This window comes from Gorilla gorilla, chromosome 4, assembly GCF_029281585.2.
Source record: "Gorilla gorilla gorilla isolate KB3781 chromosome 4, NHGRI_mGorGor1-v2.1_pri, whole genome shotgun sequence".
Classification (NCBI taxonomy): Eukaryota; Metazoa; Chordata; class Mammalia; order Primates; family Hominidae; genus Gorilla; species Gorilla gorilla.
The window spans coordinates 34,095,182-34,236,376 of NC_073228.2; the positions used below are offsets into that span (position 1 = coordinate 34,095,182).

A 141,195-nucleotide genomic window follows, 5' to 3' on the forward strand; every position below is an offset into this window, starting at 1 on the left:
GCCTGACCAACATGGAGAAACCCCGTCTGTACGAAAAATACAAAATTAGCTGGGCGTGGTGGTGCATGCCTGTAATCCCAGCTACTCGGGAGGCTGAGGCAGGAGAATCGCTTGAATCTGGGAGGTGGAGGTTGCAGTGAGCCAAGATCATGCCATTGCACTCCAGCCTGGGCAAAAAGAGCGAAACTACGTCTCAAAAACAAAACAAAACAAAACAAACAGACAACAACCAAAAAAAAAAAAAAAAAAAAAACAGCTGGGTGCGGTGGCTCATGCCTGTAATTCCAGCACTTTGGTAGGCCATGGCGGGCGGAGGTCAGGAGTTTGAGACCAGCCTGGCCAACATGGTAAAACCCCATTTCTACTAAAAATAAAAAAATTAGCTGGGCATGGTGGCGTGCACCTGTAGTTCTAGCTACTCAGGAGGCTGAGTTGGAAGAATCGCTTGAACCTGGGAGGCAGAGGTTGCCATGAGCCGAGATCGCGCCACTGCACTCCAAGCTGTACAAGAGCGAGACTCTGTCTTAAAAAAAAAAAAAAAAATATATATATATATATATATATATATATAAGCAGTCTGCAAGTGGAGCCATGAGGGGTTGGTACCTGCCCCACTCTATTCCCCCCGTGAGAACATCTGGAAAGAGGGGTTGGTTAGGAAGTTAGAGGACTCAGCCTTGGAGAAACCCCTGGGGCAGGCAGAGCTGAAGAAATGAGGGAGTGGATAGAAAGACGCAGAGGCTAGGAAGCCATGAGGGTGGGAATGGTTTCGAGGCGTTAGCAACATCCAGGGCTCCAATGGAGTGAAGGAATGGGATAGGGAGGAGGCCCATGGGTTGAAACAATGAGGAGCCTAAGGGTGCCTCCCTTGGAAAGGCATCTTCCCCTAGAAAGATGCCGGTGCCTCCCTGTAAAAATCACCTTCCCCTAGGATGAAGGGGAAGAAAGTCAGATTGTAGGAAGTTGAGGATTGAATAGGGCTTGAAGAAGCAGAGAGTGGGTCTGGTTGCTTCTTAGGGGAGGCCTACTGATGAATGCAGAAGAGAGAAACAGGGCAATGACTTGAGGGCAGGGCAGGGTTGGGGCCAGGTTCCCTTAGAAGGGGGTATCCTGAAGTGTTTGTAGTTTTGAAGCAGAGGGGAGGAGAAAGAAGAAATAAAAGAGTCTCCTGAAGCACATAGGAGGTTGGGCCGGAAAGCAAAAGGGACATCTCATCTTTGGAAGAGCAGAGACAATAGGGCCTGAACCAGGCAGAAGTGGAGGAGTGAGGCGGGGAGAGAAGGAGAAATGAACAGGATCTGATAACCAGTGGAGTGCCAGGGAAGATGCACAGGAGACAGAGGCTTCCAGCCTCTGAGCCAGAGGTGGATTCAGGAGAGTAGGAGGACGTGGCTTAGGTAGGGAAGCGGTCTCAGTCGCCTTTAGCCTCCTTGAGTTTTAGGTGTCTGGGAGACTCACAGGTGGCCCTCTGTAGGCGGCTGGTGTGAGGGGCTGGAGCCCTAGGGGCTCAGAGGCAGTGGTGGGAGTGGGTGGAGGTGTCTGGGGGTGGGGAAGTTGTGAGAGGCAGGGAAGGGGTCTGAGAAAAAGCTTCCAGAAGGACAGACCCAAAAGGAGGAGTATGTTAGCAAAGCCCAAGAAAAGTGTGCTTCAAGGAAGAGTGTCTAGGCCGGGCGCGGTGGCTCACGCCTGTAATCCCAGCACTTTGGGAGGCCGAGGTGGGCGGATCACGAGGTCAGGAGATCGAGACCACGGTGAAACCCCATCTCTACTAAAAATACAAAAAATTAGCCGGGCGCAGTGGCGGGCGCCTGTAGTCCCAGCTACTCGGGAGGCTGAGGCAGGAGAATGGCGTGAACCCGGGAGGCGGAGCTTGCAGTGAGCCGAGATTGCGCCACTGCACTCCAGCCTGGGCGACAGAGCGAGACTCCGTCTCAAAAAAAAAAAAAAAAAAAAAAAAAAGGAAGAGTGTCCATTAGAGCAACTGGTTTTATTAATGACTATAATAATAATGTATTTAAAAATTTTACTAGCTGGGCGTGGTGGCACCCACCTGTAACCCCAGCTACTCAGGAGGCATAGGCAGGAGAATTGCTTGAACCTGGGAGGCGGAGGTTGCAGTGAGTTGAGATCGTGCCACTGCACTCCAGCCTGGGTGACAGAGTGAAACTCCGTCTCAAAAAAAAAAAAAAAATTTATGAGCAATCCATAGGCGAGTGCAAATGGAAATCTCCAAGTTTGCAGATGCATTTTTCTGCTCCTGAAATGCCAAGGTGACAGGGATGAACTGCAGAGGGATCTTGCAAGTAAGCAGGAAAGTGACAAATGAACTGCACTATGGGTAAGTGTAAGGTAATACACTTGATAACATAATCTAGACTATATTGGCCAGGCGGACAAATCCTGAGCTCTCAGTTACAACCTGGGAAAGGAGCCAGGAGTCAGTATAGAGGCATGGGTCTGTCCCTCCGGATTAAGAATCTTTAACCTGGGGCCTGAAGACCATCTTCTGGGATTTCAAGCACCCTGCCTCCCCCGGAAATTGAATGCACCAGGGAGTGAAGTGTGGGGAGAGAGGAGATCCTCAGAGGGGTTTGGAAACCCAGTCCTGGAGTTCCGTTCAACATGCTAACCTAATGTTGGGCCTCCCCGAGGAGGGTGTGGTTCTGAGGTTTCTCCCCCTCCCAGTTTCCCAACTTGCTGAAGAAACTTGCCCTTGACATGCAAATGATGGAAACACATTGGTGTCTGGGGCACTTTGGTTTGTGGTTTTTACCATCAGCTGTCTCTGAGGCTGAGCGTGTCGATCTGTCTCAGCAAGGCTAGCAAATTGCAAGCGCTCAGAGGAGGGGAGAGGGGGCTATTCCTGGGGTTCTGGGCCCAGATGGGCAAATGGGTCTGTAAGGCAGACTTTTCCAGGAGGAGGGTGCAGACCCTTTGCAAGTTGTTTGGGGACAGAGCTTAGTTTGCATCTGGCCTTCTTCACCCTCCTCAGATCCCCTAGGTAGCAGGGTGCTTGGTGGTCACCACCTGACCTAGGCTACCTACTCCCAAATTGGAGTCTGAAACGAAAGCACGTGGGAAAAGTATAGCAAAGGTCAGTTTCCCATTTATTAAACAAGTTCTTCCGTGGAAAATCTTCCCAGGGCTCAGCAGCCCTTGAAGTGATCAGGGATGCTGGGGAGGTTGGGGGAGGAGAAAATGGGAGATGGCAGGTAGTATCTGTCGGTGTGGACGAGTGATAGCTTTGATTTGTTCCCCCTTCCCACCATCTCCTGTGGCCTCAGCATTTGATTTGGTTTCCTTTCCGGGGCCCTAATTCCAGGGAGCTGCCCCTCCTCCACACCTGTGTCCCAAGCCCCAGCTGTGCGTCCTCACCCTGGGTTCCTGGCACTGACCTGGAACCTGTCGGACAGCCCTGCTCTTAGCTCCCCGCGGAGTCTCGGAGGTCTCAGGTCTCCTCCGCCCACCCTCTCCGCAGCTGGGAGGGGCAGGATGCCCCGCACCCCGCTCTGCGCGGGAGGTCGAGGCGCCCCGCTCACGCCCTCCTGCCCGCAAGCTAGGGAGTCACTGCGGCCGGGGAGGGAGGTACACGGAGGGCATTTTTCCAGCCTTCACCGGGTGCTCCCCTCTCCACCCCCGGCAACCATGTAGGTTTCCGGACCCCCAGGTCCGCTTCCCTCCTCTCTGGAAAGGGGTCGGCCATAGGGAAAGGGCCCGGGGGCGCCGCAGCCGGGCCCCCGCCCCGCCCCGCCCGCAGCCCCGCTCCTCCCCGCGCGGCCCCACTTGTGGCCCTGCCGGCAGCCGCGCAGGGACAGCTGCATTTCTCGCCGCCCGCCGCTAGGAAGCCGGCCTCGCCTCACTTTCTCCGCCTCCCCGCGCCCCAGCCGCGCCGCCGCCGCCGAGCCTGGCCCCGCCGCCGCCGCTGCGGATTGCAGCCCCTCCCCCGCCCGGCCCGCGGCCCAGCCCCTGCGGCCCGCGCGGAGCGGACGCGCGTGGCGCTGCCCGGTAAGACCCCCGCGCTCCCGCTGCTCCCGCCCGGCCCCGGGCGCGGTCCTCGCCGGCGCCCCGCGCGCAATCCCGGCCGCGGCCGCGGCCCCGGCCCAGCGGCCCCACCTTGTCGGGACCCGTTGCCCAGGCGCCGCCGGGAGGGCCGGGCCGTCGCGAGTTTGATTCCCGGGGCTGTCGGCGCGGCTCCCCGGGAGCTCCGCGTGCGGCAGGTCCCCGCCCGCCCTTCCTTCCCGAGCCCCCACCTCATCCCCGGCCCCGGGCGCGGGGGGCGTGCGGGCATCTGGGGGGCCGGGAGCGGGGAGCGCGATTAGACCGAGGGGCGCGGGCCAGCGCCGCAGGGAAGGGAGACGAGGCCTCCCAGAGCCGGCTTCGCCCGAGTCCCCTCTCCCGCCGCTCCCCCTTTTGTGTGGGCGCCCTTCCCCGCAGTACCCGGGCCTGGGGGCGCAGGCTGGGCGGCGACGGCAGGCGGGGGCGCCTGCTGGGAGCCGAGCGCCTTTCAGGGGGAGGGGAGCTTCGCTTCCTGCCCCCCGCCGATGTCACAGGTCGGCTCAGCCTTTTTTGGTCCCTCCCGGTCCCCTGGGAGCTGTATCTCCCGTCAGCTCGGCCAGGGAAAGTTGGGAATGCGCTGTCCCCGCCCCTGCTCCCCCGCCCCGCCGGCTCCTGTGCCCCAGGCTCTGAGCTCCAAGGGGGGCTGGTGTCAGCGTTTATTCATTCCTCCCTCTTCCTTTTCTCGGTCGCGTGGTCGCCTTACACCCAGCACTGCCCAGCCCATTTCTTTTCCCCTTAAAAAAAGTTTTAGCTCTAAGAAACGTACACTGAAATTAAATTCCTGAGAAGGAATGTGTTTTAAGGGGAGGGAGGGTTTAGATTTTCCTTTTTTTGGTGGAGTAGTGGAGTAGAAGATGAGGGGACTCCCTGGGAGTTTAGAAACAAGATGCCCTGGAGACAATAGAGGATACAAGAAGACCATCCACCGTACTCCCCACCTGATCCGCAGTCAACGTCTTGTAGCGAGAGGAATGAGCCTTCCCTGGGTGATCCCGCAGCACCTGAGCCACCTGGCCCAGGAGAAAGGACTCAGGGAGATGTAATGGGCCTTTCACCCCTTTTCTTTATAGCCAGCTGTGCCTGAAGGAGGTGAGGGACCCCAGGAATTCTCTCATGGAGGAAGTCATCTCACCATGTGGTTGGGCCCCTGCTGGATCAAGTGTGAAGCTGGGTCCTCTCTGTTGTTGGGGGACAGTGCCACTGGTACCTCAATTTGAATATGGTGCCATCTCTGGGATGGAGAGGTGCTGCTGGGAGAAACCTGGCTTGGGTCTCCAGGAAGCTGGAGCGTGTGCAGCAGGGCTGGGTGTGAAACCCGCTGTCCACTTTCTGCAGCTGGAAGGGCCAGGACAAGGGAAACAGGATACTGCTACCGACCTGGGCACATCCTTGAATAGAAGAGAGACCCTGGACAGCGAGGATGGCCCAGGGATGTTGATATGACTAGGGCTGTGTCCCCAGCTCCTGGGCCAGGCCAACTAGGGCCAGAGGTTGGAGTCATGGGCCCCTTTGAGAATCTGGTGAAAGCTCTAACTCCTCTCCTTCCAAAATGCATGTGTGTAGGGAGACACTTGTATTCAACACCAGATGGTTAATATACCCCCTTGGAACTAGGACCTCCATTGAGACCTCTGCCCTAGAGTTACTGGTCTGACCTGGGCCATCAGAACAGTTGTCACCTTTTTGGCTGGTCAGTGAATAATCCCAGGGTTCAAAGAGCAGACTGCTTCTAAGGTCTTTTCTTATGACCTCCCTGTGCAACTTTGGGCTTGTGGCCATGGAGACCTGGAGTGTCTGGACAGATCCCAGCTCCCTACAGCTAGCTAGAGGATGGGGGCAGATGAGGTGGCCCTTTTCCAGGGGCTCATTTTGCTGTCTGTGTGGTGGGAAGGCCCTGGGCACTGGACTAGGCCCACTGGTCTATTGAATTAGAGGTAAATAAAGGGATTTGGGTGGAGGTGGATATTCTGGTGTTTCAGCTGGGTGTGAGATCCAGGCCTTTAAGAGCTCTAGCTTGTTCTTGGGGAAATGGGGTTGAGGTGCTTTAGTAGAGAGTGTTAAGTGTGAAAGACGACTCTTAAGGAGGTCTTGGGGCAGAATTGTCCAAGGCTATGATCTGGGTATTGTCGGTTCCTTAGATCCCTTTGGACTCTTGAAGGCAAGTGGGGGCCAGAGGGCTGCTGTCACTATCCCCAGTGCAGCCTCAGGCCAGAGGAGGCCTGGCCTGCCTTTTGTTTCTTGGCTCACTGGGTCCTGGGCTGCTGCATAGGTGTTTGTGGCATCTACACTTGCTAGGGATCTGGAAGAGCTTTAGGACGATCTGCCATTTGTGACTTCTCTACCTTGGGACTGAGAAGACTTCCTTAGGCTCAAGTCCCCCACAGAGGGCTGTAGGGGATTTTTCTTTGTTTAACTAGAGAGCACAGTGTTTGGCATATGGCAGCACTCACACTGGTATTCTTCCTTTAGAGCTTCCTACATTTGCTCTGGTAATAAGCAGCAGAGGCAGGAGTATTCTAGAGCCTTGGGCACAGGAAGCTGGGTGTCTGACAGGGGTCACCTCTGACTATCCAAGGTGAGCTGGAGGAGGTGGTGCTTCTGTGTCGCTGGCTCTTGCACTTACAGGAAGCAAGAGCTATAAAGGGCATTGGAGGCCGGATGCGGTGGCTCATGCCTGTAATCCCACCACTTTGGGAGGCTGAGGGGGGTGGATCACCTGAGGTCAGGAGTTTAAGACTAGCCTGGCCAACATGGTGAAACCCCGTCTCTACTAAAAATACAAAAATTTGCTGGGCGTGGTGGCGTGTGCCTGTAATCCCAGCTACTCAGGAGACTGAGGCAGGAGAATTGCTTGAACCTGGGAGGTGGAGGTTGCAGTGAGCCAAAGTTGTGCCATTGCACTCCAACCTGGATGACAAGAGCAAAACTTTGTCTCCAAAAAAAAATACATAAATAAATAAATAAAATAAAATAAAATAAAATAAAATAAAATAAAATGAAGGGCATTGGAGACCCTAAAGCGCTGTGGTCCAGTGGTCCTTGACTTGGGAATTGGAAGTGTCTTGGTGGCATGCAAAGGTCCTTGTTGCAGTGACTGAGGATTCACCTTCCCCAGTGGCCATGACTTCTCAGTCATGCTGTGGCCCTGGCTACCATGGGTTGGTGAGTTCAGGATGCTAGCTGTGTTGGCTCACTCAGTGTTTCTCTGATCCCCTTGGCTTCCAGGCTCCCAGAACCTCTGATGTGTCAGCGCATTATCACAGACTCTTGACGATGCAGCTAAATGTCTTATCTTTAAAGCAGGTCATAAATGATAAATGTGATAACAGTCCTTGTAAACATAAACTCCCTTCTTATAAATGTGACCATTTCATTTCCATTGTGGCAGCACCAAGGGTCTTTGAGGAATTCTTGGTAAGATAAAAATGTTTAGGCTGGGCGTGGTGGCTCCTGCCTGTAATCCCAGCACTTTGGGAGGCTGAGGCGGGTGGATCACCTGAGGTCAGGAGTTCGAGACCAGCCTGGCCAACATGGTGAAACCTGTCTCTACTAAAAATACAAAAAATTAGCTGGGCATGGTGGTGCGTACCTGTAACCCCAGCTACTTGGGAGGCTGAGGCAGGAGAATCATTTGAACTTGGGAGGCGGAGGTTGCAGTGAGCTGAGATTGCACCACTGGACTCTAGCCTGGACAACAAAGTGAGACTCTGTCTCAAAAAAAAAAAAAGTTCCAACTCCACTGGCCTAACTTCCACCCCCAGGAAGCAACTGAGTTATTTTGTGCACATTTTCATCATAGCTTAGTTGTTTAGAGTGTAAGATCTGAAGTTAGGCATCTCCAGGTAGACTCCCAGCTCTCCATCTTACTCTAAGACTTTGTAAGTGCCAGAGTTTCCTATATTTAGAAAGAGTTAAAAGAGATCTCATGTGTATGCCAGACAAAGAGGAAGTGTTCATTACATCGAAGCTATTATTATTATTGCCATTTCTGCACAGCGGTACACAAATTCTGAGGCTCATTATTAAGGAAAATCTTTGGTAAAAACTGTAGAGGCTGAGGGTGGATTTTGGAAGAGTGGGAGGGGGTGGGGTGAGGCTCTTGAATGATGAGCAGAGAGGACCGCACAGTGGAGGCGGGGGTGGGGAGACTGAAATGTCATGGGTGACAGCTAAGCATATTTGGGGGCAGAATGACTCAGCATCTGTAGCCCTGCTGTGGAACCAACTCTTTTTCCTTTTCTTTGGAGAATTTGCCCTGTAAGCTGGGGGAGGGGTGAGGAGGCATAACCAGTGAGAAGGGTTGAATGGCATAAAGTTAATACTAACATTGGTCCAGAGGAACAGGGCAGAGTTCCCTGGAGGAAGGGAACCTAGTGAGGAGATGGGGCAGGCCCAATAGGCAGTCAAGAGTGCAAGCTCACAGGGTGCAGTGGCTCACGCCTGTAATCCCAGCACTTTGGGAGGCCGAGGCGGGCGGATCACCTGAGGTCAGGAGTTCGAGACCAGCCTGGCCAACATGGTGAAACCCTGTCTCTACTAAAAATACAAAAATTAGCCGGGCATGGTGGTGGGCGCCTGTAATCTCAGCTACCCAGGAGGCTGAGGCAGGAGAATAGCTTGAACCCAGGAGGCGGAGATTTCAGTGAGCCGAGATCACAGCGTTACACTCCAGCCTGGGCGACAGAGCGAGACTCTGTCTCAAAATAAATAAATAAATAAATAAATAAATAAATAAATAAATAAATAAAATAAAAAAGAGGCTGGACACGGTGGCTCATATCTGTAATCCTAGCACTTTAGCAGGCTGAGGCAGGCAGATTGCCTGAGCTCAGGAGTTCAAGACCAACCTGGGCAACACGGTGAAACCCCCGTCTCTACTAAAGTACAAAAAAATTATCCAGGTTTGGCGGCAGGCGCCTGTAGTCCCAGCTACTTGGGAAGCTGAGGCAGGAGAATCGCTTGAACCCAGGAGGCAGAAGTTGCAGTGAGCCGAGATCGCGCCACTACACTCCAGCCTGGGTGACAGAGTGAGACTCTGTCTCAAAAACGAAAAGAGTGGAAGCTGTGGGGGCCAAGGGTTTCTGTGAAGGAATAGGCTTGGGAAATAATCATTGCAGCATTCACAGAGGGGTCGGACCCTTTCCAAGTACTTCACATGGATTAGCTTGTTGAATCCTCACAGGACCTATGAGATATTATACCAATTTTTCAGGTGAAGAAATAGAGACATAAGAGACATCAAGAGTTTAAATAACTTGCCCAAGATCACATGGCTAGAAAGTGGCAGAGCCAGGATTTGAATTCAGGAAGTCTGGCTGCAGGCCCACACCCTTAGAGAAACTGTCAGGGCTGGGTGTGGTAGTTCATGCCTGTAATCCTAGCACTTTGAGAGACTGAGGTTGGCAGATCACTTGAGCTCAAGAGTTCTAAACCAGCCTGGGCAACATGGTGAAACCTCATCTCTACAAAAATTAGCTAGGCGTGGTGGCATGTATCTGTAGTCCCAGCTACTCAGGAGGCTTAGGTGGGAGGATCGCTTGAGCCTGGGAGGCCGAGGTTGCAGTGAGCTGAAATTGCACCACTGCACTCCAGCCTGGGTGTCAGAGCCAGACCCTACCTCAAAAAAAAAAAAAAAAAAAAAAAAAATGTATGTCAGAGACACCCCTACTGAGCTCGGGGGTGGTCGTGGTGGGGGAGGGTGGAGCTGTGGGGGTTGTGGGATTTGTGTCCTGCTTGAAGGGCTGCCAGTGCAATGTCCAGGCATCGTTGGAACATGCCTGGAGGGTTCAGCTTAACAGAGTCTGCTGAGAACCACTGGCCAAGTGCCAGATACTCTGCTGGGGCCCATCCTGGAGCACAAAGGTCATCAAGCCATGGCCCCTGCCTTCAAGATGCCTCCTGTCTAGTAAGGGAGACAAACATGTTAGCCTGGAATTTCAGTTTCTGTGGCAAGTGCTGCGATAAGACAAAGCACTGAGGAAGGGGGCACTTTGCCAGCCAGAAGAGGAGTTGGGGCAGGGAAGGCTTCCTGGAGGAGGGGCCGCTTGAGCTGAGTGAGGACAAGATAAAGTGGCTGCTGCCTCCTGGGCTTTTGATCTGGCATGGGAGCACATTGTTCTCCCCCTTGGTGAACTCTGAGTAGAGCTAAGTAGCGGTGTGGGTTTCAGAGAAGGGTCAGGTTTTCTGGATTCTGTAGCACCCTTGCCAGGGTGAGGCAGGAACTGGGCAGTGTGGTCAGCTTTCCTGATGCCTTTGTGGTTTTTAATAGCTGAGAAACACTGCCACCTCTTGTAATGCCTGCAGTGAACATGGTGAAGAAGACATAAAAGTCCCTTAAGAGTCATTGCTCAGAACACAGTGATTCACTCTTGTCTCTCTGCACTTAGAACCAGAGGCAAATGAATTTAAACTACAGAGGGAGGATTCAAGTAAGGTATAAGGAAGACATTCCAGATAGGATGTGAGATGTAAGAAAAGTGACTCATAGGCACAGAGGGGAATGGCCTCCCCTGAAGGTCTTCAGAAATGGGAACAAGTTTCATTTGTCTTTGTGGTTTAAGAGGTTTCGTCTGGAGACAGGAAGATGAAGTAGAGGCCCCTAGAGGTCCATGTCAGCTCGGTGATCGGAGGATAAAAGGAGCTGGAATTTTTGAGCTAGAAGATTACTTAAATCTGGCCTAACCCCTCCTTTGACTGTTGGAGTGATTGAAGAATGCCGATAACACTGAGCAGCTCATCCATTAATGAGTGAGCCAAGGCACAAACAGAGTCTGCCCAACAGCTGGGACCCTGGCCCGCAATGTTCCTGGTCAGCGTCACCCGGGGGTGCTCACTGGGAGGGACCTACAGCTCTCGGGGATGGAGTCCAAGCCTTGTGAGGAGAGCTCAGGAAACCTGGAAGTAGTGGAGCATTTGTCTTGGTATTGGAATACAGAAAGCATCAGCCCCCATACACACAGTGTTTCTGAGAATGGCACTCTCAGTTGGAGCTAGTGCGTTATCTCCTAGATGCACCTAGAAGAGTTTTAGGCATATATATGAGGCTCTCAGTAAACTTTGTTGGATGAATGAGTAAATAACAGATAATCCAAGACTTAATTTCTCTTTGACCATACCCTTGTTGGGCCAGTGCACTTAACCCTCCTTATTCTGTTTTGCTTAAGCTGACAGTAGGCTTTTTTTCGTAATACTGCCTAGCCACAAAGAAAGGTGCCCACAAGTATGCTGGGGGCAAGGGTAAGAAAAGAAAACACAGTTTAGGATCCTTCTCAACATTTATACTTCTTTGAAGGATCATCAAGGCCTGACATTATGTTCAGTCATAATGGCTTTTGCTTTTTTTCTTTTTTATTGTTCCAAGCACAAAAGTGTTTTTATTTTTTATTATTTATTTATTTATGAGACAGGGTCTTGCTCTTTCACCCAGGCTGGAGTGCAGTGTGGTGTGATCTCAGCTCACTGCAACCTCTGCCTCCCAGTTTCAAACGATTCTTGTGTCTCAGCCTCCCGAGAAGCTGGGATTACAGACATACGCCATCACAAACAGCTAATTTTTTTGTGCTTTTAGTAAAGATGGGGTTTCACCATGTCGGCCTGGCTGGTCTCGAACTCCTGAGCTCAAGAGATCCACTCGCCTTAGCCTCCCAAAGTACTGGGATTACAGGCGTGAGCCACCGTGCCTGGCCCGAGCACAAAAGTAAAACGCTTCATTTTTCAAATTTACGAAAAACATGTAGTATAACAGTCTCAGCCACATTAGAGCAAGATGGTTACAGGGATCTCAGAAGAGAACAAAGCTTGCTCTTGGAAGATAATCTGATTAAGAGTGAACCAAATATGAACGGATGCTGGACAATGAGTTTAAAAATAATACCGGGTGGTGAACTTTAGCTCACGGGGTGAACTGAAATAGACTTGTGCAAATAAGAGAGAAGTAGCAGCAGCAAACACGATGGCAAGAACTTTTGCTTCCTCCTCTAATCCCATGATTCCCTATTCATTAAGAAAGTATTTGATGTTAGGAGGGCACTGCAAAGCTTTTTTTTTTCTCGTGGTGACCAGCAAGCTGGATTTGGAGCTCTGTTAAGGGGAAGCCTCTCTGTGGTCATGTAGGGTGATCAGGCTCCTGAAATGATTTCACTTTGCTCTGGTCTGAGATTAGTTTCGGTTTCAGGCTGTACCCACAGCTGCGAGAGAGCTAGTGAGCTCCAGGGAGGGTCAGCTGGGGGAGTTTCACCACTGGCTGTGTCAGCCGATGGCAAGGTGTGTGAACAGGGAACTCCTGTGCTGAGCAGAGAGAGGAAGAAGATGCGTCCGAGATGGAGTTGGGGAAGGCAGCACTTGCGTGTTTGTGTGTCCAGAGACCGGGCTGGTGATGATGAGCAGGAGGGAGCGTATGAAGATATCAGATGTGCAAAGGACAAAACCCCCACCCAATTACAGGACCACTGAGCCTCGGGCTAGGGAAGTCTTAAAACAGATTGCCTGGGCCGGGTGGATTTTCCCTGAGCAGGTGTACACCTGAAAGGAAAGCAAGTGTGAGCATGCCACAGAGTCAACATACATCTTGTACTGGCATTCTTAAGATCAGCCTCTACGGTGCAGCATTTTCTTGCATATGAGTTTCCTTTTAAAAAAAAAAAAGTCAAATTAAAGTTTGAGAACTGAAAGTTGCGAACTTGCAGACCTTTGCCTGTTGGTGGATCCTCTGAGAACTTCAAGCTGTCATTTTTCCTGAGACGGCTTGAGGCCAGTCTGGTTGGTTCACAGGGCATCATTACCCTAGAAAATCAGCAGTTTTCCTCCCCTGACTGGTTCTGGGTGAGGCATACACAGATGTTTCCTTCCCTCAGCAGTACTAGAGCATCATTACATTTTATTTCTCAAAGTTATAAATTCATTTTATTTTGAAAAGAGAGAATCACTGAATTTTACGGCTGGAAAGGATTCTGAAGACTGCTTGCTTGGTTGGCTCCTGGAGGAATCTGAGGTTGTGGGTCGTTAAGTGCTTTGAAATGACCAATGGTATGTAATTAAGAATACTGAATCAGAATGCCTGTGCTTCATCCCAGCCTCTGCTACTTGCTGCTGTGTTCTTGGGGCAAGTTACTCAATCTCTCTGAGTCTTAGTTTCCTGATCCATACAGTGGGAGTAATAATATTACCAAATGGTTTTTTGGTGTTTTTTAATTTTTTTTATTTTTGAGGTGGAGTCTTGCTCTGTCACCCACAGCCTCCACCCGCCCGGGTTCAAGTAATTCTCCTGTCTCAGCCTCCTGAGTAGCTGGGATTACAGGCGCCCTCCATTACCCCATGCCCAGCTAATTTTTGTATTTTTAGTAGAGACAGTGTTTCACCATGTTGGCCAGGCTGGTCTCGAACTCCTGACCTCAACTGATCCGCCCACCTCAGCCTCCCAAAGTGCTGGGATTATAGGTATGAGCCACCACGCCCGGCCAAAATATTACATAATGATTGTTAATTACTACCAAATACTTATTAAGCCCCTAGCACAATGTTTTGCATATTGTAAGTCCTCATTAAATGTTAGCTGCTGCTGTTATTGTTATTATTTTCATTTTGTGAAATCACACAGCTACTTAGTGGTAAAGCCAGGGCTACAATGTTAAATTCTTTTTATTCCAATTCTTTTCAGCATGGCCATAAGGAGATTTCACCACAGTCTGGAAATATGGGAAAACCTTTACGAAAATGTTTATGCGGATGTCTTCTCATGAATGTTCATAATACAGCTAGAAGAAATGGGCTTAACCTATTTATTAGATATAGTTAGACTTTGGGCATGGGGGCATATGTCTACCAAAGAATTTGTTTCCACAAATATTATTTACTAGTGTTTAAAGGTTTCCTGAATGCTAGATTGGTTGCCTCTGCTGGAAGATTGGGGTGTTTTTAGATGTTTTCATTGAAGAGTTCTTCTCAAGTTGGAAACATCCATTTCAATGAGTTGTGGTGGCAAAGCAGGCTTTTGTGTGTAATGGAAATATTTCTGTAGCCTGGCTGCCATTTATCAAGGGTGAAGACAGTGCAGATGTTTTGAAAAAATATATGGGCTTGGCAGAAGTCCATGTGTCTTAGGCCATGCCTACACAAATCCATTCCCAAATGATCTGTACTGACCTTTCGCAAATCGATGACAGCCTCGGAGCCTCCCAAGGGAGCCGTTTTTGTCTGAAACATTGTTGAGGCCAGTGTGACCCCTGGCCTTGCATGGTCCTTGACACCTTTGATGGGGCGACACCCTCTCCCTAAGGCAGCTTTGGTGTGTTTTCGTGGAATATGAAGACGAATGGAAATGAATTTTGTTTGGTGAATCTTGAAAGATTCCTGGAGATACTGTCGCTCTGTAGAGATTGAAATCTGTTTCTGATGCTGATCCGTGGGAATTCTCAAATCTCCATGCCTGAAGGAGACAGTGTGTTAAAGTGTGAAATGTGTGAGTGTGCAAAGGAGTTGATGACTGGAGTTCCAGTCTTAGCTCTGCCATGTGTGGGCTGTGTCATTCTGAGCAGGTCACTTAGTTTGTTAATTTATAGTTTTCTTGAGGCTAATCTATTATTATACTCCACAACAACACACGGCTATTGACTACATATGTTAAATAGAGCTGGTAAGAATAATCTCTGTGGCACAAGATTCTTGTAATAGTCTAATAATAGCTAATGACCAGGCGCAGTGGCTCACGCCTGTAATCCCAGCACTTTGGGAGGCCAAGGCAGGTGGATCCCCTGAGGTCAGGAGTTTGAGACCAGCCTGGCCAACATGGTGAAAACCCGTCTCTACTAAAATTACAAAAATTAGCCTGGCATGGTGGTGGGCACCTGTGATCCCAGCTACTCAGGAGGCTGAAGCAGGAGAATCACTTGAACCTGGGAGGTGGAGGTTGCAGTGAGATCATGCCACTGTACTCCAGCCTGGGCGACAGAGCGAGAGTCTGTCTCAAAATAAATAAATAAATAAATAAATAATAGGCCGGGCACGGTGGCTCATGCCTGTAATCCCAGCACTTTGGGAGGCCAAGGCGGGCAGATCACCTGAGGTCGGGAGTTCGAGACCAGCCTGACCAATATGGAGAAACCCTGTCTCTACTAAAAATACAAAATTAGCCGGGCGTGGTGGCGCATGCCTGTAATCCCAGCTACTCAGGAGGCTGAGGCAGGAGAATCGCTTGAACCTGGGAGGCGGAGGTTGCAGTGAGCCGAGATCGCACCATTGCACTCCAGCCCGGGCAACAAGAGCGAAGCTCCGTCTCAAAAAAAAAAAAAAAAAAAAAAAAAAAAAAAAAAATATATATATATATATATATATAAATAAATGAATAATAACTAACATTTATTGCATGCTTACTGCATATGCCAGTAAGCTTTCTAAGCATCTTGGGAATATTAGTTTATGTAATCAATCCTAGATGAGACAGTAGTATCATCACTTTATGCAGGAGGAGACCGAGGCACAGAGAGGTTAAGTTAACTTGCGTAAGGTCACACTGCTAGTTAGCTGAGGAGGCAGGATCTGAGCTCCAAAGCCAGGAGGCTGAGTCCATAGATGTATTTACAAAAGTGCTTTATAACATTGTAGCGTTAGGATTCTTATTCTTTGACTGTTACTGTTCTTGTTTGACAATCCCAGGGAGGGATAAACTGAGCCTAGAGGTAGATTAAGTGTACAGATCACAGTCTTGGAAAGAATGAGGGATGGAATATATGAGAGTTTTTTTTGGAGTTCTGGGGAAACAGCTGTTTCTAAGTGTGGGGCAGAGCTGAGGAGATCTGGCAGAGATAGAGAAGGATTTCTTTTGGGTGGATTTTTACTATCTGCTTTGAGGGTTGCATGTATGTGGATTTAAGAGCCATGTGACTCTTTCCCCTCCTATCCCATTTTATGTGGGAACTTATCTTTAAATTCCAACTCACCTCTCCCCCTGGCAGCCTTAGAAACTTAGAAAACTGCCATGGATGGTGAATTCTTGAGACATGAAAGGAAAGGTGAAGGGTGGGGTTCTTAGTGGAATTTCTTCCTTGTGGTAGCATTTCTATTAAATGCATATGGGGAATGAGCCACAGCGTGGCTTATGTTTGGTGGAGAGAGGGATGGGAACTCGGGTGACTTCCCTTTTTCTCATGAGCTGATTTAATAAGAGAATGAATCATCCTATGAGCTTTAATTCTGGAAAAGAAAGAAAGGAGAGGCAAATGAGTGAGATGGCATTTGACTGAAGCCAGAAGCCTTCCATGTCAGTCTCCTAGGGCGGGCACTAGGCTGGCACCCAGGGCCTTGGCGGTTCGTGCTAGTGGTGAGTTCCCTCCAGGGGCTTTGGGAAGGGCTCCCAGCTTCCAGTCACTGCCACTGTCACCATCAGCCCTCTCATCCTGGTAAGGCTCTGGAACCTAAGGCCTTGAAGGGAAATGAATAGGGAGGCATGTCGTTAAAAATAGACTACTGGTAAAATTCACATATAGCAGTGATCATTTTTGTTTTTGTTTTGTTTTGAGACAGAGTCTCACTCTGTCACCCAGGCTGGAGTGCAGTGGCGCGATCTCGGCTCACTGCAAGCTCCGCCTCCCGGGTTCATGCCATTCTCCTGCCTCAGCCTCCCGAGTAGCTGGGACTACAGGCACCTGCCACCACGCCTGGCTAATTTTTTTTATTTTTAGTAGAGACGGGGTTTCACCGTGTTAGCCAGGATGATCTCGATCTCCTGACCTCGTGATCCACCCGCCTCGGCCTCCCAAAGTGCTGGGATTACAGGCGTGAGCCACAGCACCCGGCAGCAGTGATTATGTTGAAGACATTAACATAAAAATCCATCTCATAAAACTAGACAATTTGGCCGGGTGTGGTGGCTCACGCCTGTAATACCAGCACTTTGGGAGGCCAAGGCGGGTGGATCACCTGAGGTCAGGAGTTCAAGACCAGCCTGGCCAACATGGTGAAAGCCCATCTCTAGTAACAATACAAAAATTAGCTGGGTGTGGTGGTGCATGCTTGTAGTGTCAGCTACTTGGGAGGCTGAGGCAGGAGAATCACTTGAACCCAGGAGGCGGAGGTTGCAGTGAGCTGAGAGCACACCACTGTACTCCAGCCTGGGCGACAGAGCAAGACTCTGTCTCAAAAAACAAATCAAACCAAACAAACAAATGAAAAAAACTAGACAATTCAAAAATAGTTTTTGACCTACAGGGATGTGAGTGGGCCATTCGCACCCCATGAAGGTGGCAGGTGTCCTCTCTGTGCTAATGGCTGACCTCCTGGAACATCTTAGGAAAAGTCCTGTTCTCTTTCAGGACTTCAGATGTGAGCACTCCCAGCCCAGCCAGCCCCACCTGCCAGCTGCTGGGCCCTTCTCTGAGTTTGCCGGGAGGCCGGGAGCACATCCTTTTCTAAGCCACTCTTTGTGGCCTTTCTGTGGATCACTGACCTTAATTTGGATTCTGAGCCGAGTCTGGGGTCCCCAGGGAAGTATAAAGGCTGCCACCGAAGAAGGGGTTGCATGAGAACTCCTTCAGACCAGCCCTGCCCCCCAAGCTCAATTCAGGAACATGAATAGGGTGGTCTTATTTTCGGACTCTGGCTTCTCCACACACATTTCCCAAAGGCTTGCTTTTTTAGACAATGTCCCTCTGTCCCCATTCACCTCGTTTTCCTTCCTGGCCCGAGCCATCAGCAGTGGCTACTGTTAATAGTTCCCATTTGTAAGAGGACTTGCTCCATGTCAAACGTGCTACTTATGTAATTTAGTTTAGTCCTTATACTGACCCTAGGAGCCAGCGATTATTGTCTTTTTGGATGTGGGAACTGAGGCTGAGGGTTAAGTAACCTGGCCAAGTAACACACCCACTCACTTGGTGAGGTGTTTATTTGGTTTTGGTTTTAACCTTTTACTGTGAAAAATGTCAAACATCTACAAAAGTAGACAGGTTAGTATAGTAACTTCCCTTTGCTGTTATGGAGAAGCCCTGGCTCCAGTTCCTCTGTGGCATACAGCAGACACCTTTGGGTGAATTAGAAGAAGGTGCTCTCCCTCTAGGTCACACAACTTGGTAGGCAGAATGTAGGCTGGATTTGAGCTCCATTTGCCCCTTCGGATGGGCGCGTTGTAGTGAATAGCCTGCATAACTGTATATGGCAACCCTGTCTACCTAACTTCTTATCTAGCTTTTGGCATAAAGAAAGGAGACTATACCCAGACACCAGTTCCTGACAGAATAATGACTTCTCTGCTCAGTCCTCTGCTATGTGGGATAGGGGGAGAAAAGCTCAGTCATGGGGGACTTTTCCAGTTAAAATGAAACAGGGAGATGATTCCCAGAGGAGACATTTCTGCTGCAGAGGAGGGTGGGGAAGATGAGCGGTGTCTTTTGCTGCTTCTGTTTTCCATCGGCCACCTGCTCTCTTGATGACTCCTCCTTGATGCCTTCTCCCGTGTGTCTGTGCCCAGAGCAAGGGAAGCACTTGTCTACAGCCACACGGCTGGCAGGAGTAGAGTTGGTAGAGCCTTGGGTGTGAAAGCCTGGTGTGAACTCACTCTTGGCTGCCACCCTCCTGGAGTCACTAGGACAAGCTGTCTTTGCCTCCTGGCAGCTTAGCTTCTCTGGGGCTCAGGTTAGCCAGGGGCTGCGTGGGAGTTCTGCTTTGCACCTGTAGAACTGTTTCTTTTAGTCCCAAGTGGGGCTTATGAGTCACCAGATAGGGTGCTTCCTAAGGGTAGTTATTGTATTTTTTAAAAAACTACTGTGCCCTTGATTATACCCATGACAGCACCTGGCACTGTTGCTCCAGAAATATTTGTTAAACAGATGAATGTTAAACAAATGAATGCAGCATCCTGCTGAAGGGCCCAGGCTGAAAAATTCCTGTGCTTTAGTCAGGAGAGGCTGGATTATGCTGCAGGAATAATCAAATCCTGACATCCCAGGGGCTTGACACCATCTAGGTTTATTTTTTGCTCATGGAAAGTCTTGTAGGTCAGGCAGTGCACCTCAATCTGTAGCCACATCATCTGGAATATAGGGCCTTCAAGGTTACTGCGGGAGGGGAGGAGAGAGACGGAGGAAACTGACACCTGTTACTTCCATTCACATTGTCCAGAGCTGGTCACATGGGGCCGACCTCACTGCAAGGAAGGCTGGCAAATGTAGAGGAGAGAAGAGCTGTCTTTGCCGATCTAAAGGAGAGGATTTTGAATTTCTTGTTTCCAGCTTCAGTCCATTGGAGTGCCTCTGGCTGAATCGCTTACTGTGCCACCATTTTTTTTTTTTTTAAACACTGACAGAAATGGAATACCTGCCACTTCCTTTAATCCAGGGAAGGAGGCATGGGATGGCACTGAAGAAGAGTCACATGGCAGGGTTTTTAACGGCTCCTTTATTACATGTTGACTATATGATGTTGATTTAGTCACCTCTAGAGCCTCTTTCCTCATCTGTACAGGGAGGATAGTGATGCCAGCTTGTCTCTCAGTTCAGACTCTACTGAAGGCAAGTAACAGAAACCAGCTCGAGCTATTTGAAGCCATAGGGGAATTGAAGACTCAAAGGAGGAAGTGCCTGGTCTCCCAAGTGCCGGGTGTGTGTGGGGGTGTGGTGGGGGTGGCCGACGCAGCTGTTCTCAGTGAGTCTGCATGGTGCACCTGCAGGACGCCGCTGCTGCTGTGGGATGTGCAACAGGTGGTATGGCCCCTCAGCTCCCAAATACACCCATCCACTTTCCAGTAACCCTTAGTTACTGAATGGTGTCTGAACCTTGATGTGAACTCCTGAGGAGAGAGTCTGATGGGCTCGTGTGGATCAGCTATCTACCACTGGGCCAGTCAGCTGGGGCCAGGAGGGCATGATCACGCAGCACCGGGGGTAGGAGCTTTCCCCTGTGAATGGGAGTAGAGGCGGTCCTCACAGGAGGGATATGAGCTGGCCAGACATCTCCAAAAGCTGTTCAGGTCAGGCGAAATGGTTCACGCCTGTAATGTCAGCACTCTGGGGGGCCAAGGTGGGAGGATCACTTGAGGTCAGGAGTTCGAGACCAGCCTGGGCAACATAGTGAGACCCCCCCCCCATCTCTACACATAATTTGAAAAATTAGCTGGGCGTGGTGGTGTGTGCCTGTAGTCCCAGCTACTTGGGAGGCCGAGGTGGGAGGATCACCTGAGCCCAGGAGTTCAAGGCTGCGGTGAGCCGGGATTGTTCCACTGCACTCCAGTCTTCACCCAGACTGAGATCTCGTCTCAAAAAAATAAAAAGCTAGACCGGGCGTGGTGGCTCATGCCTGCAATCCCAGCACTTTGGGGGGCCAAGGTGGGCAGATCACTTGAGGTCAGGAGTTCAAGATCAGCCTGGCCAACAAGGTGAAAGCCCGTCTCTACTAAAATACAAAAATTAGCCAGGCGTGGGGTCACACTCCTGTAGTCCCAGCTAGTCCGGAGGCTGAGGCAGGAGAATCGCTTGAACCCAGAAGGTGGAGGTTGCAGTGAGCCAGGATCATGCCACTGCACTCCTGCTTGGGTGACAGAGTGAGACTCCTTCTCAAAAAAAAAAAAAAAAAAAAAAGGCCGGGCACAGTGGCTCGTGTCTGTAATCCCAGCATTTTGGGAGGCTGAGGCAGGCAGATCACCTGAGGTCAGAAGTTCGAGACCAGCCTGACCAACATGGAAAAACCCCATCTCTACTAAAAATATAAAATTAGCCGGGCGTGGTGGCACATGCCTGTAATCCCATCTACTCAGGAGGCTGAGGCAGGAGAATTGCTCGAACCCGGGAGGCAGAGGTTGCGCTGAGCTGAGATAGCGCCACTGCACTCCAGCCTGTGCAACAAGAGCAAAACTCTGTCTTAAAAATAAATAAATAAATAAATAAATAATAAATAAATAAAATTAAAAAATAAAATAACAAGCTGTTGTCCATGTTTAGCTGGTTCAGGGTTGCTGAGCTGGCTGGGTAATGTCTGTAAGAACACTGAGAACTATCAGGTATTGCATACGTGTGCTCTGGTATGGTGGTGCCAGCTCTCTCATTAGGAATCATGGAGATTGTACTGCCCTAAAGGGGCATGGGAAGGATTATAACGCTGTGAGGGAGAATTTAAAAGTCTTGGTGGAGGCAGGCGAGCTGTTTGTTGGAAGGCCATGGAGCAGGGATGGGAGGGAGTGGTCAGGGCCGGGGCCAGCACAGGGCATTGCTGGGGTTAAGCTAGGTTTATAGGGTGTTAGGCCATGACATCATAAACCAGAGAGTAAACGTGTATTTATCACCTGTGTAAATACAGATGCTTCTACACTTGAAACTGTGTAATGGAGAAAGGATGTTAGGCCGGATATGGCACTTTGGTCCCTAGACCAAAATCCTTGTCCCCAGACTGTCTCAACTGGCTGTGTGCCTGTGACTCTGGGCTTGAGGATCCTGTGTGTGCAGCCTGTGTCCATATAGCGTGGGAGTTAAGGCCTGAAGACTGGGATTAGGCAGCTGGCTTTGAGTCTTGTTCTTCACTCTCTGTGTGACTTAGGCAGATTATAACAAATTTTTTATTACAATTATTTTATTTTATTTTTTGGCTTCTCATGCTTATTTCCTACCTAGGCAGAATTTTAGATTTATTTTTTAGTTTTTCTTGAGACAAGGTCTCTCTCTGTCGTCCCGGCTGGAGTGCAGTAGCACCATCACAGCTCACTGCAGCCTGGATCCCCTGGGCTCAAGGGGTTTTCCCACCTCAGCTTCCTTGAGTAGCTGGGACTACAGGCACTCACCACCATGCCTGACTAGTTTTAAAAATTATTTGTAGAGATAGGGTCTTGCTATGTTGCCCAGGCTGGTGATCCTACCAATCTCCTAAAGTGTTGAGATTATAGGCAGGAGCCACTGTGCCCAGCCTCTAGGCAGATTTTTTTCTTTTTCTGTTTTTTTTTTTTTTTGAGACAGGGTCTCACTTTGTCACCCAGGCTGGAGTGCAGTGGCACAGTCTCGGCTTACTGCAACCTAGACCTCCCACGTTCAAGCATCCTCCTGCCTCAGCCTCCTGAGTAGCTGGGACTACCGGTGCATGCTGCCACATCTCACTGATTTTTGTATTTTTTGTAGAGATGAGATTTCACCATGTTTCCCAGGCTGGTCTTGAACCCCTGGGCTCAAGTGATCCTCCCAACTTGGCTTCCCAAAGTGTTAGGATGACAGGTGTGAGCCACCGCGCCAGGCCTCTCGGCAGATTTCTAAACCTCCCTGAGTTTTAGTTTCCTCATTTGTGAAATGAGGATATCCATAGTACCTGCTTTGTGTGGTTACTGTGAGGATCACATGAAATGAATGTGCAATCAAATGTTAACTAATATTATTAATAGAAGCTGAGGCCAGGCTGATTCCAGGGAACCATGGCAGGGTGCCCAGGCCCTTTAAGAGTAAGAATGAGGGCTGGGTGCGGTGGCTCACACCTGTAATCCCAGCACTTTGGGAGGCCGAGGTGGGCAGATCACGAGGTCAAAAGATGGAGACCATCCTGGCCAACATGGTGAAACCCTGTCTCTACTAAAAATACAAAAATTAGCTGGACGTGGTGGTGTGTGCCTGTAGTTCCAGCTACTTGGGAGGCTGAGGCAGGAGAATCGCTTGAACCCAGGAGGCGGAGGTTGCAGTGAGCCGAGATCACGCCACTGTACTCCAGCGTGGTGATATAGCGAGACACCGTTTCAAAAAAAAAAAAAAGTGTGAATGAACACGGAGGGCTGTGTGGGGGCGGGATGGGCTGGGGGTGCAGGAAGAAGCCCTGAGAAAGGATAGATAGGAGGCTAGAGGAGCAGTGCGCAGGAGAGTGGAGCTGCTGACAGAGGTGGATCTGAGCCTCACCCGGGTTGCTCAGGTCTTTCTATTAATCCAGTTCTGCCAGCGCAGTAGTGCCATGCTCTGTGGAAACAGCCCTGGAGCCAGCACTGCCTCCTCTCCTCCCGCTGCCCATCTGCATCCCAGCCACTGTCCCTGAGGCCTCAAGATGTGTTGAACCTTAGGGATGAGTCTGCAGAATCCTAGAAGTTGGGTGCCTCCTTCCCTGCCATCCTGGGCTGGGGGCTTGAGAGGCACCTGGTTGTGAGGGCTGGGATTAGAGTGCTTCCATTGCGAAACTGTGGAGCCTGGAGAGTTAAAAAATAAATGAAGAAGCTCTGACCACAGAGCAATTTGAGGGCTGAATTATTTAGAGCCTCTGCTCCCTCTGGCTTCTCCTGGGGAAGGGCCAAAGGAGGAATGTGGAGCCAGGGAGGGCTGAGCTTCCCTGGCCAGGCTTGTGCACTCAGGGGCCCTGGGAGTCCACACTGTCCTGCCATGTCCTCAGCCGCTTTTGTCCTTGGGTCACAAGGCCTCTGTGGTTTCCCGCAGCCCACAGGGCCTGACAGATTCAGGTTGAGGCTGAGAGGAGAGACCCTCCCTTTCCTCTTTGCCCCGCTCTTGGTCTGGCCTCCCCTGATGCTGCTTGGCTCCAGGACATAGCGATAATGAATGACATAAATAAGTCATTCTCATTAGCAGCGGGTGGGTCACTGGCCCAGGAGACAGGACAGCAACAGCGGAGGTGGGTGTGGACAGGGCTGGTCAAGTCCCCTGGTCTTTCTCTCAGGAGCCCCAGAGGGAGGCTTAATCCTCTTTCAGTCTCTCCAGGATTATGTTTTCAGCTTGGGGGACTTGATGAAAATCCATGCTTCCAGCAGTCAAGGGGGCCCAGGAGAGGGGTGCCCGTAGGGTCCCCTAGGAAGGAGTTGGGGTGGGACGGCCAGGCGCTGAGGCTGCTCCAGGCGGGCCTGGCCCGCCAAGGTGGACCGTGGCCATGGCAACCCCTGGCTGCACCCGGGGTAAACACAGGCTTTCAAAGGGGGCCTTGTTTTGTTCCCTGTGGAAGCCTTTCAGTTCCAGCCTGCTGGGGCTTTTCAAACCTCGGGAGGAAAGGGAGGGCAGCGGGGATGGGGCGGGCCTGGCTATGAGGAAATGTCACTCCTGGACCCCCTTCACCCCGGCCCCAGGCATATTTCCTGGAGGCCCCAGTTTCTAAAGCTCCTGCTTCTGGAGAATGAAAAGAAGAGTAAGCACCAGGAATGTGTCCAGTCTCTAGGCAACAGGGTGTGTGTGTGTGTGTCTAATGGGAGGGAAGCTTAAAAAAAAAATCACTGTCACGCTGGTCACTCAGGATGGAAGCCTTCACTGCTCTACACTGATTTCAGCAAGCCAGCCAGGGCTGCCTGAAGCAGATCTTTAAGGATTGCTCATCCTGTTGTCATGGAATATCAAATAAGTAAAATCTCAGAGAAAACACTAAACCATTCATTAAATGTAAGGTAAACACATTGGCAATTTGCATTCTTGTGTATTAGCCAGTGAGTTTTAGTAAGAAAGCTGATCGCGGGCACTTGAATAGCCTTTGCTGCCTTGGGGAGCTTGGTCCCTGGATTCTATCCCCATCATTTTGTCTGTGAGCTTAACCCAAGTATAAAAATGGGGAACGGGCTGGGTGTGGTGGCTCATGCCTGTCATCCCAGCACTTTGGGAGGCTGAGGCAGGTGGATCACCTGAGCTCAGGAGTTCGAGACCAGCCTGAGCAATATGGCGAAACCCTGTCTCTATTAAAAATACAAAAATTAGCCGGGCATGGTGGGGCATGCCTGTAATCCCAGCTACTCGGGAGGCTGAGGCATGAGAATTGTTTGAATCTGGGAGGTAGAGGCTGCAGTGAGCCGAAATCACGCCACTGCATGCCAGCCTGGGCAACAGAGTGAGATTCTGTCTCAAAAAAACAATCGGGAAGGATGGCATGTCTGCCCCTCTAAGTATTCTCTATGTATCTGTTAAGGAATGAGTAGATAACAAATGCACTTCCACTTCTTAAAAAAGATAGGGGTTCATATCCAAATATTGTCTTTCTTTCCTTTTTTTTTTTTTTTTTTTTTTTTTTAGAGAGACAGGGTCTTGCTATATTGCCTAGGCTGGAGTACAGTGTCACAGTAATGGCTCACTATAACCTGGAATTTGTGGGCTCAAGCTATACCCCTGCCTCAGCCTCCCAAGTAGCTGAGACTACAGGTGTGCACCACCATGTCCGGCTATTTTTATTTTTATTTTTGAGACGGAGTCTTGCTCTGTTTCCCAGGCTGGAGTGCAGTGGTGTGATCTTGGCTCACTGCAACCTCCGACTCCTGGGTTCAAGCAATTCTCCTGCCTCAGCCTCCCGAGTAGCTGGGACTATAGGCACATGTCACCACGCCTGGCTAATTTTTGTATTTTTAGTAGAGACCGGCTTTCACCATACTAGCCAGGCTGGTCTTGAATTCCTGACCTCATGATCCTCCTGCCTTGGCCTCCCAAAGTGTTGGGATTACAGGTGTGAGCCACTGCACCTGGCCTTTATTTTTATATTGTAGAGAAGAGGTCTCACTATGTTGCCCAGCCCAGGCTGGTCTCAAACTCCTGGGCTCAAGCAGTCCTCCCACCTTGGGTTTAAATATTCTTTCTTGACACTGCATTCCTCTTTGCCTTGTCTGAAGAGGTGGTGAGCAGGATGGGGAGGGGAGCAGGAGGCAGATATGACTGCATCTGTTAACATTGGGCTGGCCTCTCTCAGCCAGGTCCCCAGATGCTCCTGGGGAGTCTTGAAGGAGGTGTAGGGAGAAAGATCCCAGCCCATAAGTCGGGCTCCAAATAGAGCTGTTCTGGGCCTGTGTTCATTTGTTCTCGAGTCACTGTTGGCCTGGGGAATGCAGCATCCGATCTGGTAGACTAGAGTTTACTGCTGAAGACCCCAGCTTCATGCCTTCCACTCTGGCCAGGAGAGGTGGGGCTGAGGAAGTATGAGTATACCTAGCCCTGCATCCCTGCAACTCAGCAAGCTTTCCCCACAGCTGGCAGAGAGCAGTCTCGTTCCAAGGCTAGATCAGGTGGCTGGGTCCTCCTGGATTCCCATCTCTTCTGTCCCTTCCTCCCTTTGCAAATTCTCCCTTGTCATATGCTGTTGAACTGGGGGAGATGAAAGTGGCTTCTTCATCTGAAATTGGGGTGGAGGGGGGCTCATGAACTTGCCCAGCTTTTTTGATTAGTATAAAATAAGAGGCACTGCATACAGCTTTGTGGAGACAGGGAAAAAGAAGATATGGTTCCTGCTTCTGGAGAGATTTGGTCTAATGGAGGAACCGACCAACACGTTAGAACATCAAGGCTATATAAAGTTACAGACATTGTTGTTTACTTGTAGAATCTTAGACTGGCTAAGAGATCCAAAATGTCCAGAGCAGCTCTGTTCAGTGGTTCTCCCCCTTGCTGCCCGTGAGGCTGTCTGATTCTGCTCGTGCTGGGTGGGGCCCAGGCAGGGGTAAATTTTATACATTGCCCAGGTGTTTCTATTGGGCAGCCAGGGTTGAGGACCATCTATCTAGTGCAGTGGTTCACAAGTGGGGATGATCTGGCCCCCCAGGAGACATTGGCAGTGTTACAACTGGGGGTGATGTTGCTACTGGCATTTGTGGGTAGAGGCCAGGGATGCTGCTAAACATCTTCCAATATACAGGACAGCCCCTTACTCTCTAGCGCAAATGTCAATAGTGCCTAAGGTTGAGAACCCTTGCTCTAGCGCCTGGACCAGACTTTTTTTTTTTTTTAAGACAGAGTTTTGCTCTTGTTGCCCAGGCCAGAGTGCAGTGGCACAATCTCGGCTCACTGCAACCTCTCCCTCCTGGGTTCAAGCAATTCTCCTGCCTCAGCCTCCCAAGTAGCTGGGATTACAGGAGCCTGCCACCACGTGCAGCTAATTTTTGTATTTTTAGTAGAGATGGGGTTTCACCATGTTGGCCAGGCTGATCTGGAACTCCTGACCTCAAATGATCCACCCACCTTGGCCCTCCAACAGACTTTTTTTTTTTTTTTTTGAGACAGAGTCTTGCTCTGTCACCCAGGCTGGAGTGCAGTGGCGTGATCTCTGCTCACTGCAAGCTCTGCCTCCTGGGTTCACACCATTCTCCTGCCTCAGCCTCCCGAGTAACTGGGACTACAGCACCCGCTGCCATGCCCGGCTAATTTTTTTGTATTTTTAGTGGAGACGGGGTTTCACCATGTTAGTCAGGATGGTCTCGATCTCCTGATTTGCCCATCTCGGCCTCCCGAAGTGCTGGGATTACAGGCATGAGCCACCACGCCTGGCCTTTTTTTTTTTTTTTTTGAGACACAGTGTCACTTTGTTGCCTAGGCTGGAGTGCTGTCGCGCGATCTCGGCTCACTGCAACCTCCACCTCCCGGGTTCAAGAGATTCTTGTGCCTCAGCATTCCGAGTAGCTGGGATTACAGGCATGCACCACGACACCCAGCTATTTTGTGTGTGTGTGTGTTTTTAGTGGAGACGGGATTTCACCGTGTTGGCCAGGCTGGTTTCGAACTCCTAACCTCAGGCGATGTGCCTGCCTCGGCCTGCCAAAGTGCTGGGATTACAGGCATGAGCTACCACTTCCAGCCTAGAGATGCGTTTTAAGCAGAATTCTGAGAGAGGGAAGGACACATGTGGGTGAGAGGAGCAGGGTGGGGGCATCGTGTAGGGAAGCAGCACATGGCAGGGTCTGGAGGTGGGAGAATACGATTTGATTTTTGCAAAGGAGAAAGAGGCTCGTGGTTTCACGGGAGTCCTCTGCAATCCAGAGGAGGCTTTTCAGCCGGATCCTCCCTGGATTCGGGATTGTGTCTTACTGAGACACCTTTGGTTGGGACATGAAGTCCCTCTGACTGTGTTCCTTTGTGTATTCCTAACCCTCAGGCCTTTCTTGGCCCTGTGTGAGTAAAGAGAAGGAGATCTGTCAGCCACCATCAACTCGAATACCCAGTCTCACCCTCGGACTGGCTTTCCCTGAGTCCATGCATATGTGAGAGCTTCTGCCCAGGAACTCTCTTTCCCCCCACTGCAGGAACAGCAGTGCCCTTTGACTTAATTAATGCCCTCATGACCCCTTTTTTGCTTATTCCCCACTTCTTTAGAGGAGGGTAAGGAGAAGGCCCCAGCCTGTGCCTCTATGCCCACTTCCTGACAGTGCCCAGCATGTGGCAGTGGCTTCATCCGTGTTTTTGAATGAATGAGCGACTGCCCGGAATGAATGGGAGATCTGGGGTTTTTCCTGCGAATTGTACCTCTCCCTCTTTTTTTGTTTGTTTCTTTTTACTTTCTTTCTTTCTTTTGAGACAGGATGTCACTTAGTCACCCAGGCTGGAGTGTGAACACAGCTCACTGCAGCCTCGACTTCCCAGGCTCAGATGATCCCACACTTCAGCCCCCAAGTAACTGAGATTATAGGTGTGTGCCACCACCTCCAGCTAATTTTTGTAGTTTTTGTAGAGACACTGTTTTGCCATGTTGCCCAGACTGGTCTTGAACTCCTGAGCTCGAGTAATCTGCCTGTCTCAGCTTCCTTAAGTGCTGGGATTACAGACAGGAGCCACCACACCTGGCCAGCCCCTTTAATAAGTCATTCAGTCCTTGTGCCAGAAATGGAACTAGGAGAGACTGAGGTTGGCACTAAGGAAGAAGGTCTTTAGTGTCCTTTAGTGTCAAGAATTTCCAGGGAGTAGAGCAGGTCATTTCTGCCCTCCTGTGTTGGCCACAGCACATCCCTTCCTCCGAGGCTTCCAGCTCTTAGATTTCTCAGCTTTCACGATAGATGTGGATATCTTCTTTTTAAGAAGTAGAAAGTGCTGTCCAAACACACGTGTGTAGTGATTCTCCCAGGCCATCACTGTTGGAGACCCAGCTTCAGTCTGGCTTGAGCAGAACCAAAGAAGTGGGCACAGTTTTCTCAAAATTCTCCCTCCTCTTGCTGTGGTTGTGGGTAGCGTTCCTCGCAATGTTTGCAAATGCTTCTGAGCTGCTTTTCTCTGCCTTCTGTTAAACCCCTGGGACAGAGAGGGCTTTGGTTTCTGACTCAGGATAAAAGGGCCCCTGGGCATCCCAGACTCAGCCTGGAGTTGGGGAAAGGTGTTTGTAAGGGCTACCTTCTGGCCTCCTCACAGCCAGTGCTAACTGGTGAGCCTTTGCTGGAGTCCGACTTGTTTGCCAGGTGGAGTTCACAGCATCAGCCTCGTTGGCTCTGGTCTGCTTGTGCAGTTGGAGACTTGCTACCCAAAGTCAGGTCCCTAGACCAGCAGCGCTGACATCACCTGGTTAGAAATGGAGAATCACGGGCCCCACCTTGAACTTCCTGAATCTATCTACATTTTAACAAGGTCCCCAGTGGTTCGTGTGCACGTTAAAGTCTGAGAAGTGGCCGGGCGCAGTGGTTCACGCCTGTAATCCCAGCACTTTGGGAGGCCGAGGCGGGTGGATCACCTGAGGGCAGGAGTTCGATACCAGCCCGACAAACACGGTGAAACCCTGTCTCTACTAAATACAAAAAAAATTTGCTGGGCGTGGTGGCGCCTGCCTGTAATCCCAGCTACTCGGGAGGCTGAGGCAGGAGAATTGCTTGAACCTGGGAGGCGGAGGTTGCAGTGAGCCAAGATCGCGCCATTGCACTCCAGCCTGGGCAACAAGAGCGGAAACTCCATCTCAAAAAAGAAAAAGAGAGAGAGAGAGACAGACTGAGAAGCGCTGTGCTGGAAGACTTTGGATGCTGCAGGGACACTGGGGACGTGCTGAACCTTGTTTGAGTGTCTTGTATGACCCGTCTTTGCAGTGCTTTAAAACAGTGCTTCTCAAAGTATCTGAGGTGAAGGACAATATGCTCTATTCCTTAGTTCAGGGACCGATGAGCGTGACCAGTCTGAGCCAGTCTGAGAACATCCAGACTGGTCTATACCCTGTTCTAAGAGGGGAGTCCACAGAGCACATGCTTGGATATTGTGCTAAGGTCAGATTGCTAGAAACATTTTAAAATCCTTCCTTCCTTTCTTTTTCTGTACTTATTTGGTAAGGACCCACAACTAACAGTTTGTAGGTGGTCTGTGGACATACTTTTAGTGGCCCTGGTCTAGAGCCCTGTCTTTGGGGTCAGATAGATCCAGGTTTGAATCCTGGCACTGTCACTGACTTGCGGTGTGTTCTTGGGCAGCTGTTTAACCTCTCTGGGGCTTAATTTTGTCATCTCTAAATTGGAGATGATAATGCCCCTGCCTCATAGGGCTGGGGTGAGGATTAAATGAGATAAGTTTGGGTAAAGCTTATCGTTAAGAGCCCAGCACACAGAATTTGGGCTTGATAATATTGGGTGTCAAATGTTGGCAGCAGCATCATTGTCATTGTTTGCTGTCTTGGAGCATCTGGAAATGAGGACAATGGCCTCAGTTAAGGAACACCCTTGTTTTTAGACAGACGGTGGCCTTCAAAACTGTGGCAAATTAGTATGGAATGGAAACTTTTTTCCCTGCCTGCTAATTTCTGATAGTTTGGGGCTGCCGTAATGAATTATTTTTCTCAGTGTGGATCCAAGTAAAACCCAGGATCAGAACTGGGACAATGTTGGAACTTGTTTTTAAGTGATGGAAAGAAGTAATAAACACAGAGTAGGAAATCCTTTAATCCCACAGGACCTGACTCTTAACCCTTTCCCTCCCGCCCCCCACCCCGAGTTTATATCCCGGATACTGTCTCCCAGGCAGGCTGGGTGGACTTTCAGTGCCAGGTACCTCTAATTCTCGAATGCCAGTATATTCTCCCTTTCTGGAGAAACTCAATTGCCCTCTTCGCTATTTCTTGATAGCAGAGGTTGCGTGAAAACGTAGAGGACTCAAATCGGAAGATCTGTGTTCTAGAATGTACTTCACAAGGCATCGGAGGGTTGTTACCTTATTAGCCCTAGGTTCTTTTTTTTTTTTTTTTTTTTTTTTTTTTTGAGACAGAGTCTCACTCTGTCGCCCAGGCTGGAGTGCAGTGGCGATCTCAGCTCACTGTAAGCTCCACCTTCAGGGTTCACGCCATTCTCCTGCCTCAGCCTCCCGAGTAGCTGGGACTACAGGTGCCCGCCACCACGCCTGGCTAATTTTTTGTATTTTTAGTAGAGATGGGGTTTCACTGTATTAGCCAGGATGGTCTCGATCTCCTGACCTCGTGATCCACCCGCCTCGGCCTCCCAAAGTGCTGGGATTATAGGCGTGAGCCACCACGCCCATCGGCCCTAGGTTCTTAAGCTTTTTTCTGGTCCCAGATCCCGTGGATAATCAAAAGAGAACTTTGACACCCCTCCCAAAAAGCATAGGCACACACAAACACATTAAATTGTGCATTCGATTTTGGGGACGAGGGGGTCCATAGACCTCACAGAAACCTCACAGAGCCTTCGCTAAGAACCTTGTGCCAGGCTGTAAGCTTCACAAGGCATGTTTCCACTGCCCAGAGACTACCTGAGTGCCCCGTGGCATAGACTAGGGGTTAAATACACAGGCTTTGGAGTCAGGGTGCCAGGGTTTGAATCCTTCCTCTGCTACTTGTGGGCTTGTTAACCTTGGGTACAGCTATTTAGTCTCTCTAAGCCTCAGTTTCCCCATCTATAAAGTGGAGGAAAGAACAGTACCGACCTCACAGGGCAGTTGTGAAGTTAGATGGGATAATATTTTTAAATGCTTACATTGCATGAATTGTTTTCCTACAGAATGTCCATTGCCATCCAGAGGAATCTCATGTTGGTAGCAAGAACTTGCACCGTCTTTGTTGCAGAGCAACAGGTTATTGGGCTGTGGGTTAATGTGAGGCTTTCTTTGGATGAGTGGGGTTGGGGGGCAGATCCCCTGACATACCTCTTGGAAATTTGAGGGGTTGGGAGCTTTGGAGCAGGGCTCCTAGAAGCCTGCTAAACCCAGCTGCTCTTATTCAGTAATTTCCATGTGCTATTGTTGATTTTGGCTTCAGGCATGGAGAGCCCTGCCTTGGGAGCTTCCTTGAAACTGGATGCCCCAACCCAGAGGGTGTGGGCAGAAGGGAAGCCTCAATGAACACTGGTGAAGCAGAATTTTTTTTCTCTCTCTAACTCTGGCTTTTTTTTTTTTTTTCTTTCTCCCTAGGCTTTCTGCAGCAGCCCCAGCAATTACCAGGAGTGTTAACTGGGGTCAGGGCAATGGCAGGGCTTCTGGAGACTCCCGTGGGGAGTGGGGAGGAGGAGGAAGTGCCTCTCAGGCACCCTGGAATGAGGGCTTCACCTCCTGCTGCCCAGGCCCGCCTGCCCCTGGATGCCCTTTTAAGTGAGCTGCCCAGAAACCCATTGGCACCCTCCATAACAGCCCCACTCTCTGTCCCAGCCGCTCTGTGAGAATGGCAGGGAGTTAAAGGATTCTAAACATTGGCCCCCACTGAGCCCTTAATTATATTAACACACAAAGCAGCAGGGCCGGCCATCCCTACAAACAATTGCCGGCCTGTTTCCCCCAGCTGCGCCTCCCTTTCATCTGGGCCTCTTTCTCAGAGATGCTGGGTTCCAACCTCCCTACGTTTCCTCCTGTTTCATTGGTTTTGTCTCTTCCTTTCCCTGTCTGAGTCATTCCTTTCCCGCTTTGGTCCAAGAGGCCCGGTGTGGCACCAGCAGCTGAGCCCCATTTCCTATGTTCCAGAAGCAGCCCCATAACTCTGTTTTATGGTGGATACATGAGTGGTTTGAAAAGAAAAACGATGTGGTTATATTTTTGCCTCTAATTTCCATATTGTCCTGAAAGAGAAGCAAAATGCCTTCACTTTATAATGACTTCCCGTGCATCTTAACCACACTTTCCATTTGTTTAGAATTTGACAGTTTTAAATTTATTTTTTATTTTAAAATTTGTAAATAGAGACAGGGTCTTGCTATGTTGTCCAGGCTGGTCTTGAACTCTTGGCCTCAAGTGATCCACTCACCTCAGCCTCCCAAATTGCTGGCATTACACAGGTGTGAGCCACTGCACCTGGCCAGAATTTGGTTGTTTTTAGAAGTCCCATCCCATACATTTCTCACCGATCTGTAAATGTTTTGATGTAGTATCTAGGATGGGAATCACACCTATTTCAGGGGGTGAAGGGGCTTGAATGGGGACAAGATCCGGCTAGTCTGACTGCTAGGCCAATGCTCTTTCCTCCTGCCCACCTTTTTGGCTTGGTGTGGGCCTTTTTCGGTCCTCTCCAGTGTCTCAGCAAAATGCCAGCAACAGGAGGCCATGCAGAGGTACCTTTGGTGATGGTGAACTTGAGCTCCTTGCTATGAGTGGCAGGTGAGGGACCCCTGGAGAACTGGCATTTCTCACCTCTGCACTTGACTCTGCCCCTCTCGCAACTTTGAGGGATGAATATGTCACTTTTTCCATTCCAGTATTGGTGGGTCTCTAACATTTCCAGAGAAGGAAGTTCTCTAGTTATCCCCATGTTCCAGGGTCTCCTGGCACAGGGCCCCTGACCCTAGGATGAGGACTTCCCAGTAAGCTGGGCTTGGGGCCTCCCCACCCAGCTTGGGGAGCCATCAGGCCTGCAGCCCCAGCCAGACCACCCTTGCCACCTCTGGGCCAACCACAGGTGGCAGAGGACAGGCGGTCAGGTGAACGCTGAGCTCGAGAGCATCTTTGCTGGCAGTACCAGGCCTGGGTAAGGGAGGACGGCCCTGTAATTTGTGTTCTTTTAGAGACAGCTGCTGTGGCTCCTTCTCTTTTGACCCTCTTCCTCCTTCACATTTGCCCATGGCTTAGGGACCTGCCATTCTCCCTCATTCAGGCAGGCATTCCCAGGAGGCTCCTGTGCCCCAGATGGTGAAGCTTATCTCTTTTATATCCTCATGCTTGGGGGTGGCGGCGCTGGCAGGGATCTTCGTCTGCTGGGGGTCTCTCAGGGACACTGGACCCTGCAGCGGCAGCTGTCTTCTGTCTCTTTGCCTGGGGCAGAGCACCTGAGCAGGCTGTGTTTCACTGCAGTGTCTTTGCCAAACTCCTTTAGAGCACTCTAAGGGCTAACGGGCTTTTGGTTATGTTCCCTGGAGAATTTCTGCCCCTTGGGAAGGGTACCCCACTGGCTTGCTTGTTTAGGTGTGACCACGGCAGAGCCCGAGGGCCTCTAGATTACAGCTGTGCCTGTCCCATCTCATTGCTGGGGGCTGCCTGGAGGGGTTTATTCCATCCCAGCAGCTCTTCATCCTGACTTCTCAGTCACATGGATTTTAGTCAGAATGTGTTCCCCTTGCCCCCTGGGTAGTTTACATGCTCGTTAAAGAAAAACTGGAAAATGTTTAATTTCCAGTAAAATTGATCATTCTGATAATTTCAGTACTATGGCTGAAAACATTTGGTTATATTTCCCTCTGTTCTTTTTTTTTTTTTAATGTGCACAAGTTTTAAAAACTAGTTGTGATCTTACTGATTTACATACCTTTGAATCTAGGTTTTTGGTGTAACACTACATAATGAGAATTTTTAATGGAACGGTGTGGTTTTAAAACACTCTTTTAAGTGGCTGTACAGTGTTTCATCCTGTGGCTCTGCTATGCTGACTATTGTTGACACCCCCTCCCCTCCAAACTCATCTTTATTTTAAGCCTCAGAACTTTATGGAGCGTGAAAGTCAGGAGCCATTTGTTTGGGTTCTCTTGGTGTAATATTAATCCAGAGTTGGGGCCTCTGCCAAGGACCCTTCTTGCCAAACTGCTAGCAGGAGGGACCTGGCTGTGGTACAGGCCTGGGGCCTTGATGGGACAGTGGCTTCTAGCATGGCCTCTTCAGCCCTCGGCTCCATAGAAGTGGGACACTCATTTGAGCGCCCTTTGACAGCTTCAGGAAGCTTCCTGTGGCTTATACAGGGGTGGGGTGATGGGACCCAGGCTCAGATTGGCTCTCGGTGCCCATCAGTGCATCGATAGAGTCTCATTCCCTGGGCCTGGGGCTGGGTGCCTTGCTTAGCCACGCAACACACGGGATAGACACCACTTCCAGTTCTATTGATTTACACACTTTTCCCTTTCTTCTCTGCCCCAAATGAAAGGGTAAAATGAGTGGCAGAGATTTTTAAGAGTTTTGAGCAGCAATGTAAAGAAGCAGGAAGAGGCCCGGCGCGGTGGCTCACGCCTATAATCCCAGCACTTTGGGAGGCCGAGGCGGGCAGATCACGAGGTCAAGAGATCAAGACCATCCTGGCCAACATGGTGAAACCCTGTCTCTACTAAAAATACAAAAATTAGCTGGGCATGGTGGCATCCGCCCGTAGTCCCAGCTACTTGGGAGGCTGAGGCATAAAAATCGCTTAAACCTGGGAGGCAGAGGTTGCAGTGAGCTGAGATCGTGCCACTGCACTCCAGCCTGGCAACAGAGTGAGACGCTGTCTCAAAAAAAAAAAAATGCAGGAAGAATTGGAGCACAGTGGTGTGTGCCTGTAGAACCAGATACTTGGGAGGCTGAGGCAGGAGGATTGATTGAGCCCAGGAGCCCAGCCTGGGCAATATAACTAGACCTCATCTCAAACAAAAAAGTAGAAGTAGGAAGAATTGGACAGGCTTTAGTTACATTTCTGGCTCTGTCCTGTGTAAGTTGCATTGTTACTTATCCATCGAGCCTGTTTCCTCATGTGTACAATAAAGATGATGATGCCCGCCTTGCAAAGTTGATGTGATGATCAAATGAAAATATTTATGTAACATTGCCTGGCACATAGTAGGTGTCCAGTCAGTATTGTTTTGTTGATGTTCAGGGTCACAAAATGCACCAACCTCAAAGCCAGAAGGGCCTGCCACCCAGCTCCCCACCAGCTCTCGTTTCACAGGAGCCCATCAACTGTGCCTTTACTTTGCCAGCTCCTGGTGGGAAGCTTTCCTGGTTGGCTGATCAGAGGAGTCTGGTTGACCAGAGTTGCCATTGTTTCAGCTCCTTCTGGCTGGGACATCCAGCCAAGGCAGGCCATGCTGTCCTATATCCTGCTTATCTGAGTGAAAGTGACCAGGGCCCTTGCCTTCTGACTCTCCCTTGGATGATCTTGAGATGGCAACTCTACGTGAAAGCAGGGTGTGGCACCATGGTTAATTTGCTAGTGCATCTTTGTGGCCACACTTGTCTGCAGCTCTTGATAGAACCCAAAAAGCCAACAGGAAGCCAAAGAGAGAGAGAGTCACCTGAGGACAAGCCTTGGTTCTGAGTCTTCATGCCCTAATCTGAGGTCATATAGTTGACTGTCTGCTTCCAGGAGGCAGTGCACTCTAGCCTGGCTGGACAGAGATTCATGTAACCTTTCCAGCCATCTGCCCAACACCTTGAGTTTTGGGTGCCATGGACCAGTGGCATTGGCATCACCTGGGAGCTAGTTGGAAATTGTAAACAAAAAATAAAATTCACAGCCAGATGCAGAGGCTCATGCCTGTAATCCTAGCACTTTGGGAGGCCGAGGTGGATGGATTGCCTGAGCTCAGGAGCTTCAGACCAGCCTGGGCAAAGTGGCAAGGCCCTGTCTCTACAAAAAATCAAAAAATGAGGTGGGAAAATCGCTTGAGCCCTGGAGGTCAAGGCTGTAGTGAGCCATGTTCATGCCACTGCACTGCAGCCTGGGCAACAGAGCAAGACCCTATTTAAAAAAAAAAAAAAAGAGAGAGAGGGAGACATTCCCTAGGTGATTCTAATGTGCAGCTGGATTGCAGAACTGATTTAGACCCCTGTCTTTGGGATGGATGGTCTGGAATGACAGTGATCATGATGGTAATAGTTGTTGTTTATTGAGCTCCTGCTATGTAGGAAGAGCTTTATCCTTATTTGTAATCTTCCTTTTAAACTGAAAGGTGGTAGCACTCTTCCTGTCTTTCATATGAGAAAAATGGAGGCTCAGAGAGGTGAATCCAGTCACCTAAGGCCACTTAAATAGTGAATCTGGAATTGTCTGCCCTGAGGCTTCTTTTGCCATTACTTTACTGTAATGAAAGCTCATGCTGGTTTAGACAGGTCTGGTTCTCCATGGAAAATCTGGCTGGGGATTCTCTTCTGGGTCAGTTTCAATGATACTTTCAGAGTATGTGGTTTTAGGATTGTTCTGTTTGAAGAAAAGCACAGAAACTTTTAATCCCCAGATTCATGTCTCCTAGAATGAACAGAGAGGGGAGGTCAGTGACAGACAAGTTGCAAATGAATGGTAGACAAGTCTTAAGGAAAGGAGGTTATTTCCAAAGGTCATAGAGGAAACAGGGATAAAGAAGCCTGGACTTTTGGGCCAGAGAACCCCACCCAACTGTGTTTGTTTTAAGCAGGCTGTATGAGTTTGAGCAAGTCACTTTATCCCTCCATATCCAAACTCCACACCCTCCAGATGAGCCAGGGGTAACATTTGCTGCTTTTTCTGCAGATCTGATTTCTTTTTGTTTTTTTGAGACGGAGTCTGTCTGTGTTGCCCAGGCTGGAGTGCAGTGGTGTGATCTTGGCTCACTGCAACCTCCACCTCCTGGGTTCAAGTGATTCTCCTGTCTCAGCCTCCTGAATAGCTGGAACTACAGGCACGTGCCACCATGCCTGGCTAATTTTTGTATCTTTAGTAGAGACAGGGTTTCACCATGTTGGCTAGGCTGGTTTTGAACTCCTAACCTCAAGTGATACGCCCATCTTGGCCTCCTAAAGTGCTGGGATTACAGGTGTGAGCCACTGCGCCTGGCCAAATCTGACTTCTAAGATACAAAGTGGAAAACAGAGGCAGTGGTGAGAATTGAGCCGAACCACAGACCCCAGGTCTTTTGCTCTAAGAGCAGCTGAGAGGTAGCACTGGAGACAGGTGCTGGTAGAAAGCCATGAAAGCAAAGGAGAGGGCAGCCACTGTGCCCAGACAGGAAGCACACAGAACCCTGGGACAGAAGCTCCCCAGCACTCGTGAGCCTGCAGAGAAACCGGGAGAGAAGCACAAAGCAAATGGGCCAGACATTGAGAAATAGCCCTTTCTTTTCATGTTTTGAACCACGTCCAAGCCTAACTTCTAAGTTCGAATAAGGATTTGAAAATCAGCCTGAGGCTCCCACGGAATCTAAATCCAGGTTACTCCGTATATCTTCCTTATAAAGTCATGGGATATCTGTGTTTGGGGAATGGAATGAGTGAGGGTGAATGTTTCACTGCTTTTTTTTTTTTTCATCTCTTTTCTTTTCAAGAAAACACTCGGCTGTTGCATTGCCAAGCACCTTGCAGTTCACAAGGAACTTTTATGCCTTTCACTGCATTGTTGGTCCCTGAGAGGGGAAGGGGGTTCCCCCCATTTTATAGCAGAGGAAACACAGGCCCATGGAGGAGAGCCTCAAGATCGCACAGCAAATCAGGGGCAGAGTCTGGACTGTTGTCTTCCAGCTCCAAGCACAGCACTCCTTTTGTTCCACCAATACCTCCCTATTAACTCGCTACCTTGGCTTTCCACAGTCAGAGGCTGGATAGCTGACAATAACCTTGGATAGACGGAGCTCATAAAGTACAACTAATTTCCAGTGATCTGTACATGTGTTTTAAAACATACTTTCCTTTTAAATTGTATAACCTATATACAACTATACTCTGTTTATTAAACATTTCAGCTGGGCATGGTGGCTCACGCCTGTAATCCCAACACTTTGGGAGGCTGAGGCGGGCAGATCACCTGAGGTCAGGAGTTCAAGACTGGCCTGGCCAACATGGCGAAACCCTGTTCTCTAATAAAAATACAAAAATTAACTCGGCATGGTGGTGGTGGGAGCCTATAGTCCCAGCTACTAAGGGAGGCTAAGGCAGGAGAATCACTCAAACCCTGGAGGTGGAGTTTGCAGTGAGCCGGGATTGCACCACTACACTCCAACCTGGGCAACAGAGCAAGACTCCATCTCAAAAAAAAAAAAAAAAGAAAAAAGAAAAGAAAAAGAAAATTCAGATAATAAAAAGCCTTCTTTGGCATCTCCTAATAACCCCCCAATCCCATCCCATTTCTCAGAGGTAACCACCGATGACAGTTTGATGTGGATCCTCCTAGCCCTTTTCTAAAAATGCATTTTGCATGTGTTGCTGATGGATTATTATAATCCCTAACCATCTTGCTTGCTTTAATTGACAGCTGTGTGTGTGTGTGTGTGTGCATGGAGAAAGAAAACATAGTAATATTACCTTCAGCAAGATAAAACCAGGATGGTAAAATGAGCCAGACTAGAGGTTTAAAGCAGTGATTCTCAAACTTGGATGTGCATATGAATTCCTCATAGATTTTGCTAAAATGCAGATACTGATTCAGTTTGTTTGGAGTAGCTCCTGGGATCCTGCGTTGCTAATAAGGTACCAGTCTCTGTTGATGCTGCTGGTCTCAGGCCGCACTTTGAGTAGGGAGGGTTTTTAGAGCACAGTCACTGGAATCAAAAAGACCTACTGGGCCCTTAATTGCTAGCTGAGTGAGTTGAGCAAGTCTTTAAGCTTTCCATGCCTGTGGATCAGGAATAAGAATGGCATCTTTCCTGCAGCGTTGTTGTGAAAACAAAATGAGCCGGGGCCTGTGAAGCACTTAGTCCAGTGCCTGGCACATAGTGAGCGCTCGATAAATGTTAGTTATTAATATTGTCTAGAGACAAATACCATCAATTTGTCCAAGCCCAACAGAAAACGCTTGCTGGTTGGCTATTACTGGGGGCTGTTTGTGCTGATGCACTTTTACCTTGTTCATTTAATGTCCTCCTCGACATCAGGATTTTGAATATATCTTGTATGGTATTATCTCCATGTACTTAGGGAGAAACTGAGGCTCAAGGAGGCTGGGTGGCTTAACCTTCTGAGCCACACAGCTAAGAAGTAGCAGAAATAAAGTTACACCCAGGTTTCAGGTCTAGTGCTTGTTGTATACATTGCAGCTGCCTTCCCTTGAAAACTTACTATGTGCATGGCTTAGTGGGTTTGTCGGTGTGGGAGCTTAAGCCTTTGATCATGGCTCCAGGGAAGGAAAGCAACAGGCTTCAAACTTCTTTCACTTGTACACCTCAAAAGAATTTTGAATAACTGTGTATCCCCTCATATATTAAACAATTGACATATATTGCCGGGCACACGCCTGTAATCCCAGCACTTTGGGAGGCCAGGGAGGGAAGATCACTTGAAGTCAGGAGTTCAAGACCAGCTTGGCCAACTTGGTGAAATCCTGTCTCTACTAAAAATACAAAAATTAGCCGGACATGGTGGTGCATGCCTGTAATCCCAGCTACTTGGGAGGCTGAGGCAGCAGAATTGCTTGAACCCGGGAGGCGGAGGTTGCAGTGAGCCGAGATCGCGCCATTGCACTCCAGCCTGGATGACAAGAGCAGAACTCCGTCTCACAAAAGAAAAATTAATTAAGAAAAAATAAAAATTGACATATATTCCCGGGTGCAGGGGCTCACACCTGTAATCTCAGCAGTTTGGGAGGCCAGGGCAAGAGGATCACTTGGAGTCAGGAGTTCGAGACCAGCCTGGCCCACATGGAGAAACCCTGTCTCTACTAAAATACAAAAATTAGCTGGGCGTGGTGGCGGGTGCCTGTAATCCCAGCTACTGGGGAGGCTGAGGCAGAAGCATCGCTTCATCCCGGGAGGTGGAGGCTGCACTGAGCCAAGATCATGCCACTGCACTCCAGCCTGGGTGACAGAGTGAGACTCCATCTCAGAAAAATAAAAATAAAAATAAAAATTGACATATAAAATGTTTTATCATAACTTTAAGTGGAATGTATTTCCAGGCCTATTGTATGCCATCTACTTGCTTCAAATTTATTTTTGTCAAAGCCTTAGAACAGCAAACCCAGCCCAGGCAGTTGTGGAAAACATCCACCATAATTCCTAATTGGCCAGGCTGGATCTTGTGGTTAGACCAGCCAGCCAAATCATACTTTGTGTCGGAAAAACTCTGACTCCTCTTTTTAATTCAAATATTTATTAAACAGGTTAAACAGGTGTCCCTGTGTCAGCTTCCTAATTCTAATCCTAAAATAAACAGATGGGTAGGTAAGATAGATAAGGCCCCCTTCTCAACATCTTAAGCAAGTTCTTTGTCCTGCTGGAACTCCTCCCATGAGGGCTGCATTCTTCCGTTGTCTCTTTGGTGGCTTTTATAACCCAGGGCGGGATACCAGGGTGAGGTTGGGATAACTGGGGGTAGGCCTTTCTTTTGGGAAGTGTTTGGGAGGGCCTTGGTGAGGGGAGAACTGGCAGACCCAGAGGGTTCCCGGCTGATCAGTTTTAGGAAGAAGCACAGGAAGTGGAGCTTTCAGAAGTTGATTCCCTGGAAGCCATCCATGTCTGAATACCTCTGGGAAGTCCCCAGGTTCCCTGAGGGTTTTGCACATGTACTCTGGTGGGAAGACTGTTGAGTAGCAGCCTGGATATCCTACCTAGGGTTTTGCTCTGTGGACATTACAGAGCTTGTGGATCTTTGAGACTGAGACTGCTTCTCCCACCAGCTCCCTGGTAACACCTTGAATGCACGCCCCATGTTTCTTCTCAGCTCCTCTCAGTGAGACAGCAGGGGCTCACACTCTAACGATGCCACCTTGTTGCAGGGGGTAAACTGAGGTCCAGAACAGGAGAGTGACTACACAGAGCAGTCCATGTACCCCACCAAAAAAGCCAGCTGGCATTCCTAGTGGAGGCATCACAAGGCAAAAAAGCCTTGGGGTGGGTCAGGAGGAGTGGTCTTCAGAGTTCAGCCTCTGCCCCTGCCTCAGTGCACGTCACCTGCATTCTCTCAGCCTCAGTGTCTCCGCCTGTTAAATGAGGCTGATGTGGCAGGTGTTGAGCCTGCTGTTCACAGGCTCTGAAGTTGGGCAGACCTATTTTTGAATCCTAGCTTTGCCACTTACTCGCTGTGTGACCTTGGGCGAGTTATTTACCTCTCTGTGCCTGTCTCCACATCAGTCAATGGGGAGAAGAAAGGCCTCTCTCTCATGGGATGGTTGAGAGGATCAATGAGACAAGTGTTAGTGTCAGGCCCACATGGCATGCTCAGTAAGTATTATTGTTATCCTTGGTTTTTGTTCCCTGTAAGAATTATAGTCAGGAAGAGACTCGGTGGAGTGAAGGCCTGGTTGAGACTCTCCAAGGGCAGGATTGTGTTGGTGCATGGCCTTGCCCCTTCGTCCCAGGATGACCACATGTGCTAAGTGGCACTTAGTATGTGTCACCTGATGAACAATGAGTGCCAGTCAAGAGGCCCTTATGACAGCCTCTGAGCCGCTGCCATCTGCTGGGCCTCCTGTTGTCATCTTCCTCCAACATTCACCCGGGGAGGCATCGAGCCACTGGCCTTCTTGTTGCCCTGGGGGAGATGAGGCTGCCCCCACATTTCCCCATAGCCCAATGGTTTTGAGAGCACCTGTGTGCCCTGATGGGACCTGTGGCAACCTCAGGGACCTAGTGGGACACCTGTTGCCGCCCATTCTTCTCCACTGTTCAGGTTCCCATGTCCTCCCTATTGGACGGGCCTCAGGCGCTCAGCCTGCTCACCTTTCTCTAGTTCTAAAGTCACCACGTCTCCATTTTCTTGTGGGCCTCTCCTAGGAGATGTTTTATGAACAGAGTCCAGTCCCCACCCCTCCATCCCCTCATCTCTTCTCACAAACTTTCCCCTGGAAGTTACTCCCTTGACCCCCTCCTCCTCCTGCTCAGAGAAGTGAATAATGAAACAAAACAGACAGTGCACTCCAGGTAGGATTTTGCTGCTTGAAGGCATCCCTTAGTCAAGCAAGGAATCCTTTTGTAAAGTAAGTGCTTGCTGTGGATTTCCGTCTGGGAGTTTTTGCTTGGACTGGTTCTCGAGAGCGGGGCCCAGGCGAGTTTGTGAGCCTGGGGGTGGGCGAGGCTGCTGGCCTCCTCTCTGTGGCCTGAAAGGGCTCCCAGTGTGGCTTCTAGATCCACTGATTACCTTTCATCCTTCCGCTGTCTTCCTGTCAGGGCTCTGGTCTGCCAGCATCGATCACACTGGCCTGGAAGGTGGTGACGGGTTTGTGTTTCTCCCTGTTTTGTTCCCTTGCTTCCCCGTCGCATCTCCATGGAAACAGGTGCAGCCTTTGTGTTGCCTTTGCTTTGGGCAAATCGATGCCAAGTGGGGACTTCTCTGGACTCTCCACCCCCTCCCCTCTCTGGGATCAAAGTGGGAGGAGGGGGCAGTGCAGGGCCTGACAGGAAGCCTTTTGGGGGCCTGGAGGGCCTGGGGTGGGAGACCCCGCTGCATGGCTCCTGTCCTGGCCTGCCCTCATGCCTCAGGCATCACAAGGCCATCGGGATGGAGCAAGTGTGCTGTGTGATTTATAAACACTCTCAGCCCCCCTCGGCCTTCTGCATTCTCAGAGGCAGCTGCTGGCCACCTGGGGCGGGTTGCTGGGTAGGAGTCGGAGAGCTGGCACCAGCTTCGATTCTTTGGTGGGACCTTGAGGGTGAGGCCTTTAACCTTTGCGGCCCTTGTTTTCTCCTGAGAGGTTGGAGAGGTTTTGAACTCGTGAGAAGATGAGGCTTTGGTAATATGACTCCTCTTTTACCTTAAGGAAAACCTACATCTGGGTAAACTCTGCAAAGTTTTTGTCACATGATTGTTCTATGGTGAATACTAAATTCTGTGTTTGATTCAAACCGGTGAGTTGCCTGGCAGGAAATGAAACCTTCAGCTTGGGAGCATGTCTTTAGACTGAGCTCTTGCTTATCATAACAGCCCCCTGAGGCCCCCTCCTCCCCGCCCAGCTTGTTCCGCCTTCCCAGGCTCTTAACAACCTATTAGGGAGCCTTCTGTTCCAGGCCGGAGCTCAAGTGTTGGCCCAAACAGCCGGGGGTAGCAGCAACCCTGCCTTAAGTCCCCGAGGTCCTACCAGCATTTTAGCTGTGGCACGTGGGCAAGGATACCCAGGCAGGACAGGGCTCCCTAAGGCCAGGCGCCAACTTTCTGCCTGAGCTGTTGCTCAGTCCCTGCTGGTTTGATAAACTGCATCATCCAACACTCATGTGCTAACTTTAACGTAGCCACATTAACCTCATTGATGACATTGGCAAACTCCAAACCCTGCCCATTCATTAAAAAAAGACTTCATTTTAATATCTGAGCGCTATGCCTATCTGCTTGTTAAATTTAGCAAAGGATGTGTTTGACTTTAGATTTTGCATTGTCCACAAGCCTCACTTGAGATGGGAGCTAGAGCCCAGTTGCCTGAGGGGACCTCTGAGCGTGCCTGTGGTGGTAAATGTCAAATTGTCCAGTCTCCTGTCTGCAGAGTGGGCATTTGATGTGGTTGCATCTTTCAGGGATCTGTCCTAGGAAATGAACTTTCTAATACCTCTTTATAGTCAGGAAGTTTTTTTTGGAATCCAACCTAAATCCCATTTTATTTTGTTCTGTCTTTAAGAAAGATAGCAAATGAAGAGTAAGAATCCTTAATGCTTTACTTGAAGACCCTTAAATCTCTGCTTGGCCTTGGCCAAACACACCCAGGTTTTGAGGGTTGCCTCCTGGCCTTTTCTCCTTCCAGCAGAACAATGCCTGAGTTTCCTGTTGGTAAAACAAGGAGAATAGTAGCTGCCTCATTGGGTTGGTGTGAAAATTAAATCAAGACTGTGGGGACGCACCTTGCCAAGTGCTGGCATATGGTTCATTTTCAATTACACTAGCTGACTCTGAATAAATTTTATTTCCTGCCTACTTTAATGCCACTCAGAGTTCCTGCTTTTCTTCACAGTCTCTCTTGAGTAATGCACCAAGGATTAGTGGGCCTCCTCCCTGGCCTGATCCTGGACCCAGAGAGGCCAGGTGGGGCAGGTGCAGGCCACATCCCTCTGTTTCTCTCAAACCATCAGGCTAGGAGACTTGGAACCCTTCTCTCTCCCCTGGGAGTCTGGACATGGGAAAGAAAAGCCCTTTCATGCCAAGGCCCCAGATAGCATTATCCCTGTCCCTTTTCTAAATCGAGCTCCAGGAGCTCCCAGTTGGGACTGCTGACTCCCAGACCCTCCCAAATGGATGCAACAGGATCCCTGGTACCTCATTGAGAGAGACCTCCTGCAGAGATAAATTGCTCCTCCCTGTGCACAGCAACCTGAACCTGTGCTTTATCCAAAGGGTGAAGTTATGGAGTCACTGTGACCTCTAAGGCACAGGGAGCAAGGACTTCAGAGGTAGCTCCTCCCGACCCCCCAAGGTTTAACTCTTTTTCTCTTTGAAGCAGAGATACCCTGTGGACTTACTTACCCCCTGTGTCTCAGGCTTCTCTCTCTGGAACACAGGACATGCTAATACAAGTATTTGCTATAGTTTTCCTACAGTTTTGAAAAATGTGCCTAGGATAACTGTTTGATTTAAAATCTCCTCCTCTCCCTTTCTTCTGATCAACATAAATAGACATATTCCTTGCCTGCTCTATGCTGGGCACTGAGCAGGTTGTTAGGGACCAAGAACTGAATGAGATCCAAAAAATCCCGCCTTCCAGGTGGGCACCATCTGTTGGGGCCACCAACGGGCACAGTGGCAATCGTGAGAACATGTGACTAGTGCTGCCACATTGATGGTGGAGGAGAGAGAGGGTTCAATAGGCCAAAGCCACGTGGGAGTGAGCCAAGAAGTGCATGTGAGAAGACTTTCTGGAGGAGGAGATCTAAAACCTGAATCCTTGAAATAAAGAGTTGCAGTTGGCCAGGGTGAGGCTTCTGGGGCCAAGGAGTTAGAACCCAGGGTCAGGAAAGTATGCTGTGGTGGGGTGCTGGCCAGTGGTGGCCAGAAGGAGGAGTGGCCCAGGACACAGCCATGCGTCGTGTGAATCAGCAGGTCCCTGGAGGACTGGTCAGTTCAGACGAGAAGGATGATACTTCCTTGCTAGAAATCCCTGGGATGGGGGGCAGAAATGAGGGGTTCCTCAATGTTGACCTCTCCTCCCCAGAGTCCCTGGGCCCTGTCCCTGCTTTACAGCCCCTGCAGCCTCTGCTCCTCCCTGCACTCCTCTTTGACTTACTTGGGATCTTGGGGATGGGGTTTGGGTGCACCTCAGGAAATTCTGATTCAGTAGAATTGACAAAGACACGTGGGCCTTTTTCTTTAAAAAGCACCCCAGAGGCTGGCACAGTGGTTCATGCCTGTAATCCTAGCACTTTGGGAGGCTGAGGCAGGAGTGCTTGAACCCAGGAGATGGAGATCAGTCTGGGCAACATAGTGAGACCAGTTTCTCTTCCTTTTTTTTTTTTTTTTTTTTTGTTGAGATGGAGTCTTGTTCTTGTTGCCCAGGCTGGAGTGCAATGGCGTGATCTTGGCTCACTGCAACTTCCGCCTCTGGGATTCAAGCGATTCTCCTGCCTCAGCCTCCCAAGTAGTTGGGATTACAGGCACCTGCCACCATGCCCAGCTAATTTTTTTGTATTTTTAGTAGAGGCGGGGTTTTACCATGTTGGCCAGGCTGGTCTTGAACCCCTGACCTCAGGTAATCTGCCTGCCTCGGCCTCCCAAATTGCTGGGATTACAGGTGTGAGCCACCGTGCCCGGAGACACCCAGTTTCTACAAAAATTTGTTTTAACGTTAGCAGCTGGTCCTGGTGGTATGAGCCTGTAGGCCTAGCTACTCTGGAGGCTGAGGTGGGAGGATCGCTTTTGAGCCCAGGAGGTTGAGGCTACAATGAGCTATGACCTCACCACTGCACTACATACAGCCTAGGTGACAGAGTGAGACCCTGTCTCTGAAAAAAGAAAGAAAGAAAAAGGCTCCCCGGAGATTCTGATGCACCCCTCTAGTTGAGAATCAGTGTGCCAGGTAGGCCTGTATACGTTTAGAATTTTCCTGCCAAGGCATTGATGGAGCTTCCCTGAGTGGTCTTTTTGCAGTTTATTTTTACACAGTGGCGTTATTATTGTTTGTTTTTTACTCTCCCTTTATTCTTCCAAACGGTGTCTTTATCATCTTTTTTTTTGGCTTTACTATGTTTTTTTAAGTAGTAAATATTAGTAGATAGTGAAACTGAGGCACAAACAAGTAAAAAGTTGTCCAAGATCACAGAGAAACCAACATCTACCTTCCAGAATCTATGATCTCTTCAGCCTGCTCCAAATGTCTCACCTGGCAGAGGGCCTAAGTGTCCGGAACCCCAGATGTTTGAAGAAATGGGACAGGAGTCTGTTCCTCAGACATTTACCGCCTATTAATTAGGAGGTAGTGTCTTCTTGACTCCCTCCAGCGGGTCCCAGGCCTGCCTGCCCGAACATCTGTTCTCCTAACAATGTCTGCCCATAAATCCTGTCCCCGAGTCCAGGGTGGCTTAGCTGGGGAACAATGGAGCCTATGACTGGCAGCCAAATCCTCACCATGGTTACATGAGGGTGTGACTGCAACTGTGTGTGCTTGTTGGCAGGCACCAGCACCTGCAACTGGGGCCAAGGTTGTGTGTGTGTAGCGGTCTCCAGGGCCAGGGGTGGGGGCCTTGGGCTGCAGTTGGGAGGGATCCTCACAGAGCACCTTCTGTAGGCTTCTGCCATTCATGCTGTTGTAATTCTTGGCCTCTGTGAAGAAAAGAGGTTTTTATCTTGCGCATCCTGACATACAGTAGGTGCTCAGTAAGTGTTTTTTGACTGCCAGTGAATGAGTGAGTGAATAATTAGAAGTCTGTTTGTGAATGTCACTGGGGTGCCTGAGAATGAAACAGATTCAGTTCACCTGGGACATGAGGAATGCCTCCTGGTTAATGAGGAATCACTTAAGAAATGTCTGTCCCAGTCTGCCCTTAAGAGCTGATAGGGACGGGCACGGTGGCTCATGCCTGTAATCCCAGCAGTTTGGGAGGCCGAAGAGGGCGGATCACTTGAGATCAGGAGATCACTTGAGTCAGGCCTGGCCAACATGGTGAAATCCCATCTCTACTGAAAATACAAAAATTAGCCAGGTGTGGTGGCGCACGCCTGTAATCCCAGCTACTCGGGAGGTTGAGGCAGAAGAATTGCTTGAACCCGGGAGGCGGAGATTGCAGTGAGCTGAGATCGCACCACTGCACTCCAGCCTGGGCGACAGAGCAAGACCCCATCTCAAAAAAAGAAAAGAAAAAAGAAAAAAGAGAGCTGGTAGGGTGAAGGAGAGCCAGCCACACAAGACAGCAGGTGATGAAGTGCTACACTGCCCCTGATTATGGCCGCTGAGTGATCTCCCCATCTACCAAACCACCCTTAAGAGGAACAGGTGCTCTGGAAGGGCAGAGAGAGATCGATATTGGCTGAAGTTCTCAGAGATTGCCTCATGGGACAGGGGAACTTGAGCGAGGTCTTGAAGGATGGACAGGGCTTGGTTAGGGAGACAGGTGTGGTCCCTGGACCAGTGGTGCCAGCATCGCCTAACAACTTGTTAGATAGCAGATTCTTGGACCTCACCCCAGACCTAGGGAATCAGGAACTCTCGGGGTGGAGGCCAGCAATGTGTGTGTAACCAGCCCTCCAGGTGACAGTGATGCTTGCTGAGCATGAGGACCGCTGATGCAGAGGGAGGGATGTGATCTTTACATAAGAGACTGAGGAGTTCGGAAGGGACCTGGCCTGCTCTTCCGTTGGTGGCACAGGGAGAAAATGGGAGGGAGATGGCAAGAGGAGCTTGAAGGCATCAGGGAAGCGGGCTTGGGAGGCTGAGGATCTCAGCTGGATTGGTGGTGGCCATGGTAACAGCAAAGCCAGGGGGTACTGTGAAGGCCTGGTGACACACTGGGTCTCATGCCATACTTTAAGGGCACTCTTCTTTGAAATGTTTTAAAGAAAACTTGTCACCTCATGATCACATTATGATATGCTAATTGTGGAAAAATATAAGAAAGGAAGAAAAAGGGGGTGCTCACAGAGTTGCACCATCCAGGACAGTTATTGATATATTTGGCATATTTCTTTTCTTTTTTCTTTTCTTCTCTTTTTTCCTTTCCTTTCTTTCCCTTTCCCTTTTCTTTTTCTTTCCTTTCTTTTCTTTTTTTAAGAGACAGGATCTCACCATGTTGCCCAGGGTGGTCTCAGACACCTGGGCTCAAGCGATCCTCCTGCCCCGGCCTCCCAAAGTGCTGGGATTACAGGTGTGAACCACTGTGCCCCGCCCTAGGCATATATATTTTTGATCCTTTTTTCTATGCATTTTTTTTTCTGTAGTTGAAAACATAACATATATATGTTAATTTGTATTCTGTGCTCATTTGCATCTTGTATTCTTTGCTTAAACTATCGTAAGCATTTCCCTATGTGCTTTCAGGTGTACTTTTTCTTTTTATTGTCACAGGAGCCCCATGGGTTGAGCAGGAGAGGTCACTGAGGTTTAGCAAGAAAAAAAAAACTTACTCCATGAACTCCAGTCTGTGGAGAAGGCTGCCATTGAATGGCCTGTGTTCTTCAACACAGAAATTGTAAGGAAAAGAAAGGGATGGAGGGAGCCAGCCATGGTGGCATGTGCCTGTGATCCCAGCTACTCAAGAGGCTGAGGCAGGAGGATTGCTTGAGCCCAGGAGTTTGAGGCTGCAGTGAGCTATGGTCCTGCAACTGCACTCCAGCCTGGGCAACAGAAGAGAGAGACCCCATCTCTAAAACAAAACAAAACAAAACGAAACAAAAGAAAACCAGAACCAAACACCCAGTCATTGTGTTGCTAGAACCTCTTTCGGTTATTTCCTCAGCCTGACCGTTGGGTTCTCTTTAATATGCACTTACCTGCTGTCTACCCGCACACACATGCATACCCCCGCCTCAGCTGCCCTTTTTCTCTGACTCTTCCCCATTGCTCTGGAGAAGCCCAAGGAGGCAGTTTTGCATTTGCACACCCAGGACAGGGAACAGGGGAGGAGCCTGGGGATGTTAAGACATCCTTCCTCCTGGTGAGACAAACTGGGAAAGCCTTTCTGAGCCTGGTCCTCTGAGGCCTGGGCCCTGCTAGTGTGGACATCAGAATTTAGGCTCCCAGCTGGACACCGGCTTCTCTCTGCCTGGGTGTGAAGTTTCACAGGAAACAGCCAGCGCTTTGATCTTGGACGAGGCTGAGGACTCAGTGATGAAAGGACACAGAGCTCACCCCAGCTGTGTCTGCCCAGGAGATGTGGAAGGGCTCCTCTGCTGGGGATTGACCATCCATAGTCCTTGGTCTCCCTCAGAAAGTCATAATAAAGCCCTTCCAGTTATAGTGAATCAGGGCTTATGTTCTAAAATACGTCCTGTTCAATATGATGGCCATTAACCATAATGGCTGATGAACACTTGAAATGTGATGGTATGACCAAAGAACTGCATTTTAAATTTTATTTAATTTTAGGCCAGGTGCGGTGGCTCATGCCTGTAATCCCAGCACTTTGGGAGGCTGAGGCGGGCAGATTGAGGTCAGGAGTTCAAGACCAGCCTGGCCAACGTGGTGAAACCCCGTCTCGCCATGACAGAACGAGATTTCGTCTCAAAAAAAAAAAATTAACAAATAAATACATTTTATTTAATTTTAATTAAAATTAAAATTTTTATTGTCATACATGACCAGTGGCTACCTTATTGGACAGTAGGTTCTAGAAGAAGTAGGTCTCTGAGACAGCCATAGTGGCTACATTATGATCTTCCTTTTTTTTTTGAGACAGTCTCGTTCCGTCACCCAGGCTGGAGTGCAGTAGCGCAATCTTGGCTCACTGCAACCTCTGCCTCCTGGGTTCAAGCGATTCTCCTGCCTCAGCCTCTCGAGTAGCTGGGAATAGAGGTGCATGCCACCACACCCAGTTGATTTTTTCTATTTTTAGTAGAGACAGGGTTTCACTGTGTTAGCCAGGATGGTCTTGATCTCCTGACCTTGTGATCCACCTGCCTCAGTCTCCCAAAGTCCTGGGATTACAGGTGTAAGCCACTGCACCTGGTCACATTATGATCTTTCAAAGCTACCTGCCTTCTTTCTAATGCGTGCACACACACAAATGCACACACACAGCCACAAATAATACCTGGCATGTTTCAGGAAGCCCCTGGATACAACATCCTTTTATTAAAAAATCTACTCTTTAAATATCGTTATCTCAAGTGAGGCAGAGCTGCCGCTGACCACAAATGTGCCCCACACAAGGCTTCTCTTAGCCCTTGCATGATTGGAGATATGTGGCTAAACCTCAGGAAACCGTGCCCCTGGGAAGCCTGTCTTGGCATCACAGTTCTCAGCATGCGGGGCCCTACTTGGGTGTGCCCAAGCTCCTCTGTGCTTCTCTCCTTCAAGAAGAACCTGATGACCAGGCGCGGTGGCTCACACCTGTAATCCCAGTACTTTGGGAGGCCTAGGCAGGCAGATTACCTGAGGTCAGGAGTTTGAGACCAGCCTGGCCAACATGACAAAACCTCGTCTCTACCAAAAATACAAAAATTTGCCAGATGTGGTGGCGAGCACCTGTAGTCCCAGCTGCTCAGGAGGCTGAGACAGAAGAATCACTTGAACCTGGGAGGTGGAGATTGCAGTGAGCTGAGATCATGCCACTGCACTCCAGCCTGGGAAACAGAGCGAGATTTCATCTCAAAAAGAACCTGATGCCTGGTGGCTGGCCCGTGGGCATGCATGTGTGAACGAGGTCCAGTCACAACGGTGTTCAGCTCACCCTGGCAGTTTTTATCTTATTCCCTATTCTGGATCTTATGGCTTGGCCTCAAGTCACAGGAATTTGGGCCTTCTGCAAGAATTGGGGGGTGGGGTGCACTGGCGGCTTTTTCTTTCTCATTTTAGATAAGTACAGTATTTTTTTTTTTTTTTTGAGTCTCACTCTTTTGCCCAGGCTGGAGTGCAGTGGCGTGATCTCGGCTCACTGCAAGCTTCACCTCCCGGATTCAAGCGATTTTCCTGTCTCAGCCTCCTGAATAGCTGGGATTACAAGCGCTTGTCTCCACACCCAGCTAATTTTTGTATTTTTAGTAGAGACAGGGTTTCACCATGTTGGCCAAGCTGGTATCGAACTCCTGACCTCAAGTGATCCGCCTGCCTTGGCCTCCCAAAGTTCTGGGATTGCAGGCATGAGCCACTGCGCCTGGCCCAGTATGTACTTTTGAACAAGATTTGTGGGGGTACTGAAGATGTACAGAGGTATTTACTAGATGTAAATAGGGTCCTCTTATCCCTTACCCCCACTTTCCCACTACCCTGAACCTGTGAGCATGCTCCTGTCTGTGGAGTGAATGATCCAGCCTGACTGAGGGCCCTCTAGGACAGACTGCTGATCCTCTTCTCCCAGCCTCTCCTGCCCACTTCCTCCACTATCTCTCTTCCCCAGTCTCCTCCTGTCCAAGGTTCCCTGATGCATGCTTCGTTTTCCAGTACACTAGCCTTTTAAAATACTGTTTCCTAGCGTATCATAACCCAAGGATTTCAAATGTCCACAAAGTATCCCTGCAGTGCTGTCTCCCCCAGCCTTGTGGCATGCGTGACTCTGCAGGCCATCTGAACAGCCCTCGTCAACAGGGGTGTCATTGTCTCCCAGCCCACTCCATGCAGATGGGGACAGAGCCCCTCTGTGCAGGCCAGGATTTCCTGTGTGCTGGCTGCCCTCTCTCTAAATAGCCCAAGTAGTGCCCCCTTCTGCCTGGTGATGGTGATTGATTCATGGTGTCTTCTTTTTTTTTTTTTTTTTTTTTTTTTTTGTGAGGCAGAGTTTCACTCTTGTTGCCCAGGCTGGAGTGCAATGGCATGATCTCGGCTCATCGCAACCTCCACCTCCTGGGTTCAAGCGATTCCCCTGCCTCAGCCTCAAAGTAGCTGGGATTACAGGCGCCCGCCATCACGCCCGACTAATTTTTATATTTTTAGTAAAGACAAGGTTTCACTATGTTGGCCAGGCTGGTCTCGGAACTCCCTATCTCAGGTGATCCACCCGCCTTGGCCTCCCAAGGTTCTGGGATTATAGGCATGAGCCACCGCACCTGGCCTGACTCATGGTGTCTTCTACAATCTGGTGCCTTATTTGTCTCTCTCTTTCTTGTGGTAAAACATACTAAATATAAAACTTACCATTTTAACCATTTTTAAGCATATAATTCAGTGGCATTTAGTAGATCCACATTATTGTGCCACCATCACCACTATCCATTTCCAGAACTTGTTTATCATCCCAAACAGAAACTCTATGCCCATTAAGTAATAACTCCCCAATTCTCCCCCTTCCCTGAGTCCTTGGAAACCTCTATTCTACTTTCTGTCTCTATGAGTTTACCTGTTCTAGGTTCCTCATATAAGTGGAATTATACAATATTTGTACTTCTATGTCTGGCTTCTGTCACTTAGTATAATGTTTTCAAGGTTCATCCACATTGTAGCATGTGTCAGCATTTCATTCCTTTTTGTGGCTGAGTAATATTCCATTGTTCTAAATATGTAGAGTACATTTATCCATTTATCTATTGATGGACACTTGGATTGTTTCCAGCTGTGGACTATTGTGAATAACGCCACTATGAACATTGATGTACAATTACCTATTTGAGTCCTGTTTCCAATTTGTTGGGGTATATACCCATGAATGGAATCACTGGAGCATACGGTAATTCTGTGTTTAACTTTGAGGAACCACCAAACTGTGGTTTTTCACTGTGTTTCACTATCTTTTTCATAGTGGCTGTACCATTTTACATTGCCACCAACAATGAACTTTATTTTGTTTAATATCTTATTTTAAACTGCAGAAACAAGGGATATTTCTTGTAAGAACACCAAAGTTTGCAGAGGTACATGAAGCAAAGAGCAGGAGTTGCCCCCACACAACCCTTCCTCTTAGGTAACTGCTGCCTTGGATTTGGTACATATCCACCCAGACGTCTTGTGTGTACCCAAGTATACATGTGGACATCCAGACATTTGAACAAAAATGGTACGGTGCACACATGGCCTGGCCACTTGGTTTTTTTCATGCGATTCTATTTGGCACTGGAAGGTGTTGGCTGCATGTGGATGTGCCCTGTGTTTTTTGTTGCATATGGGGCCCTGTGTTTTTTGTTGCATATGGGGTATTGAGAGACAAGTGGGTGGTTCACCATTTTAGCTCTGCATTTATGGCTTTGCACGCGTGGGCCTGTGTTTCACCAGATCACAGCCTGTTTGGGGAATGTGAGCTGAGCACGCACTGGGGAGGCCCTCCAGCCCAGAGCCATCTTCCCCGCCAGCCTCAGTCTTTCCCAAGTTGCTTGCCACCCCCAGTGCAGCTAAACTGAGCTGAGCTGTGAGCTTCCTTGTGAAGGAGGGCCACCCACCTGGCCTCAGCACGCAGGCAGCGTGCACCCAGGCATCCCCTCCCCTCTGGAATACCAGAGTGACTTAGAGCTGGGTGGAGAGTTGAGCAGCAGGCTGGAGTGTGTGTGTGTGTGTGTGTGTGTGTATGTGTGTGTGTGTGTGTGTCAGAGAGAGAGAGAGAAGCTGTAGCCATTAGCCTGCTGGTCTCTAGTGGTACCGGGTGGCAATGTTCTTCGTGGTGACTTGCAGGACCCTCGAGGCATACAGCCCCCTCACTCGCTCAGGAAGGCCCAGTTAGGCCTGGCAAAAGGCCACCTGTAAAGCTAGGGACCAGCCGGTCTTTCTCCAGCACCTTTTTCTGCAGAGCCCCAGGCAGCTGGTGGGAGAGTACAAAAAGGCCTGGAAAATCCATAAACTGTATAATCAGCCCCTGCGTCTTGGCTGCTTGACTCTGTTTATTGCTTCCTGTCCCCGAAAGCCCTTTACAAAAAGAGCTGCTTTGGTAGGGGGATGAGTTGGACCCGGTGGGTGGCCTGCCCCTGTGATCCCAGCACGGATGGAGCAGGTAGCTTCCCTGAACAAGCCACCTCTGCTGCAGCCACCCCTGCAGAGCCGAGGAAGGGTGGGAATGAGGCCCCCCCACTCCCCTACGGTAGGGCGATCCCCCCACGCCTAGCCCCTAGGGCCATTTACTTTGTAATTGCCAAAGGACAGGGGTCCCATTTCTCCCAGTTTCCTTGAAGGCCTCAAGGTTAAGCTCTCCTGAAGTGCAGGAGGGGAGCAGAGTGAAATCTTAGCCTCTTGATGACCCCTGTGAAATGGGACGGGGAGCAGGGGCCATTCCCGGGGAACTAAGGGCAGGCCTGGGCCCCAGGGCTTATAAGGCTTGCTCAAAGCCTGTTTTTTTGTTGTTTGCATTACATTTTTAGAAACAGATTTTTCCTCGTTGATTGACTTTTTTCCTCTGGTGACCATATTCCCTTCCCTCCCTCCCACCTCCCCAACCTTCATCCCTCTTCTCCAGAATTCAGCCTTTCCCACCACTCCTGGTGGCTGATGTGTGACTTTTTCAGGGAACAGCTGCAGCTCGAAAAGTTGCCCGAGACACAGTGTTTCAGGGTTGCTGGGTGCCCGTGAGGATGGTTATGGGTGTTTTTCTCACCTAGGAGACGCGGTGGGGTAGGGGGGCCAGGACAGCTGCATGGTTGGAGGAGACATGCCATCTTTTGGCAAGGAAGTGCAGGAAGGCAGTCTTCCTAGAGCTGGGGCTGCCCCCTGCCAGCTGGGGCGAGGGGGTGTCTTTCATCTCTCCCAGATGCAGGGCTCCCACTGGGGTCTGGCTGCCCAGAGTCCCATCCTTCCCTCTGTGGCCGGCCTTGTGCCTCCTTTGCTTGGTCTCCCTGACTTGGAACACTTTTGACCACAAAAACCCTGATTTTATCCCTGTTGGAAACCCTCTCTGATTTTTTTTTTTTTGAAACAGGGTCTCTCTCTCTGTCACCCAGGCTGGAGTGCAGTGGAGCCATCATAGCTCACGGCAGCCTTGAACGCTTGGGCTCAAGTAATCCTCCCATCTCACCCTCCTGAATAGCTGTGACTACAGGTGTGCACCGCCATGCCTGGCTAATTTTTCGTTTTGTGTAGAGAAAGGGTCTCTATGTTGCTCAAGCTGGTCTCAAGCTCCTGGCCTCAAGTGGTCCTCTCACCTCAGCCACCCAAAGCACTGGGATTATATAGGTTTTCATATACTGTGCCCAGCCTCTGATTTAAAAAACAGTGGAGATGAGTTGGCCTGTACTTTCTCTGTGGACCTGCTGTATGGGGCTGTGGGTTGGCCTGCACTTTTCTGCAGGTGGCCTGTCTAAGCTGACTTCCACCTGGGACCTGTGTGTGTTTGAGCCTGTGCTTTGGTTGTGCAATTCTGAGCCTGCCCCACCCTCCTAGCTCCTTCCTGAAAGTGAAATGCTAGTCTTTGCTCAAGAACAAAGGCCTCAAGCTCAGCCCTGCATGTTAATAATTTTCAAGTGTGGCCACTTCCTCTTGCCTGGCCTGACTCATCCTGGCTGCTGCCCATTGTGGCTGCCATGGAAATACAACTCGAGGAGAACCCAGACCAGGACAGGGAGGCCATGCTGTGGGTGGCAGTGGAGCCTGGCAAGGTGCCCTCCTGGCCTGGGACTGCTGTGGCAGAGGAAGCATGTGGTGGGGCCTGGCCTGCCCAGCTCAGAGCTGAGGTGCCCCCTTGGTTTTTTACCTCCCTGCTCCCTGGCTGGCCCACTGCACCCACGCACTCAACGCAGTGGCTTCGCTCCTCCTCCAGGATGGCTGGAGGTGGGACCATTGCCAGGATGGCCTCAAGTGCCCAGCCCTCCTGGAAGACTCAGTTTCCCTCTTTGTCCCATGCAGAGGTGCAGAGATTCATTATTGTAAGTGGGGTGACAGCATGGTGAGGGGTTGGAGTGTGGGCTCTGGGGTAGAATCCTGACCTGGTTACTCCTGGCTGCGAGACTTGGGGCAAGGTATTTAACTCCTCTGTACTTCAATCCCCTCCTCTGCAAAATAACAGTCCCTACTTCATCGGATTGTTGTGAGGATGGCATGGCACCTGGGCCAGCTCTCTGCTATAGGGTTTGTGCCCAACCTGGAGCCTGGCTGAATGCAAAGCGTTCGGGGACTTTCCCGCAACGTCTTAAGCTGTTGAGTGCTGTGCACACGTAAAGCACAATCATTGTGGACAGTCAGTGTGGTCAGAGTGAGAGGATGATCTATCTTGGGATTCTCAAATGACTAGTATCAGCAGATCCTGGCTACAATTCACAGATGTTTCCCCTCTGGAAGCTGGGTTTTCATCCTTGCCTTTCCTGTTCATCCTTCCTCTTTAGTTATGTTGCACATGCACACAGGTTCACCATACACAAAGGTAGCATGAATCTCAATTCAACCCGTGTCCGGGCTGTGGGTCTGCTAATCCCCACAACTCTGCTGCTAGGGATACACAGACCTTGCAGGACGAGTCAGTCATATGTTTGCCACCAGCAAGCAGTGTTCAAGCACTACCTGAATGTATCATGGTTTCTTTTTTTGAGATGGAGTCTCACTCTGTTGCCCAGGCTGGAGTGAGTGGTGTGATCTCAGGTCACTGCAACCTCTGCCTCCCGGGTTCAAGCACTGAATGCATCATGGTTTTTTTTTTTGTTTTTTTTTTGTTTTTTTTTTTTCTGAGGTGGAGTCTCGCTCTTGTCTTCCAGGCTGGAGTGCAATGGCGTGATCTCGGCTCACTGCAACCTCTGCCTCCCTGCAACCTCTGCCTCCTGGGCTCAAGCAATTCTCCTGCCTCAGCCTCCCGAGTAGCTGGGATTACAGGCACCTGCCACCACGCCTGGCTAATTTTTGTATTTTTAGTAGAGATGGGGTTTCACCATGTTGGCCAGGCCGATCTTGAACTGCTGACCTCAGGTGATTAGCCTGCCTCGGCCTCCCAAAGTGCTGGGATTACAGGTGTGAGCCACCATGCCTGGCCAATGCATCATGTTTTAATGATGATTATCGAAGAAGCCAAGGGACTGAGAAATGTCTAGCTGCTTCTGGAAGATTCTGGCAACTGCTGGCTGCTTCTCATACTGTTTTCTCATATCCCTTAAGTCTGATTAAACTTGCAACCCATTTGTAGGCTGGGGCCGTTCCGGCTACATCCTCTATACAGCCCAGTCCCTCATGCCCATTCTGTGTTGGGAGAAGGGGAGCACACCATTCACACCTCCCAGGTGGCTGCTTCCCTGTGACAGACAGAGTAGGTGCAAGTTTGGGCTTGTGAGGTGATTTGGCAGTGCCTTTGTTTGATGACTGTTGCCTAAGCCCAGGTGTGCAGACTCAGTGTTTACAGAGTCCTGGTTGGCTCACGGCTGGGGCTGGAATGAAGAAAATAAATATTCAGGGGAGGGGTAGGTGGCATGGATGATCCAAAAGCCATCTGTTTAGGGCCTAGAGCCAGAGGTAAGGTATTTTTGCAGGTTTCCGTAAATCAACCAGACAGGAACTTTATGTCATGAGTGTCTACAGTGTGCACTGGCTGCTACAGGGACCAAGCAGTCTGTGAAAGTCAGTTTGTATACCTGTGGACCAGCTGGGAACCTAGAGTGGACACAGAGAATGTTGGAGGTGAAAAGAGTCTTGGAGATTATTTAGTCCTACCCTCCCATTTTCCAGATGGAAACCTGGAGGCCCAGTAGGTAAAATGATGTGTCCGAGGTCACTTGGCTAGTTAGTGATGGGACCAAAACCAGCATCCAGGTCTCTGAACTGCATCACCTTGCAAGAGAGTGGTCCTCACAATTCACTGTGTATCAGAATGACCCAGGGAGCTTGTTAGAAAGCACATCCCCAGAGCATGTTCTCAGAGATTCTGATTTAATAGTGGGTTAGAGAATATGGGTTCTTAGCAAACATCTCAGGGGAGTCTGAGGAACGTGGTTGCCACCATCCTCTGAGATACACTGCTATAGTGCAAAGAACATTTGACTTCTTAGACTGATGGAAAAGCTCATTGCATTTCCTGAAGCCTCATCAGTAGCAGTGAGCAGAACAGGCAGAGATGCAAACAGCTTGAGAGATGAGAGCATGAGGGATTAAACCCAGGCTTTAAAATGCATTGCAAGTAAGTGGTATGTCAGGAGACTTGACATGTACCTGCAGTTTCAATGTGGCGCAGTCCTGGACAACCTCTAGGTCACACACGACTCAGTGTATCTATCTATAAAATGGTGATGATGATGGTGGAAGGTAATAACCTTCAGTACTACATTGTCACGAGGATTAAATGATGTGATGCACGAGAAGCACTTTGCCTAGCACTTGGTAAATGGCAGCTTCTCTGATGATGCGTAATTGCTGGGGGTGGATGAGGGCAGGTTTCTGTTTAATGCCTTTACATAATGGACTTCTGCTGAGGGTTTCATTTGAAGAAAGGGGTTCTGGTTCTGTAACTAAAGAAAGTGTACAGACCCTTCCATCCCTGGGGGACTAGGATGCAGCAGGCTGTTTCTGCAGAGGGCTCATCCTGGTTTGTGCCTAGAACAGTGGTGCCTTTCTCTGGTCCTGACCCGCTCCCCCAGCCCCCACCTATATCCCTGGAAGATTTCAATGATCAGACCAAACAGGGACTGTTTCTCTCCATTTTCTAGAAGTAGAGATTGAGGCCCTCGGGAGGCAAAGGAAGCTGGTTATGGGACCCCTAAAAGCTCTTGTCCCCTTCCCCTGATTGTTAGATTTGGGGCTGAGGCTACCAGCCCCAGCTGGCCTGAGGTCCTTCCCTGCACTGCCTTCTAGGAGCTGGGCCTGCAGGGAACCAGGAAGCTGGTGTCTTGGCCAGGGTGTGCCACTTCCTGGTTCTGGCCAGTTTTGCTGCAAGTCAGGTCAGCCTGACCTTACCAATGCTGTAAAACCCATTCTGGGTGCAGATGGGGGAAGAGAGGGATCCCAGGGCCTCATCTGGCCCTGCTATCAGCCTAATGAAGGGGGTGGCTTGGAGGGTGGGCTGTGGGAGGGCTGAGGGTGCTGTCAGTGCACACTAGCGAGTGTGTATAGAAGAGTGACTGTAATTTTAAAAACATAGCTTCAGAGTTGGGCAAAGAGGGGAGTAGTACATTGAGTGCCTGGGCTGTGTGGGACGGTTCAAAAAAAATCCTAAAGTGTTGTCTGTGTCCTATGGCTGCGAGGGCCTGGGAGGAGCATGTGGCACTGTGCAAGTGAATGGGGTTGAGTGAGCTGGTGTGTGTGGCAGTGAGTGGGAGCCTGTTAGCACATGCAGGCATGTGAGCTGTGTGCTGGCATGTGCTGCTGTATGTGCCCATACAAGGAGAGAGCATTGGCCAGGAATCTCACGATCTGGGTTCGAATCCCAGTGCTGCAGCCACTGGGCTCTCTGACCTCTGGCAACATGCACCATGTGGAAGTGAAAACATGAGGTTTCTCCTGCCTCCCTAACTGTGGCAGCTCCAGAGTATACGTGTGGGCACGTGGGTATGTGGATGGGCAGGAGAGGGGACCTAGGCAGCTGGGCTCTGGGTGCCCCTGACTGTGCAAGGGGATCTCTGCTGCTACACAGGCGGAGCAGGGGCTGAGGCCGGGTGGAGGGAGCAGTCTGTGGTTGCGGGGGTGCAGCTGGCCCAGCAGTGAGTGGCTCTAAATTATCCCATCTGCTGTCTGGGCTGGGCCCTTCTCACTCTGCGTGGAATTTCTGATGGTGTCCCGGCTGCCTGAGGCAGGCGGCCTCCCAGCCGCAGCTGCTGCCTGCTCTTTTGAAGCTCAGCCCTGGGCCAGCCACCCCTCCCTCCCAGCCTCTGTTCCTCTGCCCTGGGCCTACATTCCTCAGCTGCCAGAGAAGGCATTTCTGAGAGGGCCACTCTGCCTGTGCTCCTGCTGCCCAGGGCCCATGGAGCCCCTCCCTTGGGGGACAGGCCCCTTCAAGCCACCTCATTCCCCTGGTTAGGAGTGGGCACCCTGCATTATTCCAATCACTTCTCCTACCCTTGGAAGCTTAGCTGGAGGGCAGGGTATGGGCAGGAATGGGCACAGGGCTGCTGGCCCAGCTCCCTGCTCCTCCCTTAGGGTCCCTGAGCCCTCTCTGCCTGAGGTCCTGGAGGTCCCTGAGTGGGGAGGCCTTTGCGCTCCACATTCACTCCCTTCAGGGCTGGATTCCCAGGCCAGACGCCTGGGCCAGACTCTAGAATCAGCCCCTTGGAACTATGTGGCCTTGGGGTGTGAATGGCCCGTGCTCATAGAGTCTTACTAATAGCTGCCCCTGACTGACAGCTTCCCTTGTGGGGTGCTGTGCATGCCCACCACAGTCAATCCCCTGTAGGAGCCCCAACTGAGAAGGTATAGGTATCCGCATATTACAGATTGCTCAGAGCAATCCTGCTTGCCCCATAAGCTGCAGGATCAGGAGGTAAGCAGAGGACTGCCCAACTCCTGACCACTCAGGCTAAAGCCCCACTCCTGACCACTCTGCTCCATGGCTTCCTACCCCAGACATAGCACCAGTAAACAACTTGTGGTCTCCCCTCCACTGGCAGCTTCCTGGCCAGACCCCCAGCCCTGTTGTGCCCCAACAGGCCCTCCACACTGTGGTTCTACCTCTGAAACAGCTATGCTATGAGCCAGCACTTTGTCCACTCGGCCCTCATTCCTTCCCTGCATCCCCAGCAGGAGGCAGGTGAGTCCCTGACCAAGGTTGGAGGGTGCACCATGGGGGTGCAGTGACTGAAGAAAGCCTGCCTAAATGATCAGAGCAGGAAGGATTGGGTTGGGATTCTTAGGATTGAAAAGGTTTTAAAGCCCTGGAGGCTCTGGGGTTTGCTTTCTTAAGATTTTTTCTACCATAATTCAGTTTTTATTTTTTTAGATCTAGTCTCGCACTGTCGCCCAGGCTGGAGTGCAGTGGTGCAATCTTGGCTCACTGCAACCTCTGCCTCCTGGTTTCAAGCGATTCTCCTGCTCCAGCCTCCTGAGTCGCTGAGATTACAAGCACCTGCCACCACCACACCCAGCTAAGTTTTGTATTTTTAGTAGAGACGGGGTTTCACCATGTTGGCCAGGCTGGTCTCAAACTCCTGACCTCGTGATTCACCTGCCTCAGCCTCCCAAAGTGCTGGGATTACAGGCGTGAGCTACTGCGCCTGGCCGTAATTCAGGTTTTTAAAAATTTTGTTTTAATTAGAGAGTAAAGACATTCTAGAACAACTTTTTTTTTTTTTTTTTTTTTTTCATTGAGACCAGGCTGGAGTGCAGTGGCACGGTCTCGGCTCACTGCAAGCTCCGCCTCCTGGGTTCACACCATTCTCCTGCCTCAGCCTCACGAGTAGCTGGGACTACAGGTGCCTGCCACCACACCCGGCTAATTTTTTGTATTTTTAGTAGAGATGGGGTTTCACCATGTTAGCCAGAATGGTCTGAATCTCCCTACCTCGTGATCCACCTGCCTCGGCCTCCGAAAGTGCTGGGATTACAGGCGTGAGCCACTGTGCCCGGCTAGAAAAACTTTTAATTAGAGACACTATAGGTTGGAAGTTAAGAAGATCATGGACTCTGGGGCCAGACTGTTTGGATTCCAAATCGGGCTCTGCCACTGACTGTGTGACCCTGTGTAAGTTATTTAATCTCTCTGAGCCTTAGTTTTCTTTTCTGTGAAATGGATATATTCATTGCTGTACTGTGGGGATTTGATGAGATAATGCATGCCAAGTATATAGAAAATGCATGTACCTACCAAGTGCTCACAGACGTTTGCTATAATTATTATTAAATAGTAACTTATGTCTGCTGTAGATAATATAATATGCAAAAGACATGGCCAGGCGCAGTGGCTCATGCCTGTAATCCCAGCACTTTGGGAGGCCTAGGCAGGCAGACTATCAGAGGTCAGGAGTTCGAGACCAGCCTGGCCAACATGGTGAAACCCCATCTTTACTAAAAATACAAAAAATTAGTTTGGCATGGTGGCACACACCTGTAGTCTCAGCTACTCTGGAGGCTGAGGCAGGAGAATCACTTGAACCCGGGAGGCAGAGGTTGCGTAAACTGAGATCACATCACTGCACTCCAGCCTGGATGACAGAGACTCCATCTCAAAAAAAAAAAAAAAAGAAAAAAGAAAAAGATATAAAAATCACTGGCAATGCTATTACTTTAATGTTCTTAGTAATCCAATAATAATGGATTATTTGCATAATTTATTTTTAAATTAATAAATGAGTATCAATCAAAATTTTAGAGGTATACAAGAATCTGTAGTGGAAAAATTTCCTTGATCTATCTCTTATGACCCAGTTCTCCCCAAGGGAAACATATATTATCAGTTTCTTGTGAATCCTTTCGGATTTCATACACACACACACACACACACACACACACACACACACACACACACACAACATAATGCACTATAGTAGAGTGACTGTACTCATTGTTTTGTACCTTGCATTGTTCCCTTAGGTCTTGGGCTAAAGAGACATATTGAAATCCCTCATTTTTGTTTGTTATCGAATAGCATTATATATAGAGAGGAGGATGCTGATAATGTATCATATTTTCATCAGCCTGCTACGGGTAGACTTGTAGAGTGTTTCCAGTCTTCTGCTGTTAGACTATTACAAGGAATATCCTTATGCCCATACTCAACACAGTTGCAAACATATCATCTGTAGGTAAATTTCATAGAAGTGGAATTCCTGAATCAGTAGGTAGGTGCAAAGTGTGCCTTAGTGTGGAGGGTAAGGGCAGGGGTTGGGAGTTCTGTTTGCAGGACCCTCCTCTGCCCATCCCAAGCACTCCTTTCTAATCATGGGTTCCTTGACCCGGATTACCTGGGCATGTTCGGATGCTAAATTGTGGGGCATGGATTGCTGCCTGTCCGGGGGCCCAGAGGTGTCTCCTGCTGCTGTCCAGACCTCAGAACTCAGCCTGTTGGGGGGCCTTCAGCCTGACTGCCTATAGGAGAAGCCCAGGGAGGAGCAGCTGACCCCTTTTCCCAAGAAGCTGGGCCTGGTCCAGTATGAGCTCATGCCTGGAGCCAACCCAGCTTCCTTGGCCCTGCACCTGAGTTACCAGTGGCCTCCTTCCTCCAGCGTGGGCCCTTTGACTTGGTAGCATGAATGCGCATGTTCCTGCCAGCCCAGTGGGGTCCCCTAGAGCTGTGGCACCTGGGAGGGGAGGGGCAGGGGGACAGTAGCCCCCTTAATCCGCTGAGGTTTGATCTCCTCCCAGGCACCTGAGTCGAATATCTTGGCTGAGCTGGTGGCTTTTGTTTATGGAGTGAGGGACTGTTGTGGAAATAGTCCCCAGCCAGCCCAGGTTGTGGTGGAAAACAGTTGGTTGCTCAGGCAACTTGACAACTTCAATAGGGTGGGAAAAAGTTTTTGTGAGGAAACTGCCACTGTTTTGTCTTCTCCTTTGCTTCCTGGACATAAGCACCATCCCTTATACCTCCAGTGGCACCCAGGCACCCCCAGCCTCTCCAGGGGCAACCCTGTCCTTTAGTATTCAATTTAACTCACAGTTATTGAGTTCTTGCTGTGTGCCCAGCTCTGTGCTTGGCTCTAGGGAATATGGAATGGTGATCAAGCCCAATGGATACAGAGTGTTAAATCTGGAATCGGACCTTCTGGGTTCAAATTTCAGCTTGGCCACTTAGCTGTGTGACCTTGAACAAGTTACTCAACCCTTCTACGCCTCATTTTTCTACTATGAAGTGGAAATAGCAGTAGTAATATGCACCTTGTAGAGCTGTAGAGAGGATGAAGAGAGTTAACATGCAATAAGGCACTTTGAGTAGTGGCTAGCATATAAGGAAGCAGGCAATAAGTGTTATCTATTCTCATTATGACTATTATGACCATTATCTTGCTAAGATGAACCAAACAAATGACATGTTTCTCTGCTGAGAAGCCTCATCTTGGATCTTTTTCACTGGAAGGCAGAGTTGGCTTCTTGATGGTGCCTTTTGTGGCAGCCACACCTGATATTTGGGCCTCAGGAGCAGAGATGAATGATGATGTCCTTAGGACTGAGGCTCTGGGACCAGTTTGTCCATAAGGGACCTCATTGACCTCCTCTGAAACCTCTTGCCCTCGTCCCTGCCCCACATCTCCCATTGGCTACAGACTTGGCCACAAGTGTTGAGGCAGGAGAGAGAAAAATTAGAAAAGAAAAGGTCTTTTTTGAATCGTATTTTTTCTTTTGATTTTTTTTTGAGACAGAGTCTCACTCTTGCTCAGGCTGGAGTACAGTGGTGTGATCTTGGCTCACTGCAACCTCTGCCTCCTGGTTCAAGTGATTCAAGTGCCTCAGCCTCCCAAGTAGCTGGGATTACAGGCATGTGCCACCACACTGGGCTAATTTTTGTATTTTCAGTAGAGACAGGGTTTTACCATGTTGGCCAGGCTGGTCTCAAACTCCTGACCTCAGATGATCTGCCCGCCTCGGCCTCCCAAAGTGCTGGGATTACAGGCATGAGCCACCAAGCCTGGCCTTTCTTCTGATTTTTAAAGATTAAAAACAATTTTTAAAGGAATGCCCCACCCTTACAGATCTAAGTGATAGGGGTGGAGGTGGCCAAGGCATCATGCCATGCCCAGCCTGCACAGCTCATGGAGTAGCCTTTGGAAGGCAGGGGCTGCCCCCAGCCTCACCCCTGCCGGCAGCTCTGCTGGGTGGGCATGGAAACCAGGTGTCCTGCTTCTCTGGGTGGCAGTGGGGCTTCTTCCTGGCAAAGAGGTTTAGGAGTCCTTTTATCAAATCCTTATGGTTTTGTTTTGTTTTGTTTTTGAGACGGAGTCTTGCTCTGTCACCCAGGCTGGAGTGCAGTGGTACGATCTTGGCTCACTGCAGCCTCCACCTCCCGGGTTCAAGCAATTCTCTGCCTCAGCCTCCCGAGTAGCTGGAATTACAGGCACCCACCACCATGCCTGGCTAATTTTTGTATTTTTAGTAGAGATGGTGTTTCACCATTTTGGCCAGGCTGGTCTTGAACTCCTGATCTCGTGATCCACCTGCCTTGGCCTCCCAAAGTGCTGGGATTACAGGTGTGAGCCACTGTGCCCTGCCAAATTCTCATGTTTTACAGATGTAGAAGAGATGAGTGGTCCAGAGAAGTACCCAAGGTCACACAGCAGCGCATGACAGCATTGTCTGTCTCTCCCCTGCTCCTCCTCCTCCTCCCCTAAGGTCCAGTGGCCTCTTTTCTCCAATGGCTGTGCCCGAGGGTCCTCTTTGCCCTTCCTGGCTGCCTGGGGGTGGGCACAGGTGTGGCTGCCCAGCAGTTCTGGGGGCCTCGGGAATGAGGCTGGCTTTGTTGCAGCCCCGGCAGCTGTGGCCATTTGGGTCGAGTTTCCATTAAGCCTTTTCCGAGCCTTGGGCAGGAGCAGGAGGCTCAGCGTTTAAAGGTCACCCGGCTTTTGAAGCTGCAGCGACATTAATAGCTTGGGAGGAAAACAAGCCTGTGCAGGGGCAGGAGGACAAGGCGTCTCTGTCAGGGCTGCCTGAAACACACACACACACACACACACACACACACACACACACACACACACACACACACACCCTGAGAGCCTCTGTCTCTTGCTCTCCTCTTCCCTTCCTTTCACCCCCTTTTGGGGCCTCTTCAGCTCTGAAGCCAAGAAGCTCAGGCAGATTTCCCTGCACCCCACCCGCTCTGAGGTGACAATTGGCCGAGAATGCAGCTGCCCCAGCCCAGCAGCCTCTGCCATTACACACTTGAGGTTTCCGCAGGACTCAACCATGGTTACACAAGTCTCCCAGGGTCATATGACCTCATTCTGGCCCCACTGGCTTTTGCAGCCTGGATTCCTAATGAGACAGAGTGAGCCTGGCCTGCGTGTCCCCATACGGGAAATGAGAGCGCTGGCAAGTGGCTTGTCTTGCATGCCAGTTCTAATCACTTGGTCGTGGCTTGCACAGAGGCCGTGTTGCAAAGGGTTCTGAGGTTGTGTGTGTTCTGTAGGACAGTAATACCTGGGTGGATTAGTGATGTCTGCCAAGGATGAGGGCTAGAAGGTGGTGGCACATGTGCCAAAGATTTCCCGCCTAGGATTAAATGATTTGACAACTCTGCGGGTCTTGGGTACTAAGACCCCTGAGGCAACTGGGTGGTTCTTCTCCCTTTTAATCAGGCCAAGGGTGGGGGTGGGGCACATTCTTGGGTTCTGAGAGAAAAGCCACTCTGGCCCTTTCCCTGGGAGCTGCCCGGGCCTGAGCTCTGGGACACCACCTAGTGGCCTGGCTTGGCAGCACCACTGGGCTGTGCCAGATCTTAGGCAAGAAGCAAATCCCTCTGCAGGTAGGCATCACGGCAGTCACAGATGGACGTAGGGTCTGCTCCTTGGTGATTTTCAGAGGAGGGAGCCTGGGGTGCACAGAGACAGAGCTGGTCTGAGGAGTCCTACCCTCCTTCCAGAAGAGTGGCCTCTGGGTGGGACACAGGAAGGTGCTGGCAATTGGGACCTGTGGCTTCCTGTTCTAACTCCCACCTTTCAGGGTTGGGCCCTGGTCCTCCTGGGGGGCAGAATGGAAGGTCAAGTCAGATCTAGGAGGGGGTTAGCCTCCTGCCCCCTGGTGCTGGCACTGGCTTGGAAAGGGGCAGCCTGCCATCAGCCTTGTGTCCACGTCACTGGGCTGCCTTGGCCTCAGACCCCTTGTCTGTGAAGTGAGATAATAACGCATTCCCTTATATATCTTCTAGGTTTGTTGTGAGGAGTAAATGAGTGTGTAGGGGAGAGAGGGCTTTGGAAACTGAAAAGGCCCCTCCCATCATTGCTGTGAGCCGGAGGAGGAAGGAAAGGGAGGGAAATCCACAGTTATGGCACTCCTCCATCTTTCCTTCCCTTCTTTACTCATTCGCCTAATAAATGTCTATTGACCATGCCAGGCACTGATTTGGGCACTGGGGATACCACAGTGAGTATAGCAAAGCCCCTGCCCTCATGGAGCTTACATTCTAGTGGAGAAGATATCAGTGACAAATGTATAATATTCAAGGTGGTCTGTTTCATGAAGAAGACAGGGAAGCCTAAAGGGTTAGGAACACTGGGATGTTGGGGGGTGGACTTGCCACTCTGTTCCCCCTCAAGGTGATGGTTGAGTAGGGACCAGAAGGAAGGGAGCCATGCAGATATGTGGGAGCAGAACGTAGCAGTTGGTGGAAAAAGTAAGTTCAGAGGCCCCTGGGTGGGAGTGTGCTTGGCTCGTTGGTGGACTAGCAAGGATCCAGGTGGCCGCAGAGAGTTAGGCTCTGTCTGTATGTGTGCGTGCACATTTGACAGCGAGGTGTCATGGGCAGGACCATGGGGGTTGGCCACAGTAAAGCTCTGGGTATTCTAGGGACATGGGAGCCATTGGGAGGCATGGAGCAGAGGAAGGGCATGACCCCTGTGATGAGGGGTCTCTAGGCCAACACGTGGGAGGCAGGGAGCTAGGGAGGGTGTGGTAGCTGTGGAGGTGGTAAGGAGTGGCCAGATTCAGAAATCATTTGGAAGACGGGGAAGACAGGCTTCGCCATAGATTGGACATAGAGTATAAGACAATGAGAGCACTCCAAGATGACTCCAAAGGTTTTGGCCGGAGCCAGGGAGAGTTGCCATTAACAGAGATGGAGAAGGCAGGGGAGGAGCAGGTTGGGGTCGGAGGGAATCACAGGTCGGATGGTTCCATGTTGTTGGAGCTGCTGTTGGATGTCCAAGTGGAGGCAGCAAGCAGGCTGTATGAGTGTGGAGTTGAGGGGAGTGCCCGTGGGAGAGGTCGGAGCACATGAAAGCCAGTGTTTAGTATGCAGATGGTATTCCAAGCCATGGGGCTGGATGAGATTGCTCAGGGAGTGAGTCTAGCCCGGGAAAAGGTCCCAGGCCTGTGCCCCAAGCCACAGCAGCCTGTGTCACTGGTGCTTATTATACGCCAGGTACCCGTGTATGTTCTATTAATACTCCTTCCCTATGTCTACAAATGAGGGAGCTGAGGTGCAAAGAAATGAAACAATTTCCCCAAGTCACACAGCCTTACTAAGGTCACAAAGTGCACCCAGGACTCTGGCTCACCAGCTCTCACAGCCCCCATGCAGACCCTCGCTGGCCCTGATGTACCAGGCAGGAGGCTGGCTGGGATGACCTTGGGCAAGGCCAGATGAACTGCACTGGGGCAGCTTGCCCACCTCCGTGGGCCAAGCCGGGAGTGACTCAGGCCTTGGCTGCGTGCTTATGCTAGGAGAGGAGGTTGGCTGTTTGCTGCCCCTGCCAGGCCTGGATTCCTTCACAGGGGAGGTGGAGGGCCACTCTGATCCTGGCTTCCTGGGACCTGGAGGAGGACAGGTGTGGGGTTTCTGCTTCCCAGTCTCCAGGTCATCCACAACCATGAGTTCAGGGGAGCCTTTGAGTCAGCCTCCGAGAGGTCTGATGAGCCCAGTGGGTTGTTTGCTTCCTTTTTCAGAAGCCAGTCAGGGGTTATGTCCCTCTGTTTCCCTGCCAGTGCTCAGCAGCTGGGGTTCTGAGAGGTGGTATGGTTTCTCCAAGGTCACAGAGCCAGCTCTGGAGCAGAGCCAAGAGACCTTGCTACCATGCTGTCTGGGTCATGTTTCCTGTGCTGAAATGTCCTCTGGGCTGTGCCCAGTCTCCTGAGCCTGGGGCACACATGGCTGAATTTCTTATGCTCCTTGGCTCATAGCCCTGTGAGCCTTACTTGGCATTTTTGCCTCTTAGGAAGTGGGTTCCTATTCTGGCCTCTCCAGATACTGGCTGTGTGACTTTGGGCAATTTACCCAACCTCTCTGAACTGGTTCCCACAGCTATGAAATGGAGACAGCAACACCTGTCTCATGGAGTTGTAATAAAGATTAAATGTGAAAGCACCTGGCACAGGCTCGTAAACCTGTCGCCTACTTGCTTTAATCCTTTCGCGTATTTTAAACTGCTTTTCATTTGAGCAGTGCTAGTTGCAAAAGGCAGCCTGGCATGGACAGCTCTGACCCTGCTCCCAGGCACACCACAGCCATGGCCTCAGACTCTGCCCTGAGCTTAGCCAGGGGGAGAGAGGGACAGTGCTCTGAGAACTGGGGGCCTCTATAGTCCACCTGGTTCTAACTATAGGCAGCCTGGGAGTCTCTGAGACCTTATAGAGTCCTGTGGAAATGGTACTTCTGTTAATCAAAATGCTTCCCATTACTGCTTCCTTGTGTTTCCCATTACTGTTTCTGAGCCACTCTCCTCATCCACAGAACCACCCTTTGATAGAAAAGTCTAGACTTTGCCTTTACTCGCTGTGTGTCCTCAGGCAACTCCCTCCTAGACTTGGGTCTCAGGCTCTTCACCTGTAATGTGAGGCAGGGTGTGGGGCTGGGCTGGAGTTGTCAGTCCTTTACATTTTGTGGTCCCCACAAGGATGCTTTCAAAGCTTTGCACTTGGGTCAAATGGAAGCGGCTGCTTGAGCTGCTGTGTCTCCAGTTGCCCAGGCCAGCCCAGCCTCCCCTGGGGCCATGAGGATCAATATTTCCTTACAGAGGGCTGAAAGAATTCCAGGGATTGACATCCAGGTGCTGGGGAAGACCCTCCTAGAATCTCCCTACCCCATCCCCCCTGTGAGGGCAGCTTGGCCAGTTTACCCACTGCTCCTGGCTCTTTACCAGCCTCCTGGGGCAATGATAACTCGAATGCAGCATAGCCACGTTCTAGGCAGTGTGCTGAGGATTATCTTATTTCATTCCCATTGAAACCCCCTAAGGGATACATCCAGATGAGGGCATAGGGCCACGGAGAGGATGGGAGACTTGTCTGAGGTCCCACAGCTGGGGAGTGCGGAGGCCTTGTCTGAACTGGTGCGTGTTCCCTATAAGTGGCAAGAGTGCGAGGCTTCTGGAGCTTCTCAACACTCAGAGAGGCCCAGAACCCGAGGGAGCTGTCCAGAGGGCTGCTAATGGGGAAAATGTCGGTCTTGCCATCTTCTTTCTTCCTCCCCTGGGGGCGGCCCAGGTCATCTTTCTCCGAGGGATTGCCTTTGGCAGAGTGAGACCTGGGTCCCTCCATCTCTGTTAGTAAATTACTGGAGGGGCAGAGAGATGATGGCTTTACTCCAGAAGGCCTTAACACAAGTCACTGACCCCTGTGTGTGATGACACTAGGACAGCAGACAGTAGCCCAAGGCATCAGCTTCTGGGGCCTCCTGGCCCTGAGGTCTGTGTTAGAGGCTTGAGGGCAGGTCCCCAGAGCCCAGGACAAAGGCAGCTGTCAGGGTGGAGCCCTGCCTCGGAGGGCATTTCGGCCGAGGCGAAGCTGCATACTCTTCTGATGTGTGTGGGTTGGTGGGAGATGTGGGTGTAGGGGTGTTGGTTTGTCTAAAGCCAGCTATGGGAAGCCATGTCATACTTGGCTACCTTCCTATGTTCCTTCTCACAGCAAAACTCTTGGACTGATCATTTGAAGTCACCCCTCTGTGTCTTCTTGTGAAATGGCTTGGGCGTCTCTGGGCTCTGACTTGCTCATCTGGGAAGAGATGGGGTAGAGGGAGTTGGATTATAAATCGTGCTTCACTCAGTCAATAGAATGCTACTCAGGCACTAAAAATGATGGCGTAGCCCTATGTATTCTGACATGGGAAGATGGCCACAATATCTTATTATGTGGAAAAAACTAGTTGCATAGAATTTATGGTTTGATTACATTTTAGTAAAGTAAATTCATTTATGGTGGTATATGCAAAGAAAAAACAATGCTGGGCGCAGTGGCTCACGCCTGTAATCCCAGCACTTTGGGAGGCTGAGGCAGGTGGATCACTTGAGGCCAGGAGATTGAGACCAGCCTGGCCAACATGGTAAAACCCCATTTCCATTAAAAATACAAAAATTAGCCCCAGGCGTGGTGGCACGTGCCTGTAGTCCCAGCTACTCAGGAGGCTGAGATGGGAGACTTGCTTGAACCTGGAAGGTGGAGGTTGTGGTGAGCCAAGATCACGCCACTGCACTCCAGCCTGGGCTAGAGCCGGACTCTGTCTCAAAAAAAAAAAAAAAAAAGAAAAAAAGAAAAGAAAAAATCGAGATGTAGACACACTAAAGTGTGAACTGATTTTCTCAGGGGTTGATGTACTCACAAAAACATCTTGGCCAGACGTTGAAGCTCATGCCTGTAATCCCAGCACTTTGGGAGACCAAGGTGGGCAGATCACCTGACGTCAGGAGTTTGAGAACAGCCTGACCAACATGGCAAAACCCCATCTGTATTAAAAATACAAAAAAAAAAAGCCAGGCTTGGTGGCGTGTACCTGTAGTCCCAGCTACTCGAGAGGCTGAGGCAGGAGAATTGCTTGAACCTGGGAAGCAGAGGTTGCAGTGAACCAAGATCACAGCATTGCACTCCAGCCTGGGCGACAAAGTGAGACCGAAAAAAAAAAAAAAAAAAACACACATTTCTATATCAGCTGTTAAGATTGTGACTCCAAGTCCTAGAAAAGTGAAAACAAGTTTGCACCTGTTTCATCAAACTCAAGGATATTATTTGATGGAATTGTCCCTTAAAATAAAGCTGCCACTGTCAGAAGTTGGTGTTTTTAGGCGCATTCCATTCCCAGTGGTCTGTGCTAACAGAAATGCAACCTTGGCAGTGATTTACATGCCTGGGTTTGAGTGGGCCGGGCGGTTTTCTGTGGCAGATTAAGGTCCCTCATTGTGCTTGATTTTCAGTTCCACCTATACATGTTGTCAGGACACTGTGCTGACCCTGGGGGCTGAGGGACACACATTGGCTGGGGCAGAGGAACTGGGCTTGGTGGGGATAAGAACAGAATTTATGGCCGGGCACGGTGGCTCACGCCTGTAATCCCAGCACTTTGGGAGGCCGAGGCGGGCAGATCATGAGGTCAGGAGATCGAGACCATCCTGGCTAACATGGTGAAACCCTGTCTCTACTAAAAATACAAAAAAAAAATTAGCCGGGCGTGGTGGCGGGTGCCTGTAGTCCCAGCTACTTGGGAGGCTGAGGCAGGAGAATGGCTTGAACCCGGGAGGCGGAGTTTGCAGTGAACTGAGATCGCGCCACTGCACTCCAGCCTGGGTGACAGAGCGAGACTCCGTCTCAAAAAAAAAAAAAAAAAAAAACAATTTATGATGTATATGGTTTCTCAAGACAACTTTGAGAAAAAACTTCTAGAATTTTTAAAAATATGTAAGGACACTGAGTGTTCCATAAGAACAAACGTGTCTGTGATATAAATAAAACATGTCGGCCTGACATTGGGGTAAGGAAAATGAAGTCCAGGAGTTGACAATGGCCTTGCATCTCTCTTTTGGGCTGGTGCTTCTCAGGGGAATGGACTGAGTTTTAGGGCCTGACATGAGTTTTCCAAGAGTGGGAACTGGGCCTCCCCTATTAGCCCGAGGCTCTGCAAGGATGGAACCCTGTTTCCTCTCTCAGGCTGGAAGCTCCCGGTGACACTGGAGGGTCCCGCTTCTCATCACTGCTGTCCCCCGGGGTTCGATGGAGCTCTGCACAAGATTCCTGCCCTGGTGGTGGGACCACGATGTTGGGGCAGTGACGTGGGAAGATGAGAACAGGGACTAGAGATCAGAGAGGCAGGACATCTTTAAAGAGCCCCTCCTGCCTCACTCAGGTCTTCAGGGGTCTTTGGCAGTATGTGTAATGGTAGAGACCAGTGACTTGGGGGCCATATGTCCCAGATTCAAATCCTGGCTCCTCCACTAACTCAGCGTCTATACCTCACTTTTCCCATCTGCAACATGAGGATACTAGCACATACCTTACAGTATTGTCATGAGTTGGCCCACATAGAGCACTTAGGATGGCACCTGGGTCGGAGGAATCCCTTGCTAACTGGTAGCTGTCCTGTGCTAGTAAAGAACTGTGGGGGTTTCATTATTGAAGCCGGGGAGAAAGCATGAGGAAGAAGCAAGCCTCCCTTGCCTGTGGTAGGGGTCGCGGCTCCCTGCCCTCATTTCTTAGTAGCCCTTGGCCGCCACCCTGAGCTCATGTTTTGTTAGCCTCGGCCCTGACTCCATCTCTTTCGGTTTCAGGTGGGACCATCCGTGAAGCCGGTGCCAGGATGCACCGGGGGTGTGGATGACCGGCCGCCAAGCCCCAGCACGGCCCGGTCCCGCATGCCACCGCCTCGCGAGGACCGCTCTCCAAGGGCCGCCTGGGGCCCCGCGCCCGTACTCTCCTAACCCGGAGCTCTCGGCAGCCCATTGCTGCCTCGCTACCCGGGGCGGAGGAGGCGCAGGAGTGAGCTGCCCGAGACCGCAGGGCAAGCAAGCGGCTGACAGCGGAAAGACCCTGGGGAAGGGGCTTTGCGGCCGGCTAGAAACATTTTCCCCAAGCGGCTCCGCAAAATGACCAGCCTGTTCCGCCGGAGCAGCAGCGGCAGCGGCAGCGGCAACGGCGGGGGTGGCACCGCCGGGGCGCGCGGGGGCGGGGGAGGCACGGCCGCCCCCCAGGAGCTCAACAACAGTCGGCCTGCCCGCCAGGTGCGCCGCCTGGAGTTCAACCAGGCCATGGACGACTTCAAGACCATGTTCCCCAACATGGATTACGACATCATCGAATGCGTGCTGCGCGCCAACAGCGGCGCTGTGGATGCCACCATAGACCAGCTGCTGCAGATGAACCTGGAGGGCGGTGGCGGCGGTGGCGGCGTCTATGAGGACAGCTCCGACTCGGAGGACAGCATCCCCCCGGAGGTAGGGGCGCAGCCCGGGTAATTCCAACCACCACTGGAGGACAGCATCCCCCTGGAGGTAGGGGCACGGCCCGGGTAATTCCAACCACCACTGGAACCTCTAAGAGGACCTGGGTTACTCCACTGTCTGGGTTCTAATTAGCAAGCAGCCTTACTTCCCCTAGGGAAAAGTACCATCCGTCAGTCACCTTATTTTATGGGCAGAAATCATGCAGTCATTCAACAAACACTGAGCACCCACTCAGTGGTTTGCGAGACGTGGCACTAGACCCTGAGTCAGGAGGCATCAGAATCAAGGTGCTTGTTAAAAATGCAGGTGCCTGGGCCCCACCCCACCATACTGAACTCCACTTCCAGGCGTAGAGTCCGCTAGTGGCCAAGTCAGACCAAATTTCTGCCCTCCTGGAGCTCACAGTCCAGTGTGGACTAGAAGCGCGAGTCGGGTACTGACGGCCAGAGTGGTAAGTGCTCGATGGAGACGTGGAAGCAGCAGAAAGGAGTGACTTCCCGGAGGAAGCGATGGCTAAGCCGAAACCCTAAGCTGAGACCCAAAGGAAGAGTGAAGCCGGGGGAAGGGTGTGCAGGCAAAGGGAACAGCTTGTGCAGAGGCTGGGAGGTGAAATAGTGCCTCACTGGCTAGGGAACTGGCAGCACGACCATCTGTCAGGGTCCTAGAGTGAGAGGAGATCAATGAGGTTGACAAAGCCCTGACGCTGAGAAAAAGAGTGCGGCTGGGGCCGGGCGAGGTGGCTCATGCCTGTAATCCCAGCACTTTGGGAGGCCGAGGGGGGCGGATCATGAGGTCAGGAGTTCGAGACCGGCCTGGCCAATATGGTGAAACCCCATCTCTACTAAAAATACAAAAATTAGCCAGGCGTGGTGGTGCGCACCTGTAGTCCCAGCTACTCGGGAGGCTGAGGCAGGAGAATCGCCTGAACCCGGGAGGCAGATGTTGCGGTGAGCCGAGATCATGCCACTGCACTCCAGCCTGGGTGACAGAACAAGGCTCTGTCTCCAAAAAAAAAAAAAAAAAAAGAAAGAAAAGAAAAAGAGTGCGGCTGTATCCTGGGAGCATAGCCACGGAAAGGGAGTGAGGAATCAGACTTGCCAGTTAAATCCCTCTGACTGTGGCCTGATGGAAACAGTAGTGAGCCATAGCCAAGCAGTCTCTCCAGGGAAGTGGCTGGAGAGAGGGGACCTGCGTACTGCATCAGTACCCACCTGCTGGAGGTTGTGAGTCCTTTCCAGTCCCACCCGAGTTCAGTGGACATCTGGCCACCCAGTATCAGCAGAGCCTGAGGTGCTTGGTGCAGAAGGGTGAGGCACACAGAGCCTGTTAATCAGAGGGGTGTTGTCCACAGGGCCATCTGGGACATGCAGCCATGGACAAGACCAGGACCAGCAGGATTTAACTCCACTCTTTATTGAGTCCCGACCCGTGCCAGGCATCATCCTAAGTGCTTTAGATGTATCATATCTTCTTTTTTTTGTTTTTTTGTTTTTTGTTTTTTTGAGACAGAGTCTTGCTCTGTCGCCCAGGCTGGAGTGCAATGGCACGATCTCGGTTCACTGCAACCTCCACCTCCCAGGTTCAAGCGATTCTCCTGCCTCAGCCTCTCGAGTAGCTGGGACTACATGCATGTGCCATCATGACCGGCTAATTTTGTAGTTTTAGTAGAGATGGGGTTTCACCATGTTGGCCAGGCTGGTCTCGAACTCCTGACCTCAGGTGATCTGCCCGCCTCGGCCTCCCAAAGTATTGGGATTACAGGCATGAGCCACTGCACCTGGCCCAATGTGTCATCTCTTCTAATCCTCACAAACTTTGTGCTGTGGCATTATTATCACCCTTGTTCATCAGCCATCCTGCAGGGCGAAGTCTCCTTGCTTTTCCTCCTTAGTGGGTGCTGCTGAGACTTCCCCTAGAGGTGGAAAAGCTCTGTTGGCAAAGACATCTGGCTCATCCCTGTGTCATCTGCAGCACCCAGGACAATCCACGCACATAGCAAGCGCTCAGGGAGTGTTTGTTGAATGAGTACATGTTGCTGCTGTCTTTGTACAGTTTTCTATTGTCTCTCTCCTTGGGAGACCACTCCTTTGATCTACTTGGAGTAGGTGGTGGAAGGAATATTGGAAAATATGGATCCTCTTTGTAGAAAGAAGGAGAGAGAGAGAGTGAGAGTATGCGTATGTATGTGTGTGTCTGCAGATACAGTTGACCATTGAACAATGCAGGGGTTAGGGGCAGTGAATCCTCCCCTTGCAGTCAAAAATCCACTTTTTAATATAACTTTTGATTTCTCCAGAAATTGACTGCTAATAGCCTATCATTGACCTCAAGCCTTAACTCAAGCCTTAACATAAACAGTCGACTAACATATATTTTGTGTGTTGTATGTATCATATACTGTATTCCTACAATAAAGCTAGAGACAAGAAAATGTTAAGAAAATCATAAGCAAGACAAAATATATTTTCTATTCATTAAGTGGAAGTAGATCATCGTAAAGGGCTTCATCCTCATCTTCTCACATTGAGTAGGCTGAGGAGGAGGGACAGGAGGGGTTGGTTTTGCTGTCTCAGGGGTGGTGGAGGTGGAAGAAAATCTGCCTGTAAGTGGACCCATGCAGTTCAAACTCTTGTTATTCGAGAGTCAACTGTATATGCTTTAAGTGTGAACTGGAAAGAAAGCTCTCTGCAAGCTCTGACCCTTTCTGCAGTCTGATTTGCCCTGACAGTCTGGCAGGTAGGGTAGTATTTTCTCCTTTGTCCATGGCCCCCACAGTCCTATAGACCTCTGCAAGGCTTCACCACCCCCTAGGTAGGCCCTTGCTGTGTGTGCACTTCTGTTTTTCTAAGAATCTTGCTCTCCAAATTGAGCCCCCTCCCGGTACCCCTCCCCTCCCTTGGCAGTCTCCCCAACCCCCCACCTTTAGAACTCTGCCTGGGCCCATACGCAGGCAGCTCCTGAGCCAGCGGAAAGTGCTTCGGAAAATTTATGAGCCACAGCTGGAATGACAATAACTGCTGACTGGAAAAAAAAAAAACCCTTTCTAGGGGCTGATGGATGGTGGGCTGGCCTGAGGGGTATCCTTGCCATGGAGAAATATCTCCTGTCAGATAAATGGCCTAGACCCTGCCCCCTGGAGCACCTGGCAGGCATCCATCACCCACAATGAGTTAAGCCAGGAGGCTGCAGAGCCCAAAAACTTCAGCACCTTTAGAGCCAGAAGAACAACCTCTTTGTGGCGGTGGCAGTGGGAGGGAGAGGCCAGGGAGGCCAGCAGTGCTGCTGGGGTTACTCTCCTTGGGACTCGGGCCCTGCATTCTGGAGCTTGCCTGGCCGGCCGCCTGCCTTCTCTGTGTTTCCCAAGTCCTCTCCAGGAGGCTCTGATGAACGTCTGTCTGGTCTTGCTGCCCTGGGAGGCTGCACAGAGGAGCAGGAGGGGGCCTCCTGGTGTGGCCGGGGAGGGCTGATTGCCCTGAGTCTGGGGGGCTGACTGCCACTAGCCACGGTCAGGGGAAACCCCAAGCAGCTTCCTTTAGGGGACAGTTTCTACTGCGCTCTCCTCCCCTCCTCACCCACCTCACTCTGACCCATATCAGTGGGAACAGCCCAGGCCAGCCACTGAGACCCACCACTGCTGGCCTCAAGGCCGCAGCCCAGAGCCCTGTCCCTCAGAGAAGAGGGGTCTGGGAAACAGGGTGCCTGGGCTGGGGGACAGCAGCAGCAAGTTCTCAGAATGCACCAGGTACCTGCTGGGTCACTGTCCTGTGCCAGGCACCAGAGAGTCGCCAGGGAACAGGAGCAGCGCTTACAGTGTTCTCTCTCTTTTATCCTTTCTTGTGGAAATTTGGGATAAGCAGAGCAGTGGCCTGCCAAGCGCTACATTCTTCCTTTCCTGCAAAAGCATCTGTTTAAATACTTTTGGCCTCAAAGGAAAGAACGTTAGTGCATTCCAGGGCGGGAGGCCTCCTTGGGTTTAGCTAGCTATGTAAGCGCAGAGCACTGCAGAGTGCACGTGTGCATGTGTCTGCATGTGCGCGTGTGTGTGTATGTGTGCTCACATGCACAGGCTCACTTCCCTACCCACCAGGTGCCCCTGGGAGGCTGTGTGTGCTGGGCATGGCTGGTCTCAAGAGCAGAGATGTACCAGTGCAGCCTGGCCCAGCCCAGGCTTATACAGGCAGCATTATTATGGTGACTTCTGCAAACTCACTTGAGGTCTGGGGGCTCTGGGGCACCTGAGATTCACAGCCTCTGAGCTCCTCCCATATTCTTTGATCTTGGAGGAGATGGGAACAGAGTTGTGGGGAGTGAGTGGGAGGCGAAGGTGTAGGCCAGGTTGGGCTGTGTGGTGAGGGATCTCCCAGTCAGGGGCCGCCTCCTATGGTGGATCACTTGAGGTCAGGAGTTCAAGACCAGCCTGGCCAACATGGTGAAACCCCATCTCTACTAAAAATACAAAGATTAGCCAGGGGTGGTGGCGCATGCCTGTAATTCCATCTACTTGGGAGGCCGAGGCAGGAGAACATACACTTTGATGTCTGCGGAGTGTGCCAGAACTGGAGGGTCAGAGGTAGCCATGTGTTTAGCTGCCCCAAACTCCTCTCTGGGCTTCTGGGGAAGAATCTAAGTCGGTCAGTGGAGAAGGACCCCAGACTTTGCCCAGTCCTTGGCCTCTCCCTGGCCCTCTTCTTGGCTCCTGGATAAAGACAAGAGCTTGGGAAGGAGAGCAGGCATCCCGGGCACTCCCCTTGCTACTCTCCGCCCTGAGAGTCCAACCTGAGTGTGCAGCCAGTGTGCCTGAAGGAAGGACCCTTGTGGTCCAAGTTGAAGACTCAGTTCTAAAAAGCGTGTGGCTTTTGCCATGTCACTTAGCCTCGGCCTCAGTTTCCTTCTGTGTCAAATGGGGTAATGAGCCATATCCTACAGCGCCAGGTTGTTCGAGGTTAAGATGAGATCAGAGACGTGGAGGTACTTTGAGAGAAGGTATGAATGATGTTATCATCAAAGAATAGCATGGGTACAGGAGCACATGAGTCACACGCGTGCAGCTCGGTGGAGTTTCACAGTGCGAATATTCCACATTATCAGCACCAGCTCAATAACCATCATCCCCAGAACCTGGAGTGCCCCTGGTATCTGTTCCCACCCTTACCCGCTCCACAGAGGGCACACCGCCCTGACCCTTACCACTGTGTATTTGTTTCTGCCTGTATTTGAACTGCACATGGAGGGAGAATGCTGCTGTGAACATTCTTTTGGGGACATATACTTTGATGTCTGTGGAGTTGCCAGAACTGGAGGGTCAGAGGTAGCCATGTGTTTAGCTTTTTCAAAAAGGCAGTTTTCTAAAGTGGTGATTGTATCGATTTACACTCCCACTAGCAACACACAGGGTTCCTTTATTATACCTGCCCTCCCACACTTGATTTTGTCTGAATGGTATTTAAATTCAAGGAGGGATGATTAATATTTCTTTCTCTGTTGCCTCTGATTTAGATCTTGGAAAGGACTTTGGAACCCGATAGCTCGGATGAAGAGCCCCCGCCTGTGTACTCCCCGCCAGCCTACCACATGCACGTGTTCGACCGGCCCTACCCTTTGGCTCCCCCGACTCCGCCTCCCCGGTGAGAATCTGTCATGTCTCAGAGCACAGGGTGGCAGGGAAGAGGATCAGTGGCTGGGGCTGTGTACAAACAACAGGAAACTTGGCTGGACCGCTCAGTATATTCTCAAAGAACAGGCTTCTACTGCAGCAAGAGACATTTTAGCTAGATACCAAGGAGAACTTGCAAAATGTAAGGATTGCAAGAGCAAACATTTCCTAAATTCCTACTCTAGGCTAGGCGGTATGTCTCGTACCATATGGGACACAGAGTTAAGTAAAGCTCAGCCTCTGCTTTCTGGGAGCTTATAGTCAAGGGAGATGCCAGAGTAGGAATGACAAACAGGGAATGTGTATTGACACTTCCCCTCCCAAGCCCACAGCAAACATGGCTGATTCATCACTGTGCTCTTTCCTGCTGAGTCAAGACAGAGCCTCAGATCCTCCTTAACACAGAACACAGCATTCCCAGCCAGTCATCAGTAATTGATGGAATGGCTAGCTGCCATCCTTGGGCTAGGGATATTGTGAGGATTTTTAAGCAATGAGAGCAAGTCTCTTTCATTAAGGTAGTTTGATAACTGGAGGCAGGGAGGTAGACTGCAAGGTCCCTGGAAACTTCTTCCAGGTTAGAGACTCTGTAATTTGGAAGCTTAAAATGAAGCTAGGCTGGGCACAGTGGCTCACATCTGTAATCCCAGCACTTTGGGAGGCCAAGGTGGGTGGATCACTTGAGGTCAGTAGTTCAAGACCAGTCTGGCCAACATGGTGAAACCCCATCTCTACTAAAAATACAAAGATTAGCCAGGGGTGGTGGTGCATGCCTGTAATTCCATCTACTTGGGAGGCTGAGGCAGGAGAACCGCTTGAACCCCGGAGGCGGAGGTTGCAGTGAGCCAAGATGGTGCCACTGCACTCCAGCCTGGGCGACAGAGTGAGACTCTGTCTCAGTAAATAAATAAATAAATAAATAAATAAATAAATAATCAAGGTAGTTGCCAAGAAGATCCCATGGGTCTCTGGGGTGCTTGTTTTTCTGGGCTCCACATTTGTGCTGGGGCTGCTGGAGCCGGGGTGTGGCCTCTTTGCCCTAGAGCTGCTGTTTCTTAGAATGGCTCAGGCCTGGAGTGGTGAGGGGGTGGGGAGACGATGGGACAGGGCACCTGTCCCAGTTAGATCTTCCCTTCTCCCCAGAACAGCCCCAGAGCAGTGGTGAACTCTGTTATCATACAAGTGTAGCTAGCATTGACTAAGCACCCTTCCAATGCCAGAAACGGAGCAGGTTCTTTACCTACACCATCACATTTAATGCAGAGGTGGGCACTGTTGTCATCACCCCTATTTATGGACGAGGAAACTGAGCCTTGAGAGATTTCATAACTTCCCCAAGACTAAGAGCTGGAGTTCGAATCCAGGTCATTCTGACTTAAAGCTAATCACTCTTCACTGCTGTGTCCTGTCACCTCCCGAATGAGAAAAATCTCTGTGATTGCAGCTTACGGAGCTCATAGAGTCCTAGAAAGTTACTGAGGGGAGGAGGGAGGGAAGTGTTATGAGTCAGGGACAGGAACAGAGCTGGGATCTTTGTCACGAGTGGTACCAGGAGCTGGCAGGCTGTACTGGAGTGGGACGTGGGGAATGAGTGGGTGGGTCTGGGTGAGACCTAGGCAGGACTTGCAGCCTGGGATAGATCACAGAGCCCTGGGCTAAATGATTTTCCTTTCTTTGACTTTTTTTTTTTTTTTTTTTTGAGTTGGAGTCTCACTCTGTCATCCAGGCTGGAGTGCATTGGGATTATCTCTGTTCACTGCAACCTCCGCCTCCCAGGTTCAAGTGATTCTTCTGCCTCAGCCTCCCGAGTAGCTGGGATTACAGATGTGTGCCACCACCCCCGGCTAACTTTTGTATTTTTAGTAGAGATGGGGTTTCACCATGTTGCCAGGCTGGTCTCAAACTCCTGATCTCAGGTGATTCGCCCACCTCGGCCTCTCAAAGTGCTGGGATTGCAGATGTAAGCCACCAGGCCTATCCCCACCCCCACCTTTTTTTGTTTTTTTTAATATTCCAATACACTTTTGCAAAAAGTTCAGTTTCTGCTAGGCAGAGTGGTTCCACCTATTTTTCAGAAGGGAAAACTGAGGCCATAAGAGAAAGGATTTTTTTTTTCTTTAAATAGAAACAGGGTCTCACTATGTTGCCCATGGTGAATTTGAACTCCTGGGCTCTAGCAGTCCTCCCGCCTCAGCCTCCCAAATAGCTGGGACTACAGGGCATACCATCATGCTTGGCTGAAAATCCCAGTATAAATGTGGTATGGATATCCATGCCACATCCTCCCTCCCTACTCTGGCTGGGTGTTCAGCCTGCTGTGGGTGGGGGCCAGGGTGGTGATGGGAGCCCCACTTGGGGGCAAGGTAACCTCAGCACCAGACCAAGGCTCAGGAGACCCTGTGGACTTTAGACAAGTTACTGCTCTTGCTTGAGGTTCTGGAGCCTAACTCAGGAAATGAAGGCTTTGCTGGGCTGGGAGTGGATGCACTGAGGAGAACTTGACTTGTGGAGTCAGACAGAAGCGGTCTGTTCTCCCCACCCCTTCCTTCAGCTGCCTAGCTTAGAATTCTTCAGGCACCTTTGCAAGGTGGCCTTTGGCTCATTGCTTAACCTCTCTGAGCTTCGTTTGCCTCACCTGAAACGGGAATAGTAATTTCCACCTTAGCACTGTTAGGAGGACTGAATGAGATGTGTGTGGAGCACTTAGCACAGACCCAGGTATAGACCAGACCTATAATCAGTGGTTTACTGCTCCTTCCTGTCCCCCAGCTACACTGGCTGGCCTCTGAGTTTAGCTCTAACATTGAACATTGAGACCAGGGGCGAAGCTTCCCCCAGAGGCCAGTGTTCAGTAGAGGCACAGATCCCTTTGCCCCAGGATGGCTCTGCTAGACCTGGGCCTCTAGGCCATCTCCAGTGCCTTGTCCAGTCCCTCCATCCAGGACATTCATTTCCAGCATTTACTGATTGCCTGCCATATGCAGGTGCTGAGCCATGTGTATGATGAGGTGGTGAGTACAGCACTCCTGAACCATGTGTGTGAACATGTGCTGAGCCGTGTGTGTGATGTGGAGGTGAATACGGTGCTGCCTGTTTGCCCACACACTGCCAAGGAGATCAGGGTCTAGGGAAGCCGAAGACACGGGGGCAGGGAAGGCTGCCAGGAGAAACTGATGTCCAGGCTGTGACCTGAAGGCCACATTGGCAGTAATGTGTAGAAGCAGAGGACAGGGAGGCGCTCAGGCAAAGGAAGGAGCACTTGCAGAGGCCTGGAGGCAGGAAAGAGGGCTCATCTGGAGACCTCCTGGAAGTATCTAACAGCGGGTGAGGCTGGAAAGGCAAGCAGATCAAAGGCCCCGTGGCCCTCCAGGGAGCTTCCGTCTTCTCTTGCAGCCAGCGGGGAGCCATTCAAGGGCCTTAACCTGGAGAGCGACACGATCAGGTTCGTGTTTTAGGAATCTTCCTTTGGCTGCTGAGGGAGATCAGATTTGAGTGGGGGAATGGCCTGGCCCCCATCTGCTACCTCCAGTCACTGGGGTGCCGAGAACCTGCAGATGGGGCAGAGTTTGGGAGCGTGGGTATTGGCCTGCTAGGGCACAGAGAGGCAGGGCCACCCCGGGGAGCATGCTTCAAACGTCACAATCCCTGGGCCCAGGTTTTGCCTGGATGATGTGTGTGTCCTGGGACATGGCTTGAACCCCCTCTGGACCTCAATGTCCAGTTCTTACCAAAAATTTTACCTGGAAGTCCTGTCTCTGAAATCCCTTTCCATCAGGTCTGATGTTCCATGGGTAAACCTGGGGGTCCGATGGGGCTTGAAGTTGCAGTTTTGGGGTCCAGAGGCAGAGGCTCTGGGCTGGGAAATCCTCCCCAGCTTCTCCCTCCTTCCCCTCCCCCAGTCTGTCCTTCCCTCCATCTGTCTGAAAGACAGTCAGTCTCTGAAACCCCGGGGACCCTTCCACACAGGCCGCCTGCTGTTTTTCCGTCAAAATTACAGCCTTGGAAGTTTTTTTTTTTATTTGCGTCTCAGCTCATTTCTGACATTCCTTTCCGACCACAATGGAGTTGCCTGGGCTGCCTGTGCTCAGGGCCCCCTGGCTCACGCAGCTGTGGGCTGACCTCATCTCTACCAGTGCCAGCCAAGGGGCCGGGAGGGGGCTGGGCCTGGCCTTCCTTCAGGACCACAGGCCTAGCAGCAAGGAAACTCAGCTGAGAACAGGGGCCTCCTCCACCTTGTGCCCTCCTCCACTTGGAGTCTTCATGGCTAGAGGGGTCCAGGTACACCTCTGAGGTTCTCCCTCCACTGCTTTCCTGGGTGGCTCCGAGGTGTGGTTAAATTGGGGGTGGGCACCCATGTCCCAGATGAAGACCCTGAGATCTCAAGAACTGGTAATACCCCTGGCGAGGGTCCCTCCCTGCTGTAGCCTGGGGTGGTCTGCGAGACCCTGAGAGATGAGGCTTCCTCTCTCCCCATCTCTGGCCTTTGGAGAAAAATGAAGCCTCCAACAGTGACAGAAGGTGGCAGTGATGTAGAAAAAAATTTGGCCTAGGAATGGGAGTCCCGGGTTGTGATGCAAGCTGCTCTCCAGACCATTCCCTCTCCCCCTGTGTCTGTGCAGGGAGAGGGTGGACGAGGCGTGCTGGAGTTCCCTTGGCTCCAGTCTGCAAGAGCTGAGCTCCCACCAGGCACTTAGCAGCTGGTTATCCCTTCTGCTGCCGCCCCCGCCCCTTCCCCTCGCCCCCGCCACCGGCCACCCGCCCGAAATAGAAAAGGAAAGGAAGTTATTTCCATAGTCAGCGGCAGCCCGGAAAAGCTCCCCTCCAGTGAGGGGGCGGGCGGGATTCCTAGAGCTGAAGACCAAATCAAAGCCAGGCCCGAGAGCTAGAGCAGCCCCCACCGCCCGGCCCTCGGCTGCCTTCTCAGTGTGCCGTTTCCCTGATTCAGCGGAACACGTGTCCTGCGGTTGCCACGCTGCAGGCTGCCATGGAGCTGTGGGGAGCTCCTGGCTGGGCTCCGAGCTGCCCTCAGGCCCAGGGCGGTAGGGCGGGAGCCTGGGGGTCAGGGAGGGTGTGTGCCACCCCCTCTTCCTCTACTGCCTTGCCCAGCTGTTGGCTCTGCCATGGCACAGAGCTCCTGCCACACACACAACGGGCCTGGAAAGAGCGGCCCCAGAGCACCCTGAGAGCGAGATCCCTTCCACACTCACATCTCCACGCACGTTTTCAGAACACTGCTCAGGACATGGCCTCCTGAAGGGCTCTCCAGCACCTGGGCAGGGAGGCAGCAGTTTCTAGATAAGGAAACCGAGCCCTAGAGGGAACAGGGGCCCACCTAAGACTACCCTGCCGGCTGGTGGTTGAGCCAGAACTGGAGCTCAGATCTGCTTTACCCTCTGTAGGGATCCTGGCGTCCCCATATGCCCCTTCCTCAGCAAACCAACATGCAGCAGGCTGTGCTGTTGGTGGCTTATGTGTCTGTTCCTTTGGACCATACCTGTCACTCAGCACCATGAGCGTGGCACTGTGTAGGTGCTAGGATAGAAGCATGAAAGGATATGATCCCTGCTGTCTTTAGGGGACATTTGTAAACATCTATGGCTAAATCTGCAGAGTTCCACATGTGCACCGTGGACAGACAGCTCTGTAGGTCCAGAGACCTGGAAGGGCACTGAGTGACTGGAGAGCATGAATGGCTGGGGAGTTCGCTGAGGCTGGTGGAGACATCTCCAGTGATGAGACAGAGTGACGGGCCTTTGTGCCTTTGTTCTGGAGGCAGTGGAGGCCATGGGAATCTCTGAGCAGGATCCGACCTGCCTGAGGACCTGGTGTGATGGGGCCAGGAGACCTGGGGTTGGGCTTAATGACTTCCTCTTCCCTGTCACCTGCCATCCCCTAGTATCGATGCGCTGGGCTCTGGAGCCCCTACAAGCCAGAGACGCTATCGGAACTGGAACCCACCACTGCTGGGCAACCTCCCGGATGACTTTCTCCGCATCCTGCCCCAGCAGCTGGACAGCATACAGGTAACGGGGGCCGCCCCCGCCTTCCACTCCCACCTGCTTGTCCAGCATCTCTCTCTGCCCACACAATTTGTGCCAGCCAGTTTTACTTCCTGATGTTTAAACCCAGGCTGAGCTATTTCTGTTGCCCCGGGTTCGTAGGGCAGGAATGCTGAACTGAAAGCCTCACTTCCTGCCTGGGCCTGGAGGTTTCCTGTTCTATCCAGGGAAGGTGACAGCCTAAGGAGGCTGTCTGCTGCAGCAGTCACCTCAGGCTGGAGAGAGGCGGGCATGCGGTGGCCAATGGTGGAGGGCCAGAGCACCCCCCTTCCTCCCTTGGGAAAGGGCCAGAGGCTGCTTCTTGCTAGATGTTGGCATGCCCCAAGGTGCCCCACAGCGGGGCAGGTCCATCCTGAGGCTGCTGGTGCAGGGAGAGGGTTGAGTTTGGGAATCGACGTATAGGCTGTTCCACAGTTTGCAGATTTCTTTTCAGGACTGTTCAGGTTGTAGATAAAGGTATGAGGTGGTCGGTGGCGTGGGGGAAAAATAGTTTTTAGGCTACTGCTGTGTCCCCTGCAGCAATGGCTCTGACCTGTCCGTTGGATTTTGGCTCGCAACCAGGTTCCATTAGGAGGTGTGAGCCTCAGGTGAGGGCTGGAGGATGTTGGACAGGGCGTGTGTGCAACCAGAGGGATGTGGACGTTTGTGCAACATGTACCCTTGTGTGTACACATTCAACATGCTCGCTTCCCTCCTCAGGGTAACGCTGGGGGCCCCAAGCCTGGGAGGGGAGAGGGAGGTCCACCTGCCATGGCTGGGCCAGGGCCCCGAGACCAGGAGAGCCGCTGGAAGCAGTACCTGGAGGACGAGAGGATCGCGCTTTTCCTGCAGAACGAGGAGTTCATGAAGGAGCTGCAACGGAACCGCGACTTCCTCCTCGCTCTGGAGAGAGGTGGGCAGCGCCTGCAGCCACTTCTCCCTGGCTGAAGAAGGGAGGTGATGCTGGCTTTAGCCTTGGGGCTCAGGAAAACACTGAGCTGGGGGCTGAGGGGGCCAGGTGCTTTCTGTCCTACTGAGGCATGACTCCCACCAAGTTATCCCATGGGAGCCTCAGAATTCTGCCTATGGGGACCTGGGTCACTAGCCCACCCCTTTCTCCCTCGGGACTCAGAGGAAGAAGAATGTGCACTCTTAGGCCTTCTTCCCTTTGCACACCTGCTCTGTGCCAGGCACTGGCCTTGGAGAAGAGCACTGCCCCTCCTCACAGAGCCCCAGCCCCAAGGCAGGCGTGATGTGTCTGGAGCTCCGGAAACAGAACGACTGGGTTCATGAAAGCCAGGGCGGGGGAGGCTCTTGAGTGGAAGACTTTAGAGCAGGGGCTCTGGAACTTTGCAGGTATTTGGGTTGTCTCTAGGTTGGAGACCCTGCTCCCCAGCCTGGCTGCCTTTCCCCTGCAGGGTGGGAGTGCGTTTGGGGTAGAGGAGACAAGAGGGCTGTGGAGCTCTGTCCCTGTGACGGCCACAGCGTGAGAGCTTGCGTGTGTAACTGATGGTGTGTTGGTGGGGGAGGAGCAAGTTGTGGAGGGAGAAGGCTGGGCTGAGGCCCAAGGTTAGCCCCAGCTCTGCAGCAAAGGTGCTGGAAGCCTCAAGGCTTTTCCATTTATTTTTTATTTTTTGAGACATAGTCTCGCTCTTGTCACCCAGGCTGAAGTGCAGTGGCTCAATCTCGGCTCACTGCAACCTCCGCCTCCCAGGTTCAAGTGTTTCTCCTGCCTCAGTCTTTCAAGTAGCTGGGATTATAGGCGCACGCCACCGCACCTGGCTGATTTTTGTATTTTTAGTAGAGATGGGGTTTCACCATGTTGGCCAGGCTGGTCTCGAACTCCTGACCTCAGGTGATCTGCCTGCCTTAGCCTTCCAGTGTGCTGGAATTACAGGCATGAGCCACCATCCCTGGCCGTGCCTTTCTTTTTAAATGAGGGGGTTTGGACTCTACAGTCTCTCTGAGTCCTTTTAATTCTGACATTTGAGATGGCTGTCAGGCGGTAGTTTCTTTTACTGCTGGTTCTTTGAGAGCTGGTAGATGTGTGCACTCATATTTTGGGTGCCCGTGTGTGCTCATGTGTGATTCTGGGGACTTAGCCTCTAGCAAACTACCGTGTCCCAGCCCAGCCTGCCCCTGGGAGCCCAGGAGCTAACCTCCCTGACCTGTGAATGTGGTCCTTTTCCAGATCGATTGAAATACGAATCCCAGAAATCTAAATCCAGCAGCGTGGCTGTCGGAAACGACTTTGGCTTTCCCTCTCCTGTCCCAGGTAACTTTGCCTTCTGGGGAAGAAAACCTAGAGGCATGGCGGGGAGCTGACACCCAACTTTGCTTTGCATATTTGGAGTTTGAGAGGAGGGTGAAAAAACAGATTGTGGGAGGGGGCCTGGTCCTCCTCAGCAGGCTGGCGGGGCTGCTTCTGCCCCCACCTCCATATCCACTCCATTTAGCAGCTCTGGGGTCTTTCCAATCCAGCCACTGCTGGGCTTCAGAGCCCACAGTTGTGATCAAGTAACATAGGCTGGCTGAACTCTCAACCTATGCCTCGAGTGTAGGCTAGTCAATGACACATGGCCAGGTGCGGTGGCTCACGCCTGTAATCCCAACACTTTGAGAGGCCGAGGAGAGTGGATTGCTTCAGCCCAAGAGTTCAAGACCAGCCTGGGCAACAAAATGAGACCCCCCTATCTCTACCAAAAAAGTACTAAAAATTAGCTGGGCATATTGGCATGTGCTTGTAGTCCCAGCTGCTTAGGAGGCTGACGTGGGAGGATCACTTGAGCCCAGGAGGTTGAGGCTGCAGTGAGCTGTGATTATGCCACTGCACTCCAGCTTGGGTGACAGAGTGAGACCCTGTCTCCAAAAAAAAAAAAAAAGAAGAAAAGGACCCCAAAATGCCCCGTGGTGGGGCTCAGAGACTAATAAGTCTTGGTCTGTGTCCTGGGGAAGCTTATGGTCTTGTAAGGAGAAATGCCCAGAAAACAGGTAGAACAAACTAGCAAAGCTGAGGACTTACTGATTTTAGCAAATGCATGGAAAAAAAGGAGGGCAGGATTAATCTGGGGAGTTTACTCATTCATTCATGACATAGCTGGAGAATATCTGCCATCTGTTGGGCCTTGCCCTAGGTGTTGGAGGAAGAGGAATTTCTAGCTTTGTGTACAAGGTGGTGGGAAGTAAGAATTGCCTGTAAAGAGGGCCAGGCCCTTCTGCTCAGAAGCTCTGATGGCTGAAGGAGGGTTGGATGGGCGTGAGGGGGCAGCAGTGCTCCTGGGATGCGCAGACTACTGGGTTGAGCCACAGCTGGGAACGATGACCTGGTGCCTGTGTGCGAACAGTGGCCCCTCATCAGTCAGTGCCCCCTGCCCCACATGTACACAAGCTGCCCACCTCGGAGAAGGGCTCTTGCCTGGAATAGACCTTGCATCATGCAGTGGAGTTGGGGGTGGAGGAGCAGAGGGATGGGGAGCTGAGCTGATCCCAGCTTGAAGGGAGAAAATCCTGTGGAACTGACTCATAAGCAGCAGGCTGGGAGCTTAGGGCTCAGCAGATGTGCAGCTGGGAGTTTTAAGCAGGAGCCTCTTGTCCTTGATCCTGAATTAACTAGAGATACCGGGGCTGCTGAGATGGATCAGAATGACTCAAAGGGGACTTAGCAGGCAAGGTGACTAGGGATTAACCAAGTTGCAGGACAGAGAGCAGGGGCTTCAGAAAGGCAGCAAAAAACCCAAGTGGATGCTGAGCAAGCCTGGGAGACTCTGGGTGGCCGGTGGGGTTCTGACTCCAGGACTAGTCCCATTCTATTCCTACTCATTGTCTAATAGCCAGAAACCCTGTGGCTGGGAGGGAGCAATGGATGGGCTTACCTGGCAGGAAGGACAAGGGACTTGCTACAGGTGAATGCCGGCTCTGAGCCAGCACCTCATTTGACTGTCACATGAATGTCGGGGTGCAGGAGGCCCCTGGTGTGCTGGTGAATGTTTCACAGCCAACTCTGGGTGCAGCGGGAGCCTGATATGTAGTGCTTGGTGACCTCCCTAGTGGAAATACTCCCAAGCTACCAAAGTGATGTCATAATACATGGAGTTGGTCAGAGGCGTGGACAGTTGGGAGCACACACGAGCTGGCTGTCCGCACACACAGTAGACTGCTGAACCCTCCCCATTTTTAGAGAGGAGGAAACAAAGTCCACAAGGGGAAAGAGGAGCTCCTGGAACTCCACATCCTCCTTGCTTTAAACTCCCTTCTGGCCAGGGAAGAAGCCTGCTCTTTCTTTGCATTTGTCCTCAGATGGGTGGGTAGGGCTGGGACAGTGGCCATGGCTGGCCACAGTGGCCGGCCTTCAGCAGGTGTCTCCTTCCAGGAACTGGCGACGCCAACCCCGCTGTGTCTGAAGATGCCTTATTCAGGGACAAGCTGAAACACATGGGAAAGTGTGAGTCCCACTCAGGCCCCGCTTCCCTCCCCAGCTTTTCTGAGACAGGCCCTGTGGCCTCCCAGGAGTGAGGGAGCCCCTCAGCATGTGTAATGCAGCTGACTCTTGGTGAACCAGTGACATTTTCATCGCAGGCTGGCTCCCTCAGCCTTCCTGCCTCACTTCCCTCTACAGCTGAGTCTAGATACAAATTAAGTTTTAAATCCTCTTGAGCCAGATGTCTGCAGAAAAATAACGTGCCACACATGCCCTCACCGCAATCCTCATGTTCACGTTCTCTGTGGCTTGAGGAGGCTTGGCCGGAGCTGACTGCACAGAGAGGCCCTTGCTAAGCCTCTGTGGGGGTGGGGGACCTCTTTCCACAAAGTCCTACCAGCCTTGAATGCCCCCTTCCCTCCCCCTCACCTCCCCGCCACACAGACCCACAGCCATGTGTGAATGAGGCTTCGATCCTTTCAGGCTCCACTTCAGGGAAAATCTCGGATTAGTCATGGAAATCCCAGAACCAACTTTGGAGGTGGCTAGGGGAGGGGCGGGAAGGCGGTGGCGGCGGGAAAGCGAGCCAAGATGCGTTGCAGTGTGTTGCAGCTGGGGAGGGAATACTTGGATCTTGAGCTGCCTGCAGTCCCTGGGCCTGGCTCAGGGTGTCCTGTGCTGCCCCTGCAGGCTGACCCAGGATGTAGCCTCTTGCTCCTGGGGTGGCGTCCTCAGGGGTCTGCGATTCCTGTCACCTCTCCCTCCTCAGCTCCCACCCTTGCCTGCCCCCTGCTCCCACTCCGGGGGGTCTTGGTCCTCCCCTGGCCTTTCCCACACCTGGGAGGAGGCCATCTGATGTGCTGGCTGCTGAGAGAATGACTCACAGGTCTCTCTGCCCCCAGCCACCCGGAGGAAACTGTTTGAACTTGCCCGAGCCTTCTCAGAGAAGACCAAAATGAGGAAGTCAAAGAGGAAACACTTGTTGAAGCATCAGTCGTATCCTTTCCAGCCTGGCACTGGTGGGGGTGGTGGAAGCCAAGGGCCACGGAGCAAGACCCCTGTTGGACTCCCTGCAGCTGTGCCCTCCCCTGGGAGTGGAACCGGGCTCTGTGGCCTTCCCTTCCTCCTCCCCTCTCCTCCATGAGCTTGGCCACCAGTCCACTGCCCGTCTCTCGTTGCCAACCAGGGACCAGGCCTAGGGAGCAGGGCAGCAGCTCCTATCTCCCTTCTGTAGGCCCAGAAGTTGTCCTATTAACTTTTTTTTTGGTCTGAGGTTATGTACTTCTTGGGAGAAAAAGTGGTTCTTCCATCAATATCAAACCTTCCCTTCATTTCTCTAGCTGAACTGGTGCACGAGTCCTCCTCACTCCAAGCATGTTGGCCCTCCCTTCCTCGAGTAGAAATACGGCTTTCCACCTTTTTATCAGAACTCCTATTCATGCTTCTCAAACAGGGCCTAGGATAGCAGAGGCTCAGCCGCCAGAGGGAAACAGGGAGGAAGCTGTTTCTCCATCCCCAGAGATGTAAGCTGGGCGAGAGTGTCAGGGCCTGGCCATACCACTGACCTCAGGAAAATGAGCCTGGGGGACAGTACTAAGGGTGTGGGGGGTCAGGTGGGTGTGTCAGATACCTCCAGAGCTTTGAGGGGTGGGGCAGAGAGTCAGTGGGACTGGGAGGACTAGGGCAGTGTCCCCTCATCCCTGGGACGGTTTTCCTGAATGGCCTGGCAGGCTGGGGGCTGCCGCGTCAACAGCCAACCTCCTGGATGATGTGGAGGGCCACGCGTGTGGTGAGGCTGGAGGGGAGTCGTAAGCTCCAACTTCTCTATGATCGGTGATCTCCCAGCGGAGTTCCTGGGTGTTTCATGGGAGCACCCGCCCTGTCCCCTGGAGGAACACACTGAGGGTTGGTGGGCAGGTGACCCAAAGAAATGGATCCCCCTGACTTGGTCGACATTGCCTCCCCCTTCCTGCAACCCCTGAAAGGGGGCCCTAGCCCTACTTCCACCTAGATGTGTACCTGTAGCATGAAGTGCCAGGTACTGTTTCTGGGGAATATTCTTTTGGGTGTGAGGTGGCAGACAGGCCTGCCCCCATGGGGGACCCTCGGCCTGAGAACCAAGCACTGGGCAGCTTCAGTCTGTGGGCCCAGAGGCTTCTCAACTTTCACCCAGTCCCTTCCAAAGGCCACGTGGGCCAGAAGACTCTGCCTCAGACCCTACTGGGCCCGCAGCTGAACCCTGATCCTCATGCCACATTCGAGGGTCAGGAGGCATCCAGAAACAAGGACTGGAAGGGCCTCAGAGGTCATCTAGATAGTCCAGCTTTTCCATCCCATTTTATAGATGAGGAAATCGAGGCCCAAAGACGAGGGGAGAACTTGTCCAAGGTCTCAGAGCTCAGTGGTGGACCCTGGCCAGCACCTGAGTGTCCTGCTGCCTCTCTCCCTGGACTCATGCATCGTCTACCTGTGGGGATCTGCATGGGCCCCAAATGAAGGGGGCAGAGAGAGTCGGGTCAGCTCTCTTGCCCAGTCTGGGGGCTGTGCCTGAGCGAGGCCCTGCAGGGTAGAGGATGAGGCAGCTTCCCTCTCCTTTTCAGATGAAGACTGCCGGGGCAGGCGTCAGGAGGCACCCAAGGTGGAGGAAGGCCTGCGAGAAGGACAGTAAGAGGTAAGGCCTGGAGCCATAGCAACCCAGGGACTGCCCAAGGCCAGGGCCCCCCACACTATGCACCCCATGTGTCCTCCCAGGTGTCCAGAGGTGCTGGGCTCAGGCAACTGGGTAGCACAGGCCCCACGTGTCTTCCCTCATAGTTGCGGCAGGGACACGGGCGTGGGAACTAGTTCATTGCATGTCTTTTTTGGTTATTTATTCATTTGACAAAAGATGAGCACACCTGCCTATGACAGATGCTGAGAACAGGAAAACAAAATCAGCTTTGACCTTGAAGAGTTTACAGTCCAGTTGAGAAGACAGTCCAGGACACACATAGCACACTGAGAGGACGATTTAAGAAAAACTGGCTGGGCATGGTGTCCCATGCCTGTAATCCCAGCACTTTGGGAGGCCAAGGTGGGTGGATCAGCTGAGGTCAGGAGTTCGAGACCAGCCTGGCCAACATGGTGAAACCCTGTCTCTGCTAAAAATACAAAAATTAGCCTGGCATGGTGGCAAGCGCCTGTAATCCCAGCTACTTGGGAGGCTGAGGCAGGAGAATCACTTGAATCTGGGAGGCGGAGGTGGCAGTGAGCTGAGATCGCGCCATTGCACACCAGCCTGGGCGACAAGAGTGAAACTTCATCTCAGAAAAAAAAAAAAACAACAAGAAAAACTGAGGTGGTCTCAACCCGGCTGTGCACACACACAACTCTTTCCAGCCCCCTGCTTGGGTTGGGTGGGCTGGGATCTGCCACACCAGGATGAGGAAACCCTCCTGAGGCAGCGGTTTCTTGCTGAAGCCCCAGGGCTCCAAGCCATTTCTCCTCCTCGCTTCCTGTGCATCCTCTTGGGGAGAAGAAGAAAATACCAAGGCCTCCTCCAGGAGTTGGCCAAGACAGCTGTCCCTTTTCCAGCCCCCCTTTACCATGGGAGAGGGGAAGCTGCCCGGCCTTCCCCAGCCACTTGTCTGGTCCCAGTGGGCAGCATCTACAAGGCTTTCTTGAGTTGATGGTGTGGCAGGTATGGCCCTGTGTCAGACCATGGAGAAATACTCACTTGCCTCAGGATAGTCACAATGGAGGGAAACCGGGAACAAGTAAATACAAGTGCCCTCTCCTCTCTGCCTGGGCAGCTGGCCCCCACACCCACTCCACCTGACCCCCTACCACATCTCCCACCAGGCACTGCAGCCCCTTCTATTCCCCTCAGGCTTTCCTCAAACACAGAGCCACAGCCCACTTCCCACTGTCCTGGAATGCCTAGATAGAGCCTGCCAGGGAATCGCCTCCACTGTCACCCCACGCTACTATCTCCACGCCCTTCTCCTTCCTACTGGTCCCCAGGGAGAATGGGTCCTGTCCAAACCACCCCTACATCAGAAAGTTGCTCATCCATTCATTCATTCATTCATTCATTTATTTTGAGACAGAGTCTCGCTCTGTTGCCCAGGCTGGAGTGCAGTGGCACAATCTTGGCTCATTGCAACCTTCACCTCTCAGGTTCAAGCGATTCTCCTGCCTCAGTCTCCCAAGTAGCTGGGATTATAGGCACCCACTATCGTGCCTGGCTAATTTGTTTTTGTATTTTTAGTAGAGATGGATTTTTGCCATGTGGCCAGGCTGGTTTTGAACATCTGACCCCAGGTGACCTGCCCGCCTGGACCTCCCAAAGTGCTAGGATTACAGGTGTGAGCCACCGTACCCGCACCTCATCATTTATTTCTGTCCTAGGACTTCCAGCTTGTCCCCTTCCAGCTCCTTCTGCAAGTTGACATCCTCCTCCTCCTCCCCTTAAACACCAAGGGTCCTTGAGTCTTCCCTGCCATCCTCCTTCATCCACTGCAGGCTGACAGCCCTTCCCATCACTCGGATTGACTCGGAGGTCACCCAGCAGCTCAGGCCTTAGCGTCTTCTGCGTTCTTATGGTGCTCTTCCACACGTATTCACCTGATCTGTCCTGAAGCCGCCCTCCCTTGGCTCCTGTGACCCCAGGAAACCTGGTTCTCCTTCCTCTCTCCTGGCTCCTGGTGCTCCGCCCACTCCCTAAATACTGGCTCTCCTTGTTGCTCTGCCCTTGACCCTCTTCGGAGTCTTCTCACTGCCCACTCTGGCAGTGCCTCCGCCCTCTTTTATAGCACCAGCAACACTTCTGCGCATCTGGCTCCTACATCTGAATCTCCATCGCAGTTAGGCTTCCAGAGCTGCTTCGTGTCCCCAGCTGCACCCAAGATTTTCTTTTCAGCCTTGGATAGCAACTCAGTCTCTCCTCCTGACTGCCCCCTTTCATTCTCTTTTCTATTCCTTCCATTACCACCCTGATAGATGCTCATCACCTAGGTCACAGCCCTGTTCTCTTCACTGCCCTACCTACTCTGATTATCCTACCACCAAAACACCACTTTAGTTCCATTTTTCCTGTGCTCTTTGAATGAATCTTTTTTTTCTTTTTCTTTTCTTTCTTTTTTTTTTTTTTTTTGAGATGGAGTCTCGCTCTGTTGCCCAGGCTAGAGTGCAGTGGTGCAATCTCCACTCACTGCAACCTCCCCTTCTCAAGTTCAAGCCATTCTCCTGCCTCAGCCTCCCGAGTAGCTGGGATTACAGGCACGTGCCACCCCGCCCGGCTAATTTTTGTATTTTTAGTAGAGACGGGGTTTCACCATGCTGGTTAGGCTGGTCTTAAACCCCTGACCTCGGCCCGCCTCAGCCTCCCAAAGTGCTGAGATTACAGGCGTGAGCCACTGCACCTGGCCTGAATGAGTCTTCTGAGTAAAGTCTTAGGAACTCTTCAGCCTGGTGTCTGAGTCCTACCAAGTTCTGCCCCCAGTTTACTTTTCTCCACCTACAGGTCTCTGTGGCCTAGCTCCCCTGAGCTACGACGTATTAGAATGGGCCAGGTACCCTCCCACGTTGAAGCCCTCCCCTACAGCTGCTTCACCCCGGGATTCCATTCCTTCACTCCATCTCCTGCTGCCAGAGTCCCTGCAGCTGGGCAAGCTGGAATGGTTCTAGGAATTTGAATGGGGGGATGACCCAGGCAGAGTTCTATGGTTGACCTCGAGTCCCTGGAGAAAGGAGAGGGCTTACGTCTTTAGTAACTTCTCCCAAAATTGTCTCTCCAGGAACCAGTGACCAGGAAAGACCATTGGGCTCCTTTGAAAAAGATTCCTCCCATCCCTTTTTTCCCCTACCAGATGCCAGCAGCTCTTCCTTGCCAGAGATGATCTGACCCAGTGGGGGCAGCTGGAAAGCAACACTGGCCCCCAGCTGAAGGGCCCAGCTGCAGCCAGACAGATGGTGCTTGAAAACCGAGGCCCAGTGATCCTCCAGCCACAGTCCAGCCCAACCACTGCCACTTTCCATGGGACTTAGAACTTCGGAGTTGCTGCCTTGCAATTGGAGGAAGGACCTGGGGCCCCTATAGGCAGCAGCCAATTACAGCCCCTTTTGTAGCCAGGCGTTCCTATGGTCAAAGAGTGGAAATGCAGGAACCAACCTCCCTTTAAAAAAAAAAAAAAAATCCAGAAAGCAGATAAAAGTTGGAATATGGAAAAGGGCAAGATGACCCCACCAGAGGCTCTTTGGCCTGAAGGTGGAGTCTCTGCCTCCCTCCGTTCCCTGTCTCTCCTGTCACAGACTCTGCCTGAACCCCCTTCCTCAGCTCCCTTCTGGTCCCCCTTCCTCAGCTCCCTCCGGGCACTTGTGCCCCTCCCTTCCATGGCCTCTTGTATCTCAGCCTTCCCCCGGGGCTGCTGGCCCAGCACACGAGCCCTGCACCCAGCCTGGGTGGGAGGTCCCTGGCCAGTCCCCCAGCTCTGAGGAGCTATGGGCTACTGCAAAGCATCTGACGACTGCCCTGCCCCGTCTGGCCTCATCAGGCTGCTGCTGTTAGGGATGGGCTCACTCCCAGCAGCTCCCCATCACCCAGCAGGGATGGGGAGGCAGGGTCTTTAATTTGGCAGCAGACAAAAGCCAGTTCTGGAGTCACACCACAGTAGGGGCTCACAGGGGCTCTGACTCCCCAGCTGGACTGGAAGCCCTGCTGTCCGAGGGTGGGCAGCGGTGGGTCCTGGAGTGACCCCTTTGAGCAGGTGCAGGGCTAAAGAGCAAGGCGGAAAGGCCGCCAGCCTGGGTGGGAGAGCCTAGGGCAGAAGGGCTTGCTGGGTTCCCCTGAGAAGGGCGGGTGATCTGAGGAGGAGAACTCTGATTCTAGGAACGCTTACACGGCACTGACCACTGCCACGGGGAGGGAGGCTGCCCAGCCCATGGCCCCACCCTGCACATGGGAGCGCGCAGACCTTCCGGAGAGCCGGGAAGCCTGGGCAGGCACGAGGCTTCGGCGCGGCTTTGGGAGGTTGGGAGTGGCATCCGTTCCTTGGCCGGGCCCTGGTGGCCTCAGTGGCCCCAAGATCACAAGGGCGTAGCGAAGGCGAGCCGGCGATCGCACCTCGTCCCGCCCACCCCGCCCGGACTCGCAACGCCGAGCTTGGGGAGGGCCGGGACGCGCAGCCGCCGCCGAGCGTGACCAAGTTTGGAAACGCGCGCGGGGCCGGGACGCTGGCTCGGGGGGCCCTGCCGAGGAGCGGCCGCTCCCTCCGCTGCTCCCCGCGCCAGGCCTGGGGCCCTGGAGGGGGGGGGGGGCGGTCTCCGAGGAGTGCCTCGGTCCCCCAGCTCGAGTTCCCGACGGGTCTCTGAGCCTTCCCCGCGCCAGGACCCGGCGCACTGTGGGGGAAGCCCCAGCCCCACGTCTGTTGCGTGTTGCTTTGTTATTTTTATTCCTCCTATGTGTGGGTTTTTTCTTGGAGCTGTTTCATAGGAATTCCTGTAATAAAGAGTTGGTGTTCTCTTGGTGCTCTGATGTGGCCAGCGGCGTGGGCTGGACCCTCCTGCTCCCTCCTCCCTCCCGGCCTGGGGCAGGGTTTGTTCCCAGGAGCCCCGCGTCGCATCCCTAGGGTACCCCTGCCTTGCCTGGCCCATTCACCCGCGGCGCTCTCCGACTGCACTCTCGAGGTGACGCCTGCGGCACCGCTGCACCGCAACCTTGCGGACCTGCCGGCTGTGTCTAGCGCTGTCGCCTTCCTGTTTGGCCCAGGACTGTAAACCGCTTGCTGTATCAGGCAAGGGAAACACCATGGGGAAAGCCAGTCTGTTGAGAAAGCTCCAGACGGCCACCTCCCTAAATAAACAGCTTCTGGATTAAAGGCAGACTGGAGGTTGCAGGGAAGTGCAATTTCAGACTTCAAAGGGAACTCAGAGATCGCCCCAGTTGATACATCTCTCCTTCCTCCTCCTCCTCCAGCTCAGCAGGACTACCCCGCCCTCCGCCACAGGGATAGGGCCCTCGCTGCCAGAAGAGGAAGCTGGTGCCGTTTCCAGACAGGGCAGTTCTCAAGGTCGAAGTTTTTCCTTGTGTTGAGCCAACGGCCTCCTAGGGGTTCCAGCCACACATCTTACTCCTGGGCTCTGGGTCACTGTTGCCAAGGCTGCCTCTCTTGCCCCTGATGCCATGTTTCAGCTCAGTGACCTCACCCTCTCTCTTCCCTGACAACTCCTGTGCCTCCTGCACTCCTGCAGGGGCCTCCCCACCCATCAGGGTCTGGCCCCACTCCCAGTCAGACCCAGGGGGGCTTGTAAAGTGGCACACCTGGGACAGGGTGACACTCCACATGAGCTGTCCTGAGCAAACCAGGATTATCCTCCAGCCCTGGTTCTCTGCGTGGTATTCATTGCCTGGGAAGCTGTTCCAAATGCCAATTCTCAGTCCCATCCGAGACCTACTGAGTCAGAAACTCTGGGGTGCAGCCCAGCAACCTGTGATTCTGATGCACACCACAGTTTGGGAACCATGGTACCAGGCCAGTACCTAGCACTGGCTGCACAGAATCACTTGAGTAGCTTTAAAAAAAATCCTGGCCAAGACCAGGCTCAGTGGCTTACACTTAGAATCCCAGCACTTTGACAGGTCGAGGCAGCAGGATCGCTTGAGCCCAGGAGTTCAAGACCAGCCTGGGCAACGAAGTGAGACCCATCCCCCAACCCCCCACATCTCTACAAAAAAAAAAAAAAAAATAGCTGGGTTGGTGGCACACATGTGTAATCCCAGCTACACGGGAGGGTGAGGTGGGAGGATCGCTTGAGCCCAGGAGGTCGAGGCTGCAGTGAGCTGTGATCATGCCACTGCACTCCAGCCTGGGTGACAGAGCAAGACCCTGTCTCAATTAAAAAAATAGATCCTGGCCAGCCCTTGTGGTTCATGCCTGTAATCCCAGCACTTTGGGAGGCCAAAGTGGGAGGATTGTTTGAGGTCAGGAATTTGACATTACAGTGAGCTATAATTGAGCCACCGCACTCCAGCCTGGGTGACAGAGCAAGACCTCATCTCTATTAAAGAAAAAACGTCCTGATGTTCAGTACCCTAGACCAATTAAATCAACTATGGTTTTTTTGTTTGTTTGTTTTTTAAAAAAAGCTCCCAAGGTAATTAAATCTGCCGTCAAGCTTGAGGACCAGCCCACTTGGCAATGTGTTAGGTGTTTTAGCTCATTTGATCGTGCCCAATAACGATCACTTTACAGATAGTATAAAGTTCAAAGAGGTTAAGTAACTTATCCAAGATCACAGAGCTAGAATGTCATGAGGCCAGAAAAGGAGGCTGAGGGCTGCCTGACTCCAAAACTTGTGTTGCCTCCTCTACACCCCTGCTGCTCAAAGTGTGCTCTGTGGACCAGCAGCATCGCCATTCCCTGGGAACTTGTTAGGAATGCGTTATTATCAGGCCCCATTCCAGATCTGAATCTGAAACTGGCGTGCATTTTAACAAGCCCTTCAGATCATTCTGAATACATGCTCAAATTTGAGAACCACAGTTCCACAATCTGACTACTCACAGCTTGGTCTATGGACCAGCAACATTCATTATTACCTAGGAGCTTGTTAGAAACAGAATCTCAGGCTCTGCCCCAGCCTCACTGGATCAGAATTCGCATTTTAACAAGCTCTTCAGGTGACTTCTATGCACATTAAAGCTAGAGAAACACTGCTCTAGAACACTGGTTCTCAAACTTGCTGTACATTAGAATCATTTCTGATGTGTGGGTCTCATTCCCAGAGATTCTGATTTAATTGGTTTGGGATTTAGCCTGAGAATCAGATTGTAAAATCCCAGGTGCTTCTAATATGCAGCAAGTTTGAGATCCTTACACCATTTTACCTGTTAGTGTAGATGACACTGGAGATGATTGTAATCAGAGAGAGAAAGAGAGGGAGAATGCTTACCAGGTCTAACAAGGAGTGCAGGAGATGAAGCCTCTGCTGGAGCCGCTGACGCCTGGTTAAAGATGGCTATGGGTCCAGGGGCAGGGACAGGCTGGACCAGATGACTGCCTTAGCCACCTACCCTCACACTGCTTGCTCATCTGCAAGTGCTGAGCTCCTGGTATCCACAAGGTGATACTTGCAGATTTATCCTCTGCAAAAATGCAGAGCTGGGCTATCTGAAGTCTGGTCCAGCCAGGGCCCCTTCCCTATCTTGATGATGCTTTGATGTCCTCAGGGATCAGCCCCAACTTAAAAGGCGATCATGGGTCTGGAAAACGCTGTGCCCACAAGAATTGCCTGGTTATTACCATGCTGGGGTCTCAATCCTCCCTTTGTTTTCTTGAAGCAACTGGTTGGAGATAGGGTCTGGGGGGAAAACAGGAGAATTTGCTCTGAAGAATGAAGGAGGCAGGCAAGGTGTGGTATGAAGATGGTAGCTCTTTATCGAGTGTTTATTGTGTGCCAGACACTCCTAGGGTACTTTACCGAATCCTTCACAACAATTATATGAAATCAGTATTACTACGTGCGTTTCACACAGAGATGAAAAGTCCTTACTCAACAACTACCCTCAGTAAGAGGTGGTAGTACCTGCATATGAACCCAGGCAGCTGAGCTCCCGAGATGATACCTAAACACTAAGCATGGTGGGGTCGGGTTGGGATGCAGGGGGATGGGGTTAAGATGCAGCACCTCTGCACAGATGCAATCTGTGGAGCACAGAAAGGGCCCACTTGCTCAAAAACATCACCAAAGTGATCCGTGATCCAACAGAGTGCCTGGAACGCCTCCATTAGCATTCTTTATCTGGTTTTAAAAACAATCTCTCAGCATTTCCATTAAATGGCAAAAATGCTATTGAGAGAGAAGCACATGAACTCCTTATGCCCATTATCACAGCATAGATTAATTTGTTGGATTAATGGGCTGCACCAGCTGGAGGAAGAGTTGGAAATTTCTGGAGGTGGCCAGGCGGGAGAGGGCGGGCATGTGAAGGGGGCTGTGTAAATCGACTGCCACCTGGTGGTCATCTTGCAGAAGTGGCAGTCACTGGCCACTGAGACACCCAGCACCATTTTCCCAGAAGGAAGATGCGAGCACCTGTTTGGCCTTAGGCCAAAGAGACAGAGGGAAATTTATACTCTGTTCACATGGTTATATGTTTTCTAAAATTTGCAAAACAAAGATATTTTAAATTTTTTCTTTTCTTTTTGTTTTTTTGAGATGGAGTTTCACTCTTGTTGCCCAGGCTGGAGTGCAACAGGGTGATCTCAGCTCACTGCAACCCCCGCCTTCCGGGTTCAAGTGATTCTCCTGCCTCAGCGTCCTGAGTAGCTGGGATTACAGGCACCCGCCACCACGCCCAGCTAAATTTTTGTATTTTTAGTAGAGACGGGGTTTCGCCATGTTGGCCAGGCTGGTCTCGAACTCCTGACCTCAGGCGATCCACCCACCTCAGCCTCCCAAATTGCTGGGATTACAGGCCGTGAGCCACTGCGCCTGGCCAAATTTTTTCTTAAGAGAGCCACTAAGATTAGATAAGCTTCAGGCCCCCCAAAACCAGTATCTACCCTGAAGAGCTGAGGCTTGGAGTCAGGTGGCCTTTCTAGAGCGTAAAGAGTCACAGTTCTTTATCAGGACAAGAGGATTATTCCAGGGACTCCAGTGGGAGGAACTATGAAACTCAGTACAAACAGCACATGCTTCCTTGCTTTGACCTTGCCATTCAAAGTGTGGTCTTTGGATACATCGACCAACTGTCCTGGTTTCCCTGGATGCAGAACTTTCAGTGCCAAAACTGGGAAAGTCGTGGGCATACTCGGGTGGGTTCGTTATCCCAACTGCAGATTCGCAACATTGGCATCAACCTGGAAGGTTGCTAGAAATGCAAACCCAGACCTACTTAGTCACACTGCATTTTCCAAGATCCGCAGCAAATTCACGTGCATATTAAAGATCGAGTTGTTGTGGCTTCCCCAGGAAGAGAGGGGCCCACACGGGCCCTGAAATGTATACCTTCAAGGGGTTTGGTGGGCTGCAAAACCCCACAGAGTGATTGCAACTGGTCTTGAATTCCAACAATAAAAGGCCAGCTTCTTGCTCCAGGCCTAGCTGGCCCTTTTTTCCCTGGTCACAGTGACATAGGCCTCCCAGGGCATAAAGTACTTAGTTCTCTTCCTGAACTGGATTCTTCCTGGGGGCAAGCCCAGGTTTGGTGAAGAAGAGAGTGGGTAGCTAAATGAAAATAGTTTGTAGGCTTGGCACAGTGGCTCACGCCTGTAAATCCTAGCACTTTGGGAGGCCGAGGTGGGTGGATCACTTGAGGTCAGGAATTTGAGAACAGCCTGGCCAACATGGTGAAACCCGGTCTCTACTAGAAATACAAAAATTAGCTGGGCATGGGGGCGAGCGCCTGTAATCCCAGCTACTCAAGAGGCTGAGGCAGGAGAATCGCTTGAACCCAGGAGGTGGAGGTTGCAGTGAGCCGAGATTGTGCCGCTACACTCCATCTTGGGTGACAGAGCGAGATTCCATCTAACCGCTGCACTCCAGCTTGGGTGACAGAGCGAGATTCCATCTAACCGCTGCACTCCAGCTTGGGTGACACAGCAAGATTCTATCTTAAAAAAACGAAAGGCAAGAGAAAAGGAAAATAGTAGCTTGTATGTTGTTAGGTGAGGTTTTTTTTTTTTTTTAATAGAGAGTCTCAGCTCTGTCACCCAGGCTGGAGTGCAGTGCCACAATCATAGCCCACTGCAGCCTCGACTTCCAGGGCTCAAGCGATCCTCCCACCTCAGCCTCCCGAGTAGTTGGGACTACGGGCACATACTACCACGCCTGGCTAATTTTTTGATTTTTAATAGAGACAAGGTCTCTCTGTATTGCTCAGGCTGCTCTCAAACTCCTGGGCTCAATCGATCCTTCCACCTCGGCCTCCCAAAGTGCTGGATTACAGGCATGAGTCATGGCAGCCAGCCTCAGGTGAGATTTAATTGAAGGATACTGTTGCTGTAAAGCATAGTCTGAAATTACCATCACTCTATTTATTGAGTAGTTACCATATACCGGGCACTGTTTTAAACACTTAGCAGGTATGAACCCACTGGTGCCTCACTACAAACCCTCTGCTAGGTGCTATGATTATCCCCACTTTACAAATGAAGCTGAGGCCCAGAGGACTGTAAAAGAGAACTATCTGTCAGTGAGGCACAGAGGACAGCCAGACCGGAAATGCTCACGATGTGAAGTGAATGGTGAGGTAGGGGATTATTTCCATTCACCCACAGCTCTCTCCCTATCTGTGTATCTGGGGAAGGCCTCAAAGGAAAGCTGGGCCTGGGAGACAGGGAGGGCTGGGTATGCACAGGCAGTGAAGGGAAGGCTGAGATGACAGCATCCTCATTTGTCCTAACTTGGCTTTATTTATCCATGCTGTTCACTGGAAAACTCTGAGAGCTGTGGGCCAAGCACCAGGCCGGGTGTGGGAAGGCAGAGCTAAAAGTCCTAGTTCCTGCCCTCAAAAAGGCTCCTGTAGCTAGACTCAGACAGGTAAACAGAGTTACAACACAGACAGAGCCCTGAAAGAGATAAGCATAGGAAGGGAGGGAGCAGGTCTGGGCACTCACCCGATCTTACTGAGTGTGTGCTGGGGGCTGAAAAGCTTTTCCACCTAAACTGATTCTTGACAGTTCCTTGAAGCCTAGGAAGGGGGTCTGAAGGGGAGCTCTCAGGAGAGGGGCACATGCCCAACAGCTGGAAGGAAAGAGAAGGTACTCTGCCTCCCCCTCTTTTTTTTTTTTTTTTGAGATGGAGTCTTGCTCTGTCGCCCCAACTGGAATGCAGTGGCACGATCTCAGTTCACTGCAACCTCCGCCTCCTGGGTTCAAGCAATTCTCTTGGCTCAGCCTCCCGAGTAGCGAGTAGCTAGGATTGCAGGTGCCTACCACCATGCCTGGCTAATTTTTATATTTGTAGTAGAGACGGGGTTTCATCACGTTGGCCAGGCTGGTCTTGAACTCCTGACCTCAAGTGATCCACCCACCCCGGCCTTCCAAAGTGCTGGGATTACAGGCGTGAGCAGCTGTGCCTGGCTACCTCCTCCTTTAATAGCCCTCCCTGCCCTTCATCCTCCTGGTCCTCAGACTCAGGAAGCCTACAATTCTTTTTTTTTTTTTTTTAACAGATCCTGATATAATCCTCTCTCTCTTTTTTTAGAGAAAAGGGCTCACTTTGTCACACAGGTTGGGGTGCAGTGGCACGATCATAGTTCACTGCAGCCGCGAACTCCTGGGCGCAAGCAATCTTCTTGTCTCAGCCTCATGAGTAGCTAGCACTACCAGCTTGTGCCACTGCACTGGCTAACTTTTTTCTTTCTCTTCTTTTCTTCTTCTTTTTTTTTTTTTTTTTTTTTTTTTTTTTTGTAGAGACAAGGTCTCGCTATGTTGGCCAGGCTAGTCTCAAACTCCTGGCCTCAAGTCATCCTCCCGCCTTGGCCTCCCAAAGTGCTGGGATTACAGACATGATCCTCCACAGCTGGCCTGATATAATTCTTAAACTGTGTATTGAATATACTGTATTGCTTTCCTCCCTTTAAAGCTAATTGCTCCCTGATTTTAGCTGTCTGTCATAGGTGAGTAGCAGCATTCATGATTTCATCAGTGTGCTGGGAGTTTCACTTACCAAAGCTGTTCCACTACTGGGAATGATGCTCTTCCTCATTTTGTCTGACAAATTCCCACACACTATTTATTTATTTATTTTTGAGATGGAGTCTTGCTCTGTTACTCAGGGTGGAGTGCAGTGGTGCAATCTCAGCTCACTGCAACCTCCACTTCCTGGGTTCAAGTGATTCTCCTGCCTCAGCCTCCCAAGTAGCTGGGATTACAGGTGTGTGCCATGACACCCGCCTAATTTTTTTTATTTTTTATTTTTTAATTTTTATTTTATTTTTAGTAGAGACGAGGTTTCGCCATGTTGGCCAGGCTGGTCTCAAACTCCTGACCTCAAGTGATCCACCCACCTCGGCCTCCCAAAGTGTTGGGATTACAGGCGTGAGCCACCACGCCTGACCTCCACGCACTATTTAAATACGGGCATTGTCACAAAGATGTGGGCAGAGTGATGGGAAGCCACAAGGGATGGCCTAGACCCCATGGCTAATAACAGAGGGGTACAGCTTGCCAACTACGCCTAGGCTTGAAGGAGCAGGAGAGGGACGGTGGCTGGAACCTGGTGAGAGAGCTGTGATTTTATGTTCTAGAACTTTATGTTCCAGGAGGGAGCCCGCTGGCAGTACCAACTGGAATCCAGCCAGAAGCAGAGGGCAAGGAGCTGGTGGATGCAGGCCACAGAAGCCAGCCTCCCGAGGCACAGAACAGGGCGAAGGACGGCAGAGAGTGGGTGTGGAACTGCTTGGGCAAATGGGAACTATTCAGCACTTACTGATCTATGTTAGGGGCTGAGCTGTGTCTCCCCGAAAATCATATGTTGAGGTCCTAACTCCAGTACCTCAGAATGTGACTCTAATAGGAGGTAGTCTTTAAAGAGGTAATTAAGTTAAAATGAAGTCAGTAGGGTGGGCCCTAATCCAATAAGACTGGTGTCCTCATAAGAAGAGATTAGGACAAAACCTTCCCACACAGAGGAAAGACCATGTGAAGACGTGGGAGAAGAAAGCTGTCTCCAAGGCAAGGAGAAACTAGCCATGTGCAGAATAAACTAAACTTGCAGACACCTTGATCTTGGACTTCTGGCCTCCAGAATAGGGAGAAAATAAATTTGTGTTTAAGCCACCCACTTTGTGTGCAAGTGGTGTTAGGGCAGGCCTAGCAAACTTCATACAATCAACAAGCTATTCAGCACATAACTTAATATTTATGTATTTACCTCTCTGTCTTCCCTACTGGACCGTTGGATTCTCTAAGACTCAGAATAGTCAGGTAGGTGTTTACATGCTTCTGGAATGAATGGATCATCTAACAAGAAAGTAAAACAGTAAGGCAATCTATGAAATATTATCAAAATGCTGCAGTCCAGGTGGCAATGGGTGGATGACACAGCACAACAGCAATCGCTTTGCTGTTACAGCCATCAGGCTTGTTGCTGCTCACAGGCACTCACTATGTCCCAGGTGCTGTGATTAGTGCTTTACATGAATGATCTCTTTTACTTTTGCAACAAGCCACGAAGATAGTTGACACTGCCATCCATATTATTATTATTATTATTATTATTATTATTATTATTATTATTTGAGACAGGGTCTTGGCTCTGTTGACCAGGCTGGAGTGCAGTGGTGTGATCATGGCTCACTGCAGCCTTGAACTCCTGGGCTCAGGCCATCCTCCCACCTCAGTCCCCTGAGTAGCTGGGATTACAGGCATGCACCACCACACCTGGCTAATTTTGCCCAGGCTGGTTTTGATCTCCTGGCTTAAGCAATCCTCCCACACTGGCCTCCCAAAATGTTGGGATTACAAGCATGAGCCACTGAGCCCAGCTCCACATTTTAACAGTTGGAGAAACAGAGGCTCGAAAAGTTACATAACTTGCTCAGAGTGAAGCAATTACTGGGCACATCTACAGTGAGACAGTGGGATTAATATGAGGCCGAGTGGTGTTGTAGTGGAAGGAACATGGCCTTTGGGAGTTTACAAGCACCACTTCCTTATCTGTAAGATTTAGCAGGACATTACCTATGTCAGCAGGTGGTTGAACAACTGAACGAGACACTTGAGGTTCCTTGGTACCTCCCGCGGCACAGTGGTGCGTGGTGTAAGTGCCCCAGGCCCTCACAGCCTTGGGCGGCTGTGGTCCCCACTCAAGAAGACAGCCTCAAATGTCCATTCTGCCTGCCCCCTGCTGCCCAACAGCTTGCTCCTGTGTTATGAATGAATGTTTCTTGGGTGTGTACTTCTTGTGTAGCCTCAGAAGGCTGTTATCCCCAAAGTACCCCCAGTCTGCCCACCAATATTCTGCTCTCAGTCACAGAAGCAGGCTGGAAAGGGAAACTTCAAAGGCTTGGAAGAGGAAGGGACCACCCCAAGATTAGCGAGAACATTTCTGCCTTGCAGTTCTTCCCCTTTTGAGGGTTTGCATCTTTGGTTCCCCTCCTTGATCTTGGAATAAACCCTTTAACTCTTTAGCTGCAGTGACTGCACTAACCTACAGTAGCAGTTCCTGGTGGGAGAAGAGAAGTGTGCCTGTAATCTGGGCTGGCAGATAGTGCTGGCTGGGACAGAATTAGAAAGTTGTTATGAGGCCTGGGAAGACTATATTTAGCTGGGAGCATGTTTACTCTCCCCAGAGCAAGGTCTTTTAGACCTCCTGAGGGCTGGGATACTAGAGCCTTTACACCTGGCCTGGGGCCAGAGCTGTGCTCTCTCTTCTCTGTTCCAGAGGGTCTGGAGGCAGCAGTGAAATCCACCTCAGGTTAGCCCTGGGCCTCAAATCACTGGATCCCTGGCGTGCGTGCGTGTGTGTGTGTGTTGTGGGGGGGCGGGTGGGGAGCGGCGTTCTGCTGGACTCTTGAGCCTACCAGCCTCGAGCTTTAGGCATAGCTTAGGCGGCATTGTGAGGCACTGGAAAGGGCACTAGCTGCCCCACCCCCGCAAGGCTGGCTCTATCAGTTGCTTATCAGACAAGTTATGTAACTTCCTGAGGCCTTGCTTTCTCATCTATAATGAGGATGTTAATAGCTACCTTATGGGAAGGTATGTGGATTCAGTAAGACAACACACACAAGTAGTAACTACTCATCAAACAGTCCCTTCCTCCCCTTCACCAGCCTCAGAGTGGGAGGACCCTAGGATGACTTGACTAGGCTCCCAGGAGACATTGTGTGTGATTCAAAACATTCATTGGATTAAAAGTTCAAATATGAATACAATCTCTTTACAAGTCAAATTCTGAAGCATGTGTAAAGGAAGAAAAAATTCTCCCTTCCCTGCCTGCAGTTTCACTCCGAGATATCCAATGTTCACAGCCTTGGGTGTCCTTCTGCAGAATTTCTATTCTCAAACACAAACATATATAGAGGTGTTTCTTTTTCCTTTTTTTTTTTTCTAACAAGTTGAGATTCCACTAAACATGTTTCTTTGCAACTTCGTTTTTCATTTAAACATAAGTCATGTACCTTAACCTAGGTAAATACATGTGGATCTAGCTCATTCATTTTAATAGCTGCACAGGGTTCCAAAGAAAGTATGAACAATAATTTTCCAGCTATTTCTCATCTGATGGATTTTTTTTCCCACTACAAATAATGCTACAACGATGATCCTTGCACAAACATCCTCATGAATTGATGCTTTAATTTCTAACGGGTTCGTTCCCCGAAATATGATTACTGGGTCAAAGGGTATGCTACACACAGTTTATATTTTTTTACAGTTTAACACTGAGAGATGACTTTCTCCAGATTTTTTCGTTTCCCTCTCGGCGTCTGTTTGTTCCGGACACTTTCACTTTTCGAGTTCCAAGGAGGAGGTAGCCGCGACACCGGCCGCGGGAAACACGAGTTGCAGCCAGCATCCTAGTTAGCGTGGATGCAGGTGGCACTCCGGGGACGAGGGGCTTAGTGGGGAGCACTACACAGCCAGAGGCGGAGGCCCGAGATCTAGCACGACGCTGGGCAAGTGACGGCCCCTCCCCGGCCTTGGTTTTCTTCTGCGTAGTCTGTGACTCTAAACAACATTAGGCTCAGCCTGGGCCTAGAGCTGGTGACCTCAAATCTCGGCCTTTGTTGGCTCCCCTAGGACTGTAGGCTGCGCCTCACCCCCTCTCTGCCCCACTACTTCTCCTCCGCGCGGCCCCACCTTTTCAGAGCAGTTGGCTCAACAAGGCGAGAGAGAGTAAAGCAACCACCATAATGAATTCCTCCCACAGCTCGGTCATTTATTACTTCTGTCCGGCTTTGGCTCGCTCCCGCCCTTTTGGCTCGGCTATCGAGTGCTCCTGCCTGAACCTGGCAAGTAACCTCGGAGCGCGCCCATTCGGCCTATCACTTGCTTCTGCCTGCGCCGCTCTCCCGCAGGGGCTGCGGTGAAAGCACAGCGATCCTTGGCTCGGCCAGCAACTTATGCGCCCTTTACCTGGAGCGGCCGCTTCCGGTTCCGGTAGCAGCTAGTCACGCTCGGTACCAGGCGCAGATCATGGCAGGCAGCCGGCTGGAAACCGTAGGGAGCATCTTCTCCCGGTGTGTGCTCCGAGCCGCGGTGGGCTGAGGGTGCCTCCCCCAGGCTGGGGTTCTCAGCCGGTCACGCTCTTCCTTGGAGCGGACCTGAGCAGGGCGAGGCGTATTGGAGGGTGCGGGGGCTGAGCTGGGTGAGGCCCTCTCATGTTTTCTCCTGGCTCCGAATAGTTGTGCCTGAGGATGCCTCTCCTTGAATTTATGTGTCATGTTAAAGATTATTGCAGCTGCCTCTCCCCGAGTGGAGGTCTCTAGGAAGAGGAAGGGAGGAAGAGCCTGATGGGCCTTCCTTATCAGGTCATGCAAGACCGCTCTTGCATTTTTCCGTGACCGAACGTGGGTGGGACGCACAAAAGAAGATAGAGGGATTTAACTCTCCTGAGCGTTGTTAAGTTTGGTTTGGGATGTGGACAGACCTTCCCTGTAGGTGGGGAGCAGTCCTCCCCCGTTCTGTGTTGCAGACCGCATAATACCTTTAATGTCCCAAGCTGTGCTAGACTGATTCAGGGGCTTTGGCAGGCTACTGCAAGTGACCCAGTTTCGTTCTGTTCCCTCCCTAAGGACTCGGGATCTGGTTCGGGCCGGGGTGCTGAAGGAGAAGCCCCTGTGGTTTGACGTATATGACGCCTTTCCCCCGCTGAGGGAACCCGTCTTCCAAAGGCCTCGAGTGCGATACGGCAAAGCCAAAGCTCCCATCCAAGACATCTGGTACCACGAGGATCGGATTAGAGCGTGAGTGCTCAGCCCTGTAGTGGACAGGAGGCAACAGAACTTCAGAAGGGAAGGTTTCGGTAGCAGTCTGGGAATTCAAATATGAAATTGAGTAAGGGGTTTGCCCTGTGGAGAAGGCTTATCTAGCCAAATTAGGGAGGCAGCACCCCTTCCTCATAGTGAAACTGAAGTTCTGAAAAGTGGAATCTGGAGCCCAGCAACCGAAAGATCATTGCAATTATAGCCGCATGTTTCTGGGCATCTGCTTTGGGCCAGGCACTGTACTAAGCTCTTTGCAAGCATTATCTCATTCTCTAAAGGCCTTACTCTAACTTGTAAGGAAGGTATTCTTGTTTCCATTTTATTCAAGGAGACTGCGAAGCTCAAGGAAATTAGCTAACTTCTTGTAATTACTAAATACATAGGAGGGTGGCAGATCTGGGAATCACATCTCTGACTCCAAGCTTATGGTGATCATTATACCTGCCTTCTCCAGGAGTGGAGATAGGAGGAACGTGGTCTGTGGATCTAGTAGTCCGGCTCTTTGAAGCCTCTCAGATGAAAGGATGCTTAAAAGTCTAAGAGAGGCCGGGCGCGGTGGCTCACGCCTGTAATCCCAACACTTTGGGAGGCCAAGGCGGGCGGATCACCTGAAGTCAGGAGTTCGAGACCAGTCAGACCAACATGGTGAAACCCCGTCTCTACTAAAAATACAAAAATTAGCCGGGCATGGTGGTGGGTGCTTGTAGTCCCAGCTACTCGGAAGGCTGAGACAGGAGAATTGCTTGAACCTGGGAGGTGGAGGTTGCAGTGAGCCGAGATCCCACCACTGCACTCCAGCCTGGGCGACAGAGAGAGACAATCACTAGGAATTTGAAGGAAAATCATGTGTTCTTTATTTTTTTTTAGCATCTCTTTTCTCTTTTTTTTTCTTTTTCTTAAGCTCAGTGGCAAGAATACTTCTTCTTTTATTATAAAAGCAACACATGCTACTTGTAGAAAATTTAGATACACGAAGAAAGCATAAAGAAGAAATCACAGGCTGGATGTGGTGGCTTGTGCCTGTAATCCTAGTGCTTTGGGAGGCATAAGGGAGGATAGCTTGTGCCCAGGAGTTTGAGACCACCCTGGGCAACATAGCAGGACTTGTCTCTACCAAAAAAAAAGTAGTTGTCTTAGTTTACACTCTGATTAGCAGTTTCTGGGAGTTCTTACTTTATCCTTGTCAGTATTGATAATGATTATTTAAGAATTTTTTTTTTTCTGGGCCAGGCACGGTGGCCCACGCCTGTAATCCTGGCACTTTGGGAGGCTGAGGTGGGCAGATTGCCTGAGCTCAGGAGTTCGAGACCACCTTGGGCAATATGGCGAAACCCTGTCTTGACTAAAATACCAAAAATTAGCCGGGCGTGGTGGTGGGCGCCTGTAGTCCCAGCTACTCTGGATGTTGAGGTGGGAGAATCGCTTGAACCTAGAAGGTGGAGGTTGCAGTGAGCTGAGAGTGCACCACTGCACTCCAGCCTGGGCAACAGAGGGAGACCCAGTCTCCAAAAAAAAAAAAAAAAGTTTTGTTTTTTTCTGATCTAAGTATTTTTTTTTTTTTCGAGATGGAGTCTCACTCTGTCTCCCAGGCTGGAGTGCAGTGGCGCCATCTCGGCTCACTGCAAACTCTGCCTCCCGGGTTCATGCCATTCTCCTGCCTCAGCCTCCTGAGTAGCTGGGACTACAGGCGCCCACCACCAAGCCCGGCTAATTTTTTGTATTTTTAGTAGAGACAGGGTTTCACCGTGTTAGCCAGGATGGTCTCAATCTCCTGACCTCGTGATCCGCCTGCCTCGGCCTCCCAAATTGCTGGGATTACAGGCGTGAGCCACTGCGCCCGGCTGACTAGGTAGTTTTAAAATAATCATCCCAGCACTTTGGGAAGCCGAGGCGGGCAGATCACGAGGTTAGGAGTTTGAAACCAGCCTGGCCAACATAATGAAACCCCGTCTCTACTAAAAATAAAAAAATTAGCTGGGTGTGGTGGCCCGCGCATGTAATCCCAGCTACTTGGGAGGCTGAGGCAGGAGAATAGCTTGAACCCGGGAGGCAGAGGTTGCAGTGAGCTGAAATGATGCCACTGTACTCCAGCCTGGGCGACAGAGCAAGACTCTGTCTTGGAAAAAAAAAAAACCAGTAATTGTGTCTAGAGATTTTAATTTCTGTTTCTTTGACAAGTTTCTCTACTTTCATGATTATTGGCCATTTGAATTTATTTTTGAAATATCTGTGTTCTTTACCTATTTTAATAATTGTTATTATTGATCAGTAAGAGTTCTTTATAGAATTGAAGATACTAAGTCTTTGACATACACTCCAGACCTTTATTTATATGTTACTTGTTATTAATAATGCTTGTTTATAGAAGTTGGTTATTTCATTCCACTAATTTTTTTGGTACCTTCTATGTGGTAAGCATTGCGCTAAACATTGTGCTAGGCAATGAGGTATTTTATGTATTCAAATCTACCCATTTTTTCTTTTTGCTGGCTTCATTGCCTTTAGGCTTAGAGGGTTTAGGAAAGTGTTTTTCAGTAAACTCAACTCTCTTTTTCTGAGTTATCTTTCAAAGTGCAGATGAGGGGTTGAAACTAGTAGAAATATTCATTCTTTAATCTTCTTCCCTCCTTCACTTTTTTCTTTTTTTTTTTGAGATGGAGTCTTGCACTGTCGCCCTGGCTGGAGTGCAGTGGCACGATCTTGGTTCACTGCAAGCCCCCACTCCTAGGTTCACGTCATTCTCCTGCCTCGGCTTCCCCAGTAGCTGGGACTATAGGCGCCTGCCACCATGCCTGGCTAATTTTTTGCATTTTTAGTAGAGATGGGGTTTCACTGTGTTAGCCAGGATGGTCTCGATCTCCTGACCTCGTGATCCACCCGCCTCGGCCTCTCAAAGTGCTGGGATTACAGGCGTGAGCCACCGCGCCCGGCCTCTTTATTCTCTTTTTTTCCAAAACTTAAATAGTCACAGAAAATGTGCTCCTAATGGTTTCCTAGCAACATTCTTTTTTTTTTTTTTTTTTTTTCTTCTGAGATGGAGTCTCGCTCTGTCACCCAGGCTGGAGTGCAGTGGTGTAATTTCAGCCCCATGCAACCTTCACCTCCCGGGTTCAAGCTGTTCTCCTGCCTCAGCCTCCTGAGTAGCTGGGATTACAGGCTCACGCCACCATGCCTGGTTAATTTTTGTATTTTTAGTAGAGATGGGGTTTCACCATGTTGGTCAGGCTGGTCTCGAACTCCTGACCTTGTGATCCGCCCGCCTTGCCTCCCAAAGTGTTGGGGTGTGAGCCACTGTGCCCGGCCTCCTAGCAACATTCTTAAAAATATCTTTAAAGTTCTCTATTTTTTCTTTTTTTTTATTTTTTATTTTTATTTTTTTATTTTTTTAATTTTTTAATTTTTTATTTTTTATAGTATTGATCATTCTCGGGTGTTTCTCGGAGAGGGGGATTTGGCAGGGTCATAGGACAATAGTGGAGGGAAGGTCAGCAGATAAACATGTGAACAAGGGTGTCTGGTTTTCCTAGGCAGAGGTCCCTGCGGCCTTCCGCAGTGTTTGTGTTCCTGGGTACTTGAGATTAGGGAGTGGTGATGACTCTTAACGAGCATGCTGCCTTCAAGCGTCTGTTTAACAAAGCACATCTTGCACCGCCCTTAATCCATTTAACCCTGAGTGGACACAGCACATGTTTCAGAGAGCACAGGGTTGGGGGTAAGGTTATAGATTAACAGCATCCCAAGGCAGAAGAATTTTTCTTAGTACAGAACAAAATGGAGTCTCCCATGTCTACCTCTTTCCACACAGACACAGTAATAATCTGATCTCTCTTTCTTTTCCCCACATTTCCCCCTTTTCTATTCGACAAAACCCCCATCGTCATCATGGCCCGTTCTCGGTGAGCTGTTGGGTACTCCTGCCAGACGGGGTGGCGGCCGGGCAGAGGGGCTCCTCACTTCCCAGACGGGGCGGCCGGGCAGAGGCACCCCCCACCTCCCGGACAGGGCAGTGGCCGGGCGGGGGCTGCCCCCCACCTCCCTCCCGGACGGGGCGGCTGGTGGGGCGGGGGCTGCCCCCCACCTCCCCCCGGGACGGGGCGGCTGGCAGGGCGGGGACTGCCCCCTACCTCCCTCCCGGACAGGGCGGCTGGCCGGGTGGGGGCTGCCCCCCACCTTATTTTTTTTCATACAAAAAAAAAAAAAAAAGATGTCACACTCCTTTGGGACTACTTTTCTGTTTTCATGTTTCCCCTTTTGTGTGCCCTGAATTTTGTTCATACTGCCCCTGTTGTGGCCTTAGCCTGTCTTTAATAGCTCTACATTCCAAATGCCCTGTCTTTATTCAATAACAAACATTCATTAAGCACTGTCATGGGCCAGGCATTGTCAAATTCATTCTTGTAACTTCAGTGCCTAGCCCATTGTGTGGCATATAAGTTGCTTATTAATCGTCTCTTGAATGAAGAAGCTAATGGATTGATGGACAGATGAACTACGAGGCTGGTAGAGAGAAACGAAAGAAAATTCCTTGGAGGGGAATGGTGGAGGGCCAGGACTGGGACTGTTTAGAGAATGGCCATCAGAGTTTTATTAGTTTTCTGAAACAATTTCAGGAACAGTGGGCTAGAAACCACTTCTATGGCCACATTTAGCATCCCTATACATTTATGTAAGATCTAAGTAAGTGGTAAATCTCTCACTGGGAGTTTACTGACAAAGCCCCTCCCCTTGAATACTGATGTTAATTAGCTTTTAGTACCTTGAATTTGTCTAGTTCCTTTTTCTCTTAAATATTTATACCAATGAGTGTGCCTAATTGACTTTGATACACATCCCTTATTCTTACTGTTGTTTCAGGATGCTAGAAAATGGAATTTATAAGGTCATTATGTTCCGAATTGGGGCCCAGGCTTTCCCCCCGGGACCCCCAACACCAACACTCATTTAAAGTAGCAGAACAAGTATGTTCTTGCTCTACTTGGAAATTTTCGGCATACAACATGAGATCTTTGAGGAGATTAAATGCTTTTTCAGCACCTTTCTTCTCAGACCCATTGCATGCACTTTGTGTTTCATTGATACATTAAAATCATTTGTGCTTTGCTCTCACATGTAATCCTGGCACTTCAGGAGGCCGAGGCGGGTGGATCATTTGAGGTCAGGAGTTCGAAACCAGCCTGGGCAACATGGTGAAACCCCACCTCTGCTAAAAATGCAAAAATCAGCTGGTCATGGGGGCATGCACCTGTAGTCCCAGCTAGTCTGGAGGCTGAGGTGGGAGGATCGCTTTAACCCAGGAGGCGGAGGTTGCAGCGAGCCGAGATTGCACCATTTCACTCCAGCCTGGGTGACAGAGTGAGACTCCGACTCAAAAATAAATAAATAAATAAAAATTTTAAAAAATCATTTGTGCTTCTGCTGTAGATTTGGAACTGGATGATAAATGATTGGAGAATGTGGAATAGTTTACTTGTCCCTCTTGTTAAATATTACTTTTTTTTTTTTTTTTTTTGAGATGGAGTCTTGCTCTGTCTCTCTCTCCCAGGCTGGAGTGCAGTGTGGTTCAATCTCAGCTCACTGCAGCCTCCACCTCCCGGGTTCAAGCATTTCTCCTCCTCAGCCTCCCGAGTAGCTGGGATTACAGGCATGTGTCACCACGGCCGGCTAATTTTTTTTTTTTTTTTTGTATTTTCAGGAAGACAGGGTTTCACCATGTTGGCCAGGCTGGTCTTGAACTTCTGACCTCCAGTGATTCACCTACCTCGGCCTCCCAAAGTGCTGGGATTACAGGCATGAGCCACCATGCCCAGCCTGTTAAATATTATTTCTTTAAATTCTTTATTTTTAAATTTTTTACTATTGCCAGAATATATAAAAATTATTTCTATTAATGCCAAAATATTATCTTGTATTTATATAATTTATTGAACCTTTATCTTTGTGGCCCTCTTTTTTTTTGGTGTTTTTGATATTTAAAAAAGCTTATAGAGTGGTTGTGCATGCCTGTAGTTCCAGCTACTTGGGAGGCTGAGGAAGGAGGACCATTGGAGTCTAGGAGTTCAAGGTTGTAGTACACTATGATTGTATCTGTGAATAGCCACTGCACTCACAACAGCCTGGCAACATGGCAAGACCCCATCTCTTTAAAAAAAAAAAAAAGAAAAAGGAACTTACAACAAAATAAATAAAACAAACAAAAAAGATGTATTAAAATCTAAGTGTAAAAAGTGAGATCATAACAGTACTGGAAGAAAACATGGGAGAATTAAAAATATAATCTGAGTGATAAAGGTCTTTTTAAGCATGATATAAAACTCAGAAGCCATAAAAAGAAAATATTACAATTTTCTGTATAAAAAAGTACTGTAAGCAAAATCAAAAGACAGCCAACAAACTGGGAAAGATCTTTGCAATGTTATGACAAAGGACTAATTTTCTATGTATATGGCTACAAAGTTTCCTCAGAAATCATTAAGAAAGAGACCACTGTGTAACGAATTACCATAGACCAGGTGGCTTATAAACAAATGAAATTTCTTTCTCATAGTTCTGGAGGCTGGGAAGTCTGAGATCAGGGTGCCAGCAGGGTCAGGTTCTGGGGAGGACTGTCTTCCTGATTCCTCACATTGAGGGGAGCAGAGAGTGGAAGCAAGCTCTCTTCTATCTCTTATAGGGGCACTAATCCCATCATGAGGGCTGATTACCATGACCTGATTACCTCCCAAAGGCTCCATCTCTAAATACCATCACATTGGGGATTAGGATTTCAACATACTAATTTTGGTGGGACACATTTAGTCCATAGCAACCACCAAATAGAAAAGCGGACAAAGAACTTGGACAGTTCACAGAAAAGGAAATTCAGTTTGCTTTTAAACTTGAAAAGATGTCCAGTCTCTTTAAAAAGAAAAGCAAATTAAAACTATAAAAGAGTTCTGGTTTCTTACCTATCAGGTTGGCTAAGATCAAAAAGTTGGAGAACATGTGTGTGTGTGTTTGTGTATTTTTTTTTTTTTTTTGAGGCAGGATCTAACCCAGACTGGGATGCAGTGGTGCCTATCATGGCTCACTGCAGCCTTGACCTCCTGGGCTCAAGTGATCCTCCCATCTCAGCCTCCTGAGTAGCTGGGACTACAGGTGTATGCCACCATTCCTGGCTAATTTTTAATTTTTTTGTAGAGATGGTGTCCCACTATATTGCCCAGGCTGGTCTTGAACTCCTGGCCTCAAGTGATCCTCCTGCCTTGGCCTTCCAAAGTGCTGGGATTACAGGCATCAGCCAGCACGCCTGGTCTAAATATATATATATATTTTTGCTGGGATTACAGGTGTGAGCCACTGCACCTGGCTCGTGTGTGTGTGTGTGTGTGTATATATATATATATATATATATATTTTTTTTTTTTTTTTTTTTTTTAGAGACAGAGTCTCAGGTCTCACCATGTTGCCCAAGCTGGTGGTGAGCTCCTGGCCTCAAAAGATCCTCATGCCTCAGCTTCCCAAGCAGGTGGGATTATATGCGTGAGCCTCTATGCTCAGCTGGAGAATGTCATTTGTTCAGGGTGTGGGGAGATAGGCGCTCGTATATTACCTATGTGAATGTAAATTGGTACAGCCACTTTGGAAAGCATTTTGGCAATTTGGAAGGCTTAATTACAAATGCACATACCTTGATCCAGTAGTACCAGATTTGTGAATTTATGCCACAGACTTATTTACGTAGTGCACTAAAATTATAAATAGAGATAATGATTGCAGCATGGTTTAGAGTAGTAAAGGACTGGAAACAATCTCCATGGCACTGATAAGGCAAGATGTAGGGAGGAGAAATGGGGAGTGACTGCTCAGATACAGTGCCTCCTTTTGGGGGTGATGAAAATCTTTTGGAACTAGATAGAGGTGCTAGTTGCACAGCTTTGTGAGTTTTCTACATGTCACTTAATTGCACACTGAAAAATGTTAAATGTGGGCTGGGGACAATGGCTAATGCCTGTAAGCCCAGCATTTTTGGAAGCCAAGGTGGGAGGATCTCTTGAGGCTAGCACTTCAAGACCAGCCTGGGCAACATAGTGAGACTGCATCTCTACAAAAATTTAAAACTTAGCCAGGCATGGTGGTGCTGCGAACCTGTAGTTCCAGCTACTCAGGATGCTGAGGCAAGAGGATTGCTTGAGCCCAGGAGTTTGAGGCTGCAGTGAGCTATGATCACAGCACTGCTACCTGCGTTGGTGACACAGTGAGACCCTGTCTCTTTGGAAAAAAAAAAAGTTAATTTTATGATGTGTGACTTTGACCTCAGTTTTTATTATTTATTTTTATTTTGTTATTATTTTTTGAGACGCAGTCTCATTCTGTCGCCCAGGTTGGAGTGCAATGGTGCGCTCTCCACTTACTGCAACCTCTGCCTCCTGGGTTCAAGTGATTCACCCACCTAACCCTCCCAAGTAGCTGTGACTACAGGCATATGCCACCATGCCTGCTAATTTCTTTGTATTTTTAGTAGAGATGGGGTTTCACCATGTTGAACTCCCAGTTTCAAGTAATCTGCCTGCCTCAGCCTCCCAAAGTGCTGGGATTACAGGCATGAGCCACTGCGCCTAGCCATACCTCAGTTTTTAAAAAGGCAAGATGTAGAGCAAGGTTTACTATTCTTTGGGTTAAAAATGTGGCTGGGGACAGGGAATGATAGTGCATATATGCTAGTATATTAGTGGAATATTTCTGGATGGATATACAAGAAATTTGTTAGTGTTGCTTTCTGGGAAGGGAACTGGGGGGCTGGGGTGCAGAAGTGGGAGGGAGTGTTACTTTTCACTGGCCACCCTTTTGTGCTATTTGATGTATTTACCATGTGCATGTGTGCATTACTTATCTAAAAAAACAAAACTGTTCAGCTTAGGCTATGTGGGTTATACCGTACTTAACTCCTCAGTGCCTAGCACTTATTCTTTATTTCTTTTATTCCATTCTCATCCACAGTCTATAATCAGAGATTTATATTATGTTGTTTGCATTTTCTAGGAAGTTTTATTCAGTGTATGGGTCTGGTCAAAGAGCTTTTGATCTATTCAATCCAAACTTCAAGTCTACCTGTCAACGGTAAGCCATTTTATAAGTCCTAGGCTATTCATATTATTTTTTAAGGATTTTGTTATCCATTTGATACTGTGTAACAGCGTCTTAACAATGCTTACAAACATACCTAAAATGTGACTGCTTGGAATTACAGGTTTGTGGAGAAGTACACTGAGCTACAGAAACTTGGAGAAACAGATGAAGAGAAGTTATTTGTGGAAACAGGGAAGGCTTTATTGGCAGAAGGTGTCATTTTAAGACGAGTAGGCGAAGCAAGGACTGTGAGTATTTCATTGTTAAAATTGTTACTGGGTTTATGGTTGTCCCTAAGTATGCACAGGGGATTGGTGCTAGGGCCCCTGCAGATACTAATATTCACAGATGCTGAAATCCCTTTTATAAAGTGCTGTGGTTTTTGCATATAACCTACACATATCCTCCCATATACTTTAATCATCTCTAAATCATTTATAAATACATAACACATTGTAAATGCTATATAAGTAGTTATACTCTATTTTTAAAAATTTATATTTTTTATTTTATTTATTTATTGTTAAAATATTTTTGATCCGTGGTTTGTTGAATCTGCATATGTGGAACCTGTAGATGTAGAGGGTTGACCAGAGTTGCCAATCTGATGGAAGTTAAAGAGAGACTTGGTTTTCTTTCCCTAACCTTGGCTTATGTTCTTAAACTCCAGGTCAAATACTGTTACACTGAATATACTAGAATTTTGTGGTAATGACTGCTACTTGAAACAAGTGAGTCGTCATTAGGGCTTTTGAAATTTGGTTCTATAGACTTTTTTTTTTTTTTTTTTTGAGATGGAGTCTCGCTCTGTCACCCAGGCTGGAGTGCCGCGGCGCAATCTTGGCTCACTGCAAGCTCTGCCTCCTGGGTTCATGCCATTCTCCTGCCTCAGCCTCCCGAGTAGCTGGGACCACAGGTGCCCGCCACCACGCCCAGCTAATTTTTTGTAGTTTTAGAAGAGACGGGGTTTCACCGTTTTAGCCAGGATGGTCTTGATCTCCTGACCTCGTGATCCGCCCGCCTCAGCCTCCCAAAGTGCTGGGATTACAGACGTGAGCCACCACGCCCGGCCCTATAGACTTTTTAAAATCATGTTTACTATTTGTTATAGTAGAATTGGATCTGAGATATTAGTGCTAAATTTTTCACTCAGTGACAGAATGTGCCTAGTTATATATCTTTAGCCAATTAATTGAGTGAAAATGATAACATCTCTGTGATACTTACATCTGGTCTTTTAAGCAACACGGAGGTAGTCACGTTTCCTGGAAATCCGAACACTTGAGTGTCAGACCACAGACTACGTTGGAAGAAAACGAGACTCAGAAAGAAGTTCCACAGGACCAGCATTTGGAGGCACCTGCAGACCAGTCGAAAGGTCTCTCGCCTCCCTGAAGGACCTGTATACTGTGTATGCTGGCATTCACACTCTACTCACTGGCTGAATGTTGAGCTATTTTTAAACAGTTGAACTGTGTAAATGTTTCTTGATCTCTAAGGTATTATGTTTGCCTTCTCTTAGTTATTTCTGGGTTGTCACAAAGCTCAGTATCGTGGTTTGACAGAAGCAGTTATGTGAACTTTTATGTTAGGACATTACTAAATAAAGAATTCCCTAGCTGCTTATAAAGTAAATTTACTTTGAATTGTGAATAACATGAAGAAACCTTTATAAAGATTGTTCAAATGGGACTCAATCTGACTAGGCTTGCTTTGATGTTTGTTAGTATGTGGACTGGCTACATCTGATTCCCGGGTACATATTTCTTCTGATCCATCAGACTTATACATGTACACATGTTGTGGAACCTTGGCTAGCTGGTTTTGTCTGCAGAGAATCTTTGTACTTCTTGCTATAGAACGATTATCTCTCTACTTGAGAGGCCAAGCTGACTTGCGCTTTGTGGTAAGAGTGAGGACCTGTCATTGCTGATGCACAAAGACCAAAACTGTAACTTTAATGTCATGGATTGAGTGTGCTGGAGACAGTTAACATAGGCCTGCACAGACTAGGCTGTTCAGTAAATACTTGTTGAATGAATGAGTGAACGAATGGTTATATCCAGCTAAAGACTGGATTCATATGGTGTAGATAACAGGATTGCCAAGAAAGGAGGCAACTAATTTAGGTGATGCTCTCCACCAGCATCCACCTGCCTTCCTGGGGCCAAAGTGTGCCTACAAGTCCTTATCAACTTCCTGCCTTCCTCGTTTCCCCAGGTTTTACTAAATACATGAAATATCCCTCTGAGATTGCAGCCTTTGTATATGTGGTCAAGCCAGTGGTTTTTAGCTGTTAGTAGTAAGCTGCTTCAGAAATTCCCTATTTTAAAACTCATGTAGATTTTCCACCCAGTGATTCTTTGTGTATGGTCTCATCTCTCCTGGTACACTGTGAGGCAGGTCCACATCTCACAGTCTGTATATAGTACACATCCATGCACGTGGGTGCTTGGTTCATGCAGGTGAATGAGTACATGAGGCAAAAGCAGCTCTCAGCCATGCTGCTTCCCCCTCGACCTTTATCACTGTTTCACAATTGCTTGCATTTGGAGAATGCTTTACTTTTCGGTAGGGAAGTAAATTTCATCCATTCAAAGACATTACACAACCATTGAGACCAAACATCGGGCCAGACCTTGGGAAGAGGACTTAAAAAGCAGGTGAAAGACACAGTCTATTCTCAGAGGAACAATTGAGGGGTCACTCATCTCTTTAAACCTTAGGTTTCTGTTTTTTTAGGGCAGGTTTTTTGTTTTTTTTTTTAATTGATCATTCTTGGGTGTTTCTCACAGAGGGGGATTTGGCAGGGTCATAGGACGATAGTGGAGGGAAGGTCAGCAGATAAACAAGTGAACAAAGTTCTCTGGTTTTCCTAGGCAGAGGACCCTGCGGCCTTCCGCAGTGTTTGTGTCCCTGGGTATTTGAGATTAGGGAGTGGTGATGACTCTTAACGAGCATGCTGCCTTCAAGCATCTGTTTAACAAAGCACATCTTGCACCGCCCTTAATCCATTTAACCCTGAGTGGACACAGCACATGTTTCAGAGAGCACAGGGTTGGGGGTAAGGTCACAGATTAATAGGATCCCAAGGCCGAAGAATTTTTCTTAGTACAGAACAAAATGAAAAGTTTCCCATGTCTACTTCTTTCTACACAGACACGGCAACCATCCGATTTCTCAATCTTTTCCCCACCTTTCCCCCCTTTCTATTCCACAAAACCGCCATTGTCATCATGGCCCGTTCTCAATGAGCTGTTGGGTACACCTCCCAGACGGGGTGGCGGCCGGTCAGAGGGGCTCCTCACTTCCCAGTAGGGGCGGCCGGGCAGAGGTGCCCCTCACCTCCTGGACGGGGCGGCTGGTCGGGCGGGGGGCTGACACCCCCACCTCCCTCCCGGACGGGGCGGCTGGCCAGGAAGAGGGGGCTCCTCACTTCCCAGTAGGGGGCGGCTGGGCAGAGGCGCCCCTCACCTCCCGGAAGGGGCGGCTGGCCGGGCGGGGGGCTGACCCCCCCACCTCCCTCCCGGACGGGGTGGCTGGCCGGGCAGAGGGGCTCCTCACTTCCCAGTAGGGGCGGCCGGGCAGAGGCGCCCCTCACCTCCCGGACGGGGCGGCTGGCCGGGCGGGGGGCTGACCCCCCCACCTCCCTCCCGGACGGGGCGGCTGGCCGGGCGGGGGCTGACCCCCCCACCTCCCTCCTGGACAGGGCGGCTGGCCGGGCAGAGGGGCTCCTCACTTCCCAGTAGCGGCGGCTGGACAGAGGCGCCCCTCACCTCCCGGACAGGACGGCTGGCCGGGCGGGGGGCTGACCCCCCCACCTCCCTCCCGGACGGGTCGGCTGGCCGGGCAGAGGGGCTCCTCATTTCCCAGTAGGGGTGGCTGGGCAGAGGCTCCCCTCACCTCCCGGATGGGGCGGCTGGCCGGGCAGGGGGCTGACCCCCACCTCCCTCCCGGACAGGGTGGCTGCCGGGCGGAGATGCTCCTCACTTCCCAGACGGGGTGGTTGCCGGGCGGAGGGGCTCCTCACTTCTCAGATGGGGCGGCTGCCGGGCGGAGGGGCTCCTCACTTCTCAGATGGGGCGGTTGCCAGGTGGAGGGTCTCCTCACTTCTCAGACGGGGCGGCCGGGCAGAGACGCTCCTCACCTCCCAGACGGGGTCGCGGCCGGGCAGAGGCGCTCCTCACATCCCAGACGGGGCGGCGGGGCAGAGGCGCTCCCCACATCTCAGACGATGGGCGGCCGGGCAGAGATGCTCCTCACTTCCTAGATGGGATGGCGGCCGGGAAGAGGCGCTCCTCACTTCCTAGATGGGATGGCGGCCGGGCAGAGACGCTCCTCACTTTCCAGACTGGGCAGCCAGGCAGAGGGGCTCCTCACGTCCCAGACGATGGGCGGCCAGGCAGACGCTCCTCACTTCCCAGACAGGGTGGCAGCCGGGCAGAGGCTGCACTCTCGGCACTTTGGGAGGCCAAGGCAGGCGGCTGGGAGGTGGAGGTTGTAGCAAGCCGAGATCACGCCACTGCACTCCAGCCTGGGCACCATTGAGCACTGAGTGAACCAGACTCCGTCTGCAATCCCGGCACCTCGGGAGGCCGAGGCTGGCGGATCACTCGCGGTTAGGAGCTGGAGACCATCCCAGCCAACACAGCGAAACCCCGTCTCCACCAAAAAAATACGAAAACCAGTCAGGCGTGGCGGCGCGCGCCTGCAATGGCAGGCACTCCGCAGACTGAGGCAGGAGAATCAGGCAGGGAGGTTGCAGTGAGCCGAGATGGCCCCAGTACAGTCCAGCTTCGGCTCGGCATCAGAGGGAGACCGTGGAAAGAGAGGGAGACGGAGACCGTGGGAGAGGGAGAGGGAGAGGGAGAGGGAGCTAGGGCAGGTTTTTTTTTTGCCACAATGATGAAGATTTAAAAAATGTTTTTTTCCTTCATGTCTGGATTGATGTCCCATTTTTGTTTGTTTTCCTCCTATGTAGATTTTTAAATTTTTTTTTTTTTTTTTGCGATGGAGTATCACTCTGTTTCCCAGGCTGGAGTACAGTGGAGCCATCTTGGCCCACTGCAACCTCCGCCTCCCAGGTTCAAGCAGTTCTTCTGCCTCAGCCTCCCGAGTAGCTGGGATTATAGGTGTATGCTATGACGCCTGGCTAATTTTTGTATTTTTAGTAGAAACGGGCTTTTAACCATGTTGCCCAGGCTGATCTCAAACTGCTGGCCTCAAGTGATCCACCCACCTCAACCTCCCAAAATACTGGGATTACGGGTGTGAGCCACCATGCCTGGCCTTAATTTTTTTTTTTTTTTAATTTTGTTTTAGGAGATGGGGGTCTCACTGTGTCACCCAGGCTGGGTGCAGTGGTGCATACCCTGCTGCAGTCTTAACTCCTGGGCTGAAGCCACCCTGGCTCACCTCCCTAATGGCTAGGACTACAGGCATGTGCCACCACGCCTGGCTCTTTAACATTTTTTTTTTTGTTTTTTTTTTTGTAGAGATGGAGTCTTGCTATGTTGCCCAGGCTGGCCTGGTCTTAAACTCCTGGCCTCAAGCGATCCTCCTGCCTCAGCCGCCCAAAGTGCTGGGATTACAGGCCTGAGCCACCGTACTGGGGCTGAAGACTTTTAAAAATAAGTTATTTGTTGCATAATTCTTTAAAAAAATTATACATGCACATGGTTCAAAACTTAACAGTAAAAAGCTAGTCTCCCACCCCTGTTGCCCAGCCACCCTTTTTCCCTTCCCTGAGGCCACCACTATCACCATTTCCTTGTGCGCTCTTCCAGAAATATTTTGGACATGGACAGGACACTATGCATACTGTTCTGTACCTTGCTTTTCTAGTTACTGTGTCTCAGAGATCCACTGTGATTTAATCAGTGCCAGATTGAAGAAAATGTTCTTTGTTTTACTGTGTTGCAAATGGGCTGCTAGAGTTATGGGATGCTGGATCAAGGAGCAGATCATTTTGAGTTTTGGTATCTTTGTCCATAGAAGTTGTGCTTAACTATACTCTCATAGCAATGTATGAGAATGCGTTCCCCTACACATTCTGATCTTGTTAAACCAGACTGGGACTCTGGACCAGAAGGGAAAGACCATCCCTGTATAGCCAATATCTGGATGGGGAAAAAGCTGCTGTCACTCATTGACTTCTTTAGGTTAAGTCTTAGTGATCAAAACATAGTGAAAGAGATGAAGCTTACTTTGGAAACTCAGAACTATTTCCACAGTTTGGGCAAAAGCTGTCATCAGATCCCCATCACGTTTTGGAGAGAATGGAAGCATGACCGCATTCTTGGCTTTAAAGAGCTTAAAATCAGGCCAGGCTCCATGGCTCACGCCTGTAATCCCAGCACTTTGGGAGGCCAAGGTGGGCGGATCACCTGAGGTCAGGAGTTCGAGACTAGCCTGGCCAACATAGTGAAACCCCATCTTTACTAAAAATACAAAAAAATTAGCTGGGCGTGGGGGCGTGTGCCTGTAATACCAGCTACCCGGGAGGCTGAGGCAGGAGAATCGCTGGAACCCAGGAGGCAGAGGCTGCAGTTGAGCCGAGATCGTGCCACTGCACTCCAGCTTGGGCGACAGAGCAAGACCCTGTCTCAAAAAAAATAAATAAATAAAATCTTAAAATCGAGTTGGGACTACAAGAGTGACTTGTGAAACAGCAAGATGAACAGGAATCCTTTTAAACTTTGATATAAAAGTACAGTAGAGGTTCAGGGGCAAGGAATCAGTTCTGGATTTGTCTAGGAATACTGCATGAGAGCCTGGAAAGGCAGTGGGATGGACATGTACATGCGGTTTCTTTGGGCAGGAACACCCTCCCTTCTACCATGGTCTGTAGGAATTGAACCTTCCGTGCCGTTTTCAAATGCTGTCTGTGCTCAGAAAATACATAATATCAAGTCCCTTACTGAAACCCCTACAGATTGTGTTCATAAGGTGCTTCACTGCTGTTGGTCTACCTGGGCTACTGTTTGTACTCCTGCCTCATTTACTGTGGCCTTCATTCAAGTAGTAATGATTATTTACCTATTAAGAGTATAGGGTGGGTGTGGTGGCTCATGTAATCCCAGCACTTTGGGAAGCCAAGATGGGTAGATCACCTGAAGTCAGGAGTTTGAGACCAGCCTGGGCAACGTGATGAAACCCCATCTCTACTAAAAATACAAAAGTTAGCCGGATGTGGTGGCAGCCTCCTGTAATCCCAACTACTCAGCAGGCTGAGGCAGGAGAATCGCTTGAACCCAGGAGGTGGAGGTTACAGTGAGCTGAGATCATGCTACAGCACCCCAGCCTGGGCGACAGAAGAGACACTGTCTCAAAAAAAAAAAAAAAAAAAAATAGGTAGTATAAAGGAGGGCAGAAATTCTTATTCTTTTAACCCATTGAAACATTAAACAGCCTTTCAGGAGCAGACCCTCTTACGGGTTTGCTGAATCCAAGGCGAGGAAGGCATATATCCAGGTTACAGTGAAGTTTGCACCAGACAAGTAATGAAGATTTGGGTTCTAGATCTGGATACTCCAGGCAGTTTTTACTATGTGACCCTGTGCCTGTCACAATATTTCAGCCTGTAAAATATGGACAATGTTTGCCTTTTTGGCTTCCAGTTAGCTTTGTGAGGATCAATTGAGATAATGAGTGCAAAGCTCATTTGTAATGTGTGGCAGGTGGTTTTATTACTATTTTGAGCAGTAGTGGAAAAGCCCATTTGAACTGGTAAGATGAGATAAGATCACGGTGGCCTTGACAACTACATGGAGGAGCCAGTTGGGTATGGGAAAGTTTGAGCAGGGAAAGAATGTAGTGAAAGCAGTGTCAGGTCAAAGAAAGGTTTGCCTAGGAGTGATGTAAAGAATGGGATGGAGGAGTGGGCAGGGAAGGAGGAAAGAGGAGACATGTCAGAGGGACCAAAAAGGAGGCAGCAAGTCCAAGGTCACAAACCTGAGTGACTAGAAAACTTAGCAGCATCACTAACACCCAGTTGGTGACGTGGAACTGGTGCTCTCCTGGGAGAGAGCTTCAATTCTCAACCTACTAAGTTGAAGGTGATGGTGCTATGTCTAAGTGGCAGACAGAGATAAGGGATAGGTGTCTACAGGGGCAAGATTTGGAGCCAGGAGAAGAAATGAGCTCTCCAAGGGTAGTGGAGAGAGATCTGGGATGTTGGGGGCTGGGAGGTAAATGCTTTAAGTGATAGAATAGGAGGAATGAGAAAGCCAGCAAAAGAAATTCACGTCCCATGTCTTCCATCATCTATATGTCTAGACTTGTTTAAGTGGTCCTGGATTCACCAAATTTTATAGAGCTCTGCCTCTGCCTTTATTGGGTAGGCCTGATTTTTGATGATGTCCTTAAAAGGCTAGCCTGATTCTTCTTATAGTTTTGTAGAACACTTTGTATCGAGAGTTCTCTGATAATGAAAGTGGTATTACAGAATAATCTGCCCCTGAAGGACTCCTGATTTTGTTAAAGTGATACCTTTCTCTGTAAATAAATGATGGCGTGCCACTTAAAAACCTTCAGCAGATTTCTTTTTTTAAACAAAGTCACTCAAGTGGGACAGTAAGATTTTCTCTGAGGCTGGCACTGGTGCCTGCCTCTGCTCCGGGGAATCCAGACGTGGCACCCGGAGTTGGGCCTCATCCATCCTCAGCTTTCATCTGTGACCAAGCCTGACTCAGAATGGGCTGGCAGTTTTCCTGAGTACATGGGAGTTAGGGCAGAGAACATGATGTGGTGCTGGTAGTCAACGCAAGCTGGCACGGCCTCAGCCAGAAGACTGGAGCTAGGAGCAAGCAAAGGCGAGTGGAGGAGGGGATGGGGAAGGCTGAGACTTCCTGGTCTCTATGTTCCTGAGCTCAATTCCAGAATAGCCAAAAGGTGGGAGCCTGACTCGGGCTGAGTTAGTCATGCGTTCTGAGCCTTTGACCGTGCTGGGTGAGATGAGGGATGGCTGAGCAGGTTCAGTGAGCAACTTGGTCGAGGTCACCTTGGCTGGCAGAGGAAGGGCACCTGCCCTCCTGTGGAAAAGACGGAAATGGCTTTCCTGTCACTCCTAGGGTAGCGCTCAATGTGGCAGGCGGGTCTCTGATTGGATGAGCCCGGCACTGAAGCAGTTTCTGTGGTGATGCTGAACCAGACAAGTGGTTATTGCTGCAGCACGAAAAAGAAAAGGTTGCTAGGGGAAGGCAGATAAGGCAGGAAGTTAAGTGTTATGTTCCCTACAAAATGTTGCTACTGCCAGCCACCACCACCACCCTCTATCCATGCAGATTACAGACAGGGTTTTTGGGGACTACTAGCTGACAACGAAAATACATTTCAAGTATCATTTTACCCTCAATGAATGCTTTTCCTGGACTGCAACTGAAATAAATGTCAGTCACCGGACCTTCTAGCTCCTCAGTTCTTTTAATTAAAAGATAGTTCTAAGCAAGATCCAGTAGTGGTCTATTTATTATTTATCAAGCATTTTCCTTCCAGCAGTTAGTGAAAGGTCACTGGCTTCAACTGAGCTTTGTTTTTGGTGAGCAGCTTAGATGAAAAAGATATACAATCAATCTCTCCTGTTTGCTCATGGGCAGGACACTGTTTAATAGTCATTGTGGCATTTAGGATCGCAGGCCTCTGAAACATGCAGAAAAGTGCATGTGCATCCCTTGCTGCTGAACATTTCTCCAAAAGTAAACATCAGGTTGTGATTATGGTTAATAATGAGATATTGATTATTTGAAAATGTCACCGCCAGGTACTTGTCGGTTTCAGGACCACTAGATGGCGCTGGACTCTCATGCTGTTCAACTACAGTCATTTCGTTTCCTTGCCTCGGGGTACCTTGCCTTTCAAGGTTGAAGAGTGTCCTTGTAAAATAATGTTGTGGCTGAAATTTAGGAAGCTGAGGTCCTGGGGTGCTACTGGGATGGGGTAGAGATGGGAGGGGACAGGCCATGGGACAAATGACAAAGGCCTGCCGGGGAAGCGGCACTGTTTGCACCATAATAGGAGCTGGAGAGGAAGGAGCTTACTGCGCTGAGCCCCTGGAGACTCTGCCCAGAGCAGTGTTTCCTAACCTTCTCCAGTCAATGACACATCTGCGAATTTGCTGTGGAGGACAGCGGGAGAGAGAACAGTGCAGGCAGGGAGGCAGAGCAGCGGAAAAAACCCAGGCCTTGGAGAACAGACCTGGGTTTGAAACCCTGATCTGTTGCTTTGTCTGGTGACATTAGGGGAGTTAGTGAACCGTCTGAACCTCAATTTCCTTATCTGTAAAACGAGGGTAACAACGTCTACCTCACTAAGTTGCTGTGAGGACTGAATGAGAACGTGAACAAAGTTCTTGGCGAGTACTCCGTCTTTGCTGTCAGTGCCTAGAAGGCTTTCAGCCACTGTCGATTCCCACTGGGTGGGGAGGAATTAGCATGCGCTAGATTAACACCGAGAAGAAACGAGAAGCTGTATTGTGTCCTCTTTCACCAGCCACTCGCCTAAACACAGCTTTCTGTATCCCCCACCCCCAGTAGTTACTGTCCTTTATCTCCTTCCAAACTTCTAGCACCAAGTAAATGAATCAAATTAAAAAACAACTACAACAACAACAACAAAGGAGGAAACTAGAGAACATCTTGGGAACTATCCACTTTTGGAACTTATCCCATGCTGGTAGGTTTCACTGGAAAATGTGCATTTATTTAGTAACTTCTTGGATTGTGTATGCCTGTGGGCAAGCGTGTGTGTAGAAACCAACATTTTAAATGACACTCAATGACACTCATTCTGTTTCTTCTTTCCTGCTTCCTTTTTTTAAAAAATAGGGACAAAGTCTCGCTCTGTCACTCAGGCTGGGGTGCAGTGGTGCAATCATAGCTCACTTCAGCCTCAACCTCCTGGGCTCAAGTGGTCCTCCTGCCTCAGCCTCCCAGGTAGCTAGGGCTACAGGTGCATGCCACTATGCCAAGCTAATTTTTTATTTTTAATTTTTTTGTAGAGATAGGGTCTCTATCCTATGTCGCTCAGGCTGGTCTCAAATTCCTGGCCTCAAGCGACTCTCCCGCCTTGGCCTCCCAAAGTGCTGGGATTATAGGCATGAGCCACCATGCCTGGCCCTTTTCTGCCTCCTTGCTGCCCCTCTACACTCCCCCCACTGCCTTCCTTTCAGCACACTTTTCTGCTTTCTTTCTCTACCCTCTTTGCCCCAGATTATGGAGGAAAGCCAGAGGGTCACTACCTAGAGGCCCGGCCAGGGAAAATAGTTCCAACATCAGAGCCGTTGTTTTGGGGACCTGGGGCTAGTCAGCAATTAGGGAGGAGTTTCTGAAACTCTTTCTGGAGCTTCTCCCTATGAAGGGCATGGGGAGGCAGTGGGTGCCAGGGCAGAAATGGTGGGCAGGGTGAGGGTGAGGCCTAGAGGACCAGAAAGATCTATCCTTGACCTTCCTACCCTCCCACTCTATTTTACCCTGGTGGTCTGCCAGTGTATGGTGGGCCCCTCTGCCTTGAATTACCTGGGATGTGAGGCCAGAGGAGCACAGAGCTAAGGGTGCCACCCAGCTGGGTTACAGAGGAAGGGCTCTGACCTCTTTCCTCTCTAAGTCTCAGTCAAAAGGACTGGATTCAAATCCTGACGTTGGTACTCCTTTGTGGCCATGGCTTTGGAGAAATCACTTGACCATTTTGAGCCACATCCAGCCCCCGGAGAGAATCTGGAACCTAATAGATTTTTGGAAGTATATTTGTCAAGTGAACAAATGAATGATTTCCCTGTTTTTGACACGGGGAAAATAATATTAGCACCAAGTATGTTTTGGGGTGCAAAACCCAAACAAGATGCTGGCTATGCAGAACTTTGTAAACTCTCAAGCCTTCTACTGTTACGCAAAATAAAGATGCAGGAAAGAAGAACATGGCTGTGGGGCTGGTGGTGATGCTACTGGCCTTCAACCTGGAAGCAGTGTAGATTCCAAGACGATGGCCTCCGGAGAGGGAGTGTGGCAGGATGAGGGACAACTAGTGGAAAAGTTCAGCTTTCTAGTCTCTGCCTCCTAGAAAATTCTGCAGGAAATGCAGGATTGTTCTTCAAAGCCTCTCCTTTCCCAGGTGCTCAGTGGAAACCCTAGGCGTGCTCAGGGTTATCTCTGGAATATTCAGTGCATATGAGGAGGTCCTGAGCTTTATCATCAGCCCCTGCTGGCTCCTGCCCAGTGGGGCAAAATGGCCCTGCCCCTTCTCTGCAGCTCAGGTGACCTCCTCTGCCCTCCCAGAGCCCATTGCCTTCTCAGGTCTGGCTTCCTGCTGAGAACCAGGCTGGTATAGATGTCACTTGGCTGGCTCCTCAAGGCTTCCAGCCCCCTTGAGTGTGACGTCAGGGACAAAGGGGTGGCTTTGCCACTACTGCCAGCAGCCACAGGCTGACTCCCATAGCATGGACAGGGGCTCCATTTTCAGATGGGAAAAGGGAAGGCTCAGTGCCCGGGATCCAGGTCACCTCAGTGAGTGTGCCTGAGCCACATCTGGTTTCTCTGCCTACCCACCTCCGAGGGCCCCCAAGGTTAGAACAAGAGGTAGTGGGCTTAATCCCAGAAAAATTCCAATTTAAATATGAGAAGGTAAAGCTTGTCTTTGGCAGCTTTGCCCCATCCCCAACTTTCCTACTTTTGTATGTGAGAGAAGAGAAAAGGGCTGTGGGAGATGGGCCAGCTAAGGAGGAGGATCTGGCAACCCAAGCTCCAGGCAGACAGAAGGCACCAGAATGTCCCACAGTCCTGTAGCATTCTGGCCAGGCCACTCCTGGCTTATTGGGCAACCTAACCTCTGATACTTGGGAGTGTTTATTTCTTCCCTTTTGATTGTTGAAATGGGCCTAGACTGGCTTTTTTTTTAATTTAGATTTTTATTTATTTATTTTTGAGATGGAGTTTCGATCTTGTCACCCAGCCTGGAGTACACTGGCACGATCTCCAGTCACTGCAAACTCCGCCTCCCGGGTTCAAGTGATTCTCTAGTCTCAGCCTCCCCAGTAGTTGGGATTACAGGTGCCTGCCACCACGCCTGGCTAATTTTTGTATTTTTAGTAGAGACGGGGTTTCACCATGTTGGTCAGGCTGGTCTTGAACTCCAGACCTCAGGTGATCTGCCAGCCTCGGTCTCCCAAAGTGCTGGGATTACAGGCATGAGCCACTGCCCTCGGCCTTTTTTTTTTTTTTTTTGAGATGGAGTCTTGCTCTGTAGCCCAGGCTGGAGAGCAGTGGCGTGATCTTGGCTCACTGCAACCTCCGCCTCCTGGGTTCAAGTGATTCTCCTGCCTCAGCCTCCTGAGTAGCTGGGACTACAGGCATGTGCCACCACACCCAGCTAATTTTTGTATTTTTAGTAGAGATGGGGTTTCACCATGTTGGCCAGGCTGGTCTCGAACTCCTGACCTCAAGTGATCCACCCTCCTCGGCCTCCAAAAGTGCTGGGATTACAGGCATAAGCCACTGCGCCTGGCCATAGACTGGCTTCTTAAAAGAACCAGTTTAAACACCTGTAAGTCTAAGAAGGTCAAATTTAGGAAAATCTCATCTGCAGGACTGAGGTCCCCTGAGCCACTGGCCACTTGTAATTAATATTAATGAGCTCTAGATGACAGATGTTTATTGCTCGACTGACACATGCTTTGCCAACCCCCAAAGGAGTGGCTGTAAGATCTAAAGGACTTGAATATACTTTAATTTTATGTTGAAGAGAATAAAACTTTCCGGGTATAGTCAGGGGTTTTTTACGATGAGAACCCATCGACCCATAGGCAATGTCTGCCTTAAGAAAAAAAGAACTGAGTGTACCCCGGTTCTTTATTGACATTTAAAAATAGCTCCTTTTGTCCAAAAATGAGGCAGACATGAGACGGTAGATAGGACACTGGGTAAGGCTCCTGGAGACCCCAGCCTGGCCCCAGCTCATCCATTTGTTGGCTGTATGACTTTGGTAAGTCTTCAAATCTTTTTAGCCATTTGTAAGATGAGGGGGTTGAGCTACAAGGTCCCTGAAGTCCTGTTCTTTGGGTCCATGGGTCCAAGCGGAGCTCCAAGAAGAGCAGAATCAGCACCTTCCAAGATTTATTAAATACTTCTTTAAAATCTTTTCAGGCTGGGCACAGTGGCTCACGCCTGTAATCCCAACACTTAGGGATACCAAGGTAGGCAGATCACTTGAGGCCAGGTGTTCGGGACTAGCCTGGGCATTATAGTGAGACCCCCATCTCTACAAAAAAATTTTTAAAAATTAGCCAGGTATGCGTGGTAGTGTGTGCCTGTAGTCCCAGCTACTCAAGAGGCTGAAGTGGGAGGATCCCCTGAGCCCAGGAGTTCGAGGTTTCACTGAAACCTCGATCTATGATCATGCCACTGCACCCCAGGCTGAGTGACAGAGCAAGACCCTGTCTCAAACAAAACAAAACAAAACAAAACAAACCCACATTTTAAATTTGATTATGGAAGCATTCATAAAAGTAGAGAGAATTGGCTGGGTGTAGTGGCTCATGCCTGTAATCCCAGCATTTTGGGAGGCCGAGGCAGGTGGACTGCCTGAGCTCAGGAGTTGGAAACCAGCCTGGGCAATATGGTGAAACCCTGTCTCTACTAAAATACAAAAAGTTAGCCAGCCATGGCAGCGTGCACCTGTAATCCCAGCTACTCGGGAGGCTGAGACAGGAGAATTGCTTGAACCTGGGAGGTGGAGGTTGCAGTGAGCCGAGATCGCGCCTCTGCACTCCAGCCTGGGCGACAGAGCAAGACTCCATCTCAAAAAAAAAAAAAAAAAAAATCATATAAAGATCCTCCATATGTTTATCATGTAGACTAAACCATTATTAATATTTTGCTGTTTTTGCTCATCTATATTTTTTCTGAAGTGTTTATTTTTTTGTTTGTTTTTTGTTTGTTTTTTTGAGGCAGGGTTTTGCTCTGTCACTCAGGTGGGAGGGCAAGTGGTGCAATCATGGCTCATTGCAGCCTCAACCTCCTGGGCTCAAGGGATCTGCCCGCCTCATTTTTTGAGTTTTTGTAGAGACAGGATCTCACCATGTTGTTCAGGCCGGTCTCGAACTCCCGGGTTCAAGCAATCCCTCCACTTTGGCCTCCCAAAGTGCTGGGATTACAGGCATGAGCGACAGCTTCCAGCTTTTCTGAGGCATTTTAAAGCAAGTTCCCACAAAACCTCTCTCACCCAAGGCTTCAGCCTGCTTCTCTGGAAAATAAGACCCTTTCTTATATCAATACAATACCATTATCAAACCCAACAACATGGCATTTAACAGCCAGTTTTTGAAGATTTCCTCATACTCAGTCCATTTTCAAATTTCCCCACAATTTTCTGAACAGGCTCTCCACCCCTCCGACCCCAGGCCTGTTCTTGGGGCCAACTAGTTTTAACCATTTCTGTTTTTAGTGCGTCTGGTGGGTACCTTTACATCTCTAAATAATCAGCTTGCTTTTTTTTTTTTTTTTTTTTTGAGACAGAGTTTCACTCTTGTTGCCCAGGCTGGAGTGCAATGGCGGGATCCCTGCTCACCGAAACCTCCGCCTCTTGGGTTCAAGTGATTCTCCTGCCTCAGCCTCTCGAGCATCTGGGATTACAGGCATGTGCCACCAGGCCCGGCTAATTTTGTATATTTAGCAGAGACAGGGTTTCTCCATGTTGGTCAGGCTGGTCTCTAACTCCCAACCTCAGGTGATCCGCCCGCCTCGGCCTCCCAAAGTGCTGGGAGTACAGGTGTGAGCCACGGTGCCTAGCTGGCTCCCGCCTTTGTAAGATGAAGGTAAGAGCCAATGGTTTCAACAGACAGCTGGATGGACTCAGGGTCCAAGAAGTCTGAGTGATCATGAGAAGAACTAAACAAAGGGTGAATGCTTTCGGATCCCAGGACTGTAGGATATCTTTATGGCTTGTCTGCAGCTACGGGTCTCAGGCGCCTGAGCAGGAGTCTGAAGGAGGGTCCTTCCCAGAGTTAAGGCTGTGTCAGTCCCCAGGCTACCGTGGCCAAGTCGGCCTGCTTCCCTCTTGCTCATGAAGGTCTGTTCTCTCTGGAAATGTTCCAGAAGCTGGCAATAAAGACAGTTCCCTTTATAGAGCAGCTGCTTCTTTTTTAAAATTTAATTATTTTTAATTTTTTCTTTTGGAAACAGGGTCTCGCTCTGTCACCCAGGCTGGAGTGCAGTGGCATGATCAAAGCTCACGGTAGCCTCTACTTCCCAGGCTCAAGCGATCCTCCTGCCTCAGCCTCCTGAATAGCTGGGACTACAGGTGTACGAGACCCTGTCTCATTTTTCAACTTTTTTGTACAGATGGGGTCTTTCTTTGTTGCCCAGCCTGGTCTTGAACTCCTGGGTTCAAGCGATCCTCCTGCCTGACCTCCCAAAGTGCTGGGATTACAGGTGTGAGCCACCTCGCCCAGCTGAGCTGCTTCTTCTGAAGCCTGCTTTGACATTAAGCTGTTACAATGCATTGAGGGATGCTAGGAAATGGTTGTATGAGGCATACTTTTGTTTTTTTCTGTGGGAATGTTATTGACCATTTTTTCCTCTATGAAGACCCGTGGGATAAATATCTTTCACGTTTTAGCTTAAGGAAAAAAAAACTGTGCTGCTTTTGAACAACTGGGGTGTTTGCTTCTACGGTCTTCGCATATTTGGTGTCTTAGTTTCCCTCTTAGCTTTGGCTGTGGGGAAATTCAGAGCTTAATTTACAGTTACATGCAGCTCTGGAGTAGGAGATGGCATTATTTTTGATTATTATGAAATATTTCAGGCATTCAAAAATTACAGAGACTCTACAACAAATATCTACATACCCATCACCCAGGTTAAGACATGAGCTTCTTGTATCCATTCCTGATCCCTTTCTTCTTTGTCCCTACTCTCGTGGTGGATATTTTCCTGGACTTGGTGTTTATCTTCCCTATTTAAAAAATAATAATTTTTTCTACAAACGTATGTATCTATAATAAACATACAGTATTGTTTTACACATTTAAAAATATTATAAAAGTGGCTTTATACTGCATGTATCCCTCTGTAATTTGATCTTTTTACTCAAGAGTTTTCTTTTGAAACTCACCTGTTTTGCCACATGTAACTCTAGTTAATTCATTTTCACTGCTGTATAATATTCTATTCTAAGACTAGATGTATGAATATGTAGGCTTTAAGAGTATGGCTCTGGGGCCAGGCTGCCTTGGTTCAAACCCCAACCCTGCCACTTACTAGTTCTGTGACCTTGGGCAAGTGACTTAACCTCCTCTTCTCGTCTCTGTTTCTTCATCTGTAAAATGGGGCTGATGATACCACCTATCTAATAGACGTGAAAATAAATGATTTAATAGGTGAAAAGCATTGAAAATATTCCTGGTATATAGTGTAAGACTTGGTCTCGTAAGCACTAATGGAACATTCTTTTAAGAAATGCCATATCACTAATGTCCTTCATGGAACAGAACAGGAAGGTATGTAGAAAAGCACAGACATCAATGACACTGAGTCTGAAAGGGATTCAGACATGTCAGACTGAACAGGAAGATGTTTTAAGACCATATTAATAAACTTAATTCACCTGTAGCTTCTATTTTTATGTATGTAGTAGAATAAAAACACTATGCAAATAAATTAAAAAGAGTTATTTTCATAATTAAAAAAATAAACATTAGAAGGATTTTTGGCTGGGCATGGTGTCTCACGCCTGTAATCCTAGCACTTTGGGAGGCCAAGGCGGGTGGATCACCTGAGGTCAGGAGTTTGAGACCAGCCTGGCCAACATGGTGAAACCCCGTCTCTACTAAAAATACAAAAATTAGCTGGGCGTGGTGGCGGATGCCTGTAATCCCAGCTACGCGGGAGGCTGAGGCAGAAGAATCGCTTGAACCCAGGAGGCGGAGGTTGTGGTGAGCTGAGATCACGCCATTGCACTCCAGCCTGGGCAACAAGAGCAAAACTCCATCTCAAAATAAATAAATAAATAAAAATAAAAATAAATAAATAACAACAACAACAACAACAACAAAATGATTAGCCTGGTGTGGTGATGGACACCTGTACTCTCAGCTACTTGGGAAGATCCCTTGAACTGCAGTGAGCTATGATTGTGTCACTGCACTAAAGACTGGGTGACAGAGCTGAGACCCTGTCTCAAAAACAAAAAGTGATTTTTTAAAAAGAGAGTTGGCTATTATTGTTATATATTTATTTCCCTCTTGGAGGTTTCAGTTGTTTCCAGTTTTTTTTTTTTTTTTTGCTGTCTCTAGGATGTTGCAGGGAACATTATTAACCCTGTTTCTTTGTACATGTGTGCAAGGAAGAATCCCTCTGAGCCAGGGCATACAATTAGGAGTGAAATTGCTGGGCGGTAGGGCTCATCTTTCGCTTTTTGGGTGATGCGAAGTTGCACTCCAGAGTGGTTGCACTGACTTGCTCCCACTGGAGGGAATGGGTGTGCCCGTGACCCCACTCTTACTGATTCTTGGCATTCTTTTTGTACATTACTTTTGCTTAAACTTTATTTAATCTTTCTCCCTCTTTTCGCAGATGTTCCCATTTCTTTATATTCATCCTATTATGTATTTCCATAAGCACCTTTTTTTTTTTTTTTTTTGAGATGGAGTCTTGCTCTGTCGCCAGGCTGGAGTACGGTGGCATGATATCAGCTCACTGCAACCTCTGACTCCCAGGTTCAAGCGATTCTCCTGCCTCAGCTTCCCGAGTAGCTGGGATTACAGGCACGCGCCACCATGCCCAGCTAATTTTTGTATTTTTAGAAGAGACAGGGTTTTACCATGTTGGCCAGGATGGTCTGGATCTCTTGACCTTGTGATTCGCCCACCTCAGCCTCCCAAAGTGCTGGGATTACAGGCGTGAGTCATCGCTCCCAGCCCCATGAGCACCTTTTTATCCACTCTCCCCTTTTTTCTTTTGAATGAAGCAGCATTTAAATACATAAAAATTAGACAGCATCCGCCAGAATAAAGAACACAATCTATAGGGGCAGCCTGCTACCCTAGGCCTGGACCTAAAGGCTTCCTGGCACTCAGCATTGTGAAGGTAGCTATTAGAAGAGGCTAACATTTGCTGAGTGTTTATTCCATGATAAGTGCTCTACAAGCATTACCTTATTCAATCTCACAGCAACTCCATGAAATAGGACTGTTATTCCAGGAATTTTGATTCAAACAAGGCAGAATGATGCCAGAGTCTATGCTTTTAACCATAGGTCTTCCTACAGGGCTGCCATGTGGGGTGACTCAGGCCGCACGTTGCACAATTCCAGGGGGCACCATTTGCGCAGACTACAATGTGAATGGCATCCCCTGGGGTGTGCGTCGCAGTGGTCCCGGCCTTCTACTAAGTAAGAGCTTAAAATGCTTAGAAATGACAGGCTTAGAAGAGTAAGCCCCACTACACACGGAGGGGCCTTTCTCCTCTGGATTTATGGTGCTTTCTTAAGGTCATGGTTCTTCATGTTTTAAAAGCCTATTGGCATGAGAGCCCTCCCACCTATATAAACATTTGTTTAGAGAGGAGAGCCCAGCGTGGGTCCTGCGCTCTGACACCAGCCGTGTAAGGGCACAGACTCGGCTGCTGTTCGTGGCTTTCTCCCTTGGCCACTGCAGACTTATTGAGCAATATATTACGAGTGTGCCTCACTCTGATGATGTGTTATGGATAAATCATTAAGGAGGCAGCTCACTGTGGTGATGTATTGGTGTAATAGATCATCAGAGTGAAGTCTTCTACCGACATACGGGCTGGCTCAAAGGGTGGTGTCATTCAGGGAAGAATTAGCCCAGCAGCAGATCTGGCTTAATTACAGGATAAAAGGTTTGTGAATGACAGGCTGAAAGTCTGCAGCACAAGCATTTTGATTCTTGATGTAAAAATATAATTGGGCTTCCTGAGAGAATTTTTGATTATTTCCAAACAGTCTTCCGCTTTATCATAACAGCACAACTTGCCACATGGTTGCAGGGGAATCTTTTATTGGGGGGGTATCTCCAGGCCCTTTCGCCATCTGAATTATTGTCCTCCTTTCAATTTGTAGGTCACAGAATGAGTTAAGGGAGATAAAACTCAGGAGGCCTGCCTTTCGGGCCTTCAGAATAATGTCTTTAGCAACTGGACCATTGGAATCCAGTGATTTATTCAAATCATCATTAACTAAGGCAGTGGTTTCCAACTACTGAACTAGGACTGTGAGCATGTGCAGGGGAGAGGGGATGGTCTGGTGAGTATGTGTCTTAGGCCATCAGCACCTTGGGGATAATAATAATAATAATGTTTGCCCAACACTTAACAGACGTTGTTGTGCTAAACATTGAGCTAAAGGCTTTGCATGTATCATTCAATTTCATTCAGTCCACATGACGACATTGTGAGACAGGTATTATGATCTTTTTTTTTGAGACAGAGTCTCTCTCTGTCACCCAGGCTGGAGTGCAGTGGTACGATTTCGGCTCACTGCAACCTCTGCCTCCCAGGTTCAATTGATTCTCTTGCCTCAGCCTCCCGAGTAGCTGGGATTATAGGTGCCTGCCACCATGGCAGTGGCACGATTTCAGCTCACTGCAACCTCTGCCTCCCAGGTTCAAGCGATTCTCCTGCCTCAGCCTCCTGAGTAGCTGGGATTACAGGCGCCTGCCACCACGCCCGGCTCATTTTTGTATTTATTATTTTTAGTAGAGACAGGGTTTCACCATGTTGGCCAGGCTGGTCTCGAAGTCCTGACCTCAGGTGATCTACCCACCTTGGCCTCCCAAAGTGCTGGGATTACAGGTGTGAGCCACCGTGCCCGGCCTATGATTTTTATTATTCTCATTTTCCAGATGAGAAAACCAGCCAAGAGCTGGCCTTATTGGCCAAGGTTGTAGAACTGCTCAGTAGCAGAGCCGGTGCACCTGAGGCTGTGGGTGATTCTTATGCACTTCCCTTCCCACCACCAATGCCCCCCTTCCTTTGAAGACGCTAAACCCGTGCTTCTGGAACTACAGGCATCAGTAAGCAGAAAGATGTGTTTGTTGAAAAATCGATTATTTTGTTTTAAGACACATAAATCAACTTTAGGTCTTTCTTAACATCTATTAGTAGGGTCCACCTTTTGGCCTGAGTTGGTTATTTCTTGAGAAGCTTACAGGATGAGACTTCCTAGCAATGGTAGGCTAAACTATGTGGACCAACTCTCCCACTGGAGACAAATAACAACGTAAACTATTTTTTGGAAATCTTCAGCAGTATGAAATTGCTGACAAGATAGTAAGAAATGACTAGGTCAACAGGGAAGAGAGAATAGGAACCAGAGAGGTGAAGGAGCACCAAAGCTCTTTTTGCCCTGCAGGTATTTGCTGATCCTCTGTGGGGAACTTCCGTGGATGGGCTGCAGCCTGGCTGGAAGAGAGTGCAGAAATGGAAGCCAGGAGCCAGCCAAGGAGAGGCGGCCCTCCTACAGTACACTGGGACTTCCCAGGGTATATCCTGAGGGGGAGGGTGGCTAGAAGTGGAGCAGCCCTCCTGCAGAATCATAACTCAGGTTCCAATTATTTAGATTGTCCAGGTCCAGGAAATCTCAGGCCTTGGATTTGGCTTAAGGTGGTCCCAGACTGGTATGATCCCAACACATTACAGAAGCAGATCATCTCTGGGTATATCTACACCCAGAGGCCTCATATTATTCCTATACAT

At 50.1% G+C, this 141,195-nt stretch overlaps 2 protein-coding genes across 6 annotated transcripts; both read left to right on the plus strand.

Moving 5' to 3' along the window:
* The first annotated feature begins 3,764 nt into the window (after positions 1-3,764).
* Positions 3,765-97,972, plus strand: CUEDC1 (CUE domain containing 1). 5 transcript variants are annotated; one of them, XR_008679734.2, is made up of 11 exons: positions 3,767-4,005; positions 73,692-74,354; positions 79,860-79,987; positions 85,913-86,039; positions 86,775-86,967; positions 88,246-88,329; positions 90,424-90,495; positions 91,374-91,467; positions 92,202-92,279; positions 93,072-93,142; positions 96,321-97,972. XR_008679734.2 is itself a non-coding variant. In XM_031011431.3 (11 exons), the coding sequence occupies exons 2-10, from the start codon at positions 74,007-74,009 to the stop codon at positions 93,137-93,139; spliced, it is 1,173 nt and encodes a 390-aa protein (XP_030867291.1). In that variant the 5' UTR covers positions 3,769-4,005; positions 73,692-74,006; the 3' UTR covers positions 93,140-93,142; positions 96,249-97,972. The 5 variants fall into 5 exon arrangements, 3 of the variants coding, with proteins under 3 accessions (XP_030867289.1, XP_030867291.1, XP_030867290.1); XR_008679735.2 differs by lacking the exon at positions 92,202-92,279 and adding an exon at positions 91,925-91,994 and having other exon boundaries at positions 3,768-4,005; XM_031011431.3 differs by having other exon boundaries at positions 3,769-4,005; positions 92,202-92,260; positions 96,249-97,972.
* An 11,493-nt stretch (positions 97,973-109,465) lies between these two features.
* On the plus strand, positions 109,466-121,188 carry MRPS23 (mitochondrial ribosomal protein S23). The gene is made up of 5 exons (XM_019028569.2): positions 109,466-109,639; positions 110,195-110,365; positions 119,405-119,482; positions 119,613-119,739; positions 120,734-121,188. The coding sequence occupies exons 1-5, from the start codon at positions 109,596-109,598 to the stop codon at positions 120,884-120,886; spliced, it is 573 nt and encodes a 190-aa protein (XP_018884114.1). The 5' UTR covers positions 109,466-109,595; the 3' UTR covers positions 120,887-121,188.
* Positions 121,189-141,195: the final 20,007 nt, after the last annotated feature.

Excerpts from the sequence above, each read along its gene's own strand:
- CUEDC1 (XM_031011429.3), top strand. The coding sequence starts at position 74,007 with ATGACCAGCCTGTTCCGCCGGAGCAGCAGCGGCAGCGGCAGCGGCAAC. Across the intron at positions 86,040-86,774 it reads AGCAGCTGGACAGCATACAG|GGTAACGCTGGGGGCCCCAA; the intron begins GTAACGGGGGCC and ends TTCCCTCCTCAG. Across the intron at positions 86,968-88,245 it reads CCTCCTCGCTCTGGAGAGAG|ATCGATTGAAATACGAATCC; the intron begins GTGGGCAGCGCC and ends GTCCTTTTCCAG.
- MRPS23 (XM_019028569.2), top strand. The coding sequence starts at position 109,596 with ATGGCAGGCAGCCGGCTGGAAACCGTAGGGAGCATCTTCTCCCG. Across the intron at positions 110,366-119,404 it reads CACGAGGATCGGATTAGAGC|GAAGTTTTATTCAGTGTATG; the intron begins GTGAGTGCTCAG and ends TGCATTTTCTAG. Across the intron at positions 119,740-120,733 it reads GAGTAGGCGAAGCAAGGACT|CAACACGGAGGTAGTCACGT; the intron begins GTGAGTATTTCA and ends TGGTCTTTTAAG.